General features: G+C 39.9%; 3 protein-coding genes across 7 annotated transcripts in view; 1 reads left to right on the plus strand and 2 right to left on the minus strand.

Moving 5' to 3' along the window:
- Window positions 1-3770: 3770 nt before the first annotated feature.
- Window positions 3771-68199, minus strand: LOC113132930 (USP6 N-terminal-like protein). Of its 4 annotated transcripts, XM_033325264.1 has the most exons (17): window positions 67968-68199; window positions 67404-67451; window positions 67108-67195; window positions 66881-66988; window positions 65213-65405; window positions 64900-65025; window positions 63788-63911; window positions 63345-63414; window positions 60929-61043; window positions 59739-59856; window positions 50208-50320; window positions 29201-29299; window positions 26430-26605; window positions 25166-25257; window positions 16563-16836; window positions 5480-5596; window positions 3771-4297 (listed from the first exon to the last, which is right to left on the minus strand). In XM_033325264.1, the coding sequence occupies exons 1-15, from the start codon at window positions 68108-68110 to the stop codon at window positions 16719-16721; spliced, it is 1731 nt and encodes a 576-aa protein (XP_033181155.1). In that variant the 5' UTR covers window positions 68111-68199; the 3' UTR covers window positions 3771-4297; window positions 5480-5596; window positions 16563-16718. The 4 variants fall into 4 exon arrangements, with proteins under 4 accessions (XP_033181155.1, XP_033181156.1, XP_033181157.1 ...); XM_033325265.1 differs by lacking the exons at window positions 5480-5596; window positions 67404-67451; XM_033325266.1 differs by lacking the exons at window positions 5480-5596; window positions 67108-67195; window positions 67404-67451 and having other exon boundaries at window positions 67968-68130.
- Window positions 68200-69444: 1245 nt separating this feature from the next.
- olfml1 (olfactomedin-like 1) lies at window positions 69445-75500 on the minus strand. 2 transcript variants are annotated; one of them, XM_026312541.1, is made up of 9 exons: window positions 74973-75109; window positions 73644-73788; window positions 73442-73545; window positions 71574-71764; window positions 71219-71322; window positions 70751-70942; window positions 70106-70286; window positions 69860-70019; window positions 69445-69613 (listed from the first exon to the last, which is right to left on the minus strand). In XM_026312541.1, the coding sequence occupies exons 3-9, from the start codon at window positions 73462-73464 to the stop codon at window positions 69457-69459; spliced, it is 1008 nt and encodes a 335-aa protein (XP_026168326.1). In that variant the 5' UTR covers window positions 73465-73545; window positions 73644-73788; window positions 74973-75109; the 3' UTR covers window positions 69445-69456. The 2 variants fall into 2 exon arrangements, with proteins under 2 accessions (XP_026168326.1, XP_026168325.1); XM_026312540.2 differs by lacking the exon at window positions 73644-73788 and having other exon boundaries at window positions 74973-75500.
- Window positions 75501-101830: 26330 nt separating this feature from the next.
- Window positions 101831-144179, plus strand: part of syt9b (synaptotagmin IXb) — a 44471-nt gene continuing 2122 nt past the window's right edge. Inside the window, exons 1-7 of the mRNA XM_026311425.1 lie at window positions 101831-102076; window positions 119869-120044; window positions 120431-120648; window positions 122153-122693; window positions 136495-136615; window positions 136773-136944; window positions 137041-137170. Coding sequence (XP_026167210.1) covers window positions 101929-102076; window positions 119869-120044; window positions 120431-120648; window positions 122153-122693; window positions 136495-136615; window positions 136773-136944; window positions 137041-137170 — 1506 coding nt within the window. The 5' untranslated portion in view covers window positions 101831-101928. The remainder of the gene's footprint in view (window positions 102077-119868; window positions 120045-120430; window positions 120649-122152; window positions 122694-136494; window positions 136616-136772; window positions 136945-137040; window positions 137171-144179) is intronic.

Consider the following 144179-nt stretch of genomic DNA (forward strand, 5'->3'; position numbering starts at 1 on the left):
CTTTCGCAGGCACAAACACCACTCACCAACATCAGTGAACATCAGGGGAATGGACAATGAGAGAGTGCACTCTTATACGTACCTAGGTGTTCACCTCAACAATAAACTGGACTGGTCAAACAACACCAGAAATCTAAGGCCATGTACAGGCTGAATATGTATCCTGTGTATGTTATTGAAGACATGTCCATATAAAGGCCATATTAGAGAATGGAGCTGAAGGCAGGAAAGGACCAAAATAATCTAAGGGGACAGGTGTGATCAATGGCATGCACGTACAACCAAGCATGGACATGATTGAGACTTGTCTAAAATAAGCCTTAGAGATAGTAAGTGTATATGAAAACCAAATAAAGAATGGAGAATAGAGGAAGCATGCCCATCTATTGGGGACAAAGATGGGTGGGGCATGGTCCCCTAGCATCTTAAAAAAAGGAATGAGGGGAGAACAATACACAGGTATGTCTAAAACAGGGAAACTAATGGTGGTAAACTGGTGTAACCATAAGATGGAAGAAGGTGGTCTAAGGGGTGGAAACATCCCTCTGACCAAAAGTATAAAGGCAGAGAGCTTGCTTGGGAGAACACGGTCAGTCTACCCTGGGGTAACTCACCTTGTCTGTACTGTGTTTTGTGAATAAACACCTGTGCACTTGGATCCAGTTGTTTCTCTTCCGTCTGTGATCCTATTGAAGAGGACTGCCAGCTATACTTAGGAAGTTTGACATAGTCAAGTTTCATAGTCAGATTGGAATCTTCACAAAAGCATCAAGGTTGTCTAGACACGACACAATTACTATTGATTGCATTTATGTTGTGCCATGTATTGTATTGTGCCAGGCTTTCATTCTAAGACTGCCTGCTTTATATGACTCTAAGTCTTACCAATACCTGTCACAATTAGAGCAATTCTGACAAGTTAGGATGTTAGTTTACATCTCAATATCAGGTGATTTAAAAGACATCATATTTCTTTGTTATATTTTTATATAGTCTTTACATTTATTCTGTGATTATACTTGTGTGACCTTATTTCTGTGCAGTGTCATGACAGGACTTGAACTAATTATATATCAACATTTGTAGTAATTATTTAAGGCTGATATCACTGGGTATTAAACAGCAATTGTTGCCAGAACTGAAGCTGAGACACTCACAGGTTAGTGCATCATACTGCTCATCTGCTGTGGTGCAGGGATATCAGGTTCAGAGGGACTCGCCTACACTTTCCCCTGGAAAGAAAGAATGTGATTGAAGATTAGCTTGACTGGGAGGATGTTAGGAAACAGGAGGCAATCATTAACTCCGGGTTCCTATCCAGCTATGGAAGTCAATCTGAATTCCTCTCACATACATTTTCCTCCTCTCACTATGAAACTGTTTGTCCCATATTTGAGTAGAGTGTAGGAATTGGTGCTATTTATGCAACTGTCCATAAAACCATGAAATATAACAAAACAAATACATTAAGTCTTGTTTGTGAAAACTTCAATTGCCAAAGCCAGTTCCCCAGAAAAAAAAAAAAAAAGTTCTGTGGGGATTTTAATTATTATGGATACACCAAAAAATATATTGTAGGGGAAAAGCACGTCAGCCAGTTGTGGAGTATTTTATGAATATGTAAGGTGCTTGGTAAAGAATACATTGTGGCAATATCCATACCAAAAATAAGTCCTTGGCTCATGATTGACTTATCTACCAAATTTTACTGACATTTGTGACGTCTTTTTGAGACCATAAGAAAGGCAGGCAAACAGACAGGAACAGGAACGATACCTCCATGGCAGAGGAAATAATAACATGTTATGTGTCTTATATCCTTCAGCTCCTCTGACTTCCCAAAGAGCAATTTTCCTCATGTGAAGCAACACAAATGCATAGTATTTTCCAAGAAGACAAATCCTCCTGAAAAAGAAACACTGTACAACACTGAAAAAATACACTTTAGTTAATCATTATCCCTTAAAAATGCAACAAATTGGCAGGTTTGCTTTAATGTGTTTGGTTTGCTTTAGAAGTATTAAGACATCCTAACATAAATCAAATCCTCAACACAGGATAAGATTTTAAAGGGACTTCACGGAAATATGAAACACTACAATGTTAATATTTCACTAAATGGGATGTTTTGGTTTTGTTTCACCTTAGAACACCTGTAGTTTCCTGTCAATCCAGGTATAAAAATGCACATTGTAACACTTTAGAAGGTTAAAGCTTAATGTTTCTCGCACATTGAGTGCTGATTTCATAATCTGATGTACTGAAACTGTGCAGGTCAACTGAACAGAGGAATGCACCCCTGCGCCCACCCCCCTGTCTTTGACCAGGTTGTGCAGGTTGTCTTTGATCCTGAACTACCAGGTCAAGCCATTACAAGGTCGGAGGGTCCACACTGTGCATTCCAAAGGTTTTAATGGGTCACTACAATGCTGGAAAGAGGCACGAATGAACAAATTCTCTGATTAAAGGGGGAAAGAAAGACGGGAAATGAAGAGTGACATTTTTTTCCTATAATTTATCCATTAATTTGTTTTGATACTTGAACCAAGTATCTGTTTATTTTTTCATCTCACAACTTTCATACATCCACTGCAAATCCAGTTATCTGTTTTTTCTCCTGGCATGACAGATTAATACTGGCCCCAAATCAAAGTCTCCTGTCAAGACACAACAGTGTTAATGACACTTGGATCCCAAGTAAAAAGAGGGAACAGTTTAACGTAACAGTTTCAACACCAGCAGTGATGTGAAAGAACAAGCCCTCATACCTTGACAACAATAGCGCAGCTGTTTTCTCAAACAATCAATATGACTGCTCTGAAGTTTTGTTCAGACAGAGCAGAGATGAAGTTCAGACCTGGCATCCGAAGGTGGGTGGGCTGAGTAAATCAGAATATGCCCTATGTGATTACTAACTAAAGAAGATGTGTCAGTGTGTGTTGTGCAAAATGTCCAACCTGACCAAATTGGGGCTCTTTGGCAGTTTTGAGTGTGTGATAATGTGTTTGTATCCATTCATTCTTAGTAACAACTTCAATTTGTGCATATAAAAACTAACCTGGTGCCAGAAATTAAAAACAAATAAAAAAATCTCCACGTCATAGATGCTGTAACCTTCTTCAAACAAACATACAACACACATTTTAGGTCAAAACATTCTGCAGCTTCATGGGTTACTCATCCATTGTGTGAGCCACTGCACATGTGCATTCCAATCGATTTATAATTCTCCATAACCTAGGTGTCAGGGGGTTTATGGCTGAACATAGACTGCAGATGGGCTGACGCTGCTGATGTATCATGGAGTATCAATCCAGTATCAAATCTGAATTTCACAAAATGTCAAACTATTCTTTTTTACTTTAGCTTGGTTTTAGCAACATCTGGATTTCCTTATTTAAGCTTAGGTTGTGAATGCAGTCATTGTGAAAAGACACTAACTGTAATATATTGGATATGAACCACAGATTGATATCAAAGCCAGAATCCAATTTCTCATGTCTTTACTGAACACACCCACAATGCTGGAGGAAAAATTAAGTTAACTTTTTCTTACCACCATATTTTACAGAGCTGTAAATGTAAGATAAAACTTGATTGACATTTGAATGTGGGTGTGTTTGGAAGACAGTTGAAAAACTAAATCACTATAAAGAATAGCAAACACTCACACACATACATAAGGATGTCAACACACTCCCCACTTTAAGCACAGCAATTCAAGACAGATGTCCTTCTAAATACCTAAAAAAAAAAATCACCATTAAAAAGAACTTCAACAGTTTATTAGTGCCAACTATATAAGACAATAAAAACAGAGTCACTGTCAAGCATTTATGCGTCACCTAGAAATAAAAAAAACAGCACCAGTGCAATGTTATATAAAATACAGATGGGTCTACATGCACATGCATGTGTGCATGTATGCAAAAAATACCTACTGTACTACTTAAAACAACCAAAAGATTACAGGCTGTCAAAAATCTGGTTACTTAAACTAAACTCACTTCAGATGATCTGCAGATTAAATCTAGACAGGTTAGGACCTATCTATCTATACAGTCATTTAATTTAGGTGTTTGTGTGAGTCAGCTGCTCATCTAAGTACCAGATTAAACAAGATCACTAGATTTACATAACTTACTAAAGTGGCTTTAGAGTTAATGTAAACATGTAATGCATTTCATCCCTTTACTTGTTCTATCATGGTCCATTATCCCTTGTTTTGTGTCAGATCATTGTTGACTCTCTGGCATTCCTGAACAGGATGCTGGTCTGATGTCTGGATAACAACTCTCTGGAAGAGAAACCCAGGAAGAAGAACAATGTAAATCAATAGCTTTAGAGAGGAAATACAGGACAAATCCACAATATATTTGTTTACATATGATTAAAGGCTTAAATGTTCATTCTAATGTTGGAAACAGTAACTTGCCAAAAAAGTCATCATCATTATTTAGGTTTCAGTGAATCCTGATTCACATTCCTGGCATAGTGAAAAACAAACAAACAAAAAAGTAAAAGAAACAACAACAAAAAAATAAGTAAAAAAAGAAAGAAACCAAACATTAGGGTAGAAGCAAAAATTTGAATTTGGTTATAAGATCAAAGTAGGAAAAACAGAAATAGTGCTAACAATTACATGGTTTCCTATTTTCCAGCTAATTTCCTGGAAAGTTTCCTTATAATTTCCTAAAACCTAATTGATATTCAGCTGTTACCAGAATGTTTCAGAGAAGAAAACTACACAATTTGGTGCTAGGCACAATGAAAATGTAATTTGCAACAGTTATCATTTAGTTCTATAGAATAAAAGGGAACACACACTGGTGATGGCACCTCTTACACAAACAGAGCATAAATTCATTGCAGCATTAGCATAATGAATGAAAACTACAAAAAATAAAATATTGACAAAACAGAGAGAAAACAATATTTCAGATGCCACTTATCCTTCCCTTCTTACTTCCTTGTTTCTATTTGTCTTCCTACCGTACTTTAAATTTTTCACACAATTGCACTTGACACAGCATAGCTACACAGCCTTAGGCAGAAAAAAGGCATGATTCCTACATCTAGGTGATGTAAATACTATATATGAATTAAAAGGTGTATTTGTGAAGCATGTGTTGGTGCATGTGAGACTGCAGTCTGATTCTGATTCCATGAATGAATGAAAATCCATTTCACCACAGAGCAAGTATTTGTTTTAACATTGTGGTATATTTCACATGTATGGCAGCTTTTTTTGGACAATGTGGCCACATCTTCACTGTCAGAGCTGTTTCTCTCCACTCCATCAACCACTTATTAGCCCAGTCTGCCATCACGCCACATGCCAAACACTGTTTCTGTTCCTTGGATTAAAATGTCTGACTTAGACAGAGGGTTTGTGAGGGAGCACATTTGGCTAAAAGAAAGATATGATTATGTTCTTCTTGAATGTGCGTTTGAGTCAGTGTGAGTGTGCAGTGCTTACCCTGAGCAAGTTAGCTACGGTGGCTTTATCTGCATGTGGTTGGAGACAGCCCCAACCTTATGGTAAACAGCCATTCACTGTGGTCAGCCATCAGTCTGGCCTTCCAACAATACAAATCTATGGAGGTAATTCAATGGAAGCATTAACACTATGGTAATGGTGGTCCTTGACACTGGGCCCAGTACACAAGCATATGTCCAAGTCTGTCATTGCCACTTAGAAGTACAAGCCTATGGAGCAACCAGTGAGGTGGGCCCCATGCTATTCAGTCCACAGCCTCTAAATGAGACAATATAATCGCTTTTATACATAATGAAAGTCTATGAAAACACTACGATGTATCTTAACATAACAGATGGGCTCAAAAGACACAGAAGGCAGAACAACATATCGCTTAAACCCCAAACCCAAAATAGCCTACTGGAGAATAATACCCCCACTGCCACCCACACAGCAGCACTACTGAGCAAGAATCTCTATGTCTTTCACATAGAGATACTCTCACATGATCAAGACAATTTTAAACTCTTCACCGATTTTAAAAACGTGGGAGACCACATACATATAGACAGTTTCAATTGATTTTTAACATTATAATCCTCTGAACACACACACACACTAGAGGATTCAACAAGACTGGGAGACCACACACCTGCTGTTTCTGGTGAAGGTTTCATGTTGACGATTCCACAGACATGAGATTTCACAGAAACTTGCGTGATAAAACATGACAACACCTTTTCATTGTTGGTGGTAACCAATGACTGTAGAAGGGTTTTGTACAGCACGCCTGCTTCTGGGTTTGAATCCATATAGGAAGTAGCTGTTGGCTCGAACAAGCCCTGGCTCCTATTAACTTCCATTGAAAAATCAGCATCAATTACTCAGTCACTATTGTTGCCACAGTAATCATTGTAGATCTGTTGTCTTTGTTTTAACATGCTTTTAATATTATATTTTTTTTATGTTGGTATTTGCTCTGTAACACAAGATATCAAGGTAAATAACTGACCAGTCAGGTGCCTCATTTCATCCATGTCACCTCATTCCACCCCCACTTGGGGATGATTGACAGGTTGCTTTACCCATACACATTATGGCTTTAGGCCACCCACTCCTTCATTGTAGGATTTTCCACTGCTTGGACATTTAAGAGGAGAAAAATTGCTGCCGCCATGTAGAATTAATTGTGCATAACAGATACTGATACTTTATAGAGTGCATTTTTCTACTAAAACCTTTTTGGTTCACTTGTTTTTTCTTTATTGATCTTGTGTGTTTCTATGTAAATTTCTATAGCCTATAGATTAAGTCAAAAAGTTCAAGATCATTTGTTAAACTTTCCTCGTTCGATTTTCATTTTCAGTAATTAAATTGTTCTGACAGACCTTCAAGGAACCTCCCTCTCCAGTTTTTTAGTAAGTAAATTTAAAAATCTAATAATAAAAATGTATGCATTTAACAAAATTTGGCAACTTTTGCTAGCTAATAATGGCATACAGGGGGCGGGCACGTTCAACAAGCTCACTACTGATTGGCTCAGTGGTCTCCATGGGAATGTTCTCTAGATACTAGCTGCATCTGAAATCGCATGTTTCCCAACAGACTTAAGAGTGGTATTGATTTTCCTATTTCTTTATATTTTGCTTCATGCTCAACCAGAAAGGAAAATAAATGCATTTCATAAAATTACAATTTCCTTACAGTACAAGTAAGAAATCATTTCAGAGGATATATAAAAAGAACATCACGATTTCAACTATGGTACATGCTGGAAATGACACACATTGTTTTTTAACATTTACTCAATTTTACACTGTAAATATAAAATAAAAATAGAGGAAGTAATAGAAGTAATAGAGGAAATAAAATTTCATTATTTATCGCTAAAAACTGTTTTGATTTTGTATTTCTGCATGCTTAGTTGACCTACTAAAAGGCTCCCTAGGTGTTACCAAATTAAAAAAGTTAAGTATTTCTGTGTCACGTCTGCAAATCCAGTATGCAACAGATATAAAGAGGCACTCCAAGCAGTGCAACCCTCCTGTTTTCAGGAAAGCATTCATACAAATTACAGCCTGAAGATATCGTCCACTGATTAGTTTCTGGGCTGTGACCACATTTGATAACTATCAAAATGATATGATTCAGCTTTAGAAATAGCGAGATTAGTACTACAGTTCCTATCTGCTCTGCATCAGTCAGAAATATCCTCAAAACTGAGACCTCCAAAGACAAACAATGAGGGTGACATCATGCATGTCTATCAGGGGCTGTTGAACTAAAAGTGAGCACAATGAGTTCTCTTGACATGTTGGGGCCTGGCTGAAAGAGTTGTATGACTCCAACTGGCCCCTCATTTATCACTGATGTGCTCACTATAGAGTGGTTTGCTCCCCTACATACAACATTGCTGAGTTAATATAGTTTGCTTTCATAAAAGGCCCAAATGGACCTACTAAAACATTTAGACAGGGTGTCATGTTGGGCCAACACTGCACTGGGGTGGAAACCATTCAGACTGAGGTGGCTGAGTAACCGTCAGGTGAACAGAGCTGTCTGTCATGCGGTCTCTCTCTCTCTCGCTCTCTTCCTCTTTCAAAGTCTCAAAGTCTATTGTGTGCCTGGTACAGTAATAAGAAAGTGTTAGCCAGCTAAGAACGGTCAGGTTAAGTGATCACTGGTTGTTTCTGTTTCTTTGAGGCTGCAACTGTATGCAGACACACAGCCAGAGGATATAAAAGTGTATGTCACATGCCCAAAAAATGGACAGCATGCACACCACATACAAATACATATTGGTACATCTATAGAAATGCATAGATAGCAATAAGCAGGTGTAAGCACCACACAAACGTCGCACAAACATTGTCTCTCTGCTCCAGCAAACATACATACATATCATGCATAATGTAAATTCAATTACACTGCAGGAAAAAGAAAGAAACAAGAGAGAAGCACAGGAAGCCATAATTTGCTGCACCAGTAAAACCTTTTCCTTTGCAGTGAATCAGCAAGTCACACCAACTGGGCTCAGTTTCCCAGCTCATTCAGCCCAGACTAAGTTCTTAGATGCATCACTTAAACCTGACACCAGTGGCCTCAGCGGACCAATGTGTAACTGCAGCTCTGAATTATCTATTGCAAGTCTGCAAGTCCATACAATATTGCCAACACTGCAACTATTATTTTCATCATTGATTAAACAGGTGATTTCTTATTTTAATTGGTCAATTAAATTTGCAAATAATAAGCAATGCCCACCAAAGGTTTTCAAAACCCTGCATAGGTTAATTTATTTTACAACAATAACACTGAACCAACTCAAAGAGTCTATTACTATGCTGTTTAACAAATGACATGATTATCATCTTTTTGTAGTTTGTCAATATTCCATAAATGGCTGACAAAATCAGAACATGAAATTACAACCTGACTTCTTCAGCTACTGCCAAATATCAAAACAACTGGCTGTGGAGAAAATGACTCAAGGTGAGGGCTGAACTCAAACATCTACTGTGTGTGTGTGTGGGGGGGGGGGGGGGGCAGGTAAACAAATAGGATGTGTAGGAGGAGGAGAACTGTGTTTGAAAATGAACATGAAATATAAAGAACAAAGGTTACCGAGTAACAAGGGCAACTCATTTAGGCAGTATGTTTTTGATGTTTTGCCAAAGCTTTCCTACGTGGCCTGTGTTCTTATTTATGCCTGTTTGACAACTCAGCCCTGACCTCCTTTCCCAATTACAGACAATAGACTCAGTCATTCACCACCAGCTTTTACAGCCCCATCTCCCCCATCCTATCCTCAGCAGGTGTTCACAGTAAGAGACAGCAGACGCCAGATACAATCTTCTATATATACGGGCTTTAGGAAGTACTGGGAAGTTACTAAAGACTTCTTGCATGACAGTTCACTTAAAGGAAGTGAAATGTGGATCAGGGCAAGAAGAGAATGAGTGGGTATATTTTTGCTGTCTATTATCAAGATCTCTATGATGGTAGTTTTATTCTGCTTTTACTACAATTCTTATGTAGCACCTTTAGACCTGTAGGTGCAATGTTATTGCCCATGCTTGTAATAACATAGACATCGCAGCCATAGGGAAGTCTTTTTTTTCCAGATCCTTACATAAACACAAAAAGATGAGAGCACATTCTTATCTGTCTTCTTAGCATTATAACTCTCCCTCATAGAAGGAGAGTTATAATGCTAACTCTCCCATGGCCATTTCAGAACCAGAAACAATAAGAAAGTTGATGAGTCCATCAAGCTTGTAGTTAAGGACTTGCTGTGGATAGGTGAATGAATACAAGGTAGATTCTTTAGGCATGCAATTAAAACTGCTTAGCATTCCAATTATTATATGACAAAACAATCATACAAAACATCCTCAGTCCTGTGAATGAGAGGTTCTAGAATCTGCATTGTAATTATAATGGTTTTGTTCACTTTTGTACTTCTAACCTTAAAGGTGAGACAGAGAAACTTTGGCCTTTTCCTGCAGTGACTGCAGCATTCAAACCAACCCTTTCATTAAGCCTGTAGATAAGCAATGACTTATGACATGTTTCCTGGTGAACACTTACATTTCCATTTTTCTACTACAACTGACAGCTCCCTTTATACTGGAAGAAAAACAATGAGCGTCCCTCACAATGCAATTTATTTTCAATCTATTCAGTCACCGTCAGTGCCCTTTTCATTCAACTCTTAAAAAAAACAGAGGCATGATCCATTCACTCACATTTACATTTATACTTTAAACTTGAAGATGTAACTTACATAATGTACGTAATGACGACAATGAAGGATGAAAATTACCTACTGAACCTTCCAATAGGTTCCAGTAGATGAGTAGGGACCTACTAACCCATAACTATAGTATGAAAGGAAGCCCAAACGAGCTTCATTATTTCAAATTATCATTAGAGATGAATAGTGCACTTAATTAAAATATATATGATATGATACAGGAAGTGACTAATATTTGTTACTGTAGTAGAAAAAGTAGTTTGCCGGCACACTAAACAAGGAACTAATCTGGCTAAAAGAGGTGTCCCCAGAGGAAGATTGTTAATATAAGAACATTTCAAATTAGTTATATTAAACTGGAATTTTTTCAGAAGGCTTGCACTGACACCCAAATAAGTTTTTTTAGCCAGAGCTACATTGCCTAAATCTCTAAAACAAGTGATGATATCAAAGACAGCATGGCCCACAGCCACAATTAGGACAACAGCACCAATGTTACTAGGATTTCCCTTTAATACATTACGAATAGCTTCAGCATCTGCCTTAATGCAATTTAAATGCTATGAAAACAGAAAGTACAGTGAACGGATGCCAGTAACTAAAATTAGAGCGATTAATAGTACAGTTAGAAAATCTTGTCTAATATGCAGTCTGACTGCTACTTGACACAAACATAATTATTATTTGAGAAATATAGCTCATCATTCCAAATACAATTATAAAAAAATGAAAGGAGGAGCGGTGAAACAAGATTCAAGATAAAAATCTGAAATAAATAAAATGAAACATTAAATTCAATAAATATTTCTAGACGGAATTTCATGTCTTAACAAGAGGAACTCTTTATACTCCTATGTAAATTAGGACACAAGATAACCATGGGTCAAACTAGTGGGTCTGAACTAAAGTCGAGGGAACGTACTGTAAAGTGCCATTTCCATTTACACATTCATCACTATTTTTGTAGTGAATGTGATCTGAAATGCTGACTGGCTTTATCCTTCATCCATATGCAGTGTAAAAAAGACTTTAAAGAGATCATATAATATAAAGAGAAAGCTTTGTCAGGTTACATCCCGAGGTACGTTTATGTTAACCTACTGTAAATTAAAAAGTACAGTAGATTAAAGCCACTCATGTTTGCAGTAGTCAGGGGAACAAAGGCGTTATTTGGTCTAAGCAGCATACACAGCAGTCAGGCTTCCAGTGTCCCTTTGTTCTTTAAATACGACAACACTGTGTGTGTTTGATCAGTCACCCGTCCTGCATGCTCACTACCATGTTACATAACACTGATACACCTGCATCTCAACAATCCCCTTTACAATGGCAGAGATGTGTGTTTAAGTGCCTGCCTGATATTACTCACGTTGTGGGGTTGCTGGCCCCGACTATGTAAATCACTGATTGTTAGGGTGACACTTGGGGTAAGATTAAGGTACGGTTAGGTTTAGGTTAGGATTAACGCTATGTAGTTATGGTTAGGTTTATGGCAAATTTCCAGAAAATGACAATAAGTCTATGGGGAATGAAAAGAAACCTGCATTTTTCTGGGATATGGCTATAACCTGGATTTATTTCATACTGGGTTTTCATCATATATAACACATGAACAACCTGGTTTGAAGAACAGATAATCTTATTCTGAATGCTGCTAATGTTCCTTTGCACATGTACATAACATGTGGACACAAACACATTTCTCCAGGGAGAGGAGATGAGAGGTGAGTATAGGACAGGAGAGTGGCTCCCACACTAGTGAACATACTGTCAACAACAGCAGAGGATCAGATGACAAGCTCCAACCAACACACAACTCCTGTACACATACAAAAGCCTTTGCAAAATACACAGACCTGAATCACTTTTGTCAGCCCATACCCTTCTGGCAAGCAGCAGGGGTCACATATGTTCTGCTGCTGTAACATGGATAGAATTTAGGGTGGTAATTGTGCCAGTGACTTGATCTGTTAATACCTGTGCACAATGATCATCCAAGTGATGATCAAGTTCTGTTGATGGGTCATGCATGCAGGGCCCAGACTACTACTTAACATTACATTTAATGACTACTTGAGTATGCTGATGACTTATTGATACTGTACATCAATGTTATATGGGGAAATGCTCTATAAAAGGAGATATATTTGTAAGTTCTGAGAGTATTGCAGGTTCCAGAAGAGAATGTTTAAAATTTAATTAAATTTCCATGGAACAGAAAAGGGCAATGAAAGTGGTATATGTGCTGGCATTGCAGTATGCTAAGGCAACAATCACACATTCTGGTTTTAAATGTGACCTTTGGATGTGACATGCCATGCTTTAATATATCTATATTTTGATATTCTGATATATTTCTTATTTACATATATATTTTATATACTTTTCAATTCTTACTTCTCTATTATCATGTCCTGATGGTTTTCTCTTTTTTTTCCTATTTTAGTAAGCAGAATACACTATCCTTGGTTTTTGGACTGTTGCTCATACAAAACAAACATTTGCCTGTCTTTTCAATGAAGTTGAAAACAACAACAACAAAAAAAAACTGCACTGTGTTTGCATCTGCTGGCTTTTTCAGTCTTCGAAAGTCAGTATTTGTCCTCAATAGCAAAAATTAACCATGTTTAATGTACAATAAATATTAATTAATGCCACTGCCCTTTTTTCCCCCTGTACTGTCTCCTGATACAACCTACTGCAGGAGGAATGTCACAGAAAGTGGAAAAGTATTTTCAGGCTGGGTGTCTCAGGGCCTTCAGCAGGCAGATACCGTCCAACACTGAGGTGGTGAAGACAGGACATCTTAATTCATCTTCCTGTACATTTTAGTTGTATTTCCTCATTTTCTACATATGGGACAACTGCACTTTACTGGTTCAGTAACAAACTATATGTTCCCATACATGCATGCATACATGCATACAAGTATTGGACGTGCATACTTCCAATGAGATTCTTGGGAGGGACATATTGTACAGAAAGTACGTAACCTACTAAACAGCTAACTACAGTTCTGTTTTAATGCTGTGGGTCCCCACCCTGTCCTGCCTTAAAATGCTATGGAAAACATAACAGGATAGGTTATCTCTTTCTGTCTCTATGTCATTCACACATACTTGTCTTATGAACCCATTAGAAAGATTCTAGACCAGGGGTCTCAAAGTCCAGTCCTCGAGGGCAAATGTCCTGCTTGTTTTCCAACTATCCCTGCCTTTGCAGCTTCTGATTGGCTGAACACACCTGATCCAGGTAATCAGCAGTGGGTAGGGCAAGGATATACATTGACTTTTTTCTTTTTCACAAAGATTTAATCTATTTTGACTCATTAAAGTAGCGAGCTGTTGTGCTCATAAATGTATATACACCTCTTGCATAATTTAAGAAATATTGGCAATTTCTTTTTTCAAAATATAACAACATGCAGCACCTATCTGCCCAGCATCATAATAAAAACTTCAATTACTAAAGGTACTATCTGACGACTTTCCTTATAAAGAAAAGTTTACTGTGAGATAACGTAAAGCTTTTAAAAATGGACAGGAATTCTCAAATGTAAATTTATAAGCAAAAGTGTTTAAGTGCCTGACACACTCATGGTATTCTCTCTACAAGTCAATCAAATATTGTTTGGAAAGTTCAACTAATTTAACATATATCAATTTGAGAAAGACAAAATTAAGCTGTGCTTTTACTTTTCCAAAAGTTAATTAGCCTCCACTAGTCCACATCCACTGAGATCTGGTAGAAAGGCAGTAGGAGCAGAGATCTGGTACAAAGGCAAACAGATCCCACAACAACACTGGACTGCCTGTGTATGCTCCTGCTTGTTAATTGTTAAAAAATGTCAATAAGTGGCCCAATTAATTGGGTGACTGATTAATCAGTCAACCTTTACTCAGAACCCTTCTGTGTTTATCCTCTTTTTGATTATTTAGCTGCAGTTTGGGACCTCAGAAACAATTTCACGCATGACTCAGTGCAAAGCAGTATTATTAAAAAATGTTTGGGTATGCACAAATATGCTCTGGGATTTGCTATGGTGGAGGATGTGAGGATGGAAACCATGTGAAAGTCACTAAAAGACACCGTAATGTGTTGCTCAGTTATGGAACATCTATGAGGAAAAAAACAGGCTGTATAAAATGAGATAAATGCATAAATGGATTGTTTTAAAATATATTTTGTTTCATGATCAATGGACTTTTGTAATAATAAAAAGGCCAATATTTTTATGTTAAAAAATTTATACTGAGCATAAAGAACAGGCCTGTGTTATTTTCTGGGTTATTCAGTTTAAGAGTATCTATGTAAGTGTAATAATGTTATAATGGCTGTAAGATGGACCACATATTTAGTATGAGACAAAACATAAACCTGATTACCACAACATATTCTAATCAGCTTACTTGAAATTTCATACTTAAAAGCAGAAAGGAAAAAAAAGCTGACAGCTCATGGATTGTGGGAAGATGTTTGATGTGGGATATCAGTGTCACTAAAAGAAGCACACATCCTACACTCAGAGCCTCATACCAGATTAACACAGTCTTACAAGTTGCTCGTTTGATAGTGTGAAACTTGATATGCCATGAGATGTGGTTTGCTCAGCTTAGCACGCTTACTTTGAGACTACCTCCAGATTTTTTCGACATCTGTGATCCGGTACTTAAAAGATCTTATTTGGCAAGTTTGATCTAGTTAATCACATGCTAGGTTTTCTTAAGTTACTACCTACATCAAATTTACCATATGTTAATAATTAAAAGCAGTAAGTGAAAATTCTTTTGTTAAATCTCAATGTGCATCTCTGTATATTTGCATAACATTTACAGCACTAAGGCATTACTATGGCTGGAGGTTGATGCTAATGTAGAAATACATGGAAATGCAATACTGCTGATAGCCTCTCTAATTCACACCGATTCAAAATGTGTCAAATTCTCTAAACAAGTACTAAATCATTTTTGTCCACAAGACATATTGTCTCAAACACTTAAGTTGACTGGCAGCCGTTGGACTTTCTGTGTTTCTATTTGTATAATAAACAGTATTTTTCCAGATAGGAAGTTTTACTGTGGCTGTGGTTAAGAGTTACACTAGTATGAACCTTGAAGAATGCTGTCACATCACATTTTGTTAAATTTACCATATGTTAACCTGGCCTTTTAGCATTTTTTAGCTAATGTAGCTAATGTTAACATTAAGCGGGTATGTACAATATATTTGCAATATACCACCTAGCATAGCTGATTCCATCTCTGCGCATTTGGCATTTGTTAGTTTTTACATTAGGTGAAGCTGACATTATTGTTTTCAAACACAAATTTATCAAGCAGCTGAAATGCCTTGGCAGTGTAATGTAACATTCAGGTCTTCAAGTAGCAGGAGTGAGGCCAGTGTTTTCAATAAGCTACCTTTTGGTCTGAGGCAGTAGGACAAAGGTAACTTTGTAATCCTTAATAGCAAGGTTGTAGCTCCAAGCAGAATAAATAACATCAACCCTAGGTTTCAACTCTGAGCTTTATCCCGGCACCAACGCAAATAATAGGTGCTGTCATGCCTCATTATACAGAAAATTACTTTTATTTATTGTCATAATAAAGAGCCATAAGTGTGTTTTTTTTTAATCATAATCATTGTAAATACTTCCTTCCCCAAGTCAAGTATTGGTGTTGACATTAGTCACACCTGATCCCTCCATTCATCAAGATGACAGCAGCTCATTTAGTTCCAAATCTCGTTAAGCCATCAGCCATTGTAAAGGTAAAAATAAACACAGATAGGGTCAAATTACAGTCACTGAGATTTGGGTCATCAGATATATCTGTTTGACATGTTTTTACACTTAATATACAAGGTCTCGATTCATATTGTTTCATTAGGCATATTCAGTTTTAATAACTCGTAGGTTTCCACTTAAACAGTGGTATGCAGCTCAAGCATTTGCAGTTCAGTGATACATAAAGTGAAAAAAGATCTAAAGTGTTTGAAAACACAATCTGGGGTAATCTTTAGTCCCAGTGGGTGGAGATTTAATTGGAAATTACAGATTAGTATTGGAGTTAAATAGTTAATTTTATGCCTTTGGGTGCATGGATACTATTAAAAATCCACCACTTTAAACGTACTACCTATAGTAATCTGTGAAGGGCAATTAAAAAACAAAATCTTACATGAACTGGTACAGCTGGTTCCAATGATGATGCATACCTGCATACTTGGCTTATTATGAACCTCTGATAGAGAGAGATGGGATTTTATCTAGTTCACATAGCTCTGTCTTTCAGTGATGGTTAATATTTATCTGGGCTTCTGGTAACTTACTTGATTAGAGCTGTCCTGGGTGTGTCTTGTTGCTTGTGTTGTTCTTTGTTTTTAGGAGTACTGGGTGATGGAGGACTTAAAGAGGGTATGGTGGAGGATGGCGGAAGGGTAGGGGACTGGAGAGATGAAGATAGGATAGAGGAGCAGGGAGGGGCCTCATTTGACAGGTCGGAGGGACTTGACTCTGATAGGCTGGATGATGCTGTGCTTACTACGACGACAGGCCACACTGGCAACAGGTCCCATGCCTGCCCTCTTGAAGGAGTGTTCTGATCTGAAACAAAATGGCACAGATTTAAAGGTATCCAAACAACTTTCATAATGGCCATGAATTCATTAACTGAATAGTAAGTGGACATTTGAGAAAGGCTTACTTCAATAATTACATTGGGTCATAAACTGATATATATATATATATAAAAAAATTTCCCGTCTCACCGCTATGGGTGGTGTATGTGTCTTCCTCAATCTCTGGTCCTTTACCAGAGGCCTGGGAGTTTGAGGGTTCTTCGCAGTATCTTAGCTGTTCCTAGCACTGTGCTCTTCTGGACTGAGATCTCTGATGTTGTTCCTGGGATCTGTTGGAGCCACTCTCCCAGTTTGGGGGTCACAGCCCCGAGGGTGCCGATTACCACGGGGACCACTGTTGCCTTCACCTTCCACATCTTTTCTAGCTCTTCTTTAATCCCTTGGTATTTCTCCAGCTTCTCATGTTCCTTCTTTCTGATGTTGCTGTCACTTGGGATCGCTACATCTACCACTACGGCTTTCTTTTGCTGTTTGTCCACCACTACTATGTCCGGTTGGTTAGTCATCACCTGCTTGTCGGTCTGTATCTGGAAGTCCCACAGGATCTTAGCTCGGTCATTCTCCCTCACCTTTGGAGGTGTGTCCCATTTTTTTGACCTCGGGACCTCCAGCCCATACTCGGCACAGATGTTCCTGTACACTATGCCGGCCACTTGGTTATGGCGTTCCATGTACGCTCTGCCTGCTAGCATCTTACAACCTGCTGTTATGTGCTGGATTGTCTCAGGGGCATCTTTGCACAGCCTGCACCTGGGGTCCTGCCTGGTGTGGTAGACCCCGGCCTCTATCAATCTTGTGCTCAGGGCCTGTTCTTGTGCTGCTACGATCAGTGCCTCTGTGCTGTCTTTCAGTCCAGCTTTTTCCAGCCACCGGTAGGACTTTTCAATATCAGCCACTTCTTGTATCTGTCGGTGGTACATGCCGTGCAGGGGTTTGTCCTGCCATGATGGTTCTCGCTCTTCTTCCTCTGCATCGGGCTTCTGTTGCCTGAGATATTCACTAAGTATTCCATCGCTTGGGGCCATCTTCCTGATGTACTCATGGATCTTGGCTGTTTCATCTTGGATGGTGGCTCTGACGCTCACCAGTCCCCAGCCTCCTTACTTCCTCTTAGCGTACAGTCTCAGGATGCTGGATTTGGGGTGAAGTCCTCCATGCATTGTGAAGACCTTCCTTGTCTTGACATCAGTGGCTTCTATGTCCTCTTTTGGCCAGCGTATTATGCCAGTGGGGTATCTGATGACCGGCAGGGTGTAGGTGTTGATGGCTTGGACCTTGTTCTTCCCATTTAGCTGACTTCTTAGGACTTGCCTTACTCTCTGTAGGTATTTGGCTGTGGCTGCTTTCCTTGCAGCTTCTTCTTGGTTCCCATTTGCCTGTGGGATTCCAAGGTACTTGTAGCTCCCCTCAACATCCGCTATGCTGCCTTCTGGGAGTTCAACTCCTTCATTCCTGACAACCTTCCCTCTCTTTGTTATCATTCGACCACACTTGTCCAGTCCGAATGACATTCCAATGTCATTGCTGTATATCCTGCTGGTATGGATCAGTGAGTCGATGTCTCGCTCAGTCCTGGCATACAGCTTGATGTCATCCACGTACAGGAGGTGGCTGATGGTTTCCCCATTTCGCAGTTGGTATCCGAAGCCCATCTTAGTGATGATCTGGCTGAGGGGGTTCAGGCCTATGCAGAACAGCAGCGGGGACAGAGCATCTCCTTGGTAGATGCCGCACTTGATGGAGACTTGTGCTATCGGCTTGAGGTTGGCTACTAGGGTTGTTTTCCACAGTCCCATTGAGTTCCTTATGAAGGTTCTTAGGGTCCTATTGATGTTGTACAGCTCCAGGCATTCCAGGATCCACGTGTGAGGCATTGAGTCGTAGGCTTTCTTGTAGTCAATCCAGGCGGTGCACAGGTTGGTCTGCCTGGTCTTACAGTCTCGAGCGACCACTTTATCCACCAGTAGTTGATGTTTTGGCCCCCTGGTGTCCTTACCCATTCCTTTCTGGGCCCCGCTCATGTATTGAGCCATGTGCCTACTCACCTTAGCCGCTATGATGCCCGACAGGAGCTCCCATGTTGTGCAGAGGCAGGTTATCGGACGGTAGTTGGATGGGACTGCTCCCTTTTGGGGGTCCTTCAGGATCAGGACTGTCCTGCCCTCAGTTAGCCACTCTGGGTGAGTCCCATCCATTAGCAGCTGGTTCATTTGAGCTGCCAGGCGCTCATGGAGGGCAGTTAGCTTCTTTAGCCAGAAGGTGTGGATCATGTCAGGCCCCGGTGCTGTCCAGTTCTTCATGTTTGAGACCCTTTCTCGGATATCTGCCGTTGCGATGGTTACTGGTTCCTGTTCAGGGAGGTTGCTGTGGTCTGCTCTCAGGTCTGCCAGCCACTGGGCATTGGTGTTATGTGATGCCTCCCTCTCCCATATGTCTTTGCAGTATTGTTCAGTCTCCAGCCTTGGTGGGTCTGCTCTCGTGTTACTGCCCCCCCACTGAGAGTACACTTTGGATGGTTTGGTGGAGAACATCCTGTTTATTCTCCGTGCTTCTATTTCTCTTGTGTACCTCTTCAGGTGTGTGGCCAGGGCTGTGAGTCGTTGTTTGGCAGTCTCCAGGGCCTCTGGTATGGACAGCCTGCTGTATTTCTTACCCAACTTCATCCCCCTTCTCTGCAGTTCTGATAGTTGGCTAACTTCTCTCCGTGTTGCCCTTATTTTTGCCTCTAACCTCCTTCTCCATGCAGGGTAGTGCTCCTTGGTGGTGGAATGTATTTTGTGGCCAAGCATCTCAAGGATCACTGTTGCCGTGGTGTATATCAGCTTGTTGGTCTCGGTGATGGTCACAGTGGGGATTGTTCGTAATGCTGCATTCACATCTTCTAGTAGACTTTCAGAGAGTACTTCACTTAGTCTTGGTAACCGGCTGCGGAGGTTCCAGGTGTCCATCTTGCCTACGATCTTCATTCTCAGGTCAGCTACTCTTGTGTTGAGCGTGTCGGGGCTTGTCATTGGGGCTTGGTACCCAATCTCGGGTGGGGGTGGTGTTGTTTCCCCCCTGACCTGGCGTCCTGGCTCCCCCTTGCCGTAGCATTTGTGTTGTATTTCTTCAATCTCTAGTTGTGATAGCAGCTGCCGTTTGCGGATGTTGGAACACTGAGCTACTAGATGCTTTGGCCCTAGTGTGGATGGCCGGTTTCGAAGTTTCCATAGGTCCCACATCCTCTTCATGTAACCCCATGTAACTCCAACAGTTCTCTGTTATCAGCCCTCGTCCACGAGTGTCTTGTTCCAGTAGCATATTCATCTACACACCACCCCTATGGGTGGTGTGTGTCTTCCTCAATCTCGGGTCCTCTACCAGAGGCCTGGGAGTTTGAGGGTTCTTCGCAGTATCTTAGCTGTTCCTAGCACTGCGCTCTTCTGGACTGAGATCTCTGATGTTGTTCCTGGGATCTGTTGGAGCCACTCTCCCAGTTTGGGGGTCACAGCCCCGAGGGTGCAGATTACCACGGGGACCACTGTTGCCTTCACCTTCCACATCTTTTCTAGCTCTTCTTTAAGCCCTTGGTATTTCTCCAGCTTCTCGTGTGCCTTCTTTCTGATGTTGCCGTCACTTGGGATCGCTACATCTACCACAACGGCTTTCTTCTGTTGTTTGTCCACCACTACTATGTCCGGTTGGTTAGCCATCACCTGTTTGTCGGTCTGTATCTGGAAGTCGCACAGGATCTTAGCTCGGTTATTCTCCCTCACCTTTGGAGGCGTGTCCCATTTTGACCTTGGGACCTCCAGCCCATACTCGGCACAGATGTTCCTGTACACTATGCCGGCCACTTGGTTATGGCGTTCCATGTATGCTCTGCCTGCTAGCATCTTACAACCTGCTGTTATGTGCTGGATTGTCTCAGGGGCATCTTTGCACAGCCTGCACCTGGGGTCCTGCCTGGTGTGGTAGACCCCGGCCTCTATCGATCTTGTGCTCAGGGCCTGTTCTTGTGCTGCTACGATCAGTGCAATATATATATATATATATATATATATATATATATATATATATATATATATATATATTAGTGCTGATCACAATTTTTAATTGCATGACTTCCCTGCAATTCGCATTGATATGCACAAAATAATGAATAATGAATTCAATAATGAATTCCAGAGTAGTGTATAGTGCACCTTAATTTTAAAAATACTGCTATATGAACAAAAGTGAAATAACATTTGGTGTGCAAACACTGCTGCAGTCTTATGCTCTCATTAGTTGAGCCGCATGATGATGCTCATCCCAAGTCACTACTGATCAAGATGCCACCCCTTCTGTCACCCATGGTTTGCCTGTATGTGTATTCAGAGGCAGTGAGCAACAGACTTTCAAAGTAATAAAAATAATAATAAGTTTTTATTATTAATTGTTTTTTATTGTTTTTTATTATTGCATTAATGCGCAATAAAATAATTGTTGCCATGAATTAATATGATGGTAACAATTATTATGTATATATATATATATATATATATATATATATATATATATATATATATATATATATATATATATATATATATATATATATATATATATATATGGAGAGAGAGAGAGAGAGAGAGAGAGAGAGAGAGAGAGAGAGAGAGATTTATGTTTTTTTAAAAGGAAATATTTTTTAAGGAAATAAAAGGAAACAAATAAAATACAACAGCAATAACAGCATAATAATGTGTTCTCCATGTCTCCATGTCTCCATCAACACCTACCCTGAGTCAGATTGGAACTCTATTTCTACAGTGTTGTGATATGCCCTTTTTTGTCAGGTGCCAAAATACCACAGGAAACACCTGCATAGTGGCTACTGCATAACAGACGAGGGGTGGGGATAGGATAAAATGCACAACAGGTTGGGAGCACACAGGGAAATGATAAAAAAAATAAAAAATAAAACTAAACCACAATGAGAAAGATAGATGAATAGGTGAAAAGTCAAGGAATAATCATGGTCCCATCGTGAAGTCTTATATAGACAATCTACAGTACATGTATAATGGAATCTAATATCCCATGCTGCCCAAAATATCTCTTGTCCAGAAGTTGATTTGGCCCTTTGAGCTATTTGCTATCATTAACAAAAAGCATCTTACATTCTGTAATGCCCTGTCTTTGTCATCTGACATTACTGGTTCTTGCAAGAGACAGAATAATGAACTGAATTTATTTAAAATCAAGTTAGGATTATACAAAAAGATGCAAGGACAGCTGAGACAAACTAGAAAAATGCAGGCAGGAAATCTAATCTAAATCTTCCTCTAAATGCTCATGATAAATTTCTCTGTATTAATATTATCTGACAATCTAGCATCTACTCTTAAGCTAATTCAGTCTTTTCTACTAGCCAAACAGTTCTAGGGACTGTGTTAAAGGAACTACCCCACTGAGGAACGGTTTGAATTCACACCACCAGTAGGAATGTCAAAGTAATGTATGGTGGTTGCTATAGCGCCATCACTTCTGCATGACATTCAACAACAATCCGAGTGAAATGTTCACGCTTCATTCTGATGAGTCTAAAACTAAATTTTCTTCATCGCATAGGCAGCCAGGACTTCAGTGTTGGTCAGTTTGTGTGGGTATTTTTTTTCCATGCCAAAATCTATTGTTTATACTATGAAAATTAACTTTAAAAAATGATGGCTACTGGTGCATTGTAGTGTTTGATGAGACAATGTAGCTAAAGGTATGTCACTCATGGTTCCTATTGCACTGGAAAAATACCTACTCCAGAGTAGGAGCTAAAGGTACAGAAATAGCATTCTAAGAACTATTATAGTTCTCAGTTCATGTGGTGCAAACACCTAAAAAAGGGGAACTTCCTCTAAAGGTTCTAAGAACTAGGAAAAGGTTCCTCTGGTCTGAAAAGCAGCTATAAATGAGGTTAGTTGAACCTTGTGTAGTTGCCTGGAACTAACCTGAAAATATAAAAATGCAGGACAGAAATGAGACTGAAATGTCAACGTCAAAAACAACACAAAATCAATCAGAATCTATTATTCTGATCTGGGGATTTCAAAGGAGAAAGAATATCCCAGGCTTTGGGTCTTGACTTGAGGATACAAGCTATTAACTGCCAAACTATCAAAGTGCATATGGTGCATATAAACCTGCTGAGACAGGCAGGAGAGCAGGGGGAATTCTGAGAGACAAATGCAGCAGAGTTACACAGAGCATTCCTACTATTGTTTGTAAACTGCTTCATGTTTTGTCTACCAGTTTCTTCACAAATTCAACAGGTTTGACAATAATTCTGACAAGATTCCTCAGAGACAACAGAGACATAGCTATAATGTGCAGACAGTACAATACAACAAGAGCTATGTCACATGGTCATGGTATAATGTTAAGCGATTGTGGTATTCAAGTAGTGTGACCCTTATGGCTAAGTATGGGCATAAAGCCCTGAACTCTGACCTCTCCACAGCAGGACCCTCTTGGTCAAATCTGATATCTGAGGCCTAAGAATGATTATTTTCTTTGATATTTGCTGTGGCAATCATATTAGTTATCAAGTCCTGTCCAACACACAAGTGCTGGCAATACAGATAAGGACACCATTTCTTCATTGAAGGGTCAAGATAAACAACTACAAATTTATTTAAGTTTAGTAAATTCTGTAATAAATAAATAAGAACATTGCCTATTTGAACATAATCCTTTCAATTTAGCAGAAAAGCAACATTAGTACTCCAAGACAAGATCTAGGTTTAAATGTTTAAATGCCCCAAATACTCCCAAGATAAGTAACACAACTAAATAGCAACCTGGGAGCACAGAGCTTTGCAAAACCTATACAAAGGACTGCACACCAAGATTAGTAAAGAAAAATCTGAATCCAGCTTAAATTTTGCAAAATTCCTCACCATATTCATTGACATTTACATTGTATACTATAATTGGGTGTAAACTGCTTCAAAATCGTCTCTCTATCCTGTTGACCAGAAATCATTTATGACTTGATAAATGTGATGGTAATATTACTGGGTCTCATGTTTAACTAAGCCCCTGACTGACATTTACAAAACAGTCACTACAGTAATCGTACTAGGTCTGTTGTGATAACATTTCTTAACATTCAATGTATGAAAAGGGCTCAAGACTACAGTAAAAATAAAATCTTACTTTCCAAAATGCTGATCACACTGTTTTTAGCTCTGACACATTTCTCCCTCCTTGTAAGTGTTCCATCTCTCATTCAACTTGTCTTGATGACTGTTATGTTTGGTTTTATTCTTATTAAAGTGACATCAAGTTTTCCACACCGAGCGTGTTTTCAGTTCACTGTCTATGAGTAATTTGCCACCCAATTACAATAATCCTTCTGATGACCCTTTATGACCCCTGGTGAGCAACAGTCTGCTTAAAAAAAAATCAACAACTTGACACAAAAACTAAAGCTTTGAGGAATGACAAATATGCTTGAAACATGCACACATACAAATGGATGCGTATACACAGGGGAAAGCACAGTCTTAATGAGAGAGTCTTTTCTTCTCAGCAGTGTCCCTGACAGAGGAAAGAAACAACATTACAATGAGAAGATTAGAAGACTATTGTGAAATTCTAAGTGCTGCTGGAAGATCAGCTTGTTTTGTTACAAGGGAACAATATCTAAAGCCACTGGAATAGCGGACCTTTCAAACAGTATATACATATATGAACTTTATTCCACAAAAAATGCAGACACAGAGATCACATGCAGAGTCCATCATGTAACCATCTTAAGTAAACATGCACATATACTATACTCAAGCACATGTGATGGCAAACAAAGGGTGACAATATGTAAAGAACAGGGCAACAATAAACTAGCTTGTCTTTTTGGCTTTGTCTAATGCAATAGTTTGAATATGCTTAATAAAATGAAGTTAACTATACAAGTGTGGACAATAAATTATAAGCATGTCACAAATCTAAAATTCTGACACAACTGTAACTTACTGATTTAAAAAAACAGGCTATTAGGACAAGAAATAAATCTGAGATTTCAGTTCACTACTGTATGCAGTAACACATACAATGGGTCAAATATCGCATGAAATAGTTTGTGTTATTCATAAAAGTAAATGTCCAAAAGAAAATGGTGGTGTTGAAATATGAGATGGAGATTTGGATTTCCACATAAGATCGTTTAATATATGTGTGCATAAGTACACTGAAATTTTAAAAAACACATGAAAGTGCTAGCATGCAGGGTGCTGCTATGTCTTGTTTTATTTGCATTGTTTAACCTCTAACCTCACCTGTCAGTTTTCCCACAACCAGCTGTATCTGTCACAGTCACATCATGGCTACTCTCCTGCACCCCTGGCTGGTTCTGCTCCCTGGATCTGAGCTGAAAGTAGAGGAAACACAGGGAAGATGAAGGAGCTGGAATAAGAAGGTAGATACATTTGAATCTGACCAGAAACCAGATCACTAGGCGCTACATCAGAGAGAACAGGTGTGTCTTGTTTAGGCTTCTAGCCACAGTCCCCACCCCCCTCAGTCTGTGTGGTTAACCAGCATCAACACGGTACTACTGAAAGGATGTGTTCTAATCATGTCTTGGCAACTTTGAGCTACACATTACTACTACTACACTTCCAACCCTACTTACTTCTGAATAGTACTTGTTCTCGTATTTATATACTGACTATACGAAAATACTGTAAATACTTGTACTATTGTACTGACATTTGTGTCAAAATTGGCCCTAAATATATTTACAGTTGTGCTCATAAATATACATATCACTGGCACAATTGGAGAAATACTGGCCATTTTTTAAAGATATAAATAACCATGCAGAAAACTATTCATTATAAAAAAATGGTCAGATACTACCTTTAATAACTGCATTTGTCATTATGATTTCAAAAACAATCAATATTTCTCAAATTGATCCAGGGGTAAGTAAATTTATGAGCACAACTGTATAGTATGTCATCTTATAAAATCATGTTTACACTCACTACTTTTTGCTGCTTCCTTTAGAGCTAAGGTAGCATGGAAACAGTCACAAGGTTTCCATAGTGTAACAGGCCTCTATCATCATGGCATTATGATTATGGAACAATTTTGATTTTATTACAGTTGTTCTCACTTGTGTTTTTACTTTGAGAAATAAAAATGACTTGTTTAATTTTAATAGTGAACGGGTATAGTCTTTCAAATTGTCTGTCAGTTATATAAATAAAAATTCTCACAGCTATGTAATGATAACAAAATTCATCCATTTGTCCATCATGTTTCCAAAGCACAGACCAAGCAGGGGCTTCTTGACAGCAGTCAGAGCTACACTTTGCATGTATATAACAAATGTCAAATTAAAACTCTGATTATGACTACATAAACACTCTAAAAGCTCTGTATACAGAGTTGTAGTGTCAAAATGCACACAGGACCTAACATTATTGAGGTACGGTACCTGGTGGTCATTTGGAGTCCTGTGCGAACATTAATGCTCAGATTTAGATTTAGGCACTGCATCTTTTATGACGTAAGTGAAGATAAGTGAAGTTTTACCTGAACTTGTTGAGTTGAGGTCCGACTCTTAAAAACTCTAGATGTGGGATTATGCTGTCTGGGTTTGGTTTGTGAACTCTTCTCTTCAACCCTCTGTCGGCCAATTGGTTCTAACAGGTAATGGTGGGCCAGATCCATCACCCGGGACAGGATGCTTTTACCACCGGTACCTGAGCCTGCAGTTAAAATAATAATAAAAATTTAATAAACAACTTTTAATTTTTATGGCTACATATTATAATGTTATTTAATGTGGTATGAAAATGCACAAAGATACATTCCCAACAAGTTATCATTCCCTTACAGATATAACCCCTGAATGCTTTTGTGTGTGTGTGTGTGTGTCTGTGTGTGTGCGTGTTTGGTGTGTGAATGTGTCTTTGTTATACACAAATGAATGTTATCTGTGGCACACAATATTTACTCAGGAGGCAGAATTGGCCTGCTTAGGCAAGCTGTGAACACAAAAACCCATTTATACAATGTATCCTCTATGTTTGTGTGAAAGCACACTGCATACAATCACAGACTCTGAAGCTGGATCTCTTGTTGACAACACAAGGAGTACATGAGATTTAAATAACGATTTACTGTGCATTATGTGCTGACAATAAAATCTGATGCCAAATCTCTTTACCATCTAAATAACATGACAGAAATCATAAGAAATGGATAGATTGCTCTACACTGTCAAAATACCACCAGCAATTTATAATACATCTGCCTTGTGTTTGCTAAAGTTCACAGCCACACTACTGGCGCTGTGATGCTGTCCTGGATTTATAGTCACCCCTTTGGCTGATTTTACCCTTTTACTGATTTTATAAATCAGTCATGGTCAATATAATTTGGCTTTGACAAAAAAATGACAAAAAAACTCTTTAATGTCAAAGTGAAAACAAGGTTCTATAAAGTAATGTCAATTAAATAAAAATATGTAATGTGAAAAAAGTGATTGCATAAATATCCATCCCCTTTAAAATGTCCGACCTAATTCAACAGCGGTTCAGCCAATTGGTGCAAGTAGTCTCACAAACAGTGAAATGGGGATCACTATCCCCTATCACCTATCCCATCTCTCTTTGGGTGAAAGGCAGGTCACCAGTCCATCACAGGGCCACATAGAGACAAACAACCTCACACACTCACACTCACTCCTATGGGCAATTTAGAGTCATCAATCAACCTGACATATTGTGAGGTAACAGTGCTAACCACTCACCATCGTGCTGCACCAAAGAGAAAGTCACTTAAATCTCAACTAGAATTTTCCAAAAGGCATGTGGGAGACTCCATGGAAAGCAAGTTCTTTGGCCTGATGAGACCAAAATGGTGCTTTTTGGCCATCAGACAAGACACTATGTTTGGTGGACACAAAACACTGTACATCACCACAAACCCACCATCCCCACTGTGAAGCACAGTGGTGGCAGCATCATGCTGTTGGGATGCATTTTGGCAGCCAGCCCTGGAAGGCTTGTAAAGGTAGCCTAAAGGTAAAATTAATGTGGAAAAATATAGGAAAATCCTGGAGGATAACCTAATTCAGTCTGCAAGAGAACTACGGCTTTGGAGAAGATTTATTTTCCAGCACAACACCAATCCCAAACATACAGCAAAAGCTATGCAGAAATGCTTTAAAGACAACAAGGTGAATGTCCTGGAGTGGCCAAGAAAAGGGCTGTTCACGCTTGAACCTGACATGGGTGAATATTTATGCAATCCCTTATTTCACATGACATATTTAAATTTAATTGACATTACTAGGTTTATACATTTTTTTTTGTCAAAAAAGCCAAATTTCATTGACGATAATTGATTTATAAAATCAATAAAAGCATAAAACATCTAGGGGGTTGAATATTTTTTATAGGCTGTGCACCTGTAAACACCTTTGCGGCTTGGGTGTGCATCAATGCCTACATTTGCTGGTATGTTTATTACAGTATGTTCATCATCTTTGTTTTCAGCATAACATATGAGAATTAGCACTAAACATAATGTACAGATGAGGCTAATGGCATTAGCTTTGCCAGTATTCTTTATTTATAAATCAGTCAGTACATGAACTTAAATGTTGACCTGATGATGTCACTAAATGAAAAGACAAAGTAACAGCAAATATATTATATAATTCATCCTGAATGAGACAGGCATGTCTATTATTAATAACTAGGAAACAATTAAGATTAGAACAACAAAAAAACAAAATATAAATTTCAACCTAATGATGTTACTAGTGAGATGATCATGGCACCTTGAATGTACCTTATATACAAAAATGTATAATGTCAACCTGAGTGTAACAGTACAACTGGCTAGTTTGTCTTAATGTGTCAGCCTGTTTGGCTAATTACTGTTAAAACTGGAAGCATGCACTTATACAACAGAGCTGCACTTTAATCTGGTAAACATATTGCTTACGGCCTTTAGTGTTTAAGTTACCTAATGACAAGCAGTTTAATTAAAATATTAAAAACAGACTGTGTTGTAACAAAAATAGGGATTTTATGACACTATTAGGCAGGCTTGTACTTGTGAAACCTTTGTATATGACTATGCCCTAAGCTGAACCTGCTGAACTAATAGTGATTTAGTACAAATGATGGCTTTTTTCCTGTATTTGCTGAGGCCAGTCATCAGTCAAGCTAAGATATATGGATGTGAGAGGACTAGGCCTGTTGTGTAGACTAATGCAATAACACACATGAAAAAACCAAACAGGAAACATGTTAAAAACGATAAAGTAAAAAAAACATACATGCACTCACCCTTCTCAGTGGTGCTTTCTCCTTCTGACAATGATAATACATTCTCTTCCCCTCCTCTGATTTGGCAGGAGGGTGTAGCCTTCTGCTTTACACAATACTCTGAAAAGATACCACACATTGCAGTTTTGGTCTTTTTTTTTCTTTCTTTGGTTGTGTATGACATAGTTTTGTCAGCTGTAGAGAGATACAGCAAACACATTGTACCTGCATCAGCTAAGTTAACACATGCATACACTGCCAGTCAAAATTCTGGACGCACTCTCTCATTCAGTTCAATGAGACTGGTAGTGTCAAATACTTGCGTCCAACAGTTATTTTTTTTAAATGAACAAACAATTTAATGTTTATAATTTTTATTACTCATCCAATGTTCTGTGTACTGAGTAATAATGATAGATACAATATGTCAAACATACATGCTGCCACTGTCAAGGTGCCATTGGTTGCAGTGATGCAGAATGATAATGATGAAAAGAAATCATCATAGTATCTTGAAATCATCATACATCTTGCTTTACAGCAATTATTTATTATTGTTATATTTATTATTATTATATTTTGCTGAGAATTAAATCAAAAGATTAATACCACTCTGACATCTGTCTGTTCAAGCTGAAGCCAAGGGAAATGATTCGGGTTAGCCATTCGTACATACAGCAATTACTCTATTCTACTGTCCTGCAGTATGTGCAACATAAGGATTGATTATTACTGGTTAATAATCTATAGTGATCAACTATTTTTTAACTTACAGTATAGTTCATAATTATATTAGTTTGTCACAGTTTTGGAGGCAGAGAGAATGTTGCCTTCTAATTTGTAACAGTGTGTATCAGTATTTAAAACTGCTTTAAGAACAAGGCTTTGGTCAAGCAGGAAGAGTCAAAGATAAAATGCAGTGTTTCTGGGCTTAATGTGAGGTCCTTGTGGTGTGCAGAGTAGGGTTATCCTAGATGTTAAAGCAACTCCATTTACCAAACCCCTCCCCCACCCCCCATGGCCAAATACCCCATGGGTCTCTCTTTCTGCATCATGTCTCCCCTCTCCTTCCTTCCCTTCTCTCCGATCTATCTCAATCACTGTCAGACATTGGTTAAGAAGAGGCGCCCTTCCACAGCCAAATGCCAACTTGAAAACACTGACGTGTCACAGCATGTCTTAAGGTAGCCACCCAAAGAATAACTCAGTGAGAACATATAGCATTAACTCATCCACTCCATAAAATAAGACAAGAAATTATTCTATTGTAGTCTGACATGACATACATATCCCCAAATCTATTCATCGATTATCTATACCCACTTATTCCTATTTAGGGTCACAGGGATCTGCTGGAGCTTATCCCAAGTCTCTTTGGGTGAAAGGCAGGGGTACACCCTGGACAGGTCGCCAGCAAAATTAAATCTCCTTTAGCAACTCACTCTTCTCTTGGATGATTAGCAAAAAAGTCAGACAATTCATCATATTTTACTTTCATATTACAGGTAGCTCCCTTTGCAAATAATTTGTACTTTGTCATGTAGTCTAAAGTTCCACTAATGGACTATAAGACTCTCCATGTTAGGAATAATAACAGGATATGTTAAAACATTCATTAAAACACTCAGTAAAAAATGTCAACCAATGTGTGTATACTGTAAATATGTTCTCAAAGAGCCAACACAGTCAAACATGCACACACATGCACATGCAAACACACACACATACACACACACACTATAGACGCATTACCACTGCTGAACTCACCTGCAGTTTCTGTATGACGCAGGGTTGTAATGAGAAGGTCAAAATGACTGTGTGTGATTTATTGTTGCAACTAAGCCTTGTTCCGGTATTTCTACTCTGTAGCTGTCACCTAATAGCCTGTTTAATTCTCACAAAACCTAAATGCTTTTTTATAAGCTTTGGTACAGCACAAAGCACAACTTAGACTATCTAATCAAGTCTCATAATTTAATGGTCAATGTTTTAACTCTTTATCAGTTCATCTATTTTCTATCCTCAAATAAAAGCTAGTGAATACCTCAATACACATTTAACAAAAAGTTGGGTAGAATCTGAAAGGATTCACAGTCTATTAAAAGAACTAACACAGGCTCAGATAATAAGCAACTAGGATCTATTTACTATATGGCCACATTTTTCTCCAGAGAATTTGAGAACAGTTTTCCCAGGCCCAATCCTTTGTGTACTAAGCCATTCCAATAATAACCGGTAATATGAATTAGTAGACCCAAGATGGGGGAAAATCAATTACAAGAAGAAAGTATAAAATCTCAGTCATGCATGAAAGGTGGCAATACTAATTTGTAACATTGTATTTAGGTGTTCTCTTGCATCATTTGTTGCTTTTTGTTTGTCTCACAACTTTGCATTAACTGTGAACTTTAGTTTGGTCTGAAACAGCCGCCATGAAAAGAGCAGAAGAGACCTTCAGAAAGACAGTATGCTGTACTGAGTGCATGCAAGAAAGATAAAAGATTGTGTGTGAGAAGCAAAGATACTGCATACAGCTTCCACTGGAAGAATTATCTTTATATCCAGCCACTCACGATGCACAGTTGTTTTGTAGTTTTGGGTGTGGCCACTTTTTAAAAGCAGAAAACATATGATATAAACTAATTTCAAAAGCTAAGCCCTGCCAATTTCTCACACGCTAACACCTGTGTACTTATGATCACATAATATAAGTTAACAGGACACTGACAGCTTGAACACTCAGTGTCAGCTGCCTTTTCTCTCATCTTTCCTGCCCTACTTCATAGTTTACTGCCTTATGGTTCTGACATGTTTTGACATGGTAAAGTGGCATTCTTTACTTGAAATGAACCTTTAACAGTACAAGATGTTGAACCTCACATCTGAACAGATACTGGCACAGAATAAAAGAAATTATTCCAAATGAATTAATCTTGGATTGTGTTCAGCCATAATTACTACCACTGCAACATAACCACCCAGTTCTTTAACTGGCATTTCCAAGTGTTGCAGCACAGGTTATTCTGCTGCAATGAATTGAGCTACTGGTCTCAACAGATGGACTAACACTGCTTTACTGGAGTGGAAGACAAAATCTAAATTATAGCATTTAAAATTAATATTTGAACAAGTTAACTAAAAAATAAAGAACTTTAGTCTTAACTTTAGTCCTAATGTCCTCTTTGAAATCATTAACAGAGCAACAGGTTTACCTCTGACAGCTGTCAGACAAATAAGTTTACCAAAGTTTATCAGCCTCTCACTTTATACAGTTGATGCTAAAATAAAGGTTTAGACTAATGCTATAATGATACACCCCAAAACACATACACACACACACACACACACACACACACACACACACACACATATACAGTGCAGACACACATAAAAAAAACACTCTGTTCTCATACAGTAATGTAATGACAAGGCCATGAATATGTTGTAAAGCCAGTGACAACACACCATCACATGGGCTAATTCAGAGGGCAACTGAGAATGAGATATAATATACTACACAATAGACCTCCTGGCAGCAAGAAGAGTTCTTGTTTGTTGTATTTGGCTAGAAAAGAAAAAGAGAAAAAAAGTCAAAACAGGAATAAGGCAAGGATAGAAAGATAGAAACATAGTACAGTGTATGAAACAAGCATCCAGCTTTGTTTACATTATGCACAGTTACATATTTCAGGTGGTCTGTGCGGACCTGGGCTGATTACAGATGCATGTGGACAATATTAATGACACTTAAACTTCATTTATTTAAGTATGAAAACTTGATGAAATGGCCAAGCCTGACATATCTCTCTATTTTCCACAACTCTGAATTATGGAAAGCACTGAAAATATAGGGTAGACAGGGCCAGGGTCAATTGTGTGTTAGACAGTCTAGGTTGTAATTACAGGTTTAAGTCACACCCAGCATGCATACCCATGTATACACACAAACAGGAGTGCAAATATGAAAACAAAGTTAACAAGAAAAAAAACAGTGATGTGATAGCAAAAAGCTTTTAAATCAAAACATAGGGTCAAAATCACAACTCACACACACTGAGAATGTCAGTGAGCTCAGCTCTGGGGTTTGCCTATGACTCAGGGATATAATGAGGAGGTATGAATGTCTGTGTTATGCTGCCCGCTCTCCCTCTCAGTCAGTTTCAGATGACAGAGTACACTGCTGATTCCTCAGTGTCCAGGAATTAATGCTGATGGCACGCAGCCTTTTGAAGGTTGTATTTTGGTGTGTTTGAAGCGTCTGCTGTCCTCTGGGAGTTGGTGGGGCAGCACACCTGTAGGAGGGATTGAATAAGCTCTAATGTAAGGCTTGGCTCAGCAGATGCTGTAGCCTGGGAGCTCACTGACACTACTCTATGGCAGCTTTGAAGTGCTGATCATTTATGGAGGGCAAAATAGTAGACAGAAAAGCTAAGTACTGGACACAGAAAATGCCTTAAGGGAAAATGAAAGATGAAGACAAACTAAAATTTCTAATCCTACACTAGCTGAACACAAAGCTACCAGGAAAAGAGTGAAAAAAAAGGCACTTTACTCTCAGACACTCTGCTCTCTTAAAGAAAGAGTTGGGCAGATGATACACTTTAACTAGAAAGCCAAGCAAACATAAGGGTTTAGTGAAGTAAGGAGAAAAGATGTTAGGCAGCAGTTCTCAAGATTGCAAAACCTAGTGTAACATAATGACTTAAGGACAAAGCATTTTGGAAGGACTTCACTATTGAGCATTTTTTTGATGTGCTGTAATGGATACCAAAGACCATCGTGCTGCACTTAGGTTACATTTGTTTTGTCAGGATTGCCACCAGTATGACCTCAAATATAAGAAAGGTGAGAATTTGAAAAGTAGCATGCAGCAAAAGGCTGAATTGCCTAGTCAGTACAGTTTTTATTGACCAGCTGCATTTGTATCATCAATGGCATTTTAAGAAAGACCTAAAAATGATACATTCTGAGGCAATAGTGATATTCTCTACATTAAATGTGCAGAGATTTAGATAGATGACAGTCGACAATAATCACAGATTTTACTCATTTCTTCCCCCAATAACACAAACTGAAATTCATACGTTCAAGTATCAAAAGGATACTTTTAATTCACTATTTATATTTATAGATAGCAAACTGTCCTGAGTGTTTCTGTAGTGTGTAAAAGCTGTTTTCATGCTGATTCCCGTCTAATCCTGAGTCGACTGTAGATTAATTTAGTATCTATAAATTTGTCTAAAACAAGAACCAATTACATCATAAAGCACCAACAGAGACAGGACATTACAGGATACGTATGTTGTTTCGATGTTTCCTATTGATGGTATAGGCCAAGCAAATAAATCAAATTATGAACAAGAAATATTTGAATTGAATATGAATTGGATTGTATACCTATGTGGATGTTCTGATTTGCTACTGTGTGCAAATCAAAACATTCACATAGGTTGTTAACTTAGTATCGGCACTCCAGGGCATCCTGTAGTGGGTGGGAGTGCTTCACATGTAAAGCAAGAAAAATCACAACAGACTTATTAAGTACTATAGAATAAATAGTAAATAATTAACAATAATGATGAATATGAAATGAACATACAGTTACAAAAATAAAAAAAAAACAGTGTCACTGTGCTAAAAGGTGTTAAAAACCAAACCAAACAAATTGGTCTTTAACCTTGATTTAACAGAACCAGGTCATTAATCACACACAAATCAAGTGGCATTGTGTTACAAAGTTTAGGAGCTGTAACAGCAAACGAATGATCACCCCACTGCTTGTACTCGGACGTGGGGACAGCTAACGGCATCAAAACCGACGACCGGAAGGCTCTGCTAGGACGGTGGACAGTTAAAAGTTCAGACAAACAGGAGCCACTAAGAGCTTTATAAACAAACATTAAAATTATAAAATCAATACGGTAACGCACTGGGAGCGAGTGGAGAGTGTATAGAACTGGGGTGATGTGGTTGAATCTGGATGAACTAGTTAAACGATGAGCAGCTGCAATTTGCACCAGTTGCAGATGATGGATTGAAGACTGTAATTCCAATATAAATTGCATTGCAGTTGTCAATTCATGAACTGATAAAAGAATGCATTACATTTTCCAGATTACTGCAGGACAGATAGGGCTTAACTTTGGCAAAAAGATGTAGCTGGAAAAACCTTGGACCATCAAATTGTTTGTCAAATTTTAATTCACTCCTAAATTCTTTACTGCCTGACTGACACTTAGGTTGGACGGTACATTGCGCTGCAAATCAGAGATACCAATGAGTATACATTCAGTTTTGCTTTTATTCACATGAAGAAAGTTGTGGGATGACCATTGTTTTATATTAGACAAGAAGCTATGCAGAGATTCTAGAGCACTTACATTATTTGGGAGAACTGGCATAGAGACCTGGAGGTCATCAGCATATAGATGGAAAGAAAGATTGTGTTTAGCAATACTAGATCCAAGCGGCAACATATACAACATGTCCTGGATTTGATCTCTCTGCCTGTTTTTGGACCTTGTATTGCCTGCACCTTTCGGACATCAAATCTTTTATCTAAACCCTAGTCTGCCTGGCTGCGCATTTAGGTCCGTCTGTCAGAGGCTTGCATTACACATCTACAAACAAAAATACCAACTCTAAAAAGTTATTCACACAAAGGACTTTGCTCTCTCACTGTTAAGCTACATGTTCACCACTCCACTCAATAAAACAACCTCTAGGATTTCAGAAATACTTATAGAATGCTCCAGACCTAGCTGACTGGCCCAGTGACAGTATCCAAGTGCAGATCAAACCTTTTAAATAAAAGTTTGTAATTAACTGTTTGAACATTTTATTCCAACTGTATGACATCTATTCTTTTAGTTTTTGTTTGTCTGTTCATGTCCATGTGTTTGAATGCTAAATCAACATAAAAAATAGCATTAGGCAGGAGAAAAGGGCCAAGAAATTAGGTAAAGGAAACATAACATACAGTAGTAGTGGGTCAAAGGGTCACTCTCTGCCATGCTAAGTTGCCACTTTCACAATGTAACGTCTGTAGGTGGCGCCCAACTTATACTCATATACAGCACTGTGCATATGCAGTAGCCCATACAATAATAAAGGTGTACTTAAAAACTGAAGTAAAGAAAAAGCCCTGTGATCAGGGTTTGCTGATAACTGTGATTATTGTGTGTAGATCTTTGTTACTTTAATATTTTGGAAATGTACATCAATACAAAGCTGACAGGGACAGAGTCAAGAAGTGGACTGAGGTTTTGTTTCCGGTCCTGGACTTTTATTTTGGTTGATTTCCTGTTTGTTCTATGTCGATCTTGGTTAGCTTTGTGTCTCGTTAGTTCATTAGTTTCACCTGTGTTCAATTAGTCTTTAGTTCTGCCTATTTATACCCCTGTGTTTCCTTTGTTCCCCGTCAGAGCATTAGTTGTAGTCGTGTATAGTTTGTGTTCAGAGTGAAAGTGTTTTTGAGTTTTTATGATGACCATCTCACCCGGTCTTTATTCGTAGTCCCGACCGTCTTACCCGGTCTGGGGAGCTCACTGTCTCACTCAGTTTTTCGTATTCAGTTCTTGTGCCCTGGAGTTCCCAGGAGGAAATAAAGTTTGTGTTTGTCCTGCGATTGGGTCCTACCTTTCTCCCACACCTTCACACCGACACCAGCTCATGACAGAATGCTCCAACCAGCTACGGACCCAGCGGACAATGGAACGGTGCGGGTGGAGACGTTTGTAGCAGTGCGTCTCCATGCCTTATGGGATACCCTGCTCTATGCTAAGGACTACCTGGCGGTTCTTGCCTTGTGTTCCCGGCTGGAGGAGAGCGTCCGAAGACCCCCAGGCTACGTCTCCAAAGGTCGGTGTGATATACTGGTTTCCCTGTTTGTCACTCTCCGCACTTTGTTCAAGATGGGTCTGGACCACCAGGTTTCTTTTTCCGAGGCTAGGCAAGCCTCCCAAGCCTTGCTTCAGCCAGTGATACGGGCTCTCCTATCTCCAGCACTGCAATGTCCCGAAACCTTGGCCAGTAGGTTTAAACCATTGGCGTCCCAGTCGCCAGAGTCCCAGTTCCTGGCATCCCAGTCGCTGGCTTCCCTCCTTGCTGCTGCCCAGCCACCTGAACCCCCAGCCTGGATACCTCTAGGCCGCCCCAAAAGGTAGAAGCCAGAACCTCAGTGTGCTGACGCAGACGTCCCCGCTGAGGCTCCGCTCAGGATCCCGTACCCTCAGTGCGCCGGCGACAGCGTCCCCCCTGAGGGCCCCTTTTCACCCATGTCCCTGGCCAGCCCTTTCCCTGACTCTCCAGCTGGTCCAAGGTTCACATTTTCGGAGCCCCTGTGTGCCGACGACAGCGTCCCAGCGGGGGTTCCGCCCAGGATCCTTGGTCCAGAGCGCGCCGACGACGACGTCCCCGTTGAGGTCCCAGTTCCACCGCAGCCAGTTCCACAGCAGCCAGTTCCATAGCAGCCAGTTCCACAGCAGCCTCGCCGGTCACCGCCTCCAGCACCGCCTCGAGTCCCGAAGCTGTCTGAGCCGCTGGAGTGGCCAGCACAGCCTTCAGGAGTGGTACCGGTTCCAGGTCTGTTTGACCCGCCAGAAGAGCCTGAACCGCCACAGCGGTCCGAACCAGAGCCAACAGAATGGCCAGAACCACCAGACTGGCCCGAGCCGCCAGAGCCACCAAGATGGCCAGAGCCGCCAGAGGGGCCCAAACCAGCAGAATGGTTACAGCCCTTACTGTGTCCAGACCTGCCAGAGCATCCACAGCATCTGCAACCTCCAGAGCCACTGGAAGAGCTAGAGTGGTCACAGTGGCCCGAACCACCACAGTGGCTGCCGCAGCGGCAGCAGCTACCAGAGCATCCTGAGCCTGAGCCGCCACCACTACCAGAGTTCCCTGAGCCGCAGCAGCAGCCAGCAGAGCGGTCTCGGACCTGTGTCCGCCGGAGAGGCTGCCCTCCCGAGCGGCCCCGGACTTTCGCCCGCCAGCAAGGTGGTCCACCGGAACGGCCTTTGACTTGCTTGCCTGTCTGGGGGGGGGGCTGTCCTCCCAGAGAGACTCGGACCTTGTTCGCCCCGGGGATATGTTCCAGAGCAACCCAGAACTCAGCCTTGTGGGGCCTTATTGTGGATGCACTGCCCCCCCACCCGCCCTGGACTTTGATGGGACCATTTGGGCCGTCTGGGAGCCGGCCCTTGAGGGGGGGGGGGTACTGTCATGGATTGAGGTTTTGTTTCCGGTCCTGGACTTTTATTTTGGTTGATTTCCTGTTTGTTCTAGGTCAATCTTGGTTAGCTTTGTGTCTCGTTAGTTCATTAGTTTCACCTGTGTTCAATTAGTCTTCAGTTCTGCCTATTTATATCCCGGTGTTTCCTTTGTTCCCAGTCGGAGCATTAGATGTAGTCGTGTATAGTTTGTGTTCAGAGTGAAAGTGTTTTTGAGTTTTTATGACGACCGTCTCACCCGGTCTTTATTCGTAGTCCCGACCGTCTTACCCGGTCTGGGGAGCTCACCGTCTCACTCGGTTTTTCGTATTCAGTTCTTGTGCCCTGGACTTCCTAGGAGGAAATAAAGTTTGTGTTTGTCCTGCGATTGGGTCCTACCTTTCTCCCACACCTTCACACCGACACCAGCTCATGACAAGAAGTTTGCATACAAAACTCAAAAAACAAAGCTACACATGTAACGATACAAATTGTCACACTTTTTTACTGCAGTATGGTGGTGCCCTGTGTTCATTCCGGTTTGAAGCTGCACTGAGATTTAAATGGGAAATATTTTTAATTTTTGCTGTGAAACACCGCACATAAAAGTAAACTAAAGTAACTTAAAGTAACTAAAAATTAAGATATAGTCAGAAGACACAGATTACAATTTAAGAAATTCTGCCCAGTTTTACCAATCTAAGTATCAAAACATGATGAAAATCCACCAGGGATTAAATGGCAGAGAATCAATAAATAAATAAAAGATTGAACAGCCAACTGCATAAACAACTCACTGTCAAAACACACTGTGTTTGGGTATAAGTTTGGGTATAAGATCTTTACACCGCCCACAGTCAGATACAGAAATGTTTTATATTTAATATCTTACTGCTTACAGCAGGCAACATTCAATCGAAACAATTCTTAATGCAGCCTCCAAGTATTGTAATATGAAAAAAAAAAGACTGCACCAAAACAAAGGATGTGTGATTACTGACTGTATGGATGGCATGTGTCTGGTGTGGTTAGCAACATGGAGATGTAAACATATTCCAATTATTGGTAACCTTAATTTTAATGACTGAATCTAATTATTGGCAAAATGCATTTATGCAAAAAATGTAATTTAAATGTCATACTCCAACATTTATATTGTAAGGAATTATGCACTGCAATGCATCCTTCTGTCCAAGTAGGGCAACAACTTGCTCAATTCCTGTCATGAGTTTAGCTCTTAGTCACTTGAATCCAGCAGGTATTTACAATGTCTAATCTACCCTCATGAGCATCAGACCACAAAAGTGTTCAATCATTCCTCATTTGGTTCAAACCACTTACAGTTATCCATGTGCTCATGCACTCCTTCAAAGCACACATACTCACGCTCATATTTGTTAGTACAGTATTGGTTTCAGTAGCCAAGGGGATCAACATCTCATCTGATTAACTGTATGTCCTCATTAATCAGATAACAGACAGAAGCAACTTTATCCCTGCTGTTTCTTTTTGTATTTGCTGCTTTGCATTTGAGCATGAAACTGACAGACAGGAAAAGCTCCCTGGGCAGTGTGGTATTAATGAGTGTTTCAGAATACACACAGCAGTCAATATGTGTCTAATTACAAAGAAGTCAAACAAGGTTTGCACATGCACTGATTCAAACACAAACAAGCACAAGGAAACTGAACAGTCTCTTCAGTGTGTTTGTAAATCAATGGCTTAAGAGTGAGGAGGCCAAAACATAGCATGGAGAGGAGAACAAAAGAGCAAGGAGGGATTATGGGAAAAAAAAAATGGGAGAAGGAAAAAATAAGAGCAAAGAAAAAGCAAGGCAGCAACAAGCAAGCCCTTCTCTTGCGTTAAATACGACATAACCTTTAGGGTTTTTTTCTTTTCAATTGCTGCACAGCTTGAGAAAATTTTTTTATTGTTGGCATTTTTCAACAAATGCATTTACATTGGTAACGGATGTTTTCTGCATTTCTCACAGGCCAGTCAGGAGCAGCCACAGTGAACTACTGATGAAGAGCTGTAGGAGATGGGCTGCTCACACTTCCAACTTCTCAGCAAGTTAACCATCTGCTTTTACTGTGCATGGCTGTTGTGTGGAAAACTACTCACCGTGCACAGCATGAAAAGAGATCACCGTTGCTTATGGCATGATGGAACAAGGCCAAAAACAGATTGACTACATTATTAAATCATGAGTTGTTTCTAGAGTTGTTTGAATCCTCCGTCTGCAACAGACAAACCAGTTGTTCTGCTCTTTTACTAACTAGCTGCTCAAGAAGACTATACTAAAGAGCTAAAGTCTTAAGAATTATTATTATTAACTTAGTTGTACACAAACACTGAACAGGAGAAAAAAAGAGAAACTGAGGTACAAAATGACCGAAATTACATAAGCAAAAAAAACAGCTGAGTTGTGCAATAAAAGAAACAAAGTAAGAAACAAGAAGATGGGGTTGGAAAGAGGGAGGTGGGAGAGACGACACAGAGAAGAAACGCATAATGGAAGGGAGTGGGTCTGTTTGCTTCTGATCCCCACTGACCTGTGGGTTTTGACCCCTACCACACCCTTTCATTCAGAGCCTGCCCTTTAATGTGCCTTAAGGACTACTGCAAGGTCAAAGTTCATGCCCAGAGGGCAAAGGTCCAACACAAACTCAAGGGACTGGGGTACATGAAATTGAAGCACTGAGAAATAAGTAACACATAATGTAGGACAGGGCAGGGTGACTGCTGGCATCATCATGACACTTCTACTAATAATCCCCTAAACACAACAGTGGGTAAGAAAAAAAGGGAGTGCTGACAAAAAAAAAAAAAAAATGGGCAGGAAGTACTAAGAGATGGACAGAGGGACATGGAAGACGGTGGGAGAAAAACAAAGGAACTAAAATAGCCACTTTCTAACCTGTAATTACAGCTGACACAACTAAATGATGAGCAATCTAAACAGTGTGTAGCCTTAAACTTAAATGTTTCACTGTGTCATTTTATGCTGATGGTTAAACACAGATGAATGAAGTTAAGTTGCCTCTGTGATTGTCTTTAAAATCAGCCCTCCAATTTCTGTGAGTCAGCATTATGTGAGGCTGAGATTGGCTGCACGCATGCAATCATTTGGGATGAGTGCTTTTGCCTACCAGAGTTCACTAGACTTGTTCTCCGTCTGCTTTCTTTATTCTTGTCTGTTTACAAGTCACTTTAAACAGAAGAAAATTTAATTTGCTCAGTTGAGCAACACATTGCTGGAAATCACTCTTGGCTGATTTGACAACATTCATATGAGACCTAAAATACTTTTAAGTGTATCAGTATCTGTTGGCCAATTCAGGGGTTGAATCCTTCGAAGGCTGCATTTGAGGGCTGTTTGGGTCACAGCGTTGTGACAAGGCTGTCCCATTTCGAGGGCTCCTTCAAATGCTGCCTTCTTTCCCTGGGAAACAAAGGCTGCATCTGCTGTATCCTTCGCGGTCCAACATATCCCAACATTCTTTGCAAAAGGTGACAAAAAATGAACATAGCGGATGCAGTTGTTGGGGCAATCACTGTGAAAATACAATTATCTAAATTAAAAACGCTATAACTGTAGTAAACTAACAGTTAAAGTTTAAACTGTTGGCCAAAAGTTACACAATAAGATATATTGCTCGTCGACGCTGGCGGTGAAGCATCTCATTTTCTTCCAAAATAATATAAATCAAATTAAACCATGTCTTTCTGGCTAAATGACACATTTACTGAATGTGCATTGCCTCAATAAACAAATTAATAAGTTAAACAATAAATCAAAAGAAGAAGAACAGAGGGTAGTGCTGGAAAACTTACAAAGCAAGAGGCTGCAGTGTGTGACCACACATATGCATGCACGCACACGGGAACAAATGAAAGCAGGCAGGCAGGAAAACCTTCAGGATTCAACCCTGGAGGACAGTATTCCGGGGCTTGGCAGGATCTAAACCAACACTGCACTCCCTTTGTTCATCTTCTTATTCTCTTATCACCTCTTTTATCAGCGACTTCTAATCCTGCCATCCTAACACGTTTGTACATAAATCACAAATAATTAATTCCTCTCCTAATTTTATCTAATTCAAGACCATGTGCAAACAAGCCATAACCAGTTGCCTGGTTTTAATTTAAGGAGGGGAGATAAAAGCATGTATATCATTGTTTGCTTGCTTTTAAATTCACCTGTCAATAGGTTCAAATGTTTATAATAAAAGACAACTCTTACTTTATACAGAAAAACTACTATAACTGCAACACATACACAAAGCCAACCATCAAATTATAAGCGCTTAATAAGAAACACATTTCAAACTAAACTGCTAAAACTCTGTAAGCACTTTTCCATTATGAGACGCAGAAATACAATATCTTTTCAAAGCAATATGGTCATGGTCATCATGGTCTCTGTGAAATTGTGACTGATATTCAAGAAAAAAAAATATTAGGCTTCAATCAAGCAAATTCAAATTAATTAAATGACAATGTAAAAGATGCTAGCATAAATTGTATTGCCATTTGTTCATGTATTATAAAAACACCAAGTGCAAACATGGCAAACATTATGGTGAAAAGAATAACAGCCACACAAGCCTCTAGGACATCTGGCCACTTTCTGCAACCTAGTAGTCAATTTTGAAGAAGAGAAATAGATAAAAATATATCTAGGTCATTGCAGTACACAGAGTTATGACCCCTCTATTCTGTAGGAGTTATAGAGGGGTTCACCAAAAAAAAAAAAAAAACGCATTTACAATGACAGACCTACACAAACCCCAACCCCAACATTCGGTCGAATGTATTTTACACATTGTATATTTTACATATAAATATTGTAATGCACACTTCCTCACACTTCAATACAGTGCATTCAGAAAGTATTCAGACCCCCTTCATGTTTTTAATGTTGTTGCAGCCTGATACAATTGTTTTTCTCATTAGTCTACACTCAGTACCACATAATGACAAAGTGATAACAGAAATTTAATTTGTCTATAGAAGGCCTCACAGCTGATAATGCATATCAGAGCAAAAACCAAGCCATGAGGTCAAAGGAACTGCCTGAAAAGCTAAGAGACAGGATTACTGATAGGCACAGAGCTGGGGAAGGCTACAAAAAAAATTCTGCTGCATTGAAGGTTCCCAGGATCACAGTGGCCTTCATAATACTCAAATGGAAGATGTTTGGCACAACTAGGACTCTTCCAAGAGTTGGTCGGCCAGCCAAACTGAGCAATTGTGGGAGAAGGGCCTTAGTAACAGAGGTGACCAATAACCCGATGGTCACTCTGACTGAGTTCCAGAGATCCTGTGTGAAGATGGGACACAGTTCCAGAAGGACAACCATCACTGCAGCCCTCTACCAATCTGGGCTTTGTGGCAAAGCGGCTAGACGGAAGCCTCTCCTCTGTGCAAAACACATGAAAGCTGGTTGGAGTTTGTAAAAAAGCACCTGAAGAACTCTCAGACTGTGAGGAATAACATTCTCGGGTCTGAAAAAACCAAGATTGAACTGTTTGCGCTCAATTTTAAACGTTGTGTCAGGAGGAAACTAGGCACCTCTCATCAGCTACTCAATACCATCCCAACAGTGAAGCATGGTGGTGGCAGCAGCATGCTGTGAGGGTGTTTTTCAGTGGCAGGGACTGGGACACTAGTCAGGGTTGAAGGAAAGCTGAATGGAGCAAAGTACAAAGATATCCTCAATGAAACCCTGTTCCCCAGCTCTCAGGAACCTCAGACTGGGTTGACGGTTCACCTTCCAACATGACAACGACCCCAAGCACACAGCCAAGACAACACAGGAGTGGCTTAGAAACAACTCTGTGAATGTTCTAGAGTGGCCCAGCCAGATTTACAGACATCTCTAAAAAAATTTTTTTCACTTTGTCATCATGGGGTACCAAGTGTAGATTAATAAGAAAAAAAAAAAGAATTAAAATAAATGTAGTATGAAGGTGCAATATAAAAAAAGAAAAGGGCGAAAGGGGATCTGAATGCACTTTATTTGGCCAGATTAGATGGCAAAGAGACAATGTCTAATTGTCTAATTAGGACAAGAGGTTAGTCTAGAGCTGATCAAGCAGGTGGCATTCCACTTCAAACAGCAGAAACAGCTGAAGAGGCAGAGGGGATTACAACAAACTTGAACAAAGAGGAAAGCTTACTAGAAAGCAGGTCCAACTAAGGGGTCTTAGGTGCCCATGGCTAGGAAGCCTTATCCAGGTTAAGGAGGTGACATTCTTGTGGGACTAACTGATAGTACTCCAGCCCCAACAATGACCTCTGAGCATTTTAAAGATGACCCAGACACTTCTCACCTCCATTTAACTTCTATTTCAATGAGGACATACCAGAAAAGTCCTTATATTTGCAATATTGCACCATTTAATCAGTAAGTTCAAAAGCACCACAGACAGCAGCTTCCAAAACACGTTTTAGGTAGCTGAGCCTAATAAACTGGGTGTATATGCAATGTATATGACCACTGACTTATCAACAGTTCAGAGTTGGCCGAACAATTTAACTGCATCAGAGAATCAGGATGCATTGGTGTTTTTACAGTGTAATGCTTATTTTATACATAGTATTAAAGTTTAGTGACCTGAAAATGACTTTCATCATGAAAACATTCAGTCACTTCAGTAACCACCAGGCTCTTTCTTCCAAAATACATTTTACTTTAATGCTGACATAAATGTAGCAGAGTCCATTTAATAAAAGCTCTTCAGGACCTCTGACAAGCTCATGTGGTGATTCCTGTTTTGGATACATTGTTTTTCTGTTATCTACCTGTAAGCTGGCTGTTTGCGACCGGTAGGATCAATCTTTAAGGTACATTGGCATTGTGAACTCTGTTTTGACCATTGAGACACCCATTGTTACCTCTCTTGGAATATGCTTGCTTGTGTGTAGCCACTCCACCTCTAAACTTTGGCCAGTGGACTGTTGATGGATACATAAACTACTGCAGTGAGTCTGCTGGAGTCAAATAACAGACAACAAGGTCAAATATGGCGTGAGCATGGGGATAAACCAAATATTTAGAGACCAGATGAGCATGGAAATCAGTGATGTGAAAAGTAAGGAAGCACAGTACAGTATGCCCAGCTAAACCCAAGTGTAAAATTTCGGCTAGAATTTATTAAATTTGCATGGGCATTGTATATTTGAGAGATTTGAGATATAGATATATACCACACAGTACATACATGACTATATGTATATTCAGGCTGTCCCAGTGTCTTCTTGTCTATTCATGTGATCCGAGACTGAGTCCACACTGCTGAAATCAGGGCTCTGTGGGGGTCAGACAATCTGCTGCAGGACTCCTGGTTCTTCTTGCCTTTGGAAATAGTTCTTCATGAATTCTAGTGGGTTCTTTATGGTCTTATTGTCCTGCAATGAACCTGAAATCAGACACCTGATGGTGCTGTGTGATAAGAATCTAAAACATCTGAAGTGCCTAAAACTGTTACTGACTATCCCTTAGGGATTAATAAAAGTTGATGTTATCTTATTATCTCTTAGAAGTAGCAAAACAGGCATTCATTATTTCAGATTCATATAGACATGTATATAGTAGGACTGCACAATATATTGTGTCAGCAATTGAGCACACTGATGTGCTCATGTGCAATAGTCAAATTATAGGGCAAAGTTGAGTAGCCCTTCAGGGCTAATACATAAATGAATTACACTGCACAAATTCTAGAAAGCCAGGACTGTCATAGAAAGTATATACAGGGATTCAGAAAGTATTGACACCTTCAGTTTGTTTTGTAGATTTAATTTTAAATAGTGAAAAACCTACATCTGCCCCCATCTACACTCAAAGCTATTACTTTGGCCATATTCTTCTTTTATCCATTTACAATTAAGTGTATTCCACAAGTATGAAAAAAATTTAGATTTATTAAAGCACCATATTTTGTATTATAATATACTGCAAAGCATCACAAAGCAAAAATATATGCTTGTACAGCAGTACTGGCTGTAGGAGGTTATTTGGGGGCAGCATATCATAAAAATGCTGAGTCACTCGACTGACTTGAGCAGCAGGTGGACAGGAAGAAAACAGTGTAGGTATTAAGGGAGCCTGTTAGGAAGACCAAGACTTTGGCATCTGCCACTATACCAAAGGAGTCTCAGACGAAAAAGAGACACAAGAGGGTAGAAAGGGAATGGAAAGAATGAGAGGAGAAAACTATTGAAGGCAGGAAAGAAGAAAGAGGTGAAAGGCACAAACATGAGCTGAAAAAAGGAGAATAATGTAATGTGATGAAGGAAGGAAAGGGAAGGGAAACGTGTTATGTGAAGGAGAAAGAGAGATGGGGAAGAGAAAAATAAGAGGAATAAAGCAGGAATCTGATTCAGAAAAAAATGTCAACTGTTTTTTAATGCTGACTCTGCCTGCTGTTGAACTCTGCTATCACAGCTGTAACACTTAACAGCAATTATTTACTTCTACAGTTCTCTTCCTAGGGGAAATGCACATTATGAAACCTTTTCAGTCACTTGTGCCATCACAAAAAAAAAAATGCTGCATATGTAGCCCAAACTGATAATATTACAAAACACAATCAGTCAGGCTAATGTCTGACCAAGCAATCAGTCAGCGGATGATGAAAACCAATAAATTATATAAATGAATAGTTTATTTGAAGCTGCAACCCTGATTGCAAGTGGAAGAGGGACAAGCTTCAGGTGCTTATTCTGTTCTGAAGGATTGCTTAGCAAACTATCAGAATGCTGTAAAGGTTTTTAAGTCTGTTCACAGCAATTCTGTTACTCTTGACCAGTTTGAGTCTGTTTCCCTCTCTACACAGCAAACAAATTCCACCTATTTTCATTTAGATACAGTTTCTGATAAAGCGCTAAAGGAGGCCCTTGATATAGTCAGACCATATCTTATTTTTATCAATAGCTGCCTCACCTTAGGTGTGTCCTAGATGTTTTCAAACATGCTGTAGACACACCACTTCTTAAAAATCTCACCTCGACACCTCTATCCTATCCAATCTTTCTCATCTGCCATCCCTCTCTAAAGGTCTAAAAAGGATTGTATTCTACAGTACAGTCCCTTCTCGAAGATAATCACAACTCTAAAAAAAATTTCAATCTGGTTTTAGAACACATCATAAAGTTAATATGATATACTCATCTGTCAAGGTTCAGACTCTTGTTATTGATATTATTTGATGTTACTGTTGAGTCAGCACCTTATTGCAGTGGAGGGGTTTGAGGGCCCAAATGATCCTGGGAGCTATGTTGTCCAGGGCTAAATGCTCCTGGTAGGGTCACCCAAGGCATATTGGTAGTAACCACACATCCAACTGAAAGTCCAGTTGCCATGACTCAACCTCTAGATAACCTCCCCTGAACGACTGAGAATCTTCACAGACATGATGTGGTTCTGCTGGCTTCATTGAGCTAGGACCTGCAGCATGTGCTGTTGCAGTTTGCAGCCAGGAGTAGAATCAGCACCTCCAAGTCCGAGGCCACAGTTCTCAGTTGGAAAAGGGAGGATTTCCCCCTGCGGGCCGAGGGAGAGATCCTGCCTCAAGTAGAGGAATTTAAGTATCTCAGGGTCTGTTTCACGAGTGTGAAATCGATAGTTGGATCGGTGCAGTGTATATAGTTATGCAGTTGCTGTACCAGTCTGTTGGGTTGAAGAGGGAGCTGAGCCGTAAGAAAGAGCTCAATTTATCGGACGTTCCTAACCTACCTATCTTTTAATTGGTGATGTAAAGCACTTCAGTCAACTTCAGCAAGTGCTATATATATATATACTTTTGGCTTCTAGATATATTAGACTATTACAGGCAATATTGTAAAATAATGAGCAGAGATAATCTGAAAGATTTTAGTAGCTACCTGGAATTGTTAGTTATTTAAATCTGACACATGATACCCTTTATCCTTAGAACCAGTCATCTGTTGGTTGTAAATGGTACACAGAAATGATATCCTTAAGTCAGCTGCACTCAACATGAATTTGGTTTTATGAATACAGGAAGTGTGGAACAATTGCCATCCTTAACGGCATAATGGTGCTAGAAGTCAATAACATAGAAAGTGAGTGAAAGTGTACGACAGAAAAGAAAATACAGCAATATAGGATTGTGTCGGAGAAGCAGCAAATGAATCAGCTCGTTTCCCCTGCTGCCTTGAGGGCTAGACAGTCTGACAGGCCGGCAAATAAGGATGACTCATCCTGACTCTCTCTCTCTCTCTCTCTCACACACACACTCACACACACTCTAACACACACACACTCACAGTGATAAATTATTTGCACTGTATGGTTTTGTGGCTTCCAATTGCCCTGAAAGGAAACTTCTAATGTTCTCAGATTCTTCTGTCCTTTTTGCAAATACTTACTTTGTACAACTCATTCTTTCATACGTGCAGCAAACACACAGACACACACACACACAAAATCTGTCTCTTATCCCTCTTCTTTCTGCTTCCCCATCTGCACTGACAAACAGCCCTGCAGCCACCAACTTCTGACACATTCTTGCAGCCTTTCTGAGTCTTTGAGGATACATGCACACACGCACATGTGCACTCTCACAACCACACATCTACTTGCACATGTTTGCATTCCAGTGTGTCTGTCTTTTGTGAAGATGAGACTTCAGTGGTGAGGGGTTTCCAGATCTTGTGGAGGTGATATCTGAACAACCTTCAAAAGATAAAAGCTCCTTTGATCTATGAAGTCATTGTGAGCACACATGCACAGAAATACACATGCACACACATAGCCTTTTACATGAACTTCATCATCAGACTGTCAACTGACGCAGCACCCACAGTAAAGTCATTTCTTCAAGGCTAAATCTATTTTGATGAGATGGAATGTAAAACCAACCCAAAATAAATGCAGGTCAACAGAAACTAAGGAGGAAATATTTCACAATTTTTGCTATCCAGATACTGAGGCCTATCAAAAAAAAACCAAAAGAAAAAACCCAAACACAACAGAACCTTTAAAAGCTGAAAACCAATTGGTTACCAAAAGAATCTTTATATTATTTTATAGTTTCATATGATTTTATAATTTTCACAAAGCAAAGCAGTTATATCCATTAAAAAGCATTATCATCAGCATATCTGAATAATCCTGTGGCTGGTCATGTTTGCACCACAAACTCTACAAGAGTGCACAACTGCCTTCATTTGAATCACACAAAATGGGTGAAAGTTCAGACGGTATTATAAGCAGACCAATACCAGATCTAATAAATTAGGAAGTTTTAAACGAATGCAACAACAATATGTCAACTAACATAACCAAATGTTCTTGATATGGATTGTGTAGATTTGTTTGTCTGACATTTTCTTATTAGCCTACTATACATTCATACTACATTACATTTGCAAAAAGTTAATAGTGGCTAATATGCTGGACTGTCCGAGGATAAAAAATGTGGAAAGATTGTAAATGAAGAAAAAAAGCTGGTGTAAATGTATCATTCTACAACTATGTTGTAAACAAGAGAAAAAAGGAAAGAGGTTAACAAAGAATTACTGTTTTGTCTCTTTTGTAACAATCCTCTCAGGAATAAACTGGATATGCCCTCCCTAAGGTCCAACTACCATTCTCATTAACGTTCAGACCATGTGTGAAACAGGATCAGCATGTGTTCCACTGAAGGTTAAGTGATGTGGGCTGAATGAGTTACCAGAGTTAGAGCGATAGTGTCCTGAGAGGTCCCCACCGTCCCTCTGCATTATTAGCTTTTAAGAACTGCTTTGAGTGTGTGTGTGTGTGTGAGAGAGAGAGAGAGAGATACCTGCTTTGGGTCCATGGTGGCTCTCATCCAGCACCAGTCTGTTCATACATTTAAGTTCCCAATCCTGGACCTCAGTATCCCACAAGGCAGGGACCAAAACAGTGTATTGGGCACTGTGGAGGGTAGTGGTTTCAGGAGATGAGGTGGGAAAGCAGGAAATATAGTTAAACTAGGTTTAGTGTAAAGAGTTTTGATTACAGCTCTTTGCTTGACTTAAACCGAGACTGCTAATGAACTTTTCATGCTAAAAAAAAAGTAAAGCGGCATATTTCACCAAATGCTGAACAATTCCTTTATTGTATTAATATTGCATTGATAGAGGACCAGAGTAACTGGTGGGTGAATGGGCATCCTGACAAGATAAAAAAGGAAGAGAGGCAGAGATGGCAAGTGAAAAATGAGTGATTATGCAATGGGGATAAATGACATGGTTGAGTTATCCATCCCATTATATAATGATAAATGTCTGTAAAAAGTAATGGATAGGGTGCTTGGGAGAGAATGAAAAATGTGCACTTATCGGAGATGAATGAGGGATGTGTACAAGTCCCATTATTAGTATAGAGCGGGTTACATGATTGTGTATTTATTTGCAATATAGATTTTCACTGGTTGAATCAATGTGCTCCAATAATGACTTGCATATGAAACAATCAGAAGAACAATACACTCTTAACAGCTAAAAACACTAAAATAAAACAAAAAACAAAAACACGCTTGATATTACTTATATAGCTGACAAACGTTTCACTTAACAGTTGGTTGTAAAATGTTTTTCAATCAGGAGCTCCAGCTTTAAATTATGTGCCCTTAAGGCCCAAATCCCTATCAGCTTCACTGCTGTTATTTTGTAACTGAAAATAATGTTTTCAATTTGTCATTATGTCATGAGGCGGCGGGACTCCCTTCCTGTTTTTATTTCACTCCTACTCCTACCCCCTCCTTTCCTCCAGCCTTTTCCCCTCTCGGGGCTTATTGTTCACAGGTGCGCGAGGTGGGACAACTCTCCAATCAGCAATCACCTTCCCGTCAATAAGAAGCCTGGTTCCCTCCGGTCAGATCGCCAGTTCGTCGTCAAACTTTCCCGGTAGCTTCGCAACCGATTGTTGTTTTGACCGCTTGGCAATTCCTAACCTAACTACTTACCTCTTCTCCAGGTTCTCAGCCTCGCCTCGTCACCTGTGGAGATCTCCGCCCCGACCGACAGCCTCTCTGGCGACTCATCCGGGGCCACCGCCCCGTTTCAGCTCCTCAGCACAATCCCAATAAACTCTGTTCTGCTTGGCATCTGCTCGTGGGTTCCTGTGTCTCGCTGACACGCACATACACCGCCTTGACAGAACGAACTGGCCATGATGGACCCAGCAGACACCAAGCCAGAACCATCTTCTCCGGCTCCGGACCTGCAGCAGGCACTCCTGCGCCAGGGCGCGCTTCTGGGCGAACACGACCGGGCATTACGAGCGGAAATGGAGACTAATCATCAGCTCCTTCAACAGATGGCGCAAGTGACGGAACAGATGCGCGTTCTGTCTGCTCGCCTGAACCCCCCAGCCCTCCAGCCAGAGGCCGACACCTCGAGTCCCAGCCAGGCCAGTGCTGCAGTCCTACCGGGCCCCCCGCGGGACACGCCTGTTCCAGATCCCTCTCCGTTCTCAGGCGACCCAGATAAGTGCCGCAATTTTATTTTTCAGTGCACGAATGTGTTCAAGGCCCGTCCCACTAGTTTCACCACTGACCAGTCCAAGTTACTCTTCTTTTCTGGGCTTTTGAGGGAGGAGGCTCTTACGTGGGCCCAGGCTGAACTCGCCGCTCGCCCCTTAGAGACTCAGACTTTTGAACAATTTTTAACCTCCTTCCGCCATATTTTTGACTACGCTGACCATGCAGGGACAGCGGTTAAGAGACTGCTGGCTCTCCGCCAGGGAGACCGGCGGGTGGTGAAATACGCTATAGAGTTTAATACTTTGGCTTCGGCCGTGAACTGGGGAAATAGGGAGCTAATGGGGGTTTATATTCAGGGACTAAATGGAGACATAAAGGACCTGTTGGTGGGGCGAAGTGAGGAGTCATCCCTCAGTGCTCTTGTGTCCCTTACAGTCACCCTGGACAACCAGCTGCGGGAGCGACAGAGAGAGAGGGAGGCGGAGCCGGGGTGGAGACGGAGGCGCACCGTCACTCGCGGCCCCGAGATCCCAGCGGCAGCCACGCCTTCCCGGATAACCTGCCCTGCGGAACCAGAGGAACCTATGCAGCTGGGTCGCGCCAGACTTAGCCGTGCCGAGCGGCAGCGGCGTCTCCGCCAGGGATGTTGTCTGTACTGTGGCTTGGAGGATCACCTCGTCGCCAACTGCCCTAGTTGCCCGGGCGCCCCAAAAGCACCGGCTCGCCAGTAGGCGTGGGGATAATGGCGAGCCCACTTAAGAGCCCCACTTGTAGTTCCCGTTTGCTGTTACCAGCAGTAGTCACGATCGGAACCCAGACTCACTCCATCTCGGCTCTGATTGACTCTGGAGCAGAGGACAATTTTTTAGACACGGATTTGGCTAACCAATTGGGCATACCACAGCAACCTCTCTCGATGCCGGTCCGGGTAGAGGAGCTGGATGGGCGGCCGTTGGCGCGGATCATTCATTCAACCGCGCGCCTTCCCCTGCTCCTGTCGGGTAACCACAGAGAGGAGATCAGTTTTAAGCTCATTTCATCTCCCATGTCACCACTAGTTTTAGGTCACCCGTGGTTAAAGCAGCATAACCCACACATAGATTGGGAACAAAATAAGATCACGGGGTGGAGTACCCTGTGCCACGCCACCTGCCTCCGGTCCGCGCAGTTCCCCGCCAGACCCACAGGGGTCGCTAGTGAGCCATCTCCGGACCTCTCTGACGTACCAGGTTGTTATCACGATCTGGCAGGGGTGTTTAGCAGGGACAGGGCCGTTTCTCTTCCTCCACATCGGCCATATGATTGCGCCATCGACCTTCTCCCGGGGGCTCCCCTGCCTTCGAGCAGATTGTACAGTCTGTCTCGCCCCGAGAGAGAGGCGATGGAAAAATATATTCGAGACTCCCTAGCGGCGGGTCTTATCCGACCCTCCTCATCTCCACTCGGCTCCGGGTTTTTCTTTGTTGAAAAGAAAGATAAGACCCTTCGTCCTTGCATAGATTTCCGTAAGGTCAATGAGATAACCATTAAGAACCGCTATCCCCTGCCGCTGCTCACCTCAGCTTTTGAGGTCCTGCAGGGGGCAGTAGTGTTCTCAAAATTAGATTTGCGAAACGCCTACCATCTGGTCCGAATACGGGACGGGGATGAATGGAAGACGGCGTTTAAGACGCCGCTCGGGCATTTCGAGTACCTAGTTATGCCTTTTGGTTTAACCAACGCCCCGGCCGTTTTTCAATCACTAATTAATGACGTGCTAAGGGATTACCTGCATCAGTTTGTTTTCGTTTACCTAGATGACATCCTTATTTTTTCCCGTTCTCTGACCGAACACCGTAGCCATGTCCGCCTCGTTCTCCAGAGCCTCCTTGAGAATCGGCTCTTTGTTAGGGCTGAGAAATGTGACTTCCACTGCTCAGAGATCGCATTCCTCAGTTTCATCATCGAGGCAGGAAGGCTCCGCCCAGACCCCTGTAAGATTGCGGCGGTAGTTAACTGGCCGCGACCTAGGAACCGGTGGGAGCTCCAACGCTTCCTGGGGTTCGCTAATTTCTACCGCCGATTCATAAAGAATTACAGCACCCTGGCTCAGCCCCTCACCCTTCTCACCTCCACCAAGATCCCTTTTAACTGGACCCCGCAAGCAGAGACAGCGTTCCATGCCCTTAAGCTCCGCTTTACATCGGCCCCAATCCTGATCCAGCCGGACCCCCGGCGTCAATTCATTGTCGAGGTGGACGCCTCCGATGTGGGGGTCGGGGCAGTCCTCTCCCAACGTTCCGAGGAGGATCACAAGATGCACCCCTGCGCCTTTATGTCCAAACGCTTGTCACCCGCGGAACAGAACTATTATGTGGGCAATCGTGAGCTGCTGGCAATTAAGCTGGCGTTGGAGGAATGGAGACACTGGTTGGAGGGGGCGGAACAACCTTTCCTGGTCTGGACAGACCATAAGAACTTGGAGTACCTTCAGTCTGCCAAGAGGCTCAACTCCCGACAGGCACGCTGGGCCTTATTATTTAGCCGGTTCAATTTCTCGGTTACCTACCGGCCGGGCTCCCGCAACCAGAAGCAAGACGCCCTCTCGCGTCAATTACCCCAGGCCCCGAAGGAGGCCCCCGCCGAGACCATCCTCCCGGCTCAGAGAATCATCGCCGCCTTAACCTGGGATGTGGAGGCCCAGGTTCGGAAGGCGCAGACCCGGGGGCCCTTCTAACTGTCTTTTTGTTCCGTCCTCTGTGCGTCCGCAGGTGTTGCAGTGGGCCCACTCCTCCAGAATCGCTTGTCACCCAGGGGTGACGCGGACTCGCAACATCCTACGAAGGCGGTTTTGGTGGCCGGCCATGGACGCCGACGTCCGGAGGTTCGTGACATCCTGCTCTACGTGCGCCCGGAGCAAGACGTCCCACCAGAGGGCGGCGGGTTTGCTGCACCCGCTGCCAGTCCCTTCTCGGCCCTGGTCGCACATTGCCCTGGACTTCGTCACCGGCCTCCCTCCGTCTGAAGGTAACACCACCATCCTCACCATCATTGACCGGTTCTCAAAGGCTGTGCATTTCGTCCCTCTCACCAAGCTCCCTACTGCACTGGAGACGGCACGGCTCCTGACAGATCATGTCTTTCGCCTACACGGAATCCCTCTGGACATAGTCTCCGAACGGGGTCCCCAGTTCACCTCCAGGGTCTGGACGGCCTTCTGTAAGGCACTGGGGAGCTTTGGTGAGCCTTTCTTCCGGCTTCCACCCACAATCCAATGGTCAGTGTGAACGGGCCAACCAGGAGCTCGAGGCTGCACTTCGGTGTCTGGCCGCAACAAACCCATCTTCCTGGTCCTCCTCCCTGTTCTGGATTGAGTATGCCCACAATTCCCAGTGGTCCTCTGCCACTGGGATGACCCCTTTCGAAGCCTCCATTGGCTTTTTGCCTCCGCTTTTTCCTTCCCAAGAGGCAGAGGTCGCCGTGCCTTCCGTGCAGCACCATCTCCGGCGCTGTAGACGCGTCTGGGCCCAGGCGCAGGCAGCACTTCGACGTTCCTCAGCTCAGAATAAACGTCTGGCGGACCGGCGGAGGATTCCTGCCCCAGCCTATCAGGTCGGCCAGTCCGTCTGGTTGTCTACACGGGACATCCCCCTCCGCTCGGACGCCAAGAAGCTGGCTCCTCGGTTCATCGGGCCTTTCCGGATTTCCCATCTGGTCAACCCCGTGGCTGTCCGCCTGGTCCTGCCCCCCACCATGAGGATACACCCGGTGTTCCACGTCTCCCAGGTGAAACCAGTCTCCTCCTGCAACCTACAGGCCCCGGCTGTTGGCCCCGGCTGTTGCCCCCCCGCCCACTCGTCTTATCGACAACTCTCCAGTCTTCACCATCCGCCGGCTCCTGGACGTCCGCCGGCGTGGTAGAGGTCTTCAGTTTCTGGTGGACTGGGAGGGTTACGGTCCGGAGGAACGTAGTTGGGTGGCCCGTTCCGACATCCTGGATCGGTACATGGTGCGGGCGTTCCTCCGCCGCCATCCGGTAGGGCCTGGGGGACGCCGGGTGGCGCCCCGTGGGGGGTGGGGGGGGGGGGGGGGGGGGGGGGGGGGTGGTGTCCTGTCATGAGGCGGCAGGACTCCCTTCCTGTTTTTATTTCACTCCTACTCCTACCCCCTCCTTTCCTCCAGCCTTTTCCCCTCTCGGGGCTTATTGTTCACAGGTGCGCGAGGTGGGACGACTCTCCAATCAGCAATCACCTTCCCGTCAATAAGAAGCCTGGTTCCCTCCGGTCAGATCGCCAGTTCGTCGTCAAACTTTCCCGGTAGCTTCGCAACCGATTGTTGTTTTGACCGCTTGGCAATTCCTAGCCTAACTACTTACCTCTTCTCCAGGTTCTCAGCCTCGCCTCGTCACCTGTGGAGATCTCCGCCCCGACCGACAGCCTCTCTGGCGACTCATCCGGGGCCACCGCCCCGTTTCAGCTCCTCAGCACAATCCCAATAAACTCTGTTCTGCTTGGCATCTGCTCGTGGGTTCCTGTGTCTCGCTGACGCGCACACACACCGCCTTGACACATTATGTGGCACTGAGTGTAGATTAATGAGAAATGAATTTAAACATTTGTAGTATCAGGGTAAACTATAACAAAATTGAAAAAGGTGAAAGGGGTCTGAATTATTTCTTAATGCACTGTAGGTAGATTTACATTATAGGATGAGGCACCAATTTCAAATATCCCAAAGAGAACTAAACAGGAAGCATAAACTAAATCTAAACTACATGTCAGGTCAACACTGGGACCCAATGACTGATTCTCAGTCTGAAAGCATTTGGGAAATTTTGAAATGGTCAAAAGAAAAAGAAAATAGCAGACTTTACTGAAGCCAATGAAGCTTTGTCAATGTGAAGTAAACAAATGACGTGTCAACTCTTCTAGCTGAACGAAAGTGTCAGTGTGTCAATGAGGATGGATGAATGAATGAATGGAGGCATAGAGGAGGAGAGGGGGGATGAAGAAAGGAAAATGAGAACACAAGGGAAGAGAGATGGCCCAGAGAGGTTTATGGGAGTTGACTATTGGAAAGAAGGGGGGTAAACAAAAGAGAAAGAGATAGGGGGCACTAAGAACAGGGAGTGAGTAGGAGAGGTTATTGAGGGGGAGAAACAGAGACAGGACTGGGCACAGGAGATATGAAGACAATGAGATGTAGGTCCTCAAAGAAAGAGGTAAATGAGTCAGAATCAGTTTGAATGTGATATTTATCTTCTGTCCACTTTTCCATGAAAAAAGGACAAATTATGAATTAATTGATAAACTAATTCCGCTAAAAGGAAAATACTGTGTTCACACAGATGGCAGGAAAAATTGCAGCTGATGATAAAAAAAAAGTATTATGTGGTTCATTAAAAGCAATTAATTAAGCAATGAATTTCTGTTAAATTAAATTAATTTCAACTAAAGATAAATTAATGTAGTAGCTCTAGTATTATAAACTGGTATTTGGTGGTACTACTTTGGACAATAGAGGGGATCTGGAACCAGTGAAGACACAAATCTGCCTAAGGGATAAATAGTTTTCAATTAGGCTTTTTTCATATGCACTGGTAAACTAGTAAGTAATAAAGACATAACCACTTTCTGCATGCACTTTACAATAAATGCATTTCATGTAAAGCTTTTGTCTGCATTTAATGAGAAATCTCAATCTCATCAAAGGTCAGCAACATTAAGTAACATAACGTCGCTGAGGTTTTCTTAGTCTATCTATTCTTGCTAATCTATGGAGTTTTTTTTTTAAACTGCATAAACTGCCAAAATATATCCGTAAATGATTAACTAAGTTTGATAAAAGACAATCTGAATGGAGTTGCAGCCTCATATTACACTCAGCTGGTACACCTACCTAAAACTAACACAGTCTAATCCAGCAGTCCTGTAATAAATGCTCTTTTATGAAGGTGAAAATGTTCATGTTCTGTTTAAATTTGGGGAAGCTACCATCCAATCTATCTTGATTTGGATAAACACACCAAAGAAGGTTGAATGGGTATTGATATCGAATAAAATATGTTATAAAGTAGTTAAGTGGGTAATGAAAAACTCCTTAGCCAAGCTGCACTGAAAACAAAAATTTAAATGAAGAACAAGGGAGAGAGACACCAACAACATGTGAGAAAAGAGAGAAAGACGGACAACAGAAAGTGAATGAATCCATCCAGATAGTGAAGCTGCTCTTTGACTAGTGACGTAGGGTGTTACGGGAGTCATTGTTACAACCTTTAACTGAGGTGACAGATGATTGACAGCCAAGTGTAGAAAAATTGTCACATGAGATGGATGAGCCTCTCCACCAATCATTAATCAGAATGGTCTATATGGATGGATGACAACTCCTATTTATACTATTCACACAGACTAAAAGCTCAGAGATCCTCAAAGACAATTAACATAGATTGAAGGATCTTTCCTTGCTTTCCGTTTTAATTTCTCTCCCAAATTACTGCACAGCCCCCTCACTGCTTCCCACTCTGATAGTGCATTGATCTTCTTTTTCTTTTTTTACCCCATTTGTTCTCTTTCCCTCTTTTTTCAACAGTATCATCCCAGTGTAAAGGGATCCTGCCCTTAGAGACAGTGAGACCGCTTAGCATTGACTTCTGACTAGGCTTTCATAACAATGGCAAACCAGCAACAAGGACTTCTCAATGTAACTTTGATGGCAGGCTGCCCACTGAACACCCAAGTTAGTACGAAATGGGACTGTCAGTGCTGCCCGTGTCCATGCATACACAAACGGGAAGAGTTCCACACATGGATCAAAATTTGCTGTTTGCAGCAGAGAAAATAGCACACAACACAAAACAGATGAATATAGAAGTTTGCTATGAAATGGTTATAAAAACTCAGGATAAAAATTGCAAATAAACAAATTTTAAAAGTCAAGATTTGTTAACAATTGTTTCACTGTTACCCACAATCATCCTAAAGACCTGCCTTTTATAATCCACTTTATAAGCCATTGTTTTGTACCTAGTATGCTTTCTCCTCTAGCTTTTGATAAAGTGCTGTATCACTGCCTTTGACACGGCTACATTAATGGAAACTACTTGGCTGTGTAGCCTCCATTTATCCAGTCTACTCTGCAGGTCTTTGTCCAAGGTGAACAAACTCAGGCACAGATAGTGAGACCTTTTCTACAATGAGAATCATACTTGAAATTGAAGTAGCTGAGGGAAGCTTATCTGTTAAGACAAATATGATAAACTGGACTTTAATAATTACTATGCACCCGTCCAACACAGACACACTGGCTGTATACACAAACCCAGTGACCCTGCTGAGTTGCCATAACTACAGCTCCATGTCAACAAAACATGTCCGCTACCATGTGACGCTTATATTCAACGTAGAGAGAGAGGGACAGAGGGGTTCAACTGAAAGCAGCATGGGTTGCCATTGAGGAAACTAATTTAGCATAAAGGATGTTTAATCCAAACATGTTCAAAAACCACCATAGCAAAGCAATGACACTCTACTTGTCCTGGAATCCTCAGCGTCAAAACATGTCCAGTCCTGATGAGCTGATTGATATTCATGAGCTGCCTGGGGTTCTGTTTGGGGCTAACAACTGAGCTTTGAGAACTGTCTTTCTTCAATAGGACCTGCTGTTTTCAGTACATTCATGAGGGTGATGTGGGACAAAATTCATAGACAAGAGTACTTTGTGTTAAACAAAATGTGGATGAAAATATGAATATGTGAGGATGAAAATGACAAATTTTATAAGACACTCAGAAAATACAGTATATTACTGTAACTGCTTATAAGCACAAATGCAATAGCATAACTATGTCACATAGTGAACTATAATAATAGCTAGCCTTTTACTTACACATCAACAGGTACTCTCAATAGCAGGGGTAAAACTGCTCCCTCATCATTCAGATCCATCAGCTGAGGTTCCAGGAGCTCAATGATGGTGAGAGCAGTACAAAACACAGCTGACAGGCCTGAGGAGAGACAGCAGTATTTCCAAACATAATCTCTCTAATCTACATTAACATTGTGTTATACCATAGCCACTAAAATGCTGGATTCTGATCGGTTGGAAGGTGTTGACCTTTAGTCACTGGATAACTTGACTGAAAACCTATGATATACCTGTCATTTTGGGGTTCTAAATTAATATAAATAATATAAAATTAATATAAACTGCAGCAACTGACTCTCACAAACAACACAAACAACTATTTAGGTAACCACCATTAAGAATATAAAAGGAATTAATGGTCTCTGTGACAACCACAGAATTTTCTTTTTAAATGTGATTTTTCTGTCAATCTGGAATTGCAAATGAACTGTAATGGATGGAAGAAGAAAGAAATAGATGACCTAAATAATGCAAGTGACAGAAAAGCTGATAGCATGAGTCTGAGGGAAAGCTGCAGGGGAAAGACCATAACACTGGAGGGGAAATAAAACTGCAAAAAATAAAAATAAAAAAATCTAGAAAACTCACAGGAAAGAATGAGCAAGTGAAAGAGAGACAGTGAGGATACAACATGTCTGATAGAGAGAGGCAGGCTATATATGTGAGAAGAGTATAGTCAGTCAAGTAGATTATATCTACTTGACTGTTTTAATAATATTCTGCTGTTGAAAACTTCAACAGTCTGTTCTGGAGACTAAAAGCAATCAGTGAAATTTCTCTTTACTGGTTTTACCTTGTCAGGATTATCAAGGTCATGGCTAAGGCTTGTGACCTCCTTCCACTGCTACTGTGGCAACAAAATGACAGAAATTCAGAGGCCCAAGAACTATTTTATATGTTTAAAAAAAAGAAAGCCTGGTCATTTAACTGGAACTATGTGTATATTATTTGACAATAGTTTTAGTTTGATTATAGGGCATTTTGTTGGCAAGTGGCTAAGGTATAAGAGAGATAATACCCCACAAGTTGGAAGGTTGTGCAGTTCTTAGTGCCTGCATCATCCATTATGACGATGAATCATTCAACCTCAAAGTTATTATACCTTATTTAACAAAAAATACATGTGAAAAATAAAAAAGGCGTGTAAATACCATGAAGAATGATGAGGTCCCAGACAGCAAGTACAGAGTCCCAGCAGGGCAGGGAAGTGAAGAGAGTGAGGAACCATGGCATCACAAAGTGGACTGACAAAACGCCCACAGATTCCTGCAGGGAGGTTGGGAAATCAGGGAGGCTTGATTTGACCTTTGTCAAACTGCTTTACTGATATCCTAAATTAAATGACCCTCCAAGACATACACAATTTAGTAAAAACAAATAAATAAATAAAAAAAATTGTAATAATGATAGGCTAGTTTAAAAGAGTGTCATTTAACGCTACTGACAATTCAACAAAAATCGCTCTGCTATACAAGTCGCATGACTAGCCAGAGAACTAAAAAAGAAAGTGACAGTCCAGAAAATATAGTATTATTTACTTTGAGAAATCATCTACAGCTCATTCACATTTTCATTTCTCATTTCACTCTTCGAAGTTACCAATACCATTTTCTGAGCAAATGTCATCACATCACACTACCTTGTTTTCTGTAAAAAGGAAAAAGGTTCTGACAGAACCTAACAAACTACTGGTAACAGTAAATGTGAGTCTTTAAACATTCATAAAATAAAACAGGATTGAGTAAATAAGAGAAAGAAGAGGTCTAATAATTATGCATGTCTAAGTCTACACATATTAGGTCAAATTAAATGAAATAACAGCACAGGTTTCACAAAATCCTAATTTCTGTAATAAAGTATACAGACCATATAACAATGTTGCCTTTCCCTGGGCAAAAAAATCTAGCTAAAGATTAATTTAATGAAATAACATAAATTTTCCTTCCTCTCATAGGTTCCATCTCTTTTTATTAGTTTCATCATTTTTGTCTTTCATCACACTGTCACATTTTGTTAAAGGTATTGCATGTCAGCTGCTGTTAGACTCATTAATGGACTCAGTGGCAGTTAGGCAGATAAATAAAAGTAGGGACAGTGCAAGAAAATTACACAGCTGTAGACCTGTTCCTTTCAGTGGAGACAGTAATATCACAACTAACAAGCCTGGAGCTCAACAGAGTAAATGACAGAAGAGGCCCAGATGATGACAGACATAGAATAGTGGTCTTTCTCAAACAGATGAACTACTGCACATACGGAAATGCATACATACAGATACTTTCTATCTCAACAATGTATTCTGTTTCCCTGAAGCTAACAACTTTGCTCACATATTTCAGTATCAGCTCAGGTTTGGACATTCCCCAAAGTGTCCACCCACCTTTGTTTTAAAGGGTCAAGATGAGATGAGAGGTGAGATACCCATGGGTTTGATGTTCCAAAACATGTACAAACAAAATGTGTAACATGGTATAAGATTAAATGCAGAGAGGATAAATACTCAAAAACTAAACAATAAAATTAGTTTGTTAGACTTCACTCCTGGTTTGAAGATCAACAGAGCAATAAACAGATATTCTTGTGACTGCAGACAGTGCAAAACAACAAACTATTCATTGCCATTTGAAACATTATCGGCACTGACTGACGGCTGAGAAATTAACCTGGTTAACAGGCAGGCACATCCATGGGTAGCCCAGTGTTGTTGCTGTGGGATCTATGTGACACTGCCCTTAATTTTTCAAAGCCATATATATTTCATTTGTAAGATATGTTACTTTTAGCAGGGGCAATTCTAGTGCTCATGCGTACCTAAATTTCATCTCAGCACACTGGAGATCTCCATCTCCAGTCCTAGCAACAGATTTCATGGTGGAGATGAAAACCACAAGTAAACTGAAAACTTAGCAAATACAGATGCTGACTGTTTTGACTGTGAACATTAGGACTTTATTAATGTGACTTAGGAAGCGAGTGGTTACAGTTCCATGGTGTGTATAAGGTCAGACAACACACACATTCAATATGTAGTTAAAAAGAAAAGTATATTTACATCACATTTATGGACAGTGAACCAAAACATTGGCAAAACCCTAGCAAACTGGAAATCTGTTCTTCTATTGATACATATATAAATCTAAAAACAACCAGGATCAGATGAAAAAGCAATGTTCAAAATTACATTATCTAACTGCATTGCCCACAGCAATGCAATATTTAATTGGAATAACGTTATAAATGTATATTATTTCAATAATTAATTGGAATAGTGTTATAAGTTGATATGGATCTAGACTGATATGGTGAATTTATCACCACAAACTCTTAGACAGAAAATCAGCCAAACATATCAGCATCATAAATCCTCCATTAGCTGCCCTGATTTCTTAAACAAAAAAGAAATAAATAAAAAAATCTGCATCAGCTATAGGACAGCCCTTGTTCAAGCATGTTCTTTAGTCAGCATATTGTTTTCTCAAGAATGAAAGTGTATTATCAGGTTTTTATTCTATGCACTAAAACAGTTAGTGAAAAGCTGAGCTGAGATAAAAATCCAAACACACTCACCATGTGCTTAGAGAGCTGTGGTTTCCTGTGTTTCAGGAATTGGTCAAACACCTTCACCTGATGCTGGACCCTGATTACACCAGAAATAGCAGCATTGTTTAGTTTGGTACAGTGCCATAGATGACAAATTTTAAGAAAACTACTATGGATATGATTTTCAGATGAGATCTACAAATGAATATATACTATTGTCATATAACCATACACCAAGGTCATCTTCATTTCTTATCAGTCTAGACCTTCCTGATGAACCCCATAGCATTCTAACTGAAGAGCTGCGCTACTATATGTTGCACTACTATTTCTCTTAACTAATTAGGATAAACATTTCATCAGTGATGGCTTTATATCCTCTTCCTGTTTTGTGCCATAAAGTAATCCTTCTTTGCACAGTCCAAAAGAAGCTACTAGTTCATTGTTACAGACTGTAAGTCCCTTCTTACTTAGTGAGGCTGAGGTCAAACAGTTCAGCCAGATATTTGGGTTTATCCAACAAGGCGGTCAGAGCCCAAAACGCCTCCTCCTCTCCCAGCTGCATCAGTAGCACCGCTGCTATATAGGACATTCCTGTGAAACACACACACATGTATGCTGTACCTTTTCCTAAAATAAATATATCCATACTGATTCTCCTACAGGTGTAGATGTTTTATACATTGCAATAAAATTGTCACATATTCAGGACCTTTTATCAAAAGCCTGAAACAATAAGAAGTATTTTAGAAGTAGAAGCAGTAGGATACTGAGCAGAGTAACTTCAATAGTCTTTGTATAGGAAACTATTCACATCAGCTATTGTTTCTTGTCTCTTAAATTTGATAGAAAGCAGCATACAAGGCAGGGCACACTGTAATGCAAAGAGTTACAGCTAACTGCACAGACATAAAAACAAGCTGTAAAACACAAATGAGTATAATAGTCAAAAAGAGAAGGGAGGTTTTCATGCTGTTATAAGTGTTTTCCAGAAACCAAAAGGAACACAAAAACAGCTAAATAAAATAAAATACATCTATTTCACAAGCAAAACTGTGACCTTTAGAATATATATTTATAATTTTAAAATCAGTGCCAAATTTATTTTAACATTACTAACATCAAATCCAAAATCCCAAATCCAATACTATAAATAAACTCAATCATTATTTTTTTTTAAACATGAAAACTTGTAATTATGTAGAAATGTAAAAAGAGCCATGTTTATTTAACTGAGTAAAGAATAAAGAACAAAATCAAGTAACACTTTATATAAATGGTCCTCTGCTTCCATCAAGTGGTGATGTTATATACTGTAACCATCTGCACCAAATAACTGGTTCTCCAAGTGACATCCAAATATTTAAAATGTGTTTCATTAAGACAGAAACAATTGTTGCATATTAACACTAATGTTAATATTAGTAACACACTGTGTGCTTTCTTTCACACACTCCTCTTTATCAACAGGGAACTTTGTCTGTCCATGCTCTACTTTACAAGCTGTTTGGTGCTGGATTTTTGAAAAAAAGAAGCATCACTTGATGCAGAGTTTAAAATGATAAAAAGCATAGACAGTTACCTTGACTGTATCCAACCTGTGGGTTGTATCTGGCATAGGCAATGAGGACCCTGAAAAGTTTGGCCTGACCCTCAATGGCTTCTGGGCTCTCCCCCATTAAAGAGCGATGGGTAGGGAAGGAACGCTCTGTGGGACAAATGATATGAAGTATGCTTCTGTTTAATTTCTTCAAACCATAGACCTCAAGTCTGCTTCTACCTGGTATACACTGACATTTTTGTCTTACATTTGTATTTATTTCTTAAGGACTTGCATCCCACTATTCCCAGCAAAATGCCAAAACACATAATCTTATTTCCCTGTTCAAACTCACGCAGATCCAAGGCGATCTGTCGAAACAGTGTGATGTCATCTACAGAGTAGTGGGGCTCAGGGCAATTGGATGGCAGTTGATGGTTCAGGTCCAGGTTGTTCTGTGTGTCGCTCAGTGTAGCTATTGCTGACAGGACGCCATACTCACTAACACCCAAGTCCACAAGGGACCCTCGCACCTCTAACAGACACTTCTGTTGGTGAAAGTACGACATTGCCTTGCTAAAAATTAACAAGCAAACAATTTCAGCTATGAAAGTACAACATGGTTGGCTGGGGGGAATTGCCACTCATGACTATGGTTGCTCAAGTATTTGTAAATGTACTACCACACTGTAGAGACAACCAAAGTCATGACATCACATCCAGAGTAACCTCTGTTCCATTGACTTCTGTAACTTAAAGCAATCTCTCAGCATTTTTTCTGAAAAAATAAAGTGCATTCAACAGGATTTCTTTCCATATTCTAAGCCAAATTGACAACCACAACAGTGCTGGAAATTAGAAGTCAAAACCCTCCAGACTTTTTTAATTGTTACTTAAAATATCTTGTAATAAACCACACCTCACATGAAATAAAGCCAGTAGTATGGCAGCATGCATATATAGGTCCTGGTAAGGTCCATCCACATTTATAAATCTCATAATCGCTCTCTTCTAAAGGCATTGTTTCAGCGTTATAACAGCGTTCAGTCCACAGACATGTCTGAACTCACTGCAACCCCTTGCCTCCTATATGTCAAGCTGTGAAGTCTAGCCAATAAACATTTAAGGCTTATGAGAAATGGTGTGCATTGATAATGCACTTAATTTAAATTAGGACTGTGACAAACAATCATCGTTATTAACTAAATCTAAAAAAAAAATGCCCAAGATAAGCTCCTAAAACCAAGGGTAATTTAGTATTTCATAAGGCCAACTGTTCAAAGCAAAACAATTTCACAATGACATAAAACAGAAATACACAAAATATTAGCATTTTAGGAGCCGTCAGAGCTCTAACATCATTTGCCAAGTCACCAGTTCTTATACAAAAGAAGTAGGGCTGAAGCTAACAAAATTGTTACAGTATCAAATAATCTGCTAATAATCTGATATATCTTGAAGAGATGAAAATGCAACAAATTGTGAAATAATGTCACAGTAACTTTTACAGAAGGTTATAATAAACTTCTTTTGACCTATCAACAAAGCAGCAAATCTTCACACCTGTAACTGAAACATTTTTCTGTCTTTTCTTGACTAATGACAAATAATTGCCTATCAAAATAGTTATCAATTAGGTTTTTGGCAATTGATTAATCAGCTAATTATTTTGGTTACAAACAGAATGAATTCCAACTTGCCCACAGTTGTAGTTGATATAGTTTTAGACAATAATGAAACAGACATAGCAGCTGCAAATAATTATGGTACTCTACTTAGAAATGGTATTTGGAGGGGCTGGGGAGTCATATTTTGGCATCCTGGCTTCTTTGTTGCTAATGTATTAATTCATTTGTGGAAACCACAAATAAAATAAGTAAATTGCAATAAAATTATTTTAAATTTTAAAATATCTGGAGGCACGGTTTCCACTACCAAATTTACAGTACTACATTATATTATTTGCCAAGGGATAACACAAGTTTATTATTTCCAGTGTGTGTATTACGGTAGTTGAAGTCACCTGGTAGTTGAAGTCACTGCTTTCTCTCAAACTGTCAATGGCAAGAAGACAGTTCCACATTCTACCGCGCAAGTTTGGAGGAATACCCATCCTGATAAATCGTTCAATCTAAAAACAATGCAAGAGTGTAAGCAGGATATATGTTCAAACATTTACTGCATGGTAAGAAAAACAGCAGATGACATCATCAGCATCTTAATTTTTCTTGTAGTTTATACAAGTCTCACCTGGCTCTTACAGATAAAGCTGGCTCCATTCCAGTAGCTAAGCAGCTCACACAGCTCTTTCACCCTCACTGAGCTCAGCTGGGGGTAGCTAACAGGATCACACAATATAATAAGCTTGGACTGATTCAAGTACATATGGACATTTTCTGCAAAAACAAACACTGGCCTTTGACGTTCATCTTCTGATTCCAAGAAGCATCATCAGCAATAACTTAAGCCAAACTGAGCAGATTTATTGTGATTTAATACTGATTCTAGCATGAATGCATTAATACTGTTTTGCTGTTTTTATTTACATGGAATCACTGGAATGACTCCACCATGGAAGGGACTTTGTTCCACAGCTTCAAGACAGACAGCAGAGTTGTTATCATTAGTCGATTAATCAAGTAAAAAAAGTCTAATATCAACTATTCATTATTTCAGGAATTTGGCAAAAGACCAAAAACTGGACTGCAAAAGAAAACACCTGAAGATAACGTTACTGTGACTGGTTCTTTTTGTGTTTGTTTGTGTGTTATATAGAAATAAAATTAAGACACATTTCTTCAAATGGCTAACTGTATGACTTAAAGGCACGACCAACACAAAAAGGTGCTTCCTTACCCCTAGCTGTTAACCGTTTTCTGTAATAATTAACATCAACAAGCAAATGAATATATTACCATTAGCTGAACATAATGTGGGTAACGTTAGAATGCTTCCAGAATGTTTAAATGAGCGTGAATGTTCGAAAGACAATTTGCTCAGGTCCTGGGTCATGACAATAAAGTTGAAGTTAAAGCTAAGTAGCTAGTAAACGCTAGTTTAATGCCAACTACTTCTCTGTACTGTAATGTTAACGTTATCCTGTGGCGCACCTGTAATCGTGACATCGATGAACAAGTTTTTGGTCCTTTTTCTTAGTATGAACAAAGCCGAATTCGTCAAAACGTAAATTCTCACTGCGTCTTCTAATTGTTGAGCTTCTCCTGTTGACGTTACTACTGTTTCTTCTCCTCATAGTTAAAAGGTCATTTGTCTGAAGACAGTTTCGCCTGTTTAAAAACCCCTGCAGCCAACAATGCCCCGGTCACCAGCCAGCCGCTGTTGTCAAATTCAACGGTCACGCTAACTCCGCCCCTTTTTCTACGTCACGTCCAACTGAAAATGGGCGGGATAACCGGAGACGGTACAAAAAGCGGAAGAATGGATTTGAGCTGCACCGTCTACACAGGGACATAAAGAGCAACAGAGACACTTTCCAGCAGTGTTGAACAGGTGTTGTGCCGTAAAGGAGGTCCAGTTGAGCTGTGGGATTTTGGGGCAACCCATTTTTGCGAGATTTTGTGATGTCATCTCTCCGTCTCTGTTTTAAATGGCCTTAATGCTGATATGAAGTTTCAGAAATCTTGACTTATTTTGCTAATAGTTTTTTGTCAAATTTTATCTGGCATTAGTAAATGAAATATATAAATATTTTAAATATAATACATGTTTATATGGTGATAAAGAGCGAAGTTACTGTGGAAATATAAAGGTGTACCTTGCGATTTTGATTTACCCTTTGGTACCTTGGACACAAAAAGTTTAAAAACCACTGCTTTACAGTGTGCGAGCAATTACATGATAACATCAACATCAGCAAAGAACTAATTTTTGCATCAAGAATAGCACAGATATGTTGTATGATATATATAAATTCATAGAATTGTTTTCTCATTGTATTATCAACACCGACCTGTCTGATCTCATGATATTCATCTACATATACAGGCCTTTGTTTCCAAACTATAGTATCTGCTATGTCTTCTATCATTTAGGTCTTACAACTACAGAATAAAAACTTTGATATACTGTAATGTATGCACCAACAACTACTTTCAAGCTGTTGAGATATGCATTTCTGCATGTGTGTGTGCAGCTAGTGGGCTTGAATGTAGGCCTGCAGGTATGTCTGTGCATACAGTAGATCATGGGTGTGGGAGTCGTCCAAGTGAAAGTTCAAATGTGACAAGAAACTACAGTATATGATGAAACAGCCTCACATTACACTTGGACAATCATTGCCTTTGTTACTGCACATATTTTCAATAATTTACTGAGAGCATGTTAATGAAAATACACATAAAATTTAAATGCTCTTTATTTTGGTAATATAAAGTATAAAGACTATGCATAAAATTCCTTTGGTTAAACATGATATATGTCTATATCAATTGACAATTATAAAGGCAGCATCCGTTGCCAGCAAAGGACCATTACACTGATAAAGGTTGTTATACGCTACTCATCATCTACTTTCCTAAATTGATGAGCTTGTGAGTGATGTTTATTACATCAATTTTGAAGTGATAATGTGCTTTAAAGTCATTCTGCAACGACTTGGTCATTCCTGCCTGTCTCCACTTTGTAAATTGTCTGATATCCATCATCCCAGGCATACAGCTGTTTGTCTCCAGGATGGTAGTGGATGCTGCTGTGGCTGGTGTAGCGCTTTGGGAAGAACATCACAGGACTTCCATCACTACATGTGCATGGTACAGAATAGACACATTAAAAAGATTTAATCAGATAGAAAATGACTTCAACAGAGAATAAAATAATGCTTTATAAATGTAAAAATACAAAAACCATGGATGATTTTTATTAACATATTTAAAGCTATGTTGTGTAAATGTGAAGCTCTTTGTTTTATATGTATGTTAATACTTGCCTAGGCCATAGGCTAGGCTATATCTAAGGTATGTCATTTGTGTTTGTATAAACCAACCTGTGAATGGTGTCATGGATGTCATAGAGACACTGTATGGTAGAACGTCCTCCATAACGTGTGTTGTACACCACATAAAGTGTCCCGCATATTAGGAATGCTCCTTCAGCATCACGGCTTCTACACTGTGTATCCCAGGTGTATTCTACTGCCAAAGTTCCTGAGGTATAAACAAAAACAAAAATGCTAAATATAGATAGGGTACTTATACCTATGTATGTATAATCACAGGGTGAGTCTCTCTACCTTTGTCCAGTTTGGTGATGACCAGGTTTCCACTGTATTCAGGGTCAGCATGGATGACCCAGAGGCCGAGTTCATCCACAGCCAGGTCCATGTATGTGTTGGGGTTCAGACTGTAGACTGGAAGGCGACCTGCTCCTGGAAGAAGTGTGCTATCCACCACTGTTCCATTCAACAGCTCTACCTGTATGTGTTAGAAACCAGTCAAAAGAAACAAACTCAGAAAAAAAAAATTGTAGAAAACATGCTTTTTCCCAGGAAAACCTTCTGTAGCAGTTATTTCTGCTGCTCCAAGCCATTCAGTTTAGGTACTGGGAACAAAGTTGTTGCTTTTGGCATTTTTATGTTAGTGACCTCAGCTAACACAGAGCAGCAAAGGAATGGGACAAAATCCACTGGCCAAGTTCCGTGATGTTATCTGAAATAAGTCTATAGTAAGTCATGCTGTTATGGATTTAGAGTCTTAAATCTGAGGATCGCACTATCGATTGTAATTTCTAAGTAACTGTTGCTAATTAACATAAACCTTCTCTGTGACTGCTGAATAAACCATTCTTTATTATACAAACACTGGAAAATCAACAAAAAATATCTTTATTAAATATGCATAAACAGTTGTGAGCACTGGCTCCTTCTTTGGTCACCCACCTTCAGAATCTGATTGGGTGTATCTGCCTTGTGGTAGTAGAGGAAGCCATTGTAGACCACATGGCCTGTCCCCTGCCAGTAAAAAGGAAGCTGTATCTCCTTAGCAGGTGTTGTGGTGATCCTCTCTGTGAAGCTTTGCAGAGAAACATACTCTAGAAGAGTGTTGTTACGAATTCCACTGAGTAGGTAGACCTGTATTGAGGAATACACAAAACAACCTAACCTAACCTTTAACCCCTAATTTTTGAAATATTTTAGTTACAATCTGGAGGAAACAGCCAATATCTTTTTGCCATGTGTTGCTGGGCGGGCAACTTATGACTGACATACCGGAGCTTTTTCACAGGAAACAGCAGCCTGGAACTAGACAAGCAGCCTGCTGTTCAGAAACAGAACCAGCTGTCCTCTCTACTGTTTATTGCAACAGTTTATTTTTACTGTAAGTACATAATCTTTCATAGAGCAGACCTTAGCTGATCGTTCTGAGGGGTCTTTGAACCAGGAACCATAGGTGTCTCCTGCCCTCTTCACAATCTTGAGAGACTTGATTTGAGTCAGGGATGTGCTGCAGTCTTGAGGAATTAGACAAAAGGTTAGGAATGAATGGACGAATGGCCTTTTATTGAACTGTAGCATAATATTGTCTGGCGTAGATTATTGACTTTACTATCTTGTTCTTTCACTTTTTCTTCTCTTTCATTCTTTTCATTCCTTGTTTGATATGTATGCCTTTACCACTAAAAAGATAGATACTCTTAACAGCATTAGTGCCATCCAAATGCAGAGATGCACACATACTTTACTGTACAAGCAAAGTTCCTACCATTCTCTACTTTGAGCTTGGCTTTTTTCTTTAATTGGTCCAGCTCTAGAGCCTTTATCTGTTGTTCCAGCAGAGCCTCCTCCATCTCGATGTTGGACTGGGTGGGGATCTTGTTTTCTAAATACTCCAACTCTCTTTCCATCCGATCTACCCGCACAGACACGCTGTCCACCTGGCTCTTCACCTCTGATCTAGGGAACAAATACTTTTTATTTAATGTTCATTTATTTCAGCAACTGGTGTAGCTTCTTCATTTAGTCACATATGAATTTGTTGTGTTTACACACATGGACAAAATAGTTGGTACAGTTCCATTAAAGAAAGAAAAACACAATGGTCACTGAAATGACTTGAAACTGACAAAAGTAATAATAAATAAAAATTTACTGAAGATTAACTAATGAAAATCAGACATTGCTTTTCAACTGCGGTTCAACAAAAGCAGAAAAAACAAATTAATGAAACTGGACTGGACAAAAATGATGTTACCCTTAACTTAATATTTTGTTGCACAACGTTTTAAAGCAATCACTGCAAGCTGTCAGGTTTTGAAGGGTGCCTTCTCAGGACTGCATGTTTCAGCTCTTTTTAGTTTTAGATCAGGGCCTTCTATGATTTAGATCAGATCATAGAACCTAGGTCACTAACAGGCAGACCGCGGTCCGGGTGCGGACCCAAAAGCTGCCCCATACGGACCCGTACCTACAGCTAAAAGAGAAGGTTATGATTTAAAACCTAACGGGGTGCTTTTATTTCCATTTATTTATGTAGACTTTACGGTAGTGGAAACGCACAGACTAATTGCATGCGAGTTGAGCCATCCCACGTGATACCACTCAGCCAATCAAGTCTGTGCATCCCATGCAGTAAACATTACGACTCTACAGTAAACAGAGCTAGAGGCAAGTTACACATGAAAAGACGGTTACAAAGAGAAAGAAAAAAGGTGATACATGTAGAAAACAAAGGGAGAGAAACAGGCGAATGAGACGGTGGAAAGGGAGAGAAAAATAAGGAACAAATGGTGCCCTCCAAAAAAAGAAAAGTGGACAGCAAAAATAGAGCATTTAATCCTGAATGGACAGACTCATTTCTGTTCATACTTCCTACTGAGGACACTAAACCAGTGTGTCTCATATGTTCAGAAACCGTGGCACTTATTAAAAGTGCCAATGTGAAACGCCATTTTGAGACAGAACATAAAGATTATGAATACATTTGATTTGACAGTCAGGTATTGATTACATGCAGATGTTGATAAAACTACTAGGCTACTATATATCACACTAACTAGTTAGACATCATGATCATCCGGACCTTTGCTTCAAGAAATTTTCTCTAACTGGACCTCTTTAAATTTTAGTTGAAATTTAAAAAGTTTAAATTTTAGTTGTCCCCTGTCATAGAAGGACACTTCAGAATAGTCCATTGTTTTGTTCTTAGTCATTCTTGGGTGTTTTAATCTGTGAGTTTTGGGTCATTATCCTGTTGAGGATAATGGAGGTCTATAATTTTCTTTCTAATGTCCTGAGACAAGTCTCTCCTTAGCTTTCTGTGACCCATGTTCAGTGTGGTACACACTATGATACCAAACAGCACAGTGACCCTTTTCACCCTTTAAATAGGCAGACTGACTGTTTGAAGACACCTGTAATGCTAATTACAGGACACACTTTAGTTTAACATGTCCCTTTGGTCAAAGTCTTTTCAGTCTTTTCTAGGGGTACCATCATTTTTGTCCAGGCCAAATGAATCACAATTCAAAAGCAATGTCTGATTTTTATTAGTTAATTTTCAGTAAATTTTTTATTTCTTATTACTTTTGTCCATTTCAAGTTATTTCAGTTATTTCACAACAACAGGCCTACCTCACAACACTGAGAGTTGACATGTAACCCCTGATTTCAGAGGAGAGGTCATAAGTCTTCTGGGTGACACTCACTGTGTTTTGCTCGCATTGATTCAGACGCTCCTGATTTCATTGACACAAAAAAAATAAGGTTATGAATACACAATTAAAGCGAGAATATATTTTATAAGAACAGAGAAACAGGAAAGGTGAATTCAGACCAATAAAACACGCCCTTGCTCAATTCAGCCTGCTTGAGTTTCTGTTAGATCAGGATGCCTTGTTGAGCTAACAGAGTTGCTTTTCCAAGAGGTGGTCTTCCAACTCCTCTTATTGAATAGATCTTGTTTATTTTGATGATGCCAGCTACTAGACAGTGCAGGGGGGGATAGAGACCGAGAAAGAGAGTAGACAGAGCAGAGAGAAAAAACAGACAATAGACAACAACTGCAGTGATGCATATACAACATAAACAGCTCTTAGTCTTTTTTAGCTTGCTAAGACTAATAGAGTCTAGTGGCTAATGTTAGTTAATGTTATCAAACTGTATCTACCTATCAAGTTAACAAATGAATTCAGTGGCTTAATAGTTCTTTTTTGTTTGTGCTAAACTGATGTTCAGTTTAACAAGGGCTCCCTTTGAGAAAAACTCTGTCACCATTTGTCTTTTAAACTGAAATTTTGACAGAAGAAAACATATTCGTCTTCTTAGGTGAATTCATGATGGCTTATAAAAGCAAATGTTGTCCAACTTTAAGTTAATATTATGACAAAACTGAGAAATTGAGTTAATTAGCTGTTAAACTTCATTTTTCTGTGTTATTACACAATGTTCAATTGTGGATATTAAACAAATGTCACCAGCCTCATTTTAAACAAAAATATGTTATTCTGTCACCACTTGTCTGTTAAACTGAACCTTTGAAAAAACAATAAATCTCAGAATTCACACAGCAGGTTTTGTGATGTTACATCACAAATTGCAGTGGATTATGATAGCTATCGTTAGCCAATGCTACAAAAATATAGCCATTATATATAAACATTTGTGCAACTGTTACATGTTGGCATTGACTCTGTCAAGAGAAGTTACAATAATCTGCCATGAATTACATACTACTACCTGTGCACTCTCTGAAATTAAGTTCAGTATATAGTACATATCCTTACTGTACAATATACTCTAGGCTAAGCTCTACAGATCTGACTAATATATTGATAGATACTTTTGACTCTTGTGGTTAACAGGAAGACATTATAAAATCAGACAAGTTAGACAACTGAGAGGATGTCAACAATATTTTAGGCAGGTGATCTGAGCACGGCACAAATGTAGCTTATGAGTGAAACTGCAACATCAAGAACAGTTAAAATCTTGTATAAAGTAGTACAAGACACTGGAAATAACCTGCCATAGCTTATACACAGAGATTATGTATATCTGACATTGCAATAATGGCAAGTAGTAAGGAGTGTAATGATTGAGGCCAGCACTGTACTGTCAGTTATCCTGATACTTGATGTTGTATGGAAGTTCAGCAGCCACCTACCTCCACCTGAGCCAGTCTCCTCTCGAGGTACTGGATTATAAAGGCATCCTGGGAGGAACCCTGGCTCTGGACTGAACCCACCATCAGGCAAAAAGATAAGAATAGCACAGGAACCACTCTGCCTGACATTACTTACACTTCTCAGAAAAACTCAGCACCGAAACTATTGCAGCTGCAGTAACAACCTCACTATTTCCACCTCTGAAATGGCCTGTCAATGAGAATTTCAAATCTTCCTGTATTTAGGTAGTGCTCTTGCAGCAGAGTTCCAAAAGGAGAAAAAGGTTCAGTTCAGTCAGACTGGCATCAGAGTCAGAGTTTATAATGGGTTTGCTGCGTTGATAGGAATCCTTGATGGTTGTTTAATGACTTAATATTCTTTTTCTTCTTGCTGTTTTCAGTTAGCGTTTTAGTCCTGTTAAGTTGTAGCACCAGAACTTTCTGTCTTGTTTCTTTCAGAGGGATGTGGATCCAAGTGAGCTTCAAACAAGGTCCCTCCCAGCCCCTCTGTCTGTTTCTCTCCCACCCTTCCCCTTTCTGGATTTTTGGATTTGAGGAATGAGACAAAACCAACAGAAAAGGAGGGGAGAGAGAGAGAGAGAGAGAGAGCCAAGACAGTTGATACCCTATTGGTCAATCTCGCAGTGTTATTATGTAACCCACTCCAGATGGTGCACTGACACGTCCTCAGTTTTCACACACAGCAGATGCTGTTCAATGAACGTTGTTAACTAGGCTATATAAAGTAAAAGAATCAGCACTGCCTCATCCTCAAAAGGTCACACTAATATCCACAGCAGAAACAACACTTTTCATTATCTTACAAAACACACCTTATTATATACATATATACAATGCAGCTTGTTTAATATTCAACATTAACAGATGTCTGACTGTAAATTTCAAAGCTGAAGTCTGTCCTTATTATTGTTTCTGATGATCCAGATAATATTCCGACCTATTTAGTTGCAAAAGTTGCCACTGCCACCATGGGTAATTTGTGGTTAGTTGCTGTTTTATCAATAGTTCTTATAGCCACAGGGGCCTGTTTCTGGATTTTTTTGTGGTGACAGGCCACATCTCGTTGTCAGCTCACCACACTGTATTAAATGTAGCACACAGTAAACACACATCTTCACTTAGAGTCATAACAATGGCAAATATAGCCGCAAGCGGCGATGATCGGCCCTCGCCTCGAGCGGACCGACCCCACCCCCAGCGAGCCACCCGCGGCCGAAGCCGAGCTCAAACTGCGCGGCCGACCTGAAACAGCAGCAGTTGAAAACACAGCTGCACATTTCCAGACGTACGGAGACACAAAAGCACACAGAGGCACATATTAACACATCAACAAACACATTCAGCCACACAAAACGTCACACACACCCGTGGACACAGACAGAGCGGCAAAGCTACAAATCTAGTATTGTAAAAGTTCATTTGACTGGATGCAGAATTCAGACCACATACAACCACACATACAGGCACACATACAGAGACACATGAATGCAGGAGCAAAAGTAGAAGGCCTTAAGTTTAAAACACTTTTAAGTTTAATGCATCCAATGCTGATTGTGAGCCATTGCCACAGAAAGTGTGGAAAATAGAGCTCCACGGCCACCTGATGGCAGAACTGAGGATGTGCTCCCAAACAACACTCAAGTCAAGTCTGTTGATTCACTGTCACAGAAACAATGTGCTACATAGAGCTCTACTGCCATCTTTTGGCAAAACCGAGGACGTGCTCCCAAACAACACTCAAGTCAAACGTCTGTTGTTCAAAACAGTAAAACCGCTGCACAGAAACTTACAGTTAAACAGTTGTAAACACACACTTCCAGATGTCCTGAGACACAAAAACACACTGACACACATATTAAGACATTAACAGAATAAGTCTCCAGGCCACAGTACAGATGAAAAGCTGACATGTTTTTCACAACATCACAGTGAAAAGAGTATTGTCTCTCAGAAAACACAAGATTTATTCAATGCCAAGGTCAAACTGTGGATCCAGTCACCTCACTGGGTGCCTTTTAAGTGAGAGGAGAATTTGCACCCGGAAAGGTGAGGTGTGTGGGATTTTAACCGCTTCAGAGGTCACGTCTCTTCGGCCACAGTGATACAGGCACATACAGACACACATACAGACACACAGAAATACAGGACAGCTGCAGCAGACATTTCTTTAGTTATATCCTTTTGAAGTTTAAAAGTCCCATAGGAAATGAAAGGTGGGTGTGTGTCATCTCCAAGGCAACAGCGTGGAAAATAGAGCATGGCTGTCATTGGCTTTTTTGCTCAGAATGCCCTAAAGGATTTGTGTGCAAACTTTGGTCCATTTCTGACAAAGTAAATGTGTATTTCTCAATAATAATTTCTGCAAATATTCACATTGTTATATAGGGGGCGCTATAGGGCCTACAGTGATTTTGTTCAATCACCTGGACTCAGGCCCCCGGGGTCTACAATTCATCAATTGGTCCGATTCCAATCCGACCATGCGTGTGAGAGTTATTACAAGTTGAAGAAACGGCGGCGAGCCAAAAGCCTAGGCCAAATTGCCGCGCCCGCCAAAGGAAAACCGTAATACTTATTCAAAGAATTTGGATAACTTTTGCAGCCCCATGGGTCTAGGTGACGCTGGCCAAAAATGAGCTCGATCGGTCAAAAGCCCAAGGAGGAGTTCGAAAGAATACGAGGTGAGCAAAATCAACGAACTCAGTGACCTCGAGATAAACCCCCAGCTGGTGGACTTCCTGTCGGTCACACGACCGGGACACAATAAGCTTTTTTGCCTGGCCTAACATGAAGAAGATGTGTGCCAGGTTTTGCGACTGTACGATGAAAAAAGTGTCACATGACCTCCCATAGGCCCAATGTATCTCGACCTCTGTCGGGGGCGCCGCAGAGCCATTCTTTTGAGGTCGTTTATGAAACCCATAAAATATCAAATTGTGACGCGATTCTGAGGGGGGTGCAAATTTTGGTGATTTTTCACACACGTTCAGGGGGTCAAATAAGGCTGTAAACGCTTCTTCATCCCTTGCCCATTGAGCGATTATAATAGTCCCTGCACTGGGACCTCGGTCCTTGCTCGGGCCTAAAAAAAAAAAAAAATCCTAACAATTTCCAGGGCCACGGCCGCGTGGCACCCACATACTATACATTATCTGAAAGGTCTAACGCCCAGTAACGTCATGGTGGGGTGTGGGGAGATAGATAATGATGCCAGAAACCGCCCCCCCCCCGCTCATTCATTTTTGCCCATTCAGCAATTATAATAGTCCCTGCGCTTGGACCCCTGGTCCTTGCTCGGGCCTAATAAAAGACACAAACACACCAACATCTCACCTTCTGCTGAGATCTCCAGCATTTTATCCTTCTGCAGGCCTTTTCAGTAATACCAGGTTACCACCATAAGATGGCACCACATAACAGCTGCAATACTAGCACTTACTACAACATGAGCAGGCCTTACCACATCACCCCTTAACGCAGCCACCAACACTCTCCACTCACTTTACCTATGGTCTATAATTACTCTGCTGGGAACAGTGGTAATAATAAGGCAGCAGAAGGAACTGTGCGTAGCCCAGTTCATGAGCTGAAAGATACTATGTGGCTGTGGTTTATAACCTTTTTAGCATGCATCCCCGCAAAACAGAAGAATATCTGCACATGACTCCACATTACAGGTGTTGTATGATTATGAGCGAACAGCTCAGTTGAAGTGATTTTTACTTCTTAAGTAGTTTCATTTGAGAAATATTTATTGACCTGATGGGACTGATCTATTGGCTTTTTCTTCTCTTTTGGCCACTCCTGTTAAGAATTTCCATAGTGGATCAATTGATCTGCATGACTGATTTGGCACAACTTTTACATCAGATGCCCTTCCTGACACACCCGTCTCTTACTCAGGGTTGGGACCAACACTGAGACCACATTGCTTGTGCAGTCTTAGTGGCTGAGTCTAACAGCCTCTGGTCTCCCATCCAAATGGGAGTAACCAGGCCCAACCCTGCTTAGCTTCCAAGACCAGATGGGATCGGGCATTCGCAGGATGGTGTGGCTGCTAATTGACCTATTTTCCATAACTTCAGAAAAATGCTTTAGTAAAATATCTGTGATTAATGTATTTTTTTTGTATATAGGGAATATGGTTGTGATTGTTTCTCAACCTGCTAAGCGTTTTGTGACTAATTTTATCTTGCAACATTTTTGTTACGTCCTGAACCCGAGGTTTAAAAAAAAAAGCTCTGCTGTGTTAATCTGGTGTAATATTATGTGACTTTTCCAGTCATAATTGGAAACAGTTACTTAAAAATCAAATCATAACAAAAATAACAAATAAAACATATAAAACATTACAGCTGATGAATTGTCAACAACACTGTTACATAATATCAGCCCCATAATGGCCCAATGGAACAGGCATAGGGTGCTCAGAATGAAACATGTCTATCCAGCCATCCATTAGCTATAGCCACTTATCCTTTTAGAGATTTGGAGTTGGGCTGAAGTCAATCCAAGCTGCCACTGGGCAAGAAAACATGTGTCGTGTGCTGCACTTGCTTGTTTTATCCTTTGCAATAGTGTTGGAAGATGTATTGAAATTACATAAAAGTGGTAATACCAACATTTTAACATTACATATAAATATCCTTCATTCAAAATATATTTTTTTAGTTTTTACTGGAGTAGATTGGTGCAATATAAAAGCGTCATTAAGTAGAATAGCAGTTGTCGGTATTATTATTTTATTAGATGGATGTCCCCATCAGAATTTTTGACACAGATCCCAGTCCACGTCTTTTAAAACTGGGTATACAGTATGTTGATAATAAGTTTAATTTTCTTTATTATTAATAGATTGCTTTTAAACAGTACCATCCAAAGTTTGCTATCTATCTATCTATCTATCTATCTATCTATCTATCTATCTATCTATCTATCTATCTATCTATCTATCTATCTATCTATCTGTCTATCTATCTATCTATCTATCTATCTATCTATCTATCTATCTATCTATCTATCTATCTATCTATCTATCTATCTATCTATCTGTCTGTCTATCTACGGTATCTGTCTATCTACTAAACTCACTGCTCCACTCTACTGTGTTTGCCTGAGAGCAGCTCACCCCTCCCCTCCCCGAGCTCTGTGTAGAGCACTCCAAAGTAAAGAAGAGAGGAGACTCCCAGGTTAAGAACAGCAGCAGTAGACTAAAAGCAATGAAGGATCAGCATTTAATTGGCTTCATTTAGCTGACACCAATCCATTACAATATGTCTCAGTGTGTTAACATCTAAGTGACAATTTAATGTCAGATTTGGATGAAGCATAGCTAATTTTAACTGCTTCAGATATGACAATGTATGCATGGAAACTAATCACTGCATATCATTTTTCATGTAAAATGTTCTAAACTAACAGGAGCAAATATTATGGTGTAAAATGTAGGCCCTCTGAATAGCTGTAAAGCAAAAGAATAAAGTATAAAAAAATGTATCACATATTCTAAATGAAAGTATTTGCTAAAGTACTGGAAGAAGTTTACTTATTTACTTATAGTTTAAAAATCATTTTGAGTATATAAAATTACATGCTTCTACTACTACTACTACTATGGCTACTACCAGTACTACTACTACCAATAATAATAATAATAATGATTATAATAATATTACGCTCTTCCATATACAACTATAAAAAATGGTAAAGCAACAGAGGAATTATGTTGCAGCCCCTTTGAGTTAAGTCAGGGGGAACTATACCAAACTAATTATACCTGTGGGTGCAATGTTGCCCTCTGCACACCCACCCTTTTTCTCTAAAATATGAAGTAAAAAGAGTTGGAATGGGTTACTCTTACCCACCACTTTGTAATCTTCTAGCTAAAAGCTACACACACATGTGGGCACACATACACACACACACACACACACCCCAACCACAGAGACATACACACAATGAGATGTAACCTCATGAAAGATTCATTACAATTTGTGGAGAGAAACGTATAAAATATCCATAGAGTCTCAGCAAGACATCAGACTTGGCTCACACTGACAGGAGTAATTTGTGTGCGTATGTACATGCATGTGTGTGTAGCTTTGTGTATGATTTTGAATTTAAGAGTAGATTCTGGCTGTTATACTTTTGATTTTTAGAGTCTGTTTGTGTGTTCATGTGTGTGCATATACTGTATGATTGGTTTTTCTTCTTTGTAAAGGTTGCATGTGTTTATATTATGTCTGTTAGTGTATGACTGTGAGTGTGCACTAGCGTCTTTGCAGGTGCATGTATTGTTGTGTGTTGTTTGAGTGACTGAGTGATACCAGCTTCCCACCACCCTCTGTCTCTTGACCTTTCCTGCTAGTCTTTGTGTTTGGCAGATGATGAGAATTTAATGCCAGCCAGTAGAGATGGGCTGCAGCTGGAGACATCTGACTCTGTAGAGGCTGAAGAGTATGGAGAATAGAAAGTGAAAAAACAGCATCCACCGCATCACATTTATAGTCATCATGCATTTTTTTCTTCTTTTTATGTAATGAAGATCAGAGATTTTAGGTAAATATTCTGCCCTCTGGTGGCAAGCTGGACACTAACACACACATGCATCAAACTTTTGTTACCATTCTCCACAAATTCACCCTCAAACCTGAAAAACAACGCCACAAAGTTCTGGCTCCAAGGGACTGTCAATATCTGTTGATTAGCAAGAAGGTATGGGTTTTAGAAAATTGGTACTGGTGTTAGATTGATTTACAATCCTTGCAGCCCAAAGGAGATACACAAAAGTCACTAGAGTCAAAGCAGGAGGTGGGACGGGGACTTACAGTAGGTTCCCGTTTTATCAACATATGCTGGTAATGGGCTGCTGAACTCTCCTGAAAACTGGTCTGAGATCACCACATCTGGGGCCTATTAAGCCTGGCTGCAACCAACTGGGGCTGGACTAGGGCAGCTGAAACTGAAGTTTCATAGCATTTATTTATTTTTTTTAATTTATTAATTTCTTTACAACAATATACATACACACACTGTCCCATGTACATGCTGCACCTGCCAAAACCACTCAACTATCAAGGCACCCTGCCTTACTTTTTTTTTTGCCACTTAATAGTTAATCTTTCAGGCATTGTGGTCTTATACTCTTCTATGCAGTTGGGCAGTTTCACCCTGACCTGAAACACTAATCTTCACTAAGGTTCAGGATTCCTGTTTTGACAGCCAGGGGAGGCTGTTTTGATACAATTCTACCACAGCTAGGAGAAAAACCAGACAAAAAAGCTGGGATGTAGAATCAGTGAGGCAATAGGAGAGAGGAGCCATAGTAAGGCCTGAGATTTTCATTCTAATATTTTGTTTACTGTACAGAAAAGTATTTAGGTTAATAAAGCTGGAGCAATATTAGGATGTAACACATTTACACAATGTTACAATTTAAATTATTCAAGGAATTATTGCTTGTGTACCATTTGCATCCATTTGGATGTCAGAAGGTGAAGCTCAGGTCCAGTGGCTCAATTTAACCTCGACTGTATGATGTCTCTGTAGTCTGTACAGAAACTGAGGTCTCAAACAAAATGTTTGGATTACAAGGGTTTACATAGTGGATTTTTTTTTGTTCAGGTGTAGTGATTCTGTATTTCGCTACAAGTTCCACACAGCCTCCAAGAACTGCCAACAGACCTGTATACTTTTATTTCTATTGTTTCCTGTGCTGTCCCTCTGTAGTCAGCTCAAGCTAGATGTACACTATCTGCTGTTTGCCCCTTGTTTTTGTTTTATTTTTTTAATTGTGAAAATAACAATAGCAAAACACAGTGAAGGCAACAGTTAAGACAAACAAAGACAAGGCTGTGTGGATATGTGGGATGGATGTGTGCGCGCAACGAGAAAATAATAACAACAATAATAATGCTAACAATTATAAAAATTCTAATCAGCATCAGCATCTTTATTTCAAAAATTAATAAAGGTGCCCCCTTGTTTCTAACATTGTTTAATTGTTCTTGGACCTTCCCTTCACTCTTCTTTCCATTCATCTGTCTCCTGCTCCCACTCTCTCTGTGGATCATCTGATTTCCAATGGTTCCACTGTTAAAAATTTAATTACCAGGATGCACCCTGGTGCAGCAAGCCAAGGTGAATGCCATGTCAACCCCAGGTATAAAAATTAATCAGGTCTAATTAGGTCAGCACCATTACTGTACTTCATATTTTTCACATTCAGACTTAATGTGCATTTAACACAAAAAGAAAGAATCTTTCTAAACAACTTACCAAAGCAAAACTATCACATTCAGTTTTATCATGTGAAACAACAGTAAGTTTAAAATGCAAAATATATCATCTACTGTTTCTCCTGTATTCCTATATATTCTTATTCCTATAGGACTATAATACTCCTATTCCTATAGGACTATAATACTCCTGTTCCTTTTCTTAACAAACAAAGCAGTAATCCCAAAAGAATATAGACATGAATTGAAACATCTTGCCATTACTCACATCCTATTTTCATGGACACTATTTCTTGCTACTTGCAGAAGGTTTTACTCGGTCTGATGTTTTCTGGCAGACTCTGGTACGACTGCCTTGTGAAGATTCTTTTGTATCTAATTTTAACAACAGAGTGCTAAGCAAGATCTGCATGTATCTCATCATTAATGTTATATTACATTTTACAGTTAGAGCTGCAATATTTTCATGTAATCAGGGGAATAAACGGCTATATGCAAAGTGAAAGGTATTGCTTGTCAGGACAGATTCATAGATAATTATCACCCAACACTGCATTTCCCTTCAACATTTTCAGGCTCATTGTTTTGCTTTTACAGCCTGCAGCTTTCTTGATTAGGTTCAGTTCCAGGGCTCGCACATACTGTATCTTGTTTCCATCAGCAGCATTCAGCAGTTATTTTGAGAGTGAAAGCTTTGATAAACCTGCTGATAAACCTAACCATCATTATGCTGGCAAACATGGTGACACGTTTAGCAACTAAAACCCAAATATTTACCTCAGGAGTTGGTAAACAGCCAAACGGAGAGTTGTCTTTCTAACTTGTATTGTAACACTATTATTGTAGAGCAATAAACTGTTGCATGCTGAAAGGAGTGTTATAATTTCCTTATAATATAATATCCTTATAACATATTAGATTAAATTACATTAGATTACACTTCATTGATCTCCTGGCAGGGAAATTCAGTATAATTAGCATCCAAGCCATTTCAACTAAATCACACAAACATTTTCTCAGTAAATATAGTTGTTTACATCAGGTAGAAAGGAGAGGAGCCATAAATCACGTTTAAGATGTGAGTTATTTGGTGTAAAGGAATACACTAATGTGATCATTTGTTATTCTAGTTTAATAGTTCCAAGCAATCACCTATTTGGGCTGACATAGGGACAGAGCAAATAATGAAGCAACTGCATTGTAGTTATACTTATTCAAAAGCCATCTAACAGCCTTATTTTGGGTTCAGAATTTACTAATGGTAATGAAAAACTGTATGTATGACTGTTAGACTAGCTGAGAGAAAAATCTGCCTGCAAGACTGATTTCAGAGAAAAAAAATCTTTTGTTACCATCTCTGGGATGCTGTCTGTGGAGCTGTCCTTGGTGCTCAAATGAAATGAACTTTACTGCACATTCAAAAATCATTCATCATGATACCGAAAAACTGACCTTTTACAGGCTCAATAAGGTATTTTCTTCATGAAGACAGCGTCTGGGTGGATTTGTTCTATTTACTGCACCATTCTTATAATCGTTTGACACTGTGATGCTAAAATCTAGGACATTACAATTTGTGGATCTGACACCAGTGGTCTCAACATTTTCAGTGTTGATTTAATCACATTTTATGTTCATTCAATTTTTTACTCACTCCATTTAACCTGCTATTACTGTCAGGAGGAGTGAGCAGTTTGTGTAAGCTTTTTGGTTTGTATGCAGTATGTTTGCATGTCTTGTGTTACTTTATCCCTGTTTAAGCTATGTTACTAAATATATTTCTACCTACCTTGTTTCATCCATCCATTTCCCCAAATGTGGAATAGTCTGAAGCAACACCTCCAGTGGCAGGCTCTAAAGAGCACAGGCTCTAAAAGCACAGGAGACATCAGATATGCATTAGAAGTGGACAGGATTATGTCATATAGTTATTAATATTAAAAACCTTTGGCACAGTATAGTGTGCTGAGAACAAGTGCTGGAGGAAAGGATGTCTAATCACTGAGCGGAACCTTAGAAATACTGTGAGAAATGTTTTTTAATCCGATACTAAACAAATTAAAAAACAATATAATAGAAGGCTGTACTCTGTGTTTTAGTAAATGCCAGCAGGGACCATTGTCCTTGCTGTGTTAGAATACATTAGTTGCTATAGAGACTCGCGTGATGTATATAGGTGTACAGATGGAGGAACATAAAGATAAGGTCCCTCCCCTCCCCACAGTCAGTGGCATTCACAGCAAAAAACAGCAACACAGAACCCGGAGCTTTACAGGGTGACCTTTTCAGCAAAACACATAAGAGACAAATTGCCATCTTTTGCAGGAGAAAGAAGGTTTCTTTCATTTCATCTCATTGGGAACAGAAAGCTTTACATCCTCACCATACAGAACACTGACTTGCATTCATTAAACTGATTTTGTTCCGTAATCGTAGAACCCTACTCTTTGAAGGATGGCTCCTAAACAAAAAGCAACTTTATTACGACTTTGGGATTTTTTTTTCCTGCTGTACAAAAGCCCTGGCAGTGGGTTTAGCCACTGCAAGTGCCTTCAGCCGCAGAAGAAATCCATCATATTTGTCAGTGTGTGAGAAGCTGACATCACGTACTGGGGCCTTGTCCTCCAAGACGGGGAGCTGAAAGCTGACCTGGGTAAACAGCTGACGCTCTCAGACTCCTGCACTGAGGAGGTCAATGAAAAAAAGAGGGCAAAGTACATGGAGCTGGTGGAAGAGTGCTGAAGGAGTGGCTGATGTAAATCCATTGAAATGGGATGTAGAGGTTTTGCTGGCAAGTCCCTCTGCAAGGCCTTTGACATACAGTGGGTACGGAAAGTATTCAGACCCCTTTAAATTTTTCACTCTTTGTGTCATTGCAGCCATTTGCCAAAATCAAAAAAGTTCATTTTATTTCTCATTAATGTACACTCAGCACCCCATCTTGACAGAAAAAAACAGAAATGTAGAAATTTTTGCAAATGTATTAAAAAAGAAAAACTGAAATATCACATGGTCATAAGTATTCAGACCCTTTGCAGTGACACTCATATTTAACTCACATGCTGTCCATTTCTTCTGATCCTCCTTGAGATGGTTCTGCTCCTTCATTGGAGTCCAGCTGTGTTTAATTAAACTGATTGGACTTGATTAGGAAAGGCACACACCTGTCTATATAAGACCTTACAGCTCACAGTGCATGTCAGAGCAAATGAGAATCATGAGGTCGAAGGAACTGCCCAAGGAGCTCAGAGACAGAATTGTGGCAAGGCACAGATCTGGCCAAGGTTACAAAAGAATTTCTGCAGCACTCAAGCTTCCTAAGAGCACAGTGGCCTCCATAATCCTCAAATGGAAAAAGTTTGGGACGACCAGAACTCTTCCTAGACCTGGCCGTCCAGCCAAACTGAGCAATCGTGGGAGAAGAGCCTTGGTGAGAGAGGTAAAGAAGAACCCAAAGATCACTGTGGCTGAGCTCCAGAGATGCAGTAGGGAGATGGGAGAAAGTTCCACAAAGTCAACTATCACTGCAGCCCTCCACCAGTCGGGGCTTTATGGCAGAGTGGCCCGACGGAAGCCTCTCCTCAGTGCAAGACACATGAAAGCCTGCATAGAGTTTGCCAAAAACACATGAAGGACTCCCAGACTATGAGAAATAAGATTCTCTGGTCTGATGAGACCAAGATTGAACTTTTTGGTGTTAATTCTAAGCGGTATGTGTGGAGAAAACCAGGCACTGCTCATCACCTGCCCAATACAATCCCTACAGTGAAACATGGTGGTGGGAGCATCATGTTGTGGGGGTGTTTTTCAGCTGCAGGGACAGGACGACTGGTTGCAATTGAAGGAAAGATGAATGCGGCCAAGTACAGAGATATCCTGGAAGAAAACCTCTTCCAGAGTGCTCAGGACCTCAGACTGGGCTGAAGGTTCACCTTTCAACAGGACAATGACCCTAAGCACACAGCTAAAATAACAAAGGAGTGGCTTCGGAACAACTCTGTGACCGTTCTTGACTGGCCCAGCCAGAGCCCTGACCTAAACCCAATTGAGCATCTCTGGAGAGACCTGAAAATGGCTGTCCACCAACGTTCACCATCCAACCTGACAGAACTGGAGAGGATCTGCAAGGAAGAATGGCAGAGGATCCCCAAATCCAGGTGTGAAAAACTTGTTGCATCATTCCCAAGAAGACTCATGGCTGTACTAGCTCAAAAGGGTGCTTCTACTCAATACTGAGCACAGGGTCTGAATACTTATGACCATGTGATATTTCAGTTTTTCTTTTTTAATAAATTTGCAAAAATTTCTACATTTCTGTTTTTTTCTGTCAAGATGGGGTGCTGAGTGTACATTAATGAGAAATAAAATGAACTTTTTTGATTTTGGCAAATGGCTGCAATGACACAAAGAGTGAAAAATTTAAAGGGGTCTGAATACTTTCCGTACCCACTGTAGTAGGGATTACAGGGTCCAATTGGCAAAGGGCCATGCAGTTGCATCAAGGTGGCTGTGGATCAGGAGATGAGAGCCATGGAAAAGTTAGCCTTACCTGGACACACGCCAAGGCTTGATCAACCCTTCGCCTCGGCAATGGTGTCTGACATTGAAACACCTGATGACCCCAGGTTACATCACTGATGATGTGTCCAGGAGCCCTGGAAGGTGTATGTAAGAAGAAGACTGTCAGATCTTTCTGTGTAGTTGATTGTGTGTTTTCTCCGGGTACATTAAAGAATGTCTGCCAGAATAAACCTTGCAAGCTAATCAAAGCAACAACCTAGCTGTCCATGTATATATTCATTAACTGCCACTTATTCCTGCTGTCCAGTGTCACTGGGAGTCAATTCCAGCTGAGAGGGCAGAAGTGGGGTTCCACCCTGGACAAATAATGTATGTGTCTATCACACTGACAAACAGACTAACACTCTCACTCACACCTAAGGGCAATTTAGAGTCACCAATTAACCTAACCACAAAGTGCTTGTGTTTGGACTGAGGAAACCAGAGCTCCCTTGAGAAAACCCACTGACACCTGGAGAACATGTAATCTCCACTCAGAAAGACCCCAGGCCTGAGAGTGATTTAAACTCAGAACCTTCTTCCTCTGTATAGCTCCTTGAGGCTGCTACTGTATCATGGCCACCATGGCACTTTTTATAAAGTATCATTAGGAGCTCATTCCCACATTGGATATGCAGAAAACCACACCCTGCTAATGAGGAAATGCTTTTATTCATTCAACAAACACAATCAGCAGGGAATGCAGCTTGCTGAAGTGTGTTGTGCAGCCAGGTGTATCCATTGATCCCTGCTGAGTGTTTGAGTGGGAGAATATCTCAGAACAGATGTTCTTTGAGGTTTCTTAAGTGAAGTCAAAAAATATCAATTTTTAAATCTGCTCTTTTCTCTTTTTTCATTGTTTCAGGGAAGCTATCGTAACTGGCAACACACAGGATCTCACGACCATACTATAAAAAGGGCACATTCACTATAAAAGAAGATGTGACAAAACCTTGGTGGGAGCCTTAGGAGCTTTGGGATTTGTTGGGCTGCTGCTTGATCTGGTTTCAAATGGAAAAAATACAAAATGGCATGTTAATTTCCCTTGTATTCTATTCCACTCTCATTATTCTTTTCAATTCATCTTCATTCAACACCCCCTCTTCACTTCTACATCTTTAGTACTGGATCTTATATGTATTACAGTGAAACGTCATGCTTTTGTCTTCTCCTTATTACACTTCGTGCATACTCTGTGTTTGCTGTTGGTTTTCTAGTCACTAGCCAGGTAAACATTAATTAGAAGTGAGACCTGAATGAACACACCTTTGCTGCTAAAGATCTTCTCCAGGCATCACTCTCCTTTATAATGTTGTGGACTGTAATTTAATATTCACAGCATAAATATTACTTGTCCTGCATCAGCTATAATTAGACCTTGCCTGGTCTCTTTTATAATGAAAAAGAACAGCTAATGCATATTACTAGTGAAGCATTAGCGAATGGATTTAACACTGACCATTAAAATTTCCACTTCTGCACTTTACAAAGATTTTATAAACAAATCATTCAACTTACCTTCCCATTGTGAAAATTCTTAGGAGCTGTCATTTTAAATGTAAAAATCAAAGGTGGGAAAATATGTTTGCTTAAAGCTGCACCAACCAATAATCATATAGAAATAATTAGCCAAAACATTACATGTAACATGAAAGGGCTCACTTATTGTGACAAATCGACTGACAGTTAAGACCCAACAGTGCAGTTTTCTACACGACTACAGAGCATTTAAAGGCTTTCAAGTCTTTTACTGATTTGGTTTTATGGCCCTCAACTTTCTGTTTTGGTTCTCTCTTACTCACTGCTCATTTCCAGCAACAGCAGGAAGAAAACCCACCATGCATTAACTTCACAACATTAGGTGGCAAGCAGACAACATTAGACACTTGCTGGTGAACACAGAGGAGCATTAGCTGTTAAAGAGCCAGATATTTCCCAAATTTCCTTTTTACCCCCAAGTGGCTCTTTGATCTTTTCACAGTTGTGTGAACAAACCAAATTTTTCTTAACAGATCTGGACCACTCAAATATGCAGTCCTAGAATTGACTCATATCCTATTTCAGATCATGCAATTTCTGTCATAACAGACAGACTGGAATTTATGTGTGTGTGTGTGTTTTAACATCTCACTTCACAGTGTGCATATTGCCTGTCATCACCCTTCAGTGTCGGCCCCTCAAAGACCGATAAAAATAAACATGAAGAAGAGCAACAAAAGCCACGGGCATCAGTGAATACATTTTTACATTTGTTGATTCGAGGAAACTGTGCAATTTGACTGTCACCCAGATTACGTGCAATCACAGCGTTGGCTACATGTCACTTACAGACTTGAATATGAACCACTGACAAAAAAATACGATATAAGGCCTGTAATGTAAACATAGCATAAGAAACATGTATGCATCTGAAATGTCTATGAATCATCTTGCTACTGGACAGTAGTGCATGTCATCCCTTTCTTTCTGTCTTTATGTTCTTTTTAACCAGACTTTTACTCTGGGTTAGGTAACAATCACATGCGTAGCTCGTAGTGCTGCAAACAGGGTTAGCACTGATGCTAAAGAAGCTTTAATATTACAGTTAAACTCTGACTCAGGCAGTGAAAACACAGGAGAAAACCTGAGAAAACAATAGATTCAACAAATTAGAAGCATTGTGCATTGTTGTCATATTCACTTCTCTACATGAGGTTCTTTGCTACTCACATGCATCAATCCTCTCTCCAATAAAAATGAATGGGTGTATGTGGTACTATAAGGATAAGAATGGAGTTATTCCTTCTTTTTATTACATTCAACAAACTGAAAACAAGAAATTTAACAATAACTTTATCTGCTCCACCTGATGCAGCTAATTCCTCTGCACCTTAGAACTCAGTTGTTGCCCAAAACCAATTTAGAACACACAGAGTGGCAATAGTATAGAGTAACTTGGGTGATGTTGTTCTTAACTGCAAATCATACATGCAAACACTGTAGAAGCATTATCAGTCTAAAGAGCATGTGTCTGGCAGATGTATCTGTGGGTGGTCTGATAAACCGCTGAGAACAATAAATGACACTACATGTGTTCATGGAGAAGGTTAAAAGTTATGGCTCTTTTATGCATATTTAATTGGCTTTGGATGTTAGCATTCTTCAGTAGCAGAGCAATATTTTTTATCCAACTGCAGCTCCAAACACAGAATGTGTGTACTGAAAAATATATCTACATACAGTAGGCTTACTCACCTTAGGCAGTTAGAGTAATTAAAGAACTTAATTCCTAACTTCACTCCTAACATGGGATTTAGAAGTAATCTCATGCAAAGTCAAGACCAGAGGAGGCATGAACCTGTTGATAATGTAACACTGTAAGTGTGTTTGATTTGGGTTGTATAATTTTAAATAATTGAATAATCTAAGTAGATGCATCCTTTCAGCTTTGCTTTTTGTTCTGTAACAGCTGTGACTTTAAAAGTAGTGAAAATTAATGCTTGGGATAAAAATACTTAAAACTATAATGACTAGTTTTTAATGATGCTCAGAAAGTACATGCACACAATAAAAATACTTAATTGCACAAACAATAGTACACTTGTTACTTCCACAGCTGATAGTAGTCTGTAGTGTAAACGTGTTGGTCTTAAGACCAGGGTATAGTTAGGTAAGGTAAAAGCCCTTCACTTGCAATCTCGTGCTTTTACACAGGAATACACAGAAGAATATCATGAGTGGAAGGACACTTACTGAAGTCTTCAATTCACACTGAAATATAATTGTGAGAAACAAAGAACTAAGGACCAACTTTCTGTAGAATGAGAAACAGAAACCAAAGGCCTGTTCAGAAATTATATAATTATTGACTGGAAAACATGAAAAACAACCTAAAGTAATAAAGTGTCATCCTGGAGGTGTTAGACACAGTTTTCTTGTGATCTAAAGTGAGGTATTAAATGCTCTTTATTATCCAAAAAAGCAATTGGATGTGAAGTTGAACATAACAAGGTATCAAGACCTGATGAAGAGAAACAAGTGTGGATGATCTGACAGGAACACACTGACTGCACAGACTGAAAGACTCTAATGTATTACATGAGATTCAAAGCAGATGTCTTGGTTCAGTCAGAGTAAGGCTAATAGGAAAATCTAATTTAAATCCTCACCAGATTATATTATATATTCACTCCAGGCCATAAAAAGTAACCTTTCAAGACAGAGGGTGTGTCCGATAGTGGAGATAATGTCCACATGAACTGATTTGAATTTCCCAGAAATGCCAAAATTATGATAAGCATTTCATCTTATTCTAATAAATCATTTGGTTTATTAGACTGAATTTAAGGAAATTCATCCCCAAAAGTATGCAATGATACAAAGCCTGGAAAAAAGGTGTTCACACACAAACATACAAAAAAAAACAAAAAACAAAAGCAGCTCAGAAGGTTGCATTCTGCAGTCTCACTACTAGAGAAATTTTTCACATTTTACAGATTATACCTGTAAAATATTTAGAAGATCTTTTATCTAAAGTTGTAACAATCAATATTTACGTATTAAAAACTGACCAATTTTTTTTAAACCTGTCCTGTTTGGCAGCTTGAGAGCAAAGAGTGGTAGGTCTGATTGCCTTGTAGTGCCAGGCAGAATTGCTTTGCAAGAGGAGTCTGATATATTTCTCTTAAAGTTTTTTTTTTTTTTATTGAGGTATTCTTTGAAATACACAGGCCAGGTAGGTTAGGAAGGAGAGGACAGACAATAGTGTATTTGTGTGTGTATGTGTGAATATACATGCACAGTATGTATGTGTACGTGTGTGTGTGTGTGTGTGTGTGTGTGTGTGTGTGTGTGTGTGTGTGTGTGCATGCTTGTGTTTGAGTGTACCAGTGAGTGCATGCCTGCTTGCTTCATGTGTGTGTTTGCACATCCAATGTGCAGTGCATCTACAGCCAAAGGATAACAAGAAAAACCAAAGCACCAGAGCTATGCCAAGCCCACCTGACGTGGAACAGTAGACCCATTTGTGTTGCTATAGTCTGGTCAGAAGGCATGCCAACTAAAGCCCTTCCAGGAAGGAAATCTAAACTCAGTCTCCATGACAATACTGTTCCTGCAAGAATCCAGCACCTAGTGCAAGAGCAAGCCCAGATGTAAAACCAAAGCTCCACCCATCTTAAGCAAGCGTAGAGGCACCAAAGAGCCAGAACAGCCGTCGCAGTCCCCCAAGCAGCTAGGAACCTAGGCCAAGCTCCAGGGAGAAACAGGCACATGCCTGACGGAGACCACCTGGGGAGGCTCCCCATAGGCAGAGACCAGTTCCCAGGAAGACACCGCACAGAAGACCCCATGGCCCATCCCGGGGCAACCCAACAGCCCAAGCTAACCCCCAGTCCCCATTTAGCATAGTTTTTTAGTATGTTTTAACTTAATATTTTTGTTTCTGATGCAGAAGCTACTGCAGGGAAGTTTCGGTTTAGCACCAAACAAGAGAAGGAAACAGAAAACCTGCATGTACAAGATGCTTAAAAGTATTGATCCATTTAGAGCGGTGCAACAATTTTCTCCAGTTTGTCATTTGCAACCCTTTAATAATTTAATACGGCATTGCTGACCAAGAGCATTAATGTGGTATACAGTACTTTACTGTAATACTAACCTATGAACTGAAGAGGAGGAACAGCACTGTGTATGTATTTTTTGATGTTTCTCAATGAGCGACCACACATGCTCACTGATTGCTGCTCTAGGAAGTGTGTTTGGCTGCTGCATAGCCAGACATGCACTTCACAGCTGATACATTTATGAGGCAGAGCTGGCTGATCAATGTGCTGTTTTATAGTGTACAGTTAATCCCACTGTAGAACCCACAACTTTAACATTTTTGTTCAGTCTCACTTCTGTAATCCACCTGTTTTAACTGAAAAGCTGTAGTAAATGTCCAGCACATTGCCTACCTGCCCAGTACAAAATCCATCCATCCATGCGTTTTCTATAACTCTTAGTCTAACACCAGGGGCTGCAGTCAATCCTGGGTGTCATTGAGCAAGAGGAACCCGGGACAGATCACAAGTCTGTCACAGGGCTGACACACAGAAACAGACAAAATACTCACATTCACACCTACAGGCAATTTAAAGTCACCAGGCAATGTAACCTGCATAAGTTTGAACTGTGAGAGGAAGCAGGAGTGTCCAGAAAAAACCTAAACAGACACGGGAAGAACATGCAAACTCTACACAGAAAGGCTCCTGCACAAAATAAGAGGCAAAAAGTCAGCAACTAACTTAACAACATAGAGCGCTTAAAGGTAATCATGGAGATTTGGACAAATTGTTGCACTACAGAGCAATGATTTGTGTCCATACACACTCACATGCCTGCATGCATGCATGCATATGAGCAGTGTAATATACTGTATATTCCTGTTGCCAGTTGGACACTTTTCCTCTGACTGACAGTTGGTAGTGGTAGTGTTCACAGAAACATAACAATGCACCAATTAAAGACAAGTAAGAAAAAGGCTGCCAGCTAACAAGGTGAATTTAAACCATGCAGGATTGATTTTTTTCCAAAAATAATCTTTGCAGTGGTTTTATTAGAAAGGAATTGTATTCAGCAGTATGTGACAAAGGTTCTGGGCTGCTCTTAAACTAGGGATGCTGTGGGTCATGCTCAGTGTTGGTCAGACAGATCTGCAGGATACATAAAGAGCCAACTATTGCAATGCAATCCACTCAATCACCAGTAATGTAGCATATTTGCACTTATAGTTTATCAATGCATTGTTGTAAATTTACTACATTTCCAAAGTTGCTATGAAGATCAAACTACAGTTGTTAAATAGCTGAAAGGCATTTTTGTATCTGTTCTACCGATTTCTTGTGAGAAAACAAGAAAGAGGCTCATTAGAGGCTTTATTCTGTTCTATTTCTGGATTCTTATTTTCCTGCCTATGCCAAGGTGCACAACAACACTACTGGTGCAGGGACTTATTTAGGCCTTTAAGTTGTCTAAATGCAGGCACTCCCAAATACAGAAGATGAAAAACAATACATCCATCTCTGTCTCTTCTCAGTCCTTGGGTTCAGATGAGAAGCTGCACTGTCAGGCTGTGCCTAACAGAAGACCACACAATCTGCCTGTTAGATAGGAGCTCAACCTTGTCTCTTTAATACAGCCTATCAACATTTATAGAGAGAAATTATACACTGAAAAAAGTCTATATTTCATCAGATAGGTCAAGAGGTTGTTGTTGAACACTGAAATATGTAAAGGTTTATAAGGATAGGAGAGTTCAACTAAAATACAAGTACTGTAAATTTAATACTATCAAATTGTATAATGGCAAATGTAGGCATCAGCATTTTCATAGCTTCACTCATTGTTCTTCAGCCATTGTATTAATATTTCTTTGGTGTGTCTCCCAACATAATTGAAGTTTGATACTGCTGATACTGATGCTAGAACACCACTTATTCAACCACTAAATTTAATTTCTGCTGCTTTGTGGTTTTCAAAACTAAAATGTAACTGAAGGTATTTATGCAGTTTTCATATCAGGAACACATCGGAGTGGAAGATGCCATCATCTTCTTGATGCACAGAGCATACTCCCATCTGGAGAGGCAGGGCAACACTGTGAGAGTCATGTTCTTTGACTTTTCAAGTGCTTTCAACACTGTTCAGCCCCACCTGCTAAGTGCAAAGATGCAGGATATGGAAGTCCCGCAGACATGGTGGAATGGATCAAAGACTACCTCACTGGGCAGCCACAGTTTGTTCACTTAGATGGCTACATATCTGATGTGGTGATGAGCAGCACCGGTGCACCCCAAGGAACTGTACTGGCACCATTGCTGTTTACACACTACACCTCAGACTTCCGCTACAACTCAGGAACCTGTCACCTCCAGAAGTTCGCTGATGACTCTTCAATCATTGGATGCATCAGTAATGATAACGATGAGGAATATAGACACTTGATAAAAAGCTTTGTTGATTGGTGTAACAACAACTGTCTGAAGCTCAATATTAAGAAAACCAGAGAACTGGTGGTGAACTTTAGGAGGAGCAGGAAGACCCCAGTCCCTGTCTCCATCCTTGGAGACGAAATAGAGATTGTGGACTCCTACAAATATCTTGGAGTCCACATTAACAACAAACTGGACTGGTCAAACAATACAGATGCACTCTTCAAGGAAGTACAGAGCAGACTGTTCTTCCTCAGGAGACTCTGTTCCTTTGGCATGTGCAACAAGCTACTGAAGACGTTCTATCAGTCTGTAGTAGCGAGTGCACTGTTCTTTGCAGTTGTGTGCTGGGGAGGTGGCATCAAGGCTGGTGAGGCCAACAGACTAAACAAGTTGATCAGGAAGGCAAAATCTGTTGTTGGACTGGAACTAGACAGTCTGGAGGCTGTGGCAGAGAGGAGGATGGTGGACAAAATCAACTCCATACTGGACAATCCTGCCCACCCACTTCATGAGGAACTGTGGCGAATGGGAAGTTCATTCAGCCACAGACTAATTCCCCCTAAAGCTGACTGAGAGATTCAGGAAGTCTTTTGTATCCACGGCCATAAGACTCTATAATTCTATAATATAAACAATAACACACACACACACACCACATACACATGCATGCATGCACGCACGCACACGCACACACACACACACACACACACACACACACAAACCCCCCAAAATAAATAATTAATTTACTTTTCTACATACAAGTTAATTGCTTTATTACTTTATTAATTACTTTATTAATTACTATTAATTTATATAATTTAAATGATATTAAATTTAATAACTTTAAATGAGAATAACTGCTGTAACAATTTAATTTCCCCTTGGGGATTAATAAAGTACTTCTTCTTCTTCTTCTTCTTATCTGTAGTATTAATTTAGATGTGTTTCTGTTAAAACCAACCTCTTTTAACAATATAGCCACCACACCTTCAGTGTTTTTAAAGTCTTTGCATACAAGATTCTTTATTGTTGTATCAGTGGGTAATACAAAGTAGAAAAAAAAAATCTTTAAATGCCTGATGATTAGTAGTAGTAGTGTTTTATTATGACCATGGCTGTATCACAAAATTATTTTTTTATTCTTCAGATACCCAGAAATATGTCAGAGAGAGCGATTTTAAAAAGGACTTTGCTGTCTGAGTAGAGTAAAAGCCCAACTGATGGATGGTTTGGAAAGGTCCAAGGGTCCCCTCAGACAACTCTAGCTCCATTGTAAAACCCAAATTAACTCTGACTTTTTCCCTCACCTCATTCTCTGTCTAATCTCACATCCTGCTGTCAAATGCCAAGGCTTTCAAGCGCTTGTTTGTTCACAGTGCGCCTCGACTCCTGCCCTCCCCTGAACACTGCCTCCTTGTTCTCCTCTCCAATAACCTCCTCTCTGACTGTTTTCTCTTCCTGTTTTCTTCTCTCTCTGTGACCTCTACTCACATTTCCCCTGCTTATCTTACTGGATAAACAGGTAAAATGAAAAAATAAGCAAACAACTAAGCAAATACAGAAAAATATCACAAGTTAACACAGAAAAATCTATTTTCCATCCGACCACAGTGAGCAGAGGTACTTTGACACTTTGAACAGTCCATGTCATCAGACACCTTATTGGACAAAATGTGCCCCCAGATGTGTTTCATTGATTTTTTTTATGGGAGATGATATATAGCAAACACACACACACACACACACACACACTTGTTTTCACGTTGCCTTACAGGCATTTCCTGGACACTTACCCAAACTTTACCCATTACTTGGCTAATCCCTAAATTTTACCTAACCCCAGTCTAACCTTAAACTGAGACATTACTCTAAAATTCAGTCATATACATAAGAACACCTTATACAATTAAAATCCCATTTTTGGTTGTTCTTACATCTTGTTCAGTCATTCCTGTTGCCTGTGTCAGACTAATCCATATGTTCATTTTTCTGAGCTAACACAACACTTTCCCTTGTCTATGTTGAGGTTGTGTGTGTTTATGAGGTAAGAGATTGAGGAACAACAGCTGTGGGACCATTTTACACCCCAAGCATCTATGCCCATACCATGTGTCCACTGATCTTTACATCTCATTAACTGATGGCTGATGAAAACTGCTTCATTTATCAGGAAAGTGCTAGGATTTTCCCTGATACCTGGGTACTACTTTTTTTAAACCTTAAAATCTTTAAGAACTAAGAAAGTATTTGTGGAAAGACATGGTGTTATCAAGTATCAAGCAATTTTCAAATATCGATATTAAAGGGGAAAGGTTTCAGTAGCAGATCTCCCAATACAAATGCAAATCAGGCTAAATCCCATTGATCATATTTGCTGGAGAGATAGGACAACCACCAGGTGTGCTGTAATATGTTCCTGAACACTGAGTCCAAAAACCTTTGGACTCACATGTCTTGGTGAAAATTGTGTAGGATAAAAACCTACTGACATGGAAAGAAAACAAAAATCTCTTGTATACTTGTCATTTTGAGTATCTTGTAACCAAAAATCCAGATGACGTGAGAAAATTTCATTTACGTATATTTAGCCACATATTGTATATGTGCCTCCATTGACTAGACAAAGGCAATTACAATTACCCATTTTTGTTTTCCTACAGTAAACAAAGCTTGGTTATATCATTTAGCTGTGGAGCTCATCATGGGTCAGATAAATGCTACAGCAGCTTGGTGAACCTTTTGAATAACATCAAGTATTAAAATTGCTGAAGCTGCTTTTTAATTCAAGCTGTGTGCTTGCAGTAATGACATTATTGGAAACATTACTTCATTCATGAACCAAAACTAAAAACTGCCTATAATAACTTCAACAAGATCAGTAAAACATTCTGTATTTTTCCAGATGAAATGATATTTGGACAGCTTTGTTGGTGCTGGGCTCATCCTGAGTACAGCCAGATTTCACTGCAAATGACCTGTTTGCTGTGCAGAAAAGCAACAACAAAAACTAAAACCCAGCAGGTATGTAAATTAAGATCACCATCTTGAGCCATGAGATAGTGAAAATCATACCGATTAGCCCTTCAACCTTAGTTAGGAGTTTATATGTGGATGTTTTTTAAGAACAGAGTGACCAGTGTGGAGGCTGAACAGATGCCCTCTGTTCCTCTGAGGCAGCTGGGCTGGCTCCAAGCCTGGTTGAACGCTCTGAAATAATGCTAAATCAAACTCACTCACATCCTAAAGACGCACACACACACACGCACACGCGCGCACACACACACACGCACACACACATGCCTAAGTGTGTTCACTCACACATTTTAGTGCAAAGACTGTCAGTCACACACATTTTTAAAATGAACAAATAAAACACATGTGTACTGAGCTGCAAACAAACAGCAAGAGCAGAGGCACCCACACACACTCCCCCACACACACTGTTGGTTTTAAAGCTGTATCATCATGAACAGCAATTTCTTTCTGATGAGGCACTGATATTTTGGACCTGCTGATCACTAAAGCTGACAGGATTACATCATCTGACTGAGAAGCAGATAACATCTTGAGTGATCACTTCAGTGGAAGAACAGTTTTATTGCACATTATGGTTTTGCCAAATCACAAAGCAGCATTAGCGCGTGCACGTGTGTTGCAGTAGAGTTTTCTTGCTGAGATATTCAGAAAAAAAAAAAATGTTGAGTGCCGTCGTATGGGAACACATTCAAAAGCATCTGCACCCACATCTCCTCTACCATGAAATGTCAGCACCAAGAACATCGTCTGAACTCCACATAATGGTATATCTTTTACTGTAACATCATGTCAGTTGATCAGTTAAAAATAAAGCATTTCCTTTCATTATGTGAAAAAAATAGTTTCATTATAAAAGCCTTCTCAGTTATTATTATTTTTGTGTTAGTAAATGGTCGAGTCATGTTTTACTGATGCTATTATCAACAGATCATCTTCAGGTCTCTTTACATGCTTAAGTGTTTTTGTAATAGTGACTGTCTTGACTTGTGACTTGTCCTGAAGACAGTCCAGTATTGTCTTGGCTGTTTGCTTCAGGTCTCTGTCATGCTGAAAGGTGAACCGTCTCTAAACAGGTTTTCTTCCAGGACCTCTCTGTATTTGGCTGCATTCAGTTCTGACCAGTGTCCCTGTCCCTGCTGCTGAGAAGCACCTTCATAGCTGCCAACAGATGATTAGCAGCTGTCATGTCTTTTACTCCGAGTGTCTTTCGTTCAGCCGCTCTAGCTTAAAGGCCTGATTAATGGAGCTGCTGAGATCCTTGTCCATCTAGCAGGTTCTCCACCTCTGCGGCAGGCTTCTGAAGCTCTGTTAGAGTGACCACAGGATTTTTGGTCACCTCCCTGACCAAGGCCCTTCTTGCCAGGTTACTCTGCCTACCTTGACAGAGTCTAGAAAGAGTCACAGTTACTGAGCTCACTGTGCTCTTGGGAGTGTTCAAAGCCTCAGACACTGGGCTATGCATCACTCTAATTATGTCACAGAGATCTACAGAGAGTTCCTTGGCCTTCATGGCTTGGGTTTTGTACTGACAAGCTGTGTGAATTGTGGGCCTTAAGGGGTGTGCCCCTCTGAACTATATAACTCAGTTCAGTTTGCCACATATGGACTCCAGTCAAGTTCTATAAGAGACTTAAAGCAAAGAGGATGCACCAGACTACAGTTGGCAGCCAAAGCAAAGATATGAATACATTTCTTAATGAAAAAATGTTTGATATTTTATATTTTTGATTTTCATGAAATTGGAAAAAACAAAAACATTTTTTTTTCTGTCATCATCGGTTATCTAAGATTGATGGGCAAAAATTGTATGTTTATCCATTTAAAATTAAATAAAACTTTTAAAAAATATGTTGTTTCACTGACTGCACCTCAGAATGAGAGGGAGATTGTTTTGAGAAATGCTTTATGACCTGTCACAGGCTCCAGCAGATCACAGTGACCCTATTTAGGAATAAGCGGATATAGACAATGAATGGATGATACTATTATTGGCCACTTGGTTAAAACAAGAACATTTTCTCATTTTAACATGGTAAGCTGGTAGTCGTTCTGATGTCTGAAGAAAAAGCACTCTAGCCAACATCTACAGTAACTCAGCATGTTGTCAGTGGTTTAACAACATTTTATTTTTTAACATTGTTTCTGTGGTCTCTCTCCAATTACTTGACATCAGTTTGGTAATCAGCCCCATCTATACGTAGCTAAAAGACGTAGTCAACAGACAAAAGCTTCAAAGTCAGGTTATTGTTATGTTGCTTGGAGCTATTTGTTGACGCACTTAAAGGTCCTCTTCTAATACCTCCCAAACACACACAGAGACTATGGCAGGGGGCCTTTATTAGCTCTTTCACCAGGGCTTTAATGTGACATTTATCTGTCTGCCTCACCCTTCATTATTTCCATCAGTAAAGGTTAGGCTCGTGTATGTGGGCCCTCGCAGGTGTTTGGCCCCCTTACCCTGTTCAAACATCTGCTACCCACCAGCCCACAGAACATTACCTCAGAATATCACCTTTAGATAGTGACTATCTCTTGACTTTATGCATTAGACAAATGACAACAGGGAACCATAAGGGGTTTACTGGCATTTTCAGTGATTCAGGAAGGGCCGAGGCACAGAAATCTCTCCTGGCTTTTCCTCAGAACACTCTGAGGTAGGAAGGCTACTCTGATGATGGAGGTGGCGGTGGAGGGGGGTTGATGGAGGCAGAACTTCCTGTCTCTTCGCATCCCAGTGCATTGAGAAATAATTGAGCGCTGTGAAAGCTGTGCATTCATTCAAAGACCTTGGCAGGCGTTGTTGAAGCCTGGACGCTCAGTGGTGATTCAGCTGCACCGCGGAACAAGCGGACGGTGTATAGGGGAGGGAAAAAAGAAAGAGAGAAAGGAAAGTAGAGAAGAGAAGGAAGGAAACAGAACGAATTAAGAGAGGAAAAGAGCGAAAGCCGCGCGTTGCTTTAGACAATTCAGATTTCAGTGAATTTCGCGGATGCGTCGAGCGCACCGGACCTATCCAAGGGGTGTAGCCGTGGTGCTTCTCGTGCGCCTTCGTGGTGGTGGAGGGCGTGTGTGGCCAAGTGAGAGTGTGAGAGAGGTGCTGGAAGATCAGCCGGAGTGGCCGACCAGTCAGGAGGATGCTGGAGGGCAATGTCTGCAGAAACAGAGGATGAGATTTGTCGAAAGGCGCTAGAACTGCTCTCCGACCTGTGCTCCAAGGGAGAGGTGCAGGACGACAACTGCCTGGATTTCATTTACTACTTCAGGGACCTGGCCAGACCGCGTTACACGGACTCAGGTCAGGCTTCTTTCTAGGAGTTTAAACTAGAAAGTCTGGAGTTTTGTTATAAGTATGCTGAAAATGACACACTGATTTCATTAAGAGCACCAGGGGGAGATTTTTAAATTTATTTTTAGAAGAGCGATGAGCAGACTTTAATCCTCAAACCAACATGCAGCTTTTTTATTCAGCGTGTGCGAACTTACTCCTCCTGAGGAAAAACAGTTTTCTAAAAACTTTCTAAACAGTGATTAAAGAGAAACGTAGAATTTAATGAAACAGCTGATTGGGGCCCCTACATTTGTCTTTTTGTTACACATCGTTCGTCTTGCTATGACAATGAAGGCATTCGATGATTTTAAGGGATGCAGTTTACATTCAGGGCTGTGTGCATGCAGGTTTCATTCAGCTGCCAGTGTAATAAGAAAACAGCTGCTTCTCTGCAAATAAAAGTGAAGAAAACATGACTTATATACTCTACATGCGCGATGAATATTAACTGTAAACTTTTGGTTTTGGATCCATCAGCTACAGCACAATCCACAGAGTATTTCAGATCTGAGTGAGTGTGTTAGTTTGGTTTCCCCTTTTCCCTCCTGGGCTGGAGGGAGAGAGAGGGAGAGAGAGAGAGAAGAAAAGCCCCACCCGTTATTCCCCATTGTTCCCAACACACACAGCTGTTATCTAAACCAGTGGTTTTAGACTCTCAGCCACGGAGGCAGTAAAACCAACATTTTACTGAAAAAATGGGTCTAAAAATTCTTTTGATATTATTTGAAACTTTCAAACATTTTCACTGTAAAATAAGTACAGTATAAAATTTTAACTATATAAATCTTTCAGATTAGTTAATGGTATAAATTATGGAGGGAACCCAGAAGGGATGTTCCCCAAGACTCATTATTAGCAGGGATGATTCAAGCATCCCTGCTAATAATAAACATCATGTCTTTTGCAATAAAACAATAATACAACAATACAGCTCTGCGTATGCACATGCCTTGAATGGCATTCACATAGGCTACATATGCTACATATGTTGCGTAGCATATAGGCTACTGGACTGTTATGATACAGTGGGTTCAGACATCATGTAGACCTTCATGATACAACTACTGAATTAAAATTGAAGGGGCTAGACAGGAACCACTGAGTAAAATGATATTATAGCCTGCTTAGAGTTTGTCAAAAAAACCTGAATGCTTTAAACAGAACTAAGAACTTAGAGTGCAAAGCTTATATAGATGACCCAAGAAGACTCTGCTGCCAATGGTGCTTCTACAAAGTGCTGGTCTAAGTGTCTGAACACTTTGTCTTCAGTTTTTCATTTTTCATAATTTTACGACATCATTTTAAGACATTTTCACTATATTTAAAGTATTGAAAGTCTTCTGATGGACAAAAATTTAATTTTTAGCCATTTGAAATTAGAGCAAAACAACAAATTATAAATGCTATATACAACACAAAAAGGTATGCAGAAGGAGAAGGGGTTTATAAATGTATTTCTCAGTTTACTTGTGTGTGTGAATTTACATACATGTTGTTTCTTTATGAATAGCAGCTGAGACTGTGCTGTTGCCTTTAAACATGTTACAATCCATCATTAAACATGTATGATAAAGAGGAAGTTAAAGATACCAGGTTGGTTCCCCTGAGGCGCTGTGACCCACTTCTTCTTGAATTAGACTGATCTAAATGCACACACACACACACACACACACGCACACATACACACACACGCACACACACACACACACACACACGCACACACACCACAACAAACAGCTAACTCTCCGAGCTGAGTGGGAGACACAGGAGTTTCACATGTTTGTAACTGTTTAAAAAAAAAGACCCCATCCAGTCAGGACACCCAAACAAGTGGTTATGCTAATTTATTTTAATTTGGCATATACAGGCTGACAAAGCTAAAATAATTATGTACTTTGTGACCAATATTCGTTTATCACCATTACCATTGTCCAAACCATTACCAACCCATTCTGAAATAAACATACACTAGCAGTTGTACCAGCATGCATGTTTGGTAGTGGGATATAAACAATATCTCTTTCATGTTCTAATAATCTGAAGCGAAAAAGGGGCTTGTTCATGCTTCGAAGATATATTGGCATAATAGTGTCAATAAATTGAAAGACCTGCTTTCTTATTGATCTGACTTTCTTGATTCGAGAAGCCAGTTTAATACCCTCTCTAGTGCACACACATCTGTCCTTCAGTGAACACAGTTGCTTGTAGGCTACAATCACATTATGTCCTGAAGTGGCCCAAAAACAAATGTTTTTTTTTCTCCAGTCATTTCAGATCGGTATTTTTAACATCTCGCTCCTCTGCGCATGTCATCATTCATTCTTCTCCTCCTAATTCAGTATTTAAGGTAAAGATCACTTTCATAACAGAAATTCATGAAAAATACACAAATAAAGACACAAATATATCTTTATACAAAAAATATATAAGATGCACATACACACGAAGTCACAGTCAACTTAACCTGGCTGCTGCGTTTTGCAGAGTTGAGGGTTGCACTCTCTTAACAAGCAGGTACGCCAATCTAGCACCAAAGCACACACACATCTTAGAACAGTTGACATAACTCTGACAGTAACATCACTGCCATCACATCCACTCCAACAACAGTCACAAAATTAACTGTGATGTTTGCTCACTGAGACTGTTAGCACTAATGAAGAAAATGCTGTTTCTCCTCAGTATTTTTGAGGCAGATTGAATCCATCGCAAATTACTGGCAATGACTGTCCTTTAAATTTTACCCTAAAGAATACAAAAAAAAGTAAATTTTCTATTTTCAACCATCTGATGTACCTTCAAAAATGTCAATAAGAATGTTAATGACATTATACTAGAGCCATAAAACATACCTGATCCCTCACCAGCCAAATGTGTTTGATGACCCTAAGCTTAAAACATGGTGCCCAGAGGTGAAAGTTCTAACTCTGAAATAGGAGTTCAATAATGCAAAGTTTTTCTGCAGTCAGGACTATACACATTTCAGAGTCACATCATGAGTTGCTGTGATGAAATTGATGCAACTTGAATGAGCCTGTGATTTCAGTTTTTACTTTTGATATTCAGTGTGATCTTTTCAAGGTATTTTCTAGAAGTGCTTCCAAACAAAACAGTTTTCCTAATTTAAGTGATGCATCAACATCAGTAACCATAAGATTTACTGCTTTTTTAAAAATTTGTAGGCATCTCATTAAGTCAGGGCTTCCACCCTGCACAGTTTCTGTCAGTAGAGTGAAGTAATTTATCTTGTGACTTCCATAAACATTTCCACAGAACGTAGGTTCTCTCTGCAGCACTGGACAAGAGCAGGGTCTCTAATCAATCAGAAGCTGGATGTTACCATTTCGGATGAGGTTGTAGCGGGTAAAGACAAAGCAGGTTGGTATCTTCCAGCTTCTGATTGACTGAACACACCTTATCCACTTAATCAGTAGTGGGTATAGCAGAGAGAGTTGGAAAACAACCAGGGGAGCCGTCCTTGAGGACTTGACGTGCCCCCCCGACCAGAGGACAAGTCTTAAATTCCCATACTGTGGTTATGAGTTTTGAGCTTTTACTTGCCCCTCCAGAGTGACAATTTGGTCTGTTTGGATACTTTCTATATACCTGGATTAGATTGCATGTTGTCACTAGCTTTTATGTTCTTACTACCTATTGACTGGTTAGGATGTAAATACATGGTAATTTCTTTTCAACAAAATTTATACGGTGTATAAAAATCTGCTTCAAATTTAAAAATTTGGTCCGCAAAATTCACACCTCACCTTTTCCTGCAATGAATTGGACTTGACTTAATGGTTCATTTCATACTATTTCATACCTCCCCAAGCAGCTGCATGACCAATTATAAAAAGAAGGCAAAGGCAAATTTATTTGTATAGCACCTTTCATATAAGGCATATAATTACATTAAAAGCATTGAAAAGAGCATTTAAAAATAAAGACATTTAACATAAAATAAATTTAAATCAAGTAAAGTAAATTAAAATAAAACATAAAAGCATATTAAGAAAACAAGGATCAACAATTATTCGAAGGCAGCAGTAAACAACAGAGTTTTCAGTCCTGATTTGAATGAGCTGACAATTTGAGCAGACCTCAGGTGTTCAGGAAGTTTGTTCCACAAGTGAGGAGCATAGTGACTGAATGCTGCTTCACTTTGTTTGGTTCTGGTTCTGGGAACACACAGTAGACCTGTCCCAGATGACCTGAGGGGTCTGGAAACTTCATAGGGAACCAATATATCTTGGATATATTTTGGTCCACAACCATTTAGTGCTTTATAAACTAGCAATAAGATTTTAAAATCTATCCTTTGACTAACGGGAAGCCAGTGTAGGGATCTAAGAACTGGTGTGATATGATCCAGTTTCTTGGTGTTTGTAAGGACTCTGGCAGCAGCATTCTGGATTAGCTGCAGCTGCCTGATTGACTTTTTGCTAAGACCTGTGAACAAGCCATTACAATAATCTAACCTACTGAAAATAAATGCTTGAACAAGTTTTTCTGCATCTTGTTTAAACAGAAAACCTTTTATTCTAGCAATGTTTTTCAGGTGGTAATAGGAAGATTTAGTGATGGATTTTATGTGGTTGTTAAAATTCAGGTCTGAGTCAATGATTACACCAAGGTTTCTGGCTTGATTTGTAGCTTTCAATGACATGGAGTCAAGGTGAGCAATGACCTTTGACCTTTCATTTTTGGGGCCAAAAACAATCACTTCTGTCTTGTCTGTATTGAGCTGGAGAAAATTCTGGCGCATCCATTCTTTGACGATTAATACACACACATAATGAAATTGGAGGACTATAATCATGAGATGATACTGATATATAAAGTTGGGTGTCATCTGCATAGGTATGGTAGTCAATGTTGTGGTATTCCATAATCTGAGCAAGGGGCAGCATGTAGACATTGAATAAGAGATGACCAAGAATAGACCCCTGAGGAACCCCACATTTCATTTTTGTTCGCTCAGACTCATAGTTACCAAGTGAGACAAAATAGTCTCTATCTTGTAAGTAAGATTTTAGCCAATTTAACACTGAGCCAGTAACTCCCAACCCACAAACTACTGTTTCAATTATTTTTCCCAGAAATGGAAGATTTGATATTGGCCTGTAGTTACTTACTGCTGAAGCATCTAGATTAGGCTTTTTAAGAAGAGGTTTTATAACAGCAGTTTTTAAGGCCTGGGGAAACTGCCCTGACTGAAGAGAACTATTGACAATCTGCAATACATCTGGAGCTAAGCTGTTAAAAACATTTTTAAAAAAATTTGTTGGTAAAATATGAAGGCAGCATGATGTAGATTTTAATTGTAGAAGCGTTTCTGCCAGAGCTCTGTGATCAAGGAGATCAAAATGTTCTAGATTCACTGGAGAACAAGGAGGCACAGGTGATATTGTCATGTTCCTAGGACTGCAGCTAGAGATAGTTTGTCTTATCTTTGATATTTTGTCTGTGAAAAAGGCTGCAAAATCATTGCATGACTATTTGGACAGCAGTTCAGAAGGAAGAGAGGGTGCTGGGTTTGTGAGTCTGTCTACAACAGAAAACAATGTGCGGGCATTATTGCTGTTTCTATTGATAACCTCTGAGAAAAATGATTGCCTTGCATTTTTTAGTTTTTGGTTATAGTTGTGAAGAATCTCTTTGTACAAGTCGAAATGAACCTGGAGTTTGGTTTTTCGCCACTTGCGTTCTGCTTGTCTGCATATTCTTTTCTGAATTTTAGCCACTGTGGCTTTTCTCCAAGGTGACTTTGACTTTTTTCTTGCTGACAATACTTTGGTCCTAATTGGGCCAATGGAATCAATAACAGTCATAACTTTGGAACTGAAACTTCTTAGAAGATCATCAACAGGGGCTGATGGCATGGTTGGTGATGGTGCATGGTACCTCTGTTTCGCCTGTGTTCAAAACAGCAGGGGTGGTTGTTTTAAAAAAAAAACAACCAGGGTAAGAAGAGATAATAAAGTAAGAAGAGATAATAAAGTTCCTTTAAGGTTGACAAATATTAATCATGAAAAATAAATATCATGACTACAACTATGTACTGAAAATCTCTATAGACACACACATGGGAGAGACTAATATCTACATAAGAGGTAGCTTGTGTGCTGTGGGACGGCATACAGCCTCACTTAGCAAACAAACTCATTATACTGTGAGTAGCCTGAGTTAGAACAACTGCTGCAAACAGCTCATGGGTGCATAATTAACAACCACCTCAGAATCACTCTCAAAAGTGAACTTAGGACAAAAACTGTACTATCTCAAAGCAGGATTAAAATGTTTTTAATGAAGTATCTTAAGTTCACTTTTAGCAAAACGATGGGCTACTACTAGGAAAGAGCATGATGTCTCTGTGCTTTACGATAAAAGTTGTAGGAACTTTCTGAAAGTTTTATCAGAGCTCCTTTTCAAGTAACAGGAGATAGTAATTGATGAAACCTTTAATGATATGCTTTAATGTCACATGTCACAGAAACAGCGAAAGGCGCCGACACAACCAAAGACAAATCATGCAGACAGGCTGACAGGTGCAGATAAATCAGAAAACAGCTTTATCAAGAACAGACAAAACCATACACAGGTGACATGCACAGGTCAGAAGACAGTAGACAAGTAATTCAAACAGAAGTCTCAAGGAACAAATAAAAGGCAAAGTCCAAAAATCCAGAAACAGGTTAGTACCCCCCTGGTGACCTGTCCACTGTGTACCCCTGCTTTTCACCCAAAGACAGTTTGGATAGGCTCCAGCAGATCCCTGTGACCCTAAACAGAAATAAGCAGGTGGATGGTTAGGATGCCACAGTAAGGTGAAACATGGGGAGAAAATAAACAGGCAGGTATGGCTTCCAATGCTATGCTGATTTAAGAACAGGAAACAGGTGAACAGGCCAGAGTCAGCTGTGGACATCTGGCTGCTGGAGGGGAAGCAACAGGAATCATGAAACTTTTTCCACTTCCATCCAGTCAGTAGGCTAAAAGTTTATTGAAAAGCCACTCATTATGTGCCTCAGCTGCATGAAACTATCCTTATGAGCTAAAGGGCTGTAACAAATCAGCACTTTTGCAAGGCTGCAAGTTCTATGTTAAAAATAACATACTGTTTTAATGAGCTTGGGTTGTGTGGATACAGCATGTGTTCTTCTTCTTGATGGAGCAATTGCATCACTTCTACTCTGAAAATGTCCCTGAAAAAAGATAATCTTGCATCAGTTTTATCCCACAGTTACATAAAAAACAAAAATGTCCCTCCCAGTCTATCTAGCCTTCCCATGCTCAAACCTGTAGCTGATAGCATGCAGGGACCTATCAGGGACATGCTTTTTTCTTTTTTTTTGGCACAAGAAAACAATGTCTGCTTGAACGTTTCATGATGTTTGTACCTCAAAAACCAGAAGAGACTGAGAGGCTGAGAGTCATCTTCATGGAAACAATGTTTCAATGGAAAGAAAGCACCTTCATTTTGTGGTATCCAAGACGACAGATTGATTAAGTGTTTGGGGAAATAGGTCGGTTTCATTATGCCCTTGATTGTATTTTGGAGTTATTGTTGCCAGGCAACATAACATTATTGGATATTTGGTTTAGATACCGTGGAGCCTCTGGTGGCATTCTTGAATGCGCCCAATAAAATGAATGTCTCTTCTTCCTCTTATCTTCTCTTGTCTTCATTTGAAATGGACTTTTCCAAAACTCTTTAAAAAAGTGCATTTCTCCAGGTATTGTCCTTGCAGGGCCCCCCCTTTGCCCTATTAGGCACTGTACTGTCAGTGTCATTTCCAAGGCATTATTCCCATTTTTCTCTGTAGACCCACGCTTTTTCACCACAGCTGTGTCTCTTATTGACCCATTGCTATCTTGCCTGGTGCAGCTTATTGAATTGTGCTCAGTTTTGGGCTCCTGGGATTAAGAGCCTACTGTAAATTGAAGAGTTTAATGAGATGACTGTACCCTGAGGTTTACCCTCTGGCTTTAGCAGACATTGGACTTTGCACACAACTGAACAATGGTCATAATAATGGGCTTTTGCTGGTGATATATTTTGAGTTAGCCTTTTAAAATTATGGTTTAGTGGTTTAAATTGGATGTAGCATTATGAAATAGATCCAAGTGAGGTTTGAAGCATTTTACATGCAAGACCAAAAGTGATTAAATTTAGAAAAGCACAGCATCTTTAACAGAACTGAAAATATAACACAAGTAAGAGTAATTTAAAAAAAAGGTAATAAACCAAATACTTCATTAAAAAAGTGCTAGATGAGCAATTAATGCCGAAGAAATTTAGTGGGACATGAATGTGTACTGAATGTGATGGCAATCTATCAAATAATTGCTGAGCTATTTCACTTTGTAGCATAGTGGTAGACTGACTGACTGACTGCCCTATAATTGTTATCCCTTGAAGCCAAGGTTTGTGTGGCTAAATGCTCTTACTTTAATTATTTTTGTAGCCCAAAACGGAAATACAAAGCTTACATGTAGGATGTAAAAATAATGGGAGCTGCTGTCCCAATTAATTCAGCTATTTAATTGTGATGTTTACACCTGTAGAAGGGTTTAACTGCTGGTTGTTATCTGTGTAGGTGTGCTAGACAGTAAACAGGAATAAACTGTCATGACTGTGAATATCCAGTGTATCTCAGCAGTGTCTGCCCTGCTCGAGGACCATGCAGAGGGTGTGATGGGCTGATAATCAAACTTTTTCACAGGCATCCCCTCATCAGGGCTGTTGCTAGTGGGGTGAGATTATATGGGCCTCCACAAAATCCAGCAGTTATCCTCTATAGGCCCCTGTTCTGTGAATAATTCTAATATTTATATTAGTTGTATGCCAGAGATTTTAATGAAAACCACAAACATGCAATTTGATGAAAGACGTTTTCCAAATATCTGCTCTTCACCCTTCCCTAAAAATGTTTTAGTCCAATACGAGGTATTTATTAATTATTCAGTCAGTGATAAACATCTGAGGGACCCAATAAATCGTAAGTCCCACCCTAGCTTGTGAATATGACCAATCAGTGTCGACGCAACCGCTAAAGTTAGAGATGAACTTGGTGGAAGAGAAGGAGACTGACTGACACATTGAAAATGAAACGAAAACATAAATCAGGGTACCAGAAACACCATGAAAAGAAGGAGAGGGAGGCCAAAAGAGCTGTTGTATCCCAGTCGATCAAGACATTCTTTATGACAGGTTAATGTAGCCTATTGTCATTTCGCTGCCCGATTTATTTCTGTGGGAAAAGTACCGTCTACTGTCATTTTTTTTTTTTTGTTACTGGGTGGGGACCCACATCAATATTTTTTCAGGGGACCCCGAATCTTCTAGCTACGGCCCTGCCCCTCATCACCACTAATGCTTGAAAGTGGATATGATACTGCTTTGAAATCACAAAAACAAAACCAACAATAACATAAGTCAGAATGGCATGTCTCTTAATTACCTTACTATACATTTGGTGATTATTTTAATGACAATTCTGCAGCATATTATGTTAAGCAGCACTGGAGAAAGTAGAGTGGTTTACATATAGCAATGAATAATGTAATTGTGTGGGGGTTTGGGTATTGGTTGGGTGAGCATAGATGATCTTATCTTCCAATAGGGCTTAATATAATCATCATGGCATCAATCAAGTTTTTGATATTTCCTACTGTTAATCCAATAGTAGTCTGAGGAGAGCAAGCTTTGACCGTACGGAATAGTCATAGCTGTCTAGACTGGTTGCTTGTTGCTTCCATTTAAAACTGAAGATCTTTTATGTCTTTTGACAAGCCACTAGTAAAGCTGACAGAAAAATGCACTTAACAGTCAATACCCCGGAATCACTTCTAAGCCTCTTGCAGTTACTCTAAGTGTCAAAGTGGGACACTGACAGAAGTAACCAGTCTTTTCATATATGAAACATATAATGCAGGGTCTGTAGCTCTCTGTTGCCAGGTTGGCAAAGATTGGACACATGCAGATCTGCTGATTTTATATGAGGTTTGAATTGATTTTAGTGATTGCATTTAGTTCAGCCTCTGTCCAGTTCTCACATCGTTTATCCCCCTGAAGGCTGCAGTGGGCTAAAACTATTCTTTTGCAAAATCTTTATAATGATGTCATCTGATATTAGGTCTTCAAATTTGGGGTTTTGCTTTTGGATAAATTCGGTAAGACATAAAAAGGCACTGAAAAAAAAGAAAAGAAATAATTTCACATATTTGTGAGAACTGTTGTTTTGATGAGACAATATGCAATTCTTACTGCTTGCTTACTAAGATTCATTTCCTTTATTCAAGTGAAATTATTTGTGACTGTTGTAAGGTGTTGTGGGCTGTTTCACACGACATTTGAGTTTGGTTGAGTCCTCGAACAGCAATCAGCAGAAATGTGTGCCAGGAAAAAGCATTTCACTCCTGATACTAATGGAGCCCAAGCACAAAATGAAAGAGAGTTGTGTTGGAGAGTGAGGGAAAGAGAGACCACCAGGGAATATGAAAACACAGGACACGAAATAATTCAGCAATTAGTCAGCTGACATGTATTCCCTTTCTGTCGGTGGGAACATGCCAAGCCTTAAAACATGACAAGGACAAGACACCGATGGATATTCCATCGTATCGTTACACGTGTCATAAATAAGTTACAGGCAGGTCTTTAAGCAATCTGATAAAGTCTTAAAATAATGTGCTGTATTAAGTCTTGAATAATAGTTGTAATAGTTATATTAAAGAGACCAACATTAATATAAAGTATCACACTCTCAAGCAACTATGCTGAATTTTTTACAGACAACAGCACTGGTCCACCACTTTAATGTCTAGATGAATTACAGTGAATTTATTACCAAATTTTTTACATGACTTTTTTTTAATGACTGAACGATAAGGATGTTTATTGCATAAGACAGAAGCAGCATATTTACTAGAAAGTCACTGACTCCTGCACTATCTATGTGTTCTAATTGAAGTGAGGGATGAGTCTGAGATGTAGGGCAGTTTTTCTACTTGGCGCTGAGGATTAAACAGCTCTAAACTTAAAAAAACACTTTGAAGAGTGAAGACTGTATACACGCACAAGCCAGATGTGCACACACAGACATCCACACTTAAAGGTTAATGAATAAATCCTTATTCCTGCTTGGAAACTCTTATAGCCTCTGACAGGAGACAAATGTGATTGTGATGAAAAGTGAGTTCACGTCACAGTAACATGTGGACCTAGCAGGGAAGTATCATGGCACTGTTGATGCTCTTCCTGCTTCTGTTGCTAACTATTGCAAGGTTCAGTCCAAATAAGCCTTTCTGCAGCATTGGATGATCAGCCAACCCAGAGCGTGTTGTTGATTTACACATCATCTCATCAAAGGGAGATTTAGTCCAAATCAATAAAAACAGCCATCTGTGTGTCTGTTCACTCTGGAGTTTTTAGCTTCATACACTTCAGTGACAGAAAAATGCCTCTGCCAAAACGTCTATCAGAAAAATCCATTTGCATTGCTGGACAATAAAAGTCTTCCCCTTATGTTCTTGATCGTGAGACATTCCCTTTGTTGCTGGCTTTGAAACTTGAATGCTTTTATTATACAGTATTAACATAATAACAACAACAATAATACCACTACTACTACTACTAACAATAATAATTTATCAATAATAATCATAATATTAATTTAAGTACTTGCAAATATGACATTTGAAACACGGCCATTCTGGACTCTCTCAAACCATTTGGTTTTCAGAATTCACGCAAGTTACAATTTATTTAGCTTCATGATGAGAAGGGCAAAAGTCTTCAGTTTTTTTAAGGATGATCAAATGAAGAAAAATGAATGTGAAATGAAGAATTATTTCAGTCAAACACACAAGCAACAAAGTGTTTAGATAGCAAATGCAATGCAATCTTTGATGAGTATATATTGGGTTGCTAAATTGGAGACCGCCACTAATGATCTACATTCCAGGATTCCTATTTCCACACAGTGTGGTAATACTCAGTAGATGTGCTAGTTGTGGAACTGGTAAACTGATACATTTAATGTGATATGAGGTGTTGCTTGGCTTAGGAAGTGACAGTCTTGACTACTGTCTGTACACAGGTAGTTAAGTCTTAGATCAGGCAAACAAAGTTGAATTTGCTATTTCACTTTTTGTAGTTGTACAGTTGTACACCCTGACACTGTGTTTTCTACAGGGTTTTGTACAGGGATAGTGCTAGTTAAACACAGTGCCTTGCAAAAGTATTCACCCCCCTTTGCCTTTTTCTTATGTTGTCGCCTTGCAACCTGGAATTAAAATGTATTGATTTACAAATTATTTATATTTGATTTACACAACAGGCTTACAACTTTTGAGATGCAAAATATTTTTTATTTTGAAGCAAACAAAAAAATTAGACAAAAAAATGCATAACTATTCACCCCCTCAAAGTCAATACACTGTAGAGCCACCTTTTGCAGCAATTACAGTGGCAAGTCTTTTGGGGTATGTTTCGATGAGCTTAGCACATCTAGCCACTGGGCACAACTGCTCCAGCTCCTTCATGTTGGATGGGATCCGCTGGTGTACAGCAGTCTTTAAGTCAGACCACAGATTGAGGTCTGGGCTTTGACTGGGCCAGCCCAACACATTCAAATGTTTCTCCCTAAACTTGTTTAACATTGCTTTGGCAGTGTATTGGGTCATTGTCCTGCTGGAAGGTGAAGTCTCAACTCTCGGGCAGACTGAAACAGGTTTTCTTCAAGAAATGCCCTGTATTTAGCACCACCCATCTCTTCTTCAATTCAGACCAGTTTCCCAGTACCTGCTGATGGAAAAACATCCTCATAGCATACTGCCACCACCATGCTTCATTGTGGGGATGGTGTTCTGGGGTGATGAGAGGTCTTGAGTTTGTGTCAGACAGAGTATTCTTTGATGGCCAAAAAGTTCAGTTTTAGACTCATCTGACCACAGTACCTTCATCCAGATGTTTGGAGAGTCTCCCACATGCCTGTTGGCAAACTGAAGACTTTTAGCAAGGGCTTTCTTCTGGCCACTCTTCCATAAAGCCCAGCTCTGTGGAGTGTATGGCTAACAGTGGTCCTATGGATAGACACTCCAGTCTTTGCTGTGAAGCTCTCCAGTTCCTTCAGGTTTATTACTGGTCTTTTGGATGTTTCTCCAGTGAATGCCCTCCTTGCCAGGTCTGTGAGTTTAAGTGGGAGGCCTTGTATTGGCAAGTTTACTGTTTTGCCATATTTATTTCACTTTGCTGTTGCTGATTTAATGGTGCTTCGTGGGATATTCAAAGTTTTGAAATGTTTTTGAAACCCAACCCTGATTTATACTTCTCTAAATGTTTGTCCCTGACCTGTTTGAAGAGCTCCTTGGTCTTCATTGTGTTGCTTGCTTTAAGCTGCACCTTTGCTTTTGCATTTACTTACTACACTCTAGAATTATATTCTGGTGGGTTACATATGTATGCTTTAACATGTTTTAATTTTTTATAAATACTTCATCAACTTGGACTATTATGTGTAGATCCACTACATAAAAGCCAAATGAAAATCCATTTAAATTCCAGGCTGTTATGCAACAAAATATTATGCAAAAGGAAAAAGGCTCGAATACTTTTGCAAGGCACTGTAGTTCATTAATATGGACATGCATGTACTTTACACCAAAAGAGCCAAATGTGAGATCAGTAAAGGATCATACCACATTATTGAGCACCTTGATGTAAGAAACCACTATAACTCAGGCACTTCACACATGTAGCAGTTATTCCTTCATGCATATTCACATAAAACTAAGCAACCCCCACCACAGACTAATCAAAACCCCTCTAACCTTTTTTAATTATAATTGTCGACGTCCTTTAGTGAGGAGTGAGCTTACTGATTATTGGAGCTCCTGAATCCAATTAACTGCCGCCAGCTGTACAAGGTTTAAGCCTTGGTGCTTTGATTGCACGCCGCATAAGGACTTGAAAAGCAGAGACACCCTGTGGCTTCAGAAAAGGCTCCAACAAAGGTAACTGAATGAAGCCACAGGGTTGCTTGGGTTGGTACAGTTGTTTTAAAAAGCCAAACTTATCAAAGAAGAAGCAACAGTTCTTTCAATATTTACCTTTTTTTAAAATTAAAATATTTAAAAAGGAAAGTGGTTTGCAAAGAACAGGTCTACCTTTGGATGCAAAACATGTTATTATAAAGATACATTACTCATTCTGAGCTATAAGCTGAATCATGTGAGTGAAATATTTATTATTTTTCATGAAACAAATGCATCAGCTATTTGGGACTTCAAAGCGTGGTGGAACAAGGTGCGTGCTCTCTATCTGTGCCAGCTGAGAACACAGGCCCGGCTGTGTGTCAGGACACACACTGTATATCATCTTCCTGCGCAGTTCATCCAGCTGGTGCTCAGTGCAGAGTTGAGCACAAGAGGACTGGCTGTGTTCTCCCCTAATGAACATGCAGCACAACACAGCACTATTCTTTGGACTCCTTTACTTTTTGCCCCTTTTATTGTGCTGTTATAATCAAAGATATTTCCAAGTCTGTCTTATAAAAGAACTTCAAGAACTTAAAGAAAGGTATATATGAAAATTAAATCATTATGTACATCATACATTACACACTGCATGTGTAAAACTTTCACACTACTGCTCATCATTTTTGAGATCTAAGCTTTCGATTCCATGAAGTACAAACATAAGATAGTATACTACTGTGCACCTCTGATGTTTGTCTGAAAAATGCCCTGTTTTTCCAGCAGTTCACTGTGATCATTATTTAAAACTTAGAGCTGCCCAATCAATATTTTACTATCAACAACAGATGAAATTAAATATATATATTAGGAAACTGGTTGCTCTCTGAAAAAACCCAAATATAGTTAGCAGTTACCACTGCAGTTTGCTTCAGTGCTATGTAGCATTTCAAACAGTGAAGTTAGTAAAGAGCTGACCGTGGAGCAAAAGCAGGGGCCAGACATTTTCTACAGGAGGAGTGAATAGAGATTTATATATTCAATCAGCTGGTCTATTTCATACCTTTCCAAACTTTTGCTTATGTTCCTCTCTGTCTGTTGAATATTTAAATAAGCAATCGTTTGCTAACATGTCCAGAGTATTTGCTCCCAAGTAGCAAAATAAGTTGCACTATTCTTGGTACTTTGATTAGCTTTGAATTCTTTGAAAATGTTATTTAGGAGCACATTTCTGAATATGATTTTGAGCCTAAAATGGTACCTCAGTATGACATCTTCAAATTGTGCGATTTTCATCACATTTGAAAGCTGGTGAGCAGTAGTAGCTGCTTGCAAAGTGTGGCACATAGGAGTCAGTCGAAAAATGAAATCTCCAGCTGAACGGCAAACAATCTATCTGAGCTATTTCCTAGTTTGAGCTCTGATGCTCAGAAAGTGAAGAGAATCGACAGACCATATAATATCTTTTTAATAATGTCGTGCTTTCTTTAAAGCTGTCATTTTTGCTAACAGGCACTTGCTAAGGTCAGATCAGATGCAGAACAGGCTCTCTGAAAACAGAGGGCAACACAGCACTGAATCCCAGAGCAGAACAGTTGCTGCTGCCTTGACATGTTCGGTCAAGTTGGCCTCACCCTCATCTCACAGCCGCTGATGGGTGCTATAAGATGACATCACAGTGGCCAGAAGTGTGAGACAATTGAAAACATCAACTAAATGGGCATAAAATGAATCGCGAGCAAACCACAGCCATGTTCACAGTCACTGCTGCTAGGCAACCAATGACAGACATTGCTACGGATATGATTCTCCACTGTAATCTCCACATCTTGTTCCACTGAATTACATGCTCTCTACCTTGAGCTGATGTATGTAGTATCCCTGTGACACATCTCAGTTTAATAAAATACAGCAAATGATGTGCACTTCTGAAAGCACTCAGACCCCATTGAACACACTGTATGCTTTATTTAAAATGTATCAAATGTCTATAGATTATGTTAAGTTAAAGCATTGAAGTAACTTATTTTTGGATTCTGGATGTGGGGATCATGGGTTTTATCACTGAATGCATGTCAGTGCAAAAGTGATCCTCAGTTAAGTCCACATGGATATCTTGGCCTAACTGTGTGAAGGACTTGAGTTGTGTTTGTGTGGGTGCCTGAATTCACCTTAGTTATTTTCACAAAAGTCTTTCTGCAGTCATGGCAGTCCTCTGAAATTCAGTATAAAATACTCTTACAACACTGAGTATCAAGTGCTTCATGCATCTATAAATGATGACTTCACTTGTAAAGAAAACAGAATCCATGTGGTACTTTCACAGAAAAGACAAAAAAGAAACAAGCAGACCTATGCATAGTTTTCATCTTCATTTAGTTTCAAATGAGAATTTAGCTGCAAAAAGACATCTGAATCTGCAGTCAAGATTGGAGAATGATTTTCTTCCAACTGAAGAATTGAACTATTGGCATTTATATTTGGCTCAGCTCAGACTGCCTAAGGACTCTCCACTGCCCCATTAAGAGATGCATTCAACTATTTTTACAGGAAGGACACTTTAAAAGGAAAACACTGTTCAAACCCAAACTAAATGCAACATAAATATGACATTTGACAGCTGTTAAAAACACAAGTTGTATTGTTAATAATTTGGCACCACAACATGACAGCCTTGTTAAAGGATGGTCTTTGCAGCAGTGATATTGTCAAGTGTATCATGGAGCCTGCAGGGTATTGTGCTGAGAAAGGATACTCATTGTGGTGGCTTCAACAAATTCAGACATTCTTTCTCTGCTGAGTCTGATTCAGAGTGACTAGAAAGAAAGAAAAAGAACTAAAGAGGAAAGCAGTGATGAGCAATGATATAAAGACCACAGTTGCCACTCTAACTCTTCTCTGAAAGCATCTTATCTCAGCAGTCTGAGCATGCTTTTTAGTTGAGTGTGTGAAAGGCTGCTTCATGTGAAAGAGTTAACCGCTATCAACAAGCATCGTCTACGTCTGACTCTATAACTTGCTATTACCCAAAGTTAATAGGAAAAATCTTTTCCGCTTGGTAATGGATTGGACACTGTTGTCCTCCGCTCTGTACATCATCCCTCAAATGTGGTCGAAGATACACATGGTCCAGACAGAATGAAACGGGGGAAACAAGTCATCTGTAAAGGAAAAACTGCAGGAATAGATCTTGAGCATTATATAGTATATGTATCCATATCACTTTCTTTAGATGCAACTAGTAGCAAGGACAATTTACTCTGTCACTTGGTGTAACTCAAACAAGAGCAGAGTCTAATTTAAGGTGAGATGAAGAAAGATGACTTGTTTCTTTTTCTTTTTTCACTGCCCTGAAGATGCTGTGCAAGGCTTGTGATGAAAAATTACATGGCTGTCTTGAAAAATGAACATAGCAACAGATTCTGCCAAACTCCCTGTGAGCATGAATGTATAATTGGCCAACTCAGTCTTACCCTTCAGTAATTATTCTTTGGGTTTTGAAGGCTGTCTGGAATTTTTTACTCCTAAGTTGTACTTTACTGACCCTTTATCGAGTTAAAGTGTTGCTGTTTCTAAATGTTAAGTATTTGGACAGTCCATGGGAGAATTTATTATTTTTCCTACAGTGAGAGACTGTAATAGTTTTTCCTTCTTATCAGCGTTCTGAACTAACACAGTCTGTCCTCCCTGGGGAGCCAGGTTTGTCTGTGCCAGCGATTTTCACTGGCAAAGCTGTGTTCACTGTTCACTGAGTACCCTACTCCTGTCTCCTCTATCTCTAGATGTATCGGTGAGCCTGTTGTCCCTGCTGGTGACCACCTGTGGTCTGGCTCTCTTCAGCGTCTCTCTCTTTGTCTCATGGAAGCTCTGCTGGGTGCCACTAAGTGGCCGTTTCCTCCCAGATGTCCTCAAGGGGGCACACTTCCTGGGAGGAGACCAACAGCCGGTCCTCAATGAGGTAAGAAAAAAGTGAGGTCCACTCAAATTGTGACCTCAGTTACATTTGGCATTGACATGACTTTCGATATGGAAAACACTAATGGAGGATGTAAACCCATGGAGAAGCTACATGTACTAATAATAACTAGTAAGCATACATTTTAATAGTTCAAAGCTACTTAGAAGTTAAAGTTTTGTCCATGGTATTGCTGTGCTTGAATTAGATTGCACCGCGTTTATTCAAGCTCAGCAACACCCAGCATTTACCTGACTGTAAGTCTCTCTACCACATCAACACGACCTGAAAAAAAAACCCCCAAAAAAACCCACTGATTATCAACACTGACCATCACCTCACCATTGCTCGTATTAATGGTAATGTAAACTGTTACGTCTGTTGTGCAGGTGGATGGGGAGGAAAGGGAATACAGCGAGGATGGCTGTATGAAGGAGTCTTCAGGACCACCCTTGGCTGTAACTGTCCCAGAATCAGCATTAAAGATAAGTCATACATCGCCCGACATTCCACTGGAGACCCAGGCCAAGGTGGAGAAAAACCAGGCCCACACACTGGCCAGGGACAGGGTCCAGAGACAGATTACTGAGCCTACGTCGTCTGTACGGTGAGTACCCATCTATCTTTAAAGCTACTATCCAAGTTTTGGTTTTGGCAGGTTAAACAGAGATTGAGACTCATAGTTACATGACCTATACCCGTGGCTTCAGAGATATTTTTCATTATGTTTGGGAAGTTCTGGTGTTTTCAGTAAGGTCTTATATGTCCAAATTGAAAAAAATTAGGGCTGCAATTAATGATTTTTGGGACAGTTGAATAATCCATCAATTATTTTTTCAATTAGTTCATTAGTACTTCTGTTCCACGCTCCATCTCTGCTTCCTTTGGGCACCACTCCTGTTCTGGGCTCCGGTGCATGTTTTACATTACCAGCTCACACCTGTGTATGTCACCCTGTTGTACCTTAAGTTCCCATATCAAATTCAAATAATGTCCCATGAAATATAGGAATCGGAAACTTGATAGCTCCAGATTAATCCTGATAGTGTAATCATATTTTGTAACATATGTGATCATAATAAAACAGAAATTAATAATACAAATTAAAGTGCAAATACTCCTTTCATAGAAAACATAAGGTGCAAATAAGTGAGTCACAATAGCAGCGTCTGCCCCAACATGTAGTGCTGTTAATCTGCTGCAAGGCAGTAATGTTGAGGAAGTTGTACATCTCCAAGTGGAAAATGAATTAGTATTAGTGCGGTATAGGTTTATTATTGCACTTAATGCAGTAACTAACATAAGTGGAATAGCATTCTCTCAGCAGGCATCATTATCCATAAAACATTATCTTCCAATACCTAAACTATAATACTAACATCTTAGCCAGCTGGCTAAAGCATTGAGCAGTCGGTCATTGAAAATAACACCTAGAAGGTATCAACACGACACACTACATTAACTCATCCCATCCATCGGAGTGTGATTGTGCATATAAATGGGTGAATGGACAAATTGCTTTGAATGCACTTGAGTGTAGAAAAATGCAAATACTCGCACTTTGCTTGCACTAATACTATACAAGAACATGTACCATTTACAAAACAGAACACATCACAGCTACAGGGTATCTACGTTTCAGATGCTCATGCACTGCCATAGTGCTGCAGTAAAATGCTAACTATGGTTTACAGAGTGCACGTTTAACTTGTTTCAGTGGGTTATTTTCAGTGAAATGCACCTGTATTTTCATAACTTTTGCTTCTTTCGCGTCAACACCGACTAGCCATGTTTTTCTTCATTAGTGCAGAATACATGGCAAAGAATGGAAGCAAAAATACCCCCACTATGTCCTGTACTGAACATTTACATTGTTTTTCAATATGACGTGTCGACACTAAAATTTGATATCCACAAATTTTTTTATAATCAATTATATATAATTATATTGACTAATTGTTGAAGCCCTAATCAAAATTGGTGGATGGGAATTCACAGTTGACAACAAGTAATATATAATTAAGGATAAAGCAGCTTCAGCAGCTCAAGAAGATACATGAGAATGTTTTCAGAATCATTTTATATTTTTTTACCTGTGTCCTTACTTACAGGCACAACTCCATCCGTCGTCAGATGAATTTGTCCAATCCGGACTTCAACCCTGCTCAGTTCCAACGTCAGGAGTCTTTGTCTGGTTTGGGCAGAATCAAACCAGAACTCTACAAGCAGCGTTCAGTGGACGCAGAAGACAGTCGTCGCTCTGACAGCTGTGGGCGACTCCACTTCATCCTGAAGTTTGACTTTGACCTGGAGCAGCTGATCGTGAAAATCCACAAGGCCCAGGACCTACCCGCTAAGGACTTCTCAGGGACCTCTGATCCTTACGTCAAGATCTATCTGCTGCCTGACCGCAAAACCAAGCATCAGACTAAAGTGCACCGCAAGACACTCAACCCAGTGTTTGATGAGGTGTTCCTCTTTTCTGTGGCGTACACCGAACTGTCAAACCGAAAGCTGCACTTCAGCGTCTACGACTTTGACAGGTTCTCACGCCATGATTTGATAGGCCAGGTGGTGGTGGACAACTTCTTGGACCTTGCCGACTTTCCCCGGGAGACAAAACTGTGTCGAGACATACAATATGTAACCTCGGTGAGATACTACCTTTTATCCTGTTTCTTTAAATTCTGTCACTGTGTCTGTCTTCTAAATTTTTACATTTTTATTTATATTTACATCACAGATTTTTATAGCATATTTGCAGTTGGATACATGGGCAGAAGTGTCTATATCTACCAGTCTATAGTTTTTTCTTCAGTCTGGCCAAAATCTGCTCAACCAATAAAAAAGGAAGAAAAAAAAAACCTCTGTACTGTAAAATACTGCTACAGCAACAGAGGGAAGGAGAAATATCAATGGACTTGTACCTCATTTCCTCTCCAATTGGAACTCATCTGTGGTTTCAAGAGGCATAAACATAGAAATATACTTAGACACAGTTAATATTTAATGAAAGCAGTAGGAAACACTTGGGGGTAGTGACCTAGATCTACACTGACATAAGGCTCGGGTTGGTTTGACAGGGATTCAGTGACACTGTCTATATTACATTATTCACTTGAATAGATCTACAGCGTTGGTACACTGAGTATCTCAGTAAGGAAGTTAAAGACTCCTGCCAGGGAATCCTCATGATCTGTGTGTCTTTTAGAGTGAGGATGGTAAACTTTATGGATATTTATGGAGTTCATGGATGATCTATGCAACTGTCCGTAAAAGTGCAGAAGTTGTTTCTGCCAACATGCTATAGTTTGGAAACCTGAGTAGCAATGAACACATAGCTTTTCTAATATACCATCAGAGAAGGGGCTGTGACAGACATTCAGTTTGTCACTATGGCTACCGGGGAGGAAACTCTAAACAGGGCAAGGCAAACATAATTTTGTTCTATAGCTTTCTGATCTAACACAAGTTGCAAATAATGCTTTAGACTAACTCAGAAATATTTTCAGCCTAAAATGACATTTGACTTAGCAGTGACAAAATACTTGCTGCACACATAAACATATTGAGTATCAGGATCCCCAAGTATTCTTCCCACTTCTTTTGTCTTATTAAAGGATCAGTTTCTTTGTCTGACAGCTTGTATAAATTTATCTGGATTCTTTGTCTTGTTGGTAGTTCACTGCACAAAAAAAGCAACTTTTAGAATAGTCAAAACAGGCCCTTCATGCAATACAAAGACAACAGAAGAATTAATTGTTTTCCCCACTGTTGTTGACACAGCTTAAATCTGCTCAGTGAGGTGTTTGACATAACAACAAAGCTCTGGTTAGCATGTGATACCATCACAAGGCTTCAGCATGTGTAACATAATAAAAACAGAAACTGCAAAAACAAACTAAGACAAGGATAATAATAACAATCCTAGGGATATGCAGTGCCAGCAAAAAAAAACAAAAAACAAAAACAGGGGTTCAACCCTTTTCATCTCTGTGCACAGAAATTTATTTACGCCCACCGGGTGTGGACCCCCTCGCCCGAACTGTGTGTCTCAATTACGTCCTCAACTCTCTAGTGGCGGTTTGGGCAGCTCTACCCTTTCTTTTCTTCAGCCTAAGCAGCAAGAGCACCATGTCTTCAAGATGGTGACTTTGGCAGACTGCAGCATCAACAGGATCTGCTGCTAGTGGGGTACCGCTTACATCTTTGGGGATGACCTGCACCCCTGATGTTTGGGTTGCATGGGAGTGGAACATGCCGGCAGGGCTCTCACTCCAAGGGCAAACTACATGTCGTGCAAGCAGCTGCCCCTCAACAAGCTTCGCCAGAGGGTGGAATTCTTCATCCTTGCCTGTGAAGAGTGCTGGCAGACCAACGGGATGCCTCCTCCCTCTAGTCTGTCCTCCCATGGTTCCTCCTGGCTCTCTCCCTGCCGAGAAATTCCCCGGCACAGATGATGAGTTCCACCCATTCTGGAGCTGGCCTATGGACCAGCAGACGACTCTGCCTCCTTGCCTGACTACTTGCTGGAGAGCTCCCTACTCCACCCTAATGGCACCCAGTGTCATGGGCTGCTGCTAACATGCTAGCTAAGCAGCCTACACTGGCCTCTTCTATGCCCCAGCTCTTAGAGGAGCATACTGACAACAGTATGACAGCAGAGAACAGGTATAAGCTCCGTGTGCATTCCAAGCTCGCCCAACCGCCTCTAGACGCCCAGTTCACCGGTACAGGAGCTGTGCCGTGTACTGGTCTTTTCTTTTTCTTTTCTGTAAAGTGCTTTCAGATGATTGAACTGTGATTTGGCGCTATACAAATAAAACAGAACTGATTGGAATTGGCCTGATCCCTCACCAATACCGCTGTGGCAAGAACCCGCCAAACTGAAGGTCCTGGCATCAACCGTCTCCCCGATTACACAGGTTATAACAGAGCCTGGCATTGCTGTTCAGGGGAAAGTGGGCAGAGACCTGCCACAGCACATCGAAGGACAGGTCAAACAAGTGTGCCTTCCAGAGGATGGTGGGACCTTGGTGTTTATCGCTCATGGCCGAGACGTCTCTTCAGCCCCCAGGCTCCGGCTTCCAATTCCTGCCCTGGACCAGCAGTACCATCAGATGGCTCCTCTTCCCTTATACCAGGCACCTCCTGCACCTCGGCAACCTTCTAAAGTGCCTAGGCTAGCCTGCTGCTGGTCCACGCTGGCACCTGAAGCTCCACGCAAGTACCAGAGGTCTTGACAGTGCACGCAAAATATATGTGTTTAAATATGTTCTGAGGAATGTGTGTTCATGTTCATTGTTTATTGTTAAATAAACATGTTTACATCCCCCTGAAGGGCAGGTATTCCTCTGTAGCTCAGCTGACCTTTGCTAATCATAAGGCAGCCATGGCTGTTTCAAATGCATTTCCCACACAGTACAGCCCTCTTGCCGCTAAGCATGGACGAGCATGCTAATCAGTAAACTCCCTTTTCAGAGCTTTTTGGGCCCTCTGGTGGCTCATCGCTGGCTTGGCTGCAAGTAAGCGCTCGCAATTTGTCCGACCCTCTCACTATCTCCATTTCCCATCGGCACCTTTGGGCAGGGCTCTCCATGAGTTTGCCCCCATTCACCTCTGGGTGTGGCGAAGGCAGAGAGCTAAACAATGGCTATCAGAGGGGTTTCATATGCTCACAATGTCTCAGCTCCTGCAGTACGTTCACCTGGGCATCTGTTTCACATCAATAGACCTGAAGGATGCTTATTTTACATGTCTTCATCATTCACAGGGAGACGTTTCTGTTTCCAAGGGATCAGCTACCAGTAGTACCACCTGCCGTTCAGGTACTCGCTAGCTCCCCATACCTTCTCCAAGTGTGTCGACACAGCACTGGACCCTCTATGGAGACAGGGAATAAGCGTCCTGTTTTATCTCGACAACCTGCTTCTTTGGCACACTCCTAATTGGAGTTGTGGCGGAAGATGGTGGAAATAGTGGATCATTTGAGCTCATTTGCCACTATCAAAACTTATTTCCTCATGGCAAGAAGGATTCTGCAACAGATCGGTGTTCAGTCACCTGTTCACTATGCATTTTCTGAGCGAACTGTGCAGCAAGTACCCTATCGCCCAGTCCCCTAGCTCTGCAATGGAACCTAACTGTGGTCTTATAAGTACTCCTGGCCACTCTGTTTGAACCGCTACAGTAGGTCCCCCTTTCTGTTGGGTAAGACCGCTTTCCTGCTGCCATTAGCATCCGCAAAGAGGGTGAGTGATCTGTCAGCTATCTCAGTATCCCCAGCTTGTCTTCAGATTAGGGAGGATCACAGTGTGGCTTTTCTGCGACCCCAACCCAACATATATCTAAATGCATACTAAATGCATCACTAGCACATTCAGATCTAGAGTGATCACATCGGAGGGCTTCTTTCCTCCTCCCCATGCACCCGCATAGGAGGCGATTTAGTTTTATTTATTTGGAGTTGACCAAATTTAGTGTACAACCAATAATGAAATAGACTAAGCAGTTTTTTTCTCTTCAGATGTGTATATTAGCCTAGGGAAAGACTCAATTCCTTGCAACTCATACTTCTGTGTGAGTCAAAGTCAAGGATACAAGGTTCAGTGAAATTTTGTAGTTGTACACAATTTACTTGAAGAAATAAGGCCAGCACTCCCAATTGCTAATTTATCCAATGCTGCTTGTGCTATTTTGTGAAAAAAGTCCATAAAAGAGTCATAAGGGTATTTATTTTTCCATGGTGACTGTATCTTTGCTGGGTTTGTGCTGTATTATCAGTCTTAAGCCTCTACCCTATATAGAAAATATATGATTTTACAGTTAATAAATGGAAAGTTATATTACATTTGTACTCTTCTCCATTTTAAATATCTTTATTAGGTTTTATTAGGAACAACTTAAAAGACAGCTTACCCTGATGATTTAACCTACTGCTATCGAGGACTACAACATACCCTGAACAAACAGAATTTGCTCCACATGTGATCATCATTATAAGGTACACACACTCCATAAATAAACAAAATAAGAAAAAGAAAGAAAAACTGTTTCAATGAGGCCATTCTGGTAACCCCACCTGTGATGCTCAGCTGACCTGACCACTGTCCACTACCCAGACTGATTAAAAGAGAAGTACCCGACCAAAAATCATGAACGATTATGGTTGTTTACATCCAAAACATGGATTTTAAAAAGTTGACTGAGTTAATCATGAGCTGGATAAGCACTAAGCCATTTCTGACCTGTTATTGCGTCACTAACTACAGCTAACAATAATGCAGCACAAAGACCCAGCATGATAATCCTCCTCTCTCTTAACACGCACACACACACACACACACATGCACAAACACGCACTGATCTTATTGGTTCACAGATATTGTTTTAACACCTTTCAGACTCTTAGCCTTCCAGTGAAATAGGGTCAGTGTAAATGGATTAGAACCTCTTCTAAGACATCCAACTTAAATTCTATTTACTGTGCCAAAGTCTGAAAAGTCCACCTTCTAACTATAATCTATTTATATTCATTTATCCAATTGTCTGACACAGAGTGCAATTAACAATACAAACTACTGGACTTTTCCAGCTCATGTGAGCAGTTTTGGTAAGATTTTGCATATATCTTATAATTATGATTTTCATTGTGTTCATTGTCATTGTATCTTTTGGATATTGCAGAATATTATTCTGCTACTGGTAGAGTTTGTAAATGTGGGTTAATATATTCTAACAAAATTTACAGTTAGTGTACATGTTTCCAGTTCTGTCTGTCTAACCTCTGTGGTTTCCACTTAGACAGGAAGGTTTCATGTCTAACCACTGTTCTCTGAATAGAGCAAGCTGGGAAATTTGTATTATCAGAATGATTAAAAAAGGCATACATAATAATTCATCTGATCACTAACTTTAAATAAAAGATAGTCTTTTTCAAAGGGCCAATATTTTATTAGAAGTTTTCCCAGGGTTATGTAAACTTATGAGCAGGAGTGTTGTCATGTTGGCTTTGAATCAGAATTTTTAATGATGCACTGAACGCACATCTCCAGCTCAGATTAATGTCAACCAAACTTGATCCTCATCTTAACAGTAAGCAGTGGTAAGTCACACCCAGCAGGGGCATGAGAGAATAGAGCAAATGACAGTGTAATGCATAAACACATTCCTTGTTTTTGTCTTTCTGTGCTCAGACTGTCACCAACTCAAACCACTTCTCTAACCTTACCTTTGTTGCCCAAACCTAACCACAATCTGGACTCATTATATAACAAACATTATATAACAACATTGTTTGTTTAAACATAAAGATGATAGTGATGTGATTATTTTCTATTGGATTTAAACAAACATAAGTTCTGTTTCTGGCTGTTTTTTCACTGTGCTTTCGCATTCTGTTCTCGGTGAGAGAACAGAATGCGAAAGCATAAAGACGAAATAAATGAATAAAATTAGTCAAGTTCTGTTGGAGACAGTGAGTCTCCCCAGCTGAACTAGGTTAGCCCTCTCGGGATTACAGTGAGGGACCCTGCCCTGGTCAAGTCTTCAGATTCAGTGCATTAATCATGACTCCTGGCACAGACCGAGCCTCTAGCCATTTCCGGCCGTATAGGCTGGACTGTATTATATAGACATATTTCTGAGCTTCATCCCTGGAGAAAGTTGTATGTAAATGTATATATACACTTGCTTAGCATCATTAATTAGTGTTTACACTTTTAAAAACGGCTCATCCTTTGTGAGTTTTAATTAATCCCACAGCATGACGTCTCTTCTATTTGAATTCATGCTGAATTTACAACATCTTATTGTTAAGCCACACACCTTTTATTATTAAAAGAATAGCTAAAATCCTTCAATGAGTACCATGTGTACCTCTGCTGGCTCAGGAGTGCAATTCACTTTGCAGTCTTGTCATGCCTGCATCACATAAAGACAGCATAACTAATTATCATTCTATATGAATGTGTTCCTAAGCCTTGCTTCCACTGATTTCATAGTGCTAAAGAGCGTGTGTTTTTCTATAGTCCAAGAACAGTCGGTATTAACACATCAGGGATACAATATGTATATTCTTGTGAACTCATAAATATAGGACTTATGTCAACCTTAAACTCTGATTTGGGAATACCAAATACCAAACCATCCTGACAGTGTCTTTGAGGGAATGGAGAAACAATTAAAGGACACTATCATATGATATCAGCTTCATTGTACCATGCACTTCTATGGTAAGTTGCTTACTAGTTACAAAAAGTAATAGACAGTTGTGAGACAGAGGCTGACCATAACAACAGGTCTTTTGAAACATGTTTGAATTTCCTGTCATATTAAAAACTAAGCTAAAGAGTTTATTAACTGACGGCAAAGAGGAAAACAAATGACAGCGCACCTCTCTGCCAGTTACGTTAACAGATGATTCACGCTTAACATGACCCAGTTAACCATAATGCTGAGTTGGTGCTGTTTGACCTGACTCATTTCACTCTAATCTAAAGCTGCACATATCGATCATTTTTGGACTCGAGTATTCTACTGAATATTTCAGCGATTACTCGAGTAATCGTATAAAATAGACTTTAGCATTTTTAAACCACACTATTGTGTAATGGATGATAAAAACAGGTCACCTTGAAACGACGTTACCTTGTGCCTGCTCCGCTGGGTGAGCCGGTCCGGTTCACAACCGCATGATTTCTGTTCAGATGCTGAAGCATTGACGAAGTGCTGTTGTGGTTCGCCATTTCTACTTTACAATACACACATTGCACTGTGTTGTCATTGAAGTTTGAAATGATCCCAAACTTTGGACATTTTCTGCCTTTTACGGATGGTTTCGTTCTCTGGCGTAGTGCCAAATTTGAAATGCGTTGTGCGACAGTGATTACGGTCCGTGTGGAACAAAGATCCTTAGACGGAGCAGGTCCGGTAACGCAAGTGATGGTAATTTAAAAAAAAAAATTGTAATCGAATTAATCGATTTCCTCGAGTATTTGTTGCAGCCCTACTCTACCCCTCTTCATCTGTTGTTTGTGGTTGGTTCTATCACATGTTTTTCTACATTTTGTCTTGTCTTTCCTTCTTACCGGTCAGCCAATTCTTTAAGATGGGTAGGGTTAGACAGACTTGAAAAGGTTTCATTGTGTATATGTGCCTTAAATGCTATTATATGTTAGTGTTCCTGCTTACTTTCCCTTCCACTGAAGATATTAAGGAGACAAAGTCAATAAAGAGCTCACAGACACTGTAACCTGCAGCTCCTGCAGGGCAAGTCAATACTATTGACTGCAGTCTGCTTGGCCTGTAATTAGGGCTTTGATAAATGGGGTCAGCATGTGAATACACAGTGAGTATATGTGTGTGCGGTTAATTCAGTAAAGGAGGTTCCCATTTCCCAACACTGACAAATGGTACCATGTAACAAGCACTTGTCCTCCCATTTGCTCTTATTGACTAAGTGAGAAATATGATTCTCTGGTGCAGTGGACAACAAGCTTTTCCAAAGATCATAAAAAACTGCAGATGTGCAAAAGTGGAATACTGTTGTTTCCTTTTTCTTTTTCTGTTGTCGGAGGGTTGTCAAATATAGAGGGTTGCAATACATGAAATGCAGTGAACATTATGCCACATGAAACAAACTAAAAGGAAATAAACAAGCCGGTACGAAATATATACCGTGTTTCAAAATCTCCTCAAAAAGAAGACACCTCATCCCACAGGGGCAGTAAGTTGCTTGTCTGTCAGGCAGGTCCTGGGCTTTGTTTTAATTATTTACATCTTTGAAAAGGCCAGTTCACAGAAGAGAGGACATGTTTTGCTGCTCACATACTGTAAGTCCTCAAATAGTGTTGTCCTTTGACCCAATCTGCAAGTCACTGTTGTTTTACAGATTAATTATTTCTATGTCACAAGCTTTCCAGGTTTGGAATACGTGTCAGTCTTTTTCATTTCTCAAATGTGATATGCAAGGACCTGTTTTAAGCTTGAATGTGTTGTCTTGCATGGGATTCATGCAAAATGCTACACAGCACTCATGTTACATAGTGTAAATAAGGAGTAACGGTTCTTTGTACTGTTCCTTGTGTGCTTCCACAAAGGAGCAGATCTCAGGGAGCAGGTCAAACACGCTGACGCACTTTGCCGCAACTGAGCCAACAGATTTCAGCTTGCAGGATCATGTCACAGTGAGCAGCATCAATGGATCCAGTGAGCTTTGAGCAAACAGAGCTGCAGTCCTTATAAGGGTGTACATAACAACTCTCACAACAGCTTGAGGAACTCCAGATCCGTACACCACTAAGAAAGAAAACCAGTGTGTGCCTAGCATTCTCATAATTTCTATCACTGTTTTTTACAGTTTTTGAAAAAAAAAATCATCAGTGACATTGCAAGACTGCCTTTTTGACCAACTCTCCATCTTTGGATGATAATCCATCCACCCGTCCATCCGTCCGTCCGTCCGTCCGTCCGTCCATCCATCCATCCATCCATCCATCTATTATCTATACCCGATGATCCCTTAACCAGGGTCACAGGGATCTGCTGGAGTCTATCCCAGCTCTCTTTGGGTGAAAGGCAGGGGTACACCCTGGACAGGTCACCAGTCCATCACAGGGCCACATAGAGACAAACAACCTCACACACTCACACTCACTCCTATGGACAATTTAGAGTCACCAATCAACCTGACATACATGTTTTTGGACTGTGGGAGGAAACCAGAGTACCTGGAGAAAACCCACACAAGCACAGGGAGAACATGCAAACTCCACATAGAAAGGCCCCTGCTGGGTTTCAAACCAGGAACCTTCTTGATGTGAGGCAACAGTGCTAACCGCTCAGACAATGTGCTGCCCTCTTTGGATGATAATGATTTTTTATTTTTTTATTTTTTGTAACAGTGGAAATGAATTAGGTAGACTGGTCCATCTTTAACCGCAGTGGGGTTTTGCCTAGATAATTGTGGTTATGCTTGTTTCTACTGTATAGCTACTGACTATACGGAGATTATACCGTTTTATATCTCTGTGTTAGTGATATACAAATGAAATATATAGTTTTTTACATGAGAAAATACAAATGTCACAAATGGTGCCAAACTGTGCCAAAATGGCCATTTTGGAAACCTTGCCTAAACTGTACTGTACTAAAACCTCTCAAATTTTGTTCTGCTTCACTTTATCAGATTAAACTATTGCAGAGATAATTTTAACATGTTGTATTATGATTTCATAGAGGTTTAGAGATACTGCTGCATCATCCTCAAAATATACTTATCCTGAAAGTGCTTTTTTTTTTTTTAGGCAAGGCTGAAAATTTTTAATTTTTGCCGTGTGCCATCTTCATTTACTCCTCACCAGTAACCTATAAACTGATATTTACACATCTGAACAAATCTCACAATTTTTCACTTTAATATGACACCAAAAGCATTCAAATAGGCCTATTCAAATGGATCTGGTTGCAGAGATATACTCATTTCATTATGGCTATGCAATTTACGAGCAAAGTTCTAAAAAATAGGCTTAGGGCTAAAAATATCCTAAACTTTCCAGAAGTGAAAAAGTAAAATATTTTTATAAAATCAATATCATCATTTTTAAATTTCCGTTTTTTTTTATTGTTATTTCATCTCTAATGTTTCTGGTTTATGGTCAGCTCAGGTGGTCATATAAATATATATTACAGGGCCGAATCTACATAGAGGCTTTTTTTCCTGTTTTAGCTACATGATTATTTATAGTTAGCATGTTGTGCTCTCCCTTTCTGTGGCATTACTGGATATACTGCATGTTTCTTTTGCTTTCTTTAAGAAAAGACATTTTGTGTTTGATTTCTTGCTAAAAGTTTGTAAGCTGCTGTATTTACAGCTGTAGAGCCAGGAGGCAATTAGCTTTCCAGAACCTGGCTATGTAAAAGGGGAGAAATCTGCTTACCAACACATCAACCTTATATTTACAGTCTTCATTTTCAGTGACATGAGAGTGGTCTGTCAGCAATAAAGCAAATAGGCATGTTTCGCAGAAAGGCTCCCTGCAGGAGCAATGAGAACATTTGATAGAAAGCACCATTTTGTGAATTACATTATTTTTCATTCACATAAATTATGTAAGACAACAGATGCATACCTAAAGTGATGTGAGGCCCATGCATGAGATAATGTCATTTGGTAACATACAAAGTAGACTTAAACATGAAGTATAAATATCTTATCCTTAAATGTCTTATCTCCTTACACTGTACTTCAATAAATCAGCTTCTCACATAGTTTTGCATGTGACCATGTCTGTATTTATTCTTTAACCTAACCTGATTCTGCCATAGTATATTCATTTATACAGCTAAAGTTCAGCCTAGGCAGAGATTTATTTACTTCCACTATGTTCACCCAGGCAGATATACTGTACTGTTGATTTGAGTACTGTATTGTTGAGTGTTTAAGTGAGCTGAACAAACTCTCATGCCTACTTTTTGTACTGAGTCAACTCAGTTAAGTTCTTTTCTTAATTAAACACATTGCAACTTGTACATGACCTTGTAAGGGTGTGTTAACACTTTAAAAGAAAATGTTTGAAAATGAAAATGAAGTATTAAGGCAATGCCAGTTTGGATTACAGTCAAATTTCAGACATGGTGACAGCAGTGACCACAGAAGAATAAGTCTCAATGCTCCAATAGGAATTGTGAAGTGTCGAGTAACTAATACCAAATACTGGCGTTTTTTTGTACAGATACATAAAAATACATTTTATGACAGTAAAACATGTATTATTTAGGTTTTGATTTATATGTATTCAGCTATGTAAACTGCATTAAAAATACATAAGGTTATCACCTACAGTCTACAGTGCCAGGAGGCAATCAGCTTTAAAAAGCTGAGTTTTAAGAACATGGGTGTCTAAAGGGCCTGATGAAAGAGACTACTGACTGAGGTTCATTATGGGAAATGTAGGAGTGAATGTTTTTGGCACATGACCAATATTAGTTAGGATATCTCAGCTTCTGCTGCTTTGCTTTCAACAATTTTGTGTACTTTATACATCTGCTTTCTCATTTTATAGCACAGGTAACTTTAGCATATGATTATTAGACCCAGCAAGAGAAAGACTTGTAGATAAAGCCCAGATATTCCTGAGGGAGGGAAGGTGTTAGTTGTATAATTGGAAAGGATGGACTGCCCATAGTCTCTCTGTGCTTTATTGTGGAGCTATAGAGCACCTATCTAATTTCATTGGCCAAGCACAAGTGACCATAATCCTGACCACAAGCTTGAGTTGCTCATGACCATAAGTGCTCATAACAGAAGGGTCCAGCACTCTAAGGTCTGCAAACTTGTGCAGAGTGTGTGTGTGATAGGAGAAGGATATCACATTATCTCTTCAGAGCTGAAGGGTTTGCCAATTCACAGTGTGTGTACATGCCTGCCTGTTTGTGTATGTCACTGCGTGTGTTCCTGTGCCTGTGCTAAAATTCATGAGCTACACCTTGGAGACATCCTAAGCTGTACATCATTAACACCTATGGCTCAAAGCAAAGATGATGAGGTGTAGAAGGTGGATTCTGCCTGCAGAAACACATGTGATGAATTGACTCATCACACAGCTAAAATGCTAAACTCTCTCTGTGTGTGTGTGTGTGTGTGTGTCTGTATGTTTGTTTTTGTGTGTGTACATAGTGTGCTTATTTGCTTGCAGGTGTGTAGAAGCTGACATCTGTGATGAATCAACTCATTGTGTTCAATTTGATTTTCAGTGCTTCTGAGCAGAGGACCCAGAGCAGCAGCACTGTGTGCATGTGTGCTGCTTTTACATCTTCCTTCCAATTCATCTTAATCAGCCTGAGACAGGCTACTTATTGATGTTTCAGTTAAACAAAGATTTTACAGTAAAGCTACTACATCTGACCTTTAAGTAGGCTTTCTAACTAATCAGTTGCTTCTGATAATGGCTACATGCAAAACCATTAGCTTCCTGTGTGTTAATCACTGATCAGTGAAGATCTATTAGGACACATCAGATAGTTGTGGTAACATGCTTTGTGACTGTGTTCACTGAAAGACAGCAGCATGGAGTGTTTTTATAAATTATAAGAAGTAAATGAACTCAAATAAATGAATTGTATTTGGGGATGCTGAGACAGTTGGAGCCACATCAGCAGTTTTTCTAACTGCGCTTTGTGTGATGAAGTTTCCATAATTTAATGCAAAAACGATCTTTGCACGTCATGTTGCAAATATTTTGTAACACCGATTTCTGTGTCAGGCCAATGTGTGGAAGAAAACGTAAAGCTGGAGTTCAGAGTTTCCCCTGTAAGAAACCTTGTTAGTTCTTGTGTTTCATAAATGCACCACTCACCCTCACACCATCACACGTTATTTTCAGATGTGTTAATTGGGAAAAGAGCTTGGCATATGCATGAATGTGGATAAGTTGTGAAAGCAGGGATATTGTCATAGCAAACAGTAGTTAAACATGATGGCAGATTCCATGTTCAAGCAGATACTGATATAAAGCAAATATCTATAATCAGAATGCACATCATGGTTAATGCCATTTATGCACATTGCAATAATAATTAGAATGATTCTCACATTTTTTTAATTTTTATTAGCGGTGTTATAGGCATAGGAGGTACAAAGGCTTGTGACATTGCTTTGATATGTTAAAGTGTGCCTTCTGTTTGATTTTCAGGGGTTTGACTCAACTCTTACTTCACCTAAACTGAACCATACCCTCCTTTGTTTTAACTGATTTATGTTAATCCTTCAGCCTAAATGTATGTCACACTTTATCTTAACCTTAAAACTAAGTGGTTTTGATTTTTAAAGTCATTTTATATTTCCGAGCATCAGCTGATCATTATGAAAAGCAAACCCTTGATTTTTTTGAGCCATGCAACCAATGCATATTACAGCTTATATAAGTGAATCATGTTTTAATTAAATGCCATGTAAAGGTACTCTAGCTGCAGGGTGGAGATTTTGCAGGTTGGTCCCTGATTTGCTTGTTTTTTGTGTATTTGCTTAAGCAGGCACATCCATGTGCATGAGAGCACAGCTATGTGATACATTTTACTGCCAAATGTTTCAGGCCGTTCAACTGATTTGCAATCAGTCATGGTAATACACAAAGAAATGTAACAATGTCAACAAATGACAGGAAGAAAGAGGCCTACTAGCCAACAAACATGGATAGAAATGACAGATGTATTAAGAGAAAGAGGTATGCTGCTATCACTCTATAGCATGCTGCCAATTTTCCCTAGTGGCCAACACAGCACTGTAAATATATAATCTCTTGCAGCTCAAAAAGCAGACAGCACAGGACACTGACAAGCTTTTCTGTTCAACATAAACTCTATCTTGAAAAATTAAAGTTAGAGTGAATTAAAGTTTGTTATTAAAATGTCATAATAAAGGAACAATGAACAGTACAACCGTCTTGATTTGCAGGACAACGTGGACCTGGGAGAGCTGATGTTTTCATTGTGCTATCTCCCCACGGCTGGCAGACTTACCATAACTATAATCAAAGCCAGAAATCTCAAAGCCATGGACATCACTGGAGCCTCAGGTAGGTGCTGACAGAAGATGTAGTGTTTCCACTTAAAGGAAGGCTAAGTCAAATGTAAACATATGGTGTTAAAACACATTATTTTCAGTATTGTTAAATTGCTCTCCATGTTAATACCTTACTGTTTTATTGAAAGTGCTATACTACTTTTCTCTAGATCCATATGTAAAAGTGTCCCTGATGTGTGAAGGCCGGAGGTTAAAGAAGAGGAAGACATCAACTAAGCGTAACACACTGAACCCAGTGTACAATGAAGCCATTGTGTTTGATGTTCCTCCTGAGAACATTGATCAGATCAGCCTGCTCATAGCCGTCATGGACTATGATCGGTTAGAAAGTTACCTACACCTATTAGTTTCATCTGCAGTACATTAAATGGTGTAATATTTTACAGTCTCCATTTGTTATTCTTTGCACTCCTACAGGGTGGGACATAATGAAGTGATTGGAGTGTGCAGGGTGGGCAATGAGGCCGAGAGCCTGGGGCGAGACCACTGGAATGAAATGCTGACGTACCCACGGAAGCCCATCGCACACTGGCACCCACTCATAGAGGTATGGGCTGCTTTGTGTGTTGGAACAGTATTTGCATATCGATGTTTTAATCTGGGGTTTCTAAGTTATACTCTTACACAGTAAACATTCTTACATGATAATCCTTTTCATGCAATCATCTAAGGACAAAAGGAAAGAGGTGAGACTAGATTCATTAAGCGTCCTTTGTCTTTCTGAGGCCATGCTTACACACAGTGGTGTTTGAGCTAAATGCTAATGTCAATATGCTAACATAATAACTGTGACAGTGCTAACATGCTGATTTAATGTTCTCTATGTCCACCCACTTGTCTTAGCATGTTAGCATACTAACATCATGTTAGTGCTTATTTGCACTAACATAGTGAGGCAAAATGCATGCTGGCATTGGCTAAATTTAAATTTGCATAGAAGAGAAAAGGCTGCTATGTATTGGTTTTCTTTTCTCTTGCATGCAGTCACCTTGACTCTTGACGCCAAACAGCAACCCTTCGTGGAGAAGGGTATGAAAACATGCTTAATTTTGGCTCACTGGGCAAGGATGCACTCAAGTTTTTGCTTTCTTTTAAATTTCTTGACAAAGTTTAGAAACTACCAAAGTTATTGCCATTCGTCCTGAGGAAAACATAAATGTCTGAAGTAAATTTCATGGCAATCACTCCAACAGCTACTGAGACGTTTTACTAACAAATTCAATTCAATTCAATTTTATTTGTATAGCGCCAAATCACAATACAAATCATCTCAAGGCACTTTACAAAAACTAAAACTAAAAACCCAACAATTCCCTTATGAGCAAGCACTTGGCGACAGTGGAGAGGAAAAAACTCCCTTTAACGGAAGAAAAAAACCTCCAGCAGAACCGGGCTCAGTTTGGGCGGCCATCTGCCTCGACCGGTTGGGGTGAGTGGATAGAGCAGAGAGAAAAGAACAGCAACAATAAACAACAAATAGACACTGCAAGTTGGTGGGGCCAGTAACTGCACATCAGCGATAAACAGCTCCAGGACCAGGGACACCTGCAGAAGGTACAGAGAGAGAGAGAGAGAGAGAGAGGGAGGGAGAGAGCACAAACTAGGGGAGAGAGAGAGCACAAGGTTAGTAACATTCAATGGTGGAATATACATGAGGTCGGAGAGAAGGGGGAGGGGGGGGGGCGGGTAGGGTAGGGGAGCTCAGTGCACCAATGGTCCTTGGGCAGTCTAGGCCTATAGCAGCATAACTAACTAAGGGATGGTTCAGGGTTGCCTGAAGACAGCCCTAACTATATGCTTTGTCAAAGAGGAAGGTTTTAAGTCTAGCCTTAAAAGTACAGAGAGTGTCTGCCTCCTGAACCCAGGCTGAGAGCTGGTTCCACAGGAGAGGAGCTTGATAGCTAAAGGCTCTGCCTCCCATTCTGCTTTTGAGAACTCTGGGAACCACAAGTAGGCCTGCACTCTGAGAGCGAAGTGGTCTATTGGGATAATATGGTACTATGAGGTCTTTAAGGTATGAAGGAGCTTGATTATGAAGGGATTTGTATGTGAGAAGAAGGATTTTAAATTCTATTCTATATTTTACAGGGAGCCAATGAAGAGAAGCCAATATAGGAGAAATATGATCTCTCCTGCTAGTTCCTGTCAGGACTCTGGCTGCGGCATTCTGGATTAATTGGAGGCTTTTTATTAAGATATTAGGACATCCAGATAGTAATGAGTTACAGTAATCTAGCCTTGAGGAAACAAACGCATGGACTAGTTTTTCTGCATCATTTTGAGACAGGATGTTCCTAATTTTGGAAATGTTGCGCAGGTGAAAGAATGCAGTTCTAGAAATTTGTTTTATGTGTGAGTTAAAGGACATGTCCTGGTCAAAAATAACTCCAAGGTTAACAAATGTCATTAGAAGAAAAGTCACAGGATTATAAACAATCATTATGACACATCTGCTTCTGACCATTAACGTTTGCCTTAATGCCCTTAATCCCTCATGCTTTACATGGGCAAATTTTGACCTGTTGCTGGCACGTGATGAAGAGCCAGGAGATCACCAAAACAATCAGGATTGCATCAATAACAAATGTCATTAAAATCCACCCAAAAGTTAAGATATTTTACTTAGAACAGCAAATATTAACCTCACTGTTGCAATGGATGCAAAGTCAAGAGAACATCACAGTCACTGAGATTAATTTTTTGGAGACCATGAATGGCTGTACAAAATCAAATGGTTGTTGAAAGCATTCGACCAATGCTGTTACTCTGGGGCACTGCTTGAGATTTTGGGTCTTGTGAAAGAATCTAATTTTGCGCCTCCTACATAATATATGTATATACATGTATATGGATTTTGTCGGACTTAGTTAGTCCTTGGCCCACAGTGGCAAAAAAAACCTTTATACAAATTTTGTTCTAAACTAAAGAGTTTCAAATTCAAAACACAACTAATTTCAAAAATACAAATGAAGTAATCTTCAATGAGTTTTCATATTCTATGTTGGTGTGTATTGCATCTCAAGGTAACACAAAAAAAGAAACAATTACACAATAAAACCACCGCATAACCTCATGGACACTTGACATAATTTGCTGTGATTACCACAACAGAGACACCTACTGTAGCTTATGAGAGAGGTGGCTACATTCACTGAGCTGGTTCTATTTCTGAATTCCCAGCCCACACTCATTTAAAAAACAGAACACTCTAAAACAGATGCTGGACTGATTCATCTAAATTCATGTCAAAGTGTCACAGCTAGACCTATTGGTATTCAGCTGAAGAGGTCAGAAGATAAAACACTTTAAAATGACCAAACATCAGCTATGACATGCATTAACATATACTGAGTCTTTTTTCTCTCTTTTGAAAAACTTTACGGTTTTAGGTTTTTAGGACTTTAGGTTTAAGTAGAGATGTGTTGGCATGTTTGGCATTTATCACAAAATGGAAATAGCAACAGCTAGCTGAAAGGTCATTTTTTTAAGCTATCATCATAGTTTGCCATGAAGACTGTTGATGCGAGCCCTCTCTAGACATCATTATCTTTACCAGAGGAGGTCTGATGATGCTCATTATAAGAGAGGCAAAGGACCTGAGCGTTATTATGCCAATGCTAATGAATATGTCAGTGATTTCACCTACCCTTAATGTAATTTCCATCTGAAATCAGATCAACTATTTAGATTATCTGCCATTCAAAGAACTTATGTACGTTGCATGTGCTCCTTTATTAAAGTGATATGAATGAAACAATATGGCAACAACAGCAGAAGAGTATCATTAGGAAATAACAAAAATCAACTAAAATATTCATTTTAATTAAAAAATTATCATTAATGTTAAAATTCATTCTAGGTGCTTAACACAGTAGTTTGACTCAGGGGTGGTTTCTGAAATGATCAGGGGCCAGGTCATGATTGCACTGGGCTTATGCTTTCTTTGTGGCAAGAGAGGCAGCAGTTGCTTGGGGACGTCTCACCTACTTATATAATATATAATGTAATAAAAACTACTGTTACACAGACACACATCGTCAAAGAGCTAATTGTTATCTAAAATGGGTTTGTTCACCTTAAATTTCTTTCATTCATTCAGTCTCTATGCGGTTGTTTATGTACATATCAAGATAACACACTGTACTTTGCCTGACCAGTTAGCTTCCCTCTTTTTAAAGAGCTTACAATTTAAATATGTTTTATAAAAGAAATAATTGTCTGTACATGCTTCCATGGTCACACAATATTTTGCAAAGGGAGGCAAATGGTTTCAATGGTAAGACTTAGAGCAGTAGGGGACAACCAGAATTTGTGTGTGTAATAGATTCACCAACTTCATTTCCTACACAATTTAATGTTCTAGATTTCTCTTTTATTTTTTCTTGAAATATCCAACAAAGGTAGAGTGGGTGTGCCCACTAGAACAGTTCATTCTTTCATGACTGCTAGTCATTGAATTTGCCCCTTCCTGCCCCTTCCCTTTCCCTTTTTAGTTCTGCTTCTCTCCAAGATCCATGGCCTTAGAGTTAACCTAGTGTGAACCTTTGACAGAACCGGGGCTCAGGGCTCAGCTCAAAATATTTGGGGCTGAATGATTATGCCCAACGACACCATTGGTTTGACTAGATAATGATAAATCACATGCCTTATTTTCAGCATGCCTTTATTTTTTTTTCTCAAATCTTTAGCATTGTATGTGGTGTTTTTTTCATCCCATGACTAATTTTTTATTTCATGTGTTGCAAACAAGTAATACATTTAAAACTGCAAATTTTTAATACAGGTACATGGTCAGGTCATAAAAAGGATGATATGCAGTGCAGACTACTTCGTTCAGAGTTTTTTTAAACTATGAAAACAGAAACACACACACACACACACACACACACACACACACACACACACACACAGTAGCTTATATGCAAAACTATAAGCAATTAGATAAAAAAAACTTCACTCTCAGGTTGAACTGAACTGCAGGTCTGAAACTTGTGGTGGTGTACAGCAGCTAGGTCCTCTTTTAGGTGCTTTTTGTCAATTTCTTTTTGAGGGTAGTTACTTATGAACACTTTTCCTCCACTCACAGCCTTGGTGAGTCACTACATGGAGCAACAGGAGAAAGAAAATCCTAATGGATTTTGTTGTTCAGGCTGTTAAAAGTGTTTTTTTTTTCACACCACATGTCAAAATGGTTAATTTCTTTAGCTGCATCCTGGCACCAGGATTATTCCCACTTCTCCCAGTTAACTGCCAAGTGTTTTACTGAACACAGCATAAAGTTGTAGCAGTAAATGAAGTGACTGAAGCTGTCACACTGTGTTTCCTAGAGGATGTGTACTATTGGTGCGAGTGCTCCTGATACTGCAAACAGTGGTGAAGCTAGAAGAGCTCTCATGCTGTCTCAAAAGCTATTTGTATGGTGCACACACACACAGACACACACACATTCTGCCAGATACTCTCCCATAGTGATGTCTTCATTTGAGGCCATTAGCAGCAGCAGCACTGGACTACAGCAGCAGGGCCTCAGTTCCAGACTAATGGCTTATCTGTGTTTCTTTAAAGATCCACATAGAAGCCCTGAGGGGACCTAGCCTACTGGATATGTCTCTCACGCACACACACACACACACACACAAATTATGTGCACTTACTGAATGAATTAAAAATGATATGCACACATACACTATTCACACACAAAAACAAGACTAAATTCAACAAATACATCCAAACACATTCAATATGCTGTCCTTCCTGCACATACTCCACATTTTCTGAAGTGTTGGAGTAAGCTGCATTGACCCTTTGACCACAAACTGAGAATATGAATAATTCACCAGCTTGATCTCTTCAGCCAAGGCTGTAAACACACAACACACAGACAACATGAAGACCAACAACAAAATGCTCTTGAATTCCCTGGTGAATTTAAGCCAGTTCTGATGCTGCTGAATGGAAAGCAAAGGAATTGGAGAAAGCAGAAAGCTCAGTTGCCTATCATCAAAAATTTCATTAAGATGTGCAAGTGACATTTTCTTATGATGTTTTATGGTCTTTAAAGAGGATGGCACAGTTGTGGTTAATAAGGTCAGCTATGGCGCAGATCAATAAAAAGTTCAAGTAAGACATCAAAGGGTGCCACCATGCAATTACACCTGTGGATTTCCTGCTGTGATATGTCAAAATGTCTTTGCAAAAGCTTTTTGAAGTTATACCCTGTATCCTTGCAGCACCGCTAATCATTCAAAATAAATACCCTGTGCTCTAATGACAGGATGTATGTTTCTGTAAATGTAGATAAACACACATTACCAACACACCTTTTACTATACACATTTTATTACAACAACCACTGCCTCTGTGACACACAGACTGAACATAATGTACACATAATGCTATGTTTACAAATCTTCATCCAAATCGGACATAATCTACCACTTTGGTCAAAACCTAGGTTGTATGTATCCACTGAACTTGGCATTAATATTCAGAGTCCCAGACTGAATATTCCTAATGAATTGGGATCCACTAAATCCCGGACATGGCTGAGTACCCTGTTCCCTCCAAGTTCTCATCAAACACAAGATTAAACTTAGCAGCTTTAATATACACCCAGAAACCAAGCAAGCAATTACTGTTAATTGTGAAGCCAAAACAATCAGCTGAAAGACAGTAAAAGGCCCCAGGGTTAAGTGATAATTCCCTCTTACCCTTTATCCACCAAGGCAGTTCCAGGGCTGGTTCAGAGCTAATTTTGAACCAGTTCTTTCTGTTCTGACAGCCAAAGATCTTTCTCGGGGCAGGGAAAACTCATGCTAAGATGGGACCAACTCTTTGCTGGTTGCTGGAAGAACCACTTATGTCAGGATCTAGGGGCAGGATTGTCATGAACAACAAGAGCCGAATCCATTTGGCAAAAGACAAAAAGTGTTTTTTAAAAAATATTTATTCCAAGCCTATATTGTTAAAATAATTTCAAGTTTGAGTTTTAGTTTTCAGAAAGAAAAAAAACATTAAAAAGCTGGTCTGTGAGTATGGTGTGTGATGTGCAGGAACAGAGTGGAGAAACTGAAAATACAGGTAAAACAGACTAAGTTGCTACAGCACTATTTTGTTGTTATTAAGATTTTTTTTGTTAACTGGTGTCACTGAAAGTAGTTTATTATAATGTCACTTACATTTTGTTTTCCAGAATGTGATTTGACTGAGAGGAGACTACCCTCCTGCCCCGTGGCAGTGTAGTTACTAATGTTAACTTTAGCTCCTTCACTGTGTTCACTGCTCAGTCAGCCTGTGTGTTTACACCATTGCAGCCAATTACGTTAGAGGAACAGAGTGGTATTTATAACTATTCTGACAAAAATGCTCAACCACTATTTTACCGGACACAGTGAGTCTTGTTGGTCTGGCACATGTACGGTGATATAAGAGCTGTGTGGTGGCTCTGCAGCCTGTGCAAAAGCACACCAGTGCTTAGAAGATTCATAATTTGCATTAGTTCTGAACTGACTCAAGCACCAGCTGCAAACTACCACCTAGTTTGTGTTGGTGGAAAA

The sequence above is a fragment of the Mastacembelus armatus genome, chromosome 6 (genome assembly GCF_900324485.2).
Source record: "Mastacembelus armatus chromosome 6, fMasArm1.2, whole genome shotgun sequence".
NCBI classification, from domain to species: Eukaryota; Metazoa; Chordata; class Actinopteri; order Synbranchiformes; family Mastacembelidae; genus Mastacembelus; species Mastacembelus armatus.

Bases quoted from the DNA above. Each gene is read 5' to 3' on its own strand.
- LOC113132930 (XM_033325264.1), bottom strand. From the start codon at position 68,110: ATGAGGAGAAGAAACAGTAGTAACGTCAACAGGAGAAGCTCAACAATT. The intron at 65,026-65,212 runs GTGAGTTTGAAC...TTTGTCCCACAG, and splicing joins ACAGATCGCCTTGGATCTGC to AGCGTTCCTTCCCTACCCAT. The intron at 26,606-29,200 runs GTGAGTGCATGT...TTTTAACTGCAG, and splicing joins AGAAAGCACCACTGAGAAGG to GCTCAGGTACCGGTGGTAAA.
- olfml1 (XM_026312540.2), bottom strand. From the start codon at position 75,101: ATGTCAGGCAGAGTGGTTCCTGTGCTATTCTTATCTTTTTGCCTGATG. The intron at 73,546-74,972 runs GTAGGTGGCTGC...CAATGAAATCAG, and splicing joins GGAGACTGGCTCAGGTGGAG to GAGCGTCTGAATCAATGCGA. The intron at 70,287-70,750 runs GTGGGTGACCAA...TAACACATACAG, and splicing joins CACCCAATCAGATTCTGAAG to GTAGAGCTGTTGAATGGAAC.